Here is a 114,513-nt window from a genome sequence, read left to right as displayed (position 1 = left end):
AGATAAATTAGAGAGACAAGAAAGATCGCGATAGAGAGAGAGATTGGGGATAGAGGTGAAAGAGGCAATAAACTTTTTCTCATATCCTGTCAAGAGAGTATGAGGGGAGCCTCCCCAGATGTATTCAAGTTTTTACAAACTTGGTGTTTATATAAAGTTACAAGTTATTGAAGGAAATTAAGTGTTTGGCACAAAAAGAGTAAATTGAGTTCCTTAGCAGTAGCATTAACAATGGAGGAGATGTGGGAATTCCATTTGAAGTCGCTGTGTTGAAATCAAAATTCACTGCACAGTCTTCTACTCTTAACTCATTCTTTCCCAGGATGTCAAAACTGTAGAACTCCCTACTTTTCACAGCCTTTCTTTGCTCCTACAATCTGCAGGCTTTTTAAACCCAAGTTTGATGTTATCGAACCACTACTTCCTGATTTACTTTGCCTCTTCTAATCTTTTCAACCTTGTTGGTATCCTGCGCTATGACCCTGGACCTTTCACCATTATTTCTCAATATTACAAAAAGATGTTTGGTAAAAAGAAAAGTGAAATTACTTATGCCTGCAGCTATTTTTTATTGACACGATTAGCACAAAACAGGAATTTCACTGCAAATGTGTGAATTAAAATAGAAAGGGAATCTCCATGCTGATTCAGGCAAGACTTTTCTTAAGTGCTGCCACACAATTTAATTTTACGTTAAGAGGAAAGCCTCCCTACAAGGTCAAACCCAAACAGCACCAGCAGGAACCTGCTCAAATTCTGAGATTCCCTTAGAAGCAAGAGACTTCACTAATTTTGTAGGGGGAAAGGGAAGGAAATATTTAAAATAGTCAAACTCTATAGAAAAATGAAGGAGAGGCACTTAAATAAATAAATTAACAAAAACATACAGTCCTGTTGTTTGCTCTGTTCAAATTCTTTGCATTTTTTTTAGCCTTTCTTTAAAAAAAATCCCTCCCTAACACATGCCTCTGCACCGAGAGATTGGGGGTCATGGGCTCCTCTAGGTTACCACCAATGCCACGCTTGGCCAGGATTGCTACTCCTGATCACTGTCCAATGAATCTTGCTGGCAAATCATGTGTGTGGATGGACATGTTTGGGCCTGGCAGTCCTGGAGCTGTACCGCAGCAACAGCTGACACCTGCAGGAAAAGGCGGCCAATCTTACTAACCGTCCATATCAGGTAGAGTAACAGACAGATTAAGGATAGGGAGAAGGGATCAGTATGAAGTTGGCAAAAATTTACAAGTGCTCTCAGCCCAACAATATGTTAAAGCAGTACTCCCTGCAATTGCCTTATCCTCCATATGTGAAAAAAATCCCATGTGTAATTCTGCCGACAAGTTAACCTGTCTTATCTCTTTCCAGATGCTGATGGATTTGCTGTGTCGACTTTTTTCGACATTTGCCGTTTTTCTTGTGTAGTTATTTTTTGGTAATTATTTAGCAGTTAAACTTTTTAATAAAAACTCATTTTCGGAAGGCTGGCCTGATTTGAGCTGCTAAATTTCTGCGGCTATGCTGCATCTGGACCTAAACTCAGCCGTCAATGCTTTCTATTGCTCAATGGAGCAAAGTAGAGCTGACACTAGATTAGGTGTGTTACGTTTCACTGCCTAGCTACATAAACACACACATATATATATAAAATATGTAACTGTCTATTCCTACTGTTTCCTGAGGATAAGGCTGTTGTTAGCTCCTTTCCTGGAGTATTTATTTCACGCCATTTACACGCTTTCTCTGGGGTTTCTACAGAGGTTACAGCGGGAGATCCGGGAACCCCTGCAGAAATTCTACCCGCCTACCTTTCGCTGGTGGACAGCTGAGTACCTGGGGTGTATTGTGATCTTCAGATCCCGGCATTTTGTATACTTGCAAATGTTCTGCTCAGGTCCAACCGCATCTTTCAACTTCCCAAATAATCTTCAGGAAATAACCGTGTTTGTTTAAACACACTGAGACCAATTCCTGGGAAGAGGGGATCTCAAAGGTGTTGACTGAATAATACATTTGTCCCAACTGGGTAGGATGGTCCTGGCTGGAAAAGTAGCAGAAAGCCTTCTTCTGTGTTGGTAGGCCAGTGCAGTTTTAGTTACAGATTGAGTTACAGCAGTACCCCAGTGCTCACTTAGGGATCCCCAAGTCTTGGTTCCTGCCATCATGTGACTGAATTATCAAGGCTGAGAATAGTGGGGAGTGTCCCCTTAGGGAAACCATGTGCTTGCCCATACCGGGCAAATAGAAACTCTACTTGTGTACATTTCTCAGTGGCTTGGTTTGGAGACTCGTGTCAGACACCCAGCTGACCAAAAAAAATGCCTGTGAAATGGCATCAGAAAGGAAACATAATGTCACATTTCATTCTCAATTACAATATACACTTCTCTGTATTAACATAATGAAGGGATAATCAATGCTTGCAATATATAAGTATTCTTATATGATTACAACTTACTTAGGAACATAGGAACAGGAGTAGGCCATTCAGCCTGCTCCATCTTTCAATTAGATCAAGGCTGATCTTTTCCTCAACTCCATTTACCCACTGTTGCTCCATATCCATTGATACCCTTACCTAACAAAAATCTTTCGATCTCAGTCTTGAAAGTTTCAATTGACCCAGCATCCTCAGCCCTTTGGGGAGCGAGTTCCAGATTTCCAGTATCCTTTGTGTGAAAAAGCCAATTACTTAGTTGATTTAAAACATAAGTAGTTAACTATGCATAAGCTTATTAAAATCATATGAAGCAAACTCTCCTGGTGGTTTAATAAATCCAACTCCCTGTACGGTATTAAATATGTGGAAGGAGACTAGGAAGGAAGGTTCCGGTTTCAGTATCTGCTCTATGCTGAATTAACTGATCTGAGCCAGTGGCAGTAGTGATGGTTTCAGTGCCCCTTGTTTATGGAGGAGAAAACTACACTATATACTCTACTATAGTGTAGAATATTTGGACACCTCAGCGACAATACTGAAATGAGTAGGAGTAATCCAGTGTTCTATTAACAGCAATGAGATTGTTATAATGCCTTTCACTCACCTCAAGAAGGAAGGAGCTGAGTAGAAGTCTGTGTCAAGATCATAAATAACAGCCTCACCGCTATAATTAATAAATGCAAAAAGACCCTCTCATTTCCTTCCATCACTGGCTGCATTTCCTCTCCACGACTGCTATCAAACGTTATGCTCATTGTGATTGGCCACAGTCATCAAAGTAACCAACACACAGATAAGAGGAAGCGCTGCATAATATTTCAACAAAAAGTTTGCAGGTCACTTAAAAGATTGCGCAGCACTGCTTGCAGGTCTGATGTCAAGAACTTGCTCTGAAATCAAAACTCCTCTATTTCCTCTAATCCACATAAAGACATCTCTTTCCTTTATTATACTGAGTTTAGGTATGTGGGGTGTGTCCCTAGAGAGAAGAAAGTGTACACTCCATATTGGACAAACAAAAACTCTACTAGAATGGATTTTGCACTAGCTTGGTTTGGAGACTCTTAAATGTGGTGATAAGTTTCTGCAAGTGTCAAGATAACTGACTGACAAAAAAAAAATCTCTTTACTGTATTCTGTTAGATAACCTTGTTAGCTGTCAGGTGACCTTGGGGGCTGTAACCTTGTTAACTATCAGATGACTTTGGTGGGGGGGGGGCCTTATCCTTGTTACTTGATAAATGTAGGAATATAAATGAAAGAGCGCGAGAAGAATAAAACGCAGCAGATTTGAACATGACCCACCACACTGCGCTGCTGTCCAGAGACAGCAATAAAACCTTCTTATACCCAATTGGGAGTGCCAAGCCGAATCATTGGCAGGGTGACCTAGGGCCAAGTGCCCCCAACACCCGGCCCAACAATTCATAACAGAAGTTTATAATGTACATTCTAAATTAACATTACAATTGTCAGTAACTTTCACAATATTGTCTATTGTACATTATCTTATGCCCAATATTGAGAAAGAATTCCAATACCACCAGATGCACATGTAAGGCTGAAGGTGAATGAATCTTGCTTATGTAATTGAAAGTATTTTTTTTTTCCCAAAATGTAACAGTCCTACCATTCACTCCAGATATACCAAAGGATCTCAGCTCCCCCAATTGCTTAGTTGCGAGAGTGCTACCACTGAGCCATGGCCGGCACCTAGTTTTTACATGATGTTCAGCCAGAGCAAATGAACCTTTTTCATAAATATAAGAAAACCATCAAATGCTGGAAATGCCACAGCAAGTCAGACAGTATCTGAAAAGAGAAAGTTTCAGGTGTGTAGCACTGCATCAGTTCTGACAAAGCACATCTATCTGAAATGTTAACCTTTCTCTCTCGTTCAGGTGCTGACCAATCTTGCTGTGCATTTCTGGTATTATCTCTTTGTTATTTTACATTTTCAGTATTTGCATTTTTAAATCATATTTCCATTTCCTGCAACATATCCTTTTATGTTCACTTAGCCTGACATGGCTGTGAGTACTTTGGTGCTAGAACAAAAGAGTCATAATCATAAAGGCTATCACATAAATAAATGGGGATTTATTTCATTTCTTTAGTATGGGTAAAGGTGGTCTACTTTGGAATTTCAGTGCCCCCATCACGATGATTGCAGTCACCACAGAAGTTGCTAAAATGATCCATGGCAGTCTGCCTGTGTGAAATGCCCTTGAAGAACGGTGATGCCATTTTTGAGGTTTCTTTGCAGAGTACTGCCATAAATAAAAACAGGAAGTTAGGAGATCAGGGTACAAAACAGTGCTTCATAATTATTACATGCACAAACTGGAACTAAACAATAATGGCTGATCATTTGGACCAGTGATTTGTTGCAGAAATTGATTTGTTAATATAATGTGAAAAAATGTGAAGTTATCCACTTTGGTAGGAAAAACAGAAATGCGGAGTATCTTTTAAATGGTGAGAGATTGGGAAATGTTGATGTTCAAAGGGACCTGGGTGTCCTTTTACATGAGTCACTGAAAGCTAACATACAGGTGCAGCAAGCAATTAAGAAGGCAAATGGTATGTTGGCCTTTATTACAAGAGGATTTGAGTACAGGAGTAAAGATGTCTTACTGCAATTTTTTGGGCCTTGGTGAGACCACACCTGGAGTACTGTGTACAATTTTGGTCTCCTTACCTAAGAAAGGATATACTTGCCATAGATGGAGTGCAACTTGCCATAGATGAAGGTTCACCAGACTGATTCCTGGGATGGCGGGATTGTCGTATGAGGAGAGATTGAGTAGACCAGGCCTGTATTCTCTAGAGTTTAGAAGAATGAGAGGTGATCTCATTGAAACATACAAAATTCTTACAGGGCTCGACAGGGTAGATGCAGGGAGGATGTTTCCCCTGGCTGGGGAATCTAGAACCAGGGTCACAGTCTCAGAATAAGGGGGAGGCCATTTAGGACTGAGATGTGGAGAAATTTCTTTAGAATTCTCTCCCCCAGAGGGCTGTGGGGGCTCAGTCATTGAGTACATTCAAAACAGAGATCAACGGATTTCTAGATATTAAAGGCATCAAGGGATATGGGGATAGTGCAGGAAAATGGCGTTGAGGTAGAAGATCAGCCATGATCTTGTTGAATGGCGGAGCAGGCTCGAGGGGCCGGATAGCCTACTCCTGCTCCTATTTCCTATGTTCTTATGTTATAGCCTAGCGTTTTCACAGCCTTCAGGACTTTTTTTGTACAAACTTGCAATGGTCAGGCAGCAAATTGTATGACAGGTGGATAAAGGCAGAAATTTGCAGGATATCATGCCAATTCACTTGTCCTAACACTCGACTATATCAGGGAAATTGAGGATTATTAGCAGGTCGATTTGACAGAAAAGGTCACAGTTGTCTCCACTTATTCAGTCTGTTATCCTCAGCCCTTCAACATCACACAGAGCGGGCTCAGTGTTGTTATTCAGTCATAGTTCTTGGTGCTGTTTCAGCCACTCTCCTGTTTTTCCGGTGCTATGCAGCTTTTGTAAATGATTAACTGTGCTCAGATGTCAGCAGGAAAATCTTTGCTTGTCACTGATACATTGAAGCAAGTGACTGCTGGCACCCTATCTTGAGCACCCCAAGAGGACTTTGGCTTTAACTAGTTTAACATAATCTTGGTATTTTACTCAACAGCTGTAAAATACATTGAATACTGTATATAATAACACATAACTGATAATGTGTTACAGGGCAAGAATTCAATCTGTTGGCTCTGATGTCATCTTATTGCGGAAGAGTGAAACCTCAGTAGTTTCTGAATATCAAAGGAACTGAAAGTTTAACGCTGAAATTCAGTCTGTCACCTAAAGCCCCCCCACAATGACTCAACTGTGGTATGTGCACCATCACTGTGGAGTTGACCTGTACAAAACAAGAATATTCCAGTTAGCTGATCTCAGCGTGGATATCGGTGCTCTCCAAAATGGGTTTTGGGGAGGGAATCCGCGATTGGATCCGACTGCTCTACCCGGACATCCATAGTGCGGTCCTAATCAATGCATGGGAGTCAGAGAGCTTTCCGATCAGATCTGGAGTCAGGCAGGGCTGTCCTTTCTCCGCGGTCTTGTTCGTATGTTGTATTGAGCCGTTTGCCGCTTCCATCAGGAAGGACGCAGGTATCAGGAGGGGTGATGATCCCACGCAGCGGAGGGTCTTAGGTTAAGGCCTTCCTGTACATGGACGTTGTCACTGTCTTCTGCTCCAATCAGCAGTCGGTCCACACTGATGGGCATCTGCGACCGTTTCGAGCTGACCTTGGGAGCCAGAGCGAACCAAAGTAAGAGTGAGGCCATGTTCTTTGGCAAGTGGGAGACCCGATCCTTTGTCCCCTTCACCGTCAGGTCCGACTACCTGAAGGTGCTGGGGATCTGGTTCAGAGGGCCCCAGCCTGCACAAAGAATTGGGAGGAGCAGATTGCCAAGGCCAAACAGAAGCTTGGTATGTGGGTGGGGCGATCCCTCTCCATAACTGGCAGGAACCTGATGATAAGGTGTGAGGTACTCGCGGCGTTACTCTACATGGCCAGGGTCTGGCCCATTCCCCACTACTACGCCGTCACAGTCACCCAAGCTATCTTCCACTTCGTCTGGAGGTCCAAGGTAGACCGTGTCTGCAGGGTCACCATGTACAAGCCCCCAGACAAAGGGGGGGGAGGAGCGTCCCCAATGCCGCTCTGATCCTGATGGCCACCTTTGTGTGTGGCTGCCTCAGGATGTGTGTACAGCTCCAGCATGCAAACACCAAGTGTCACTACGTGCTGAGTTTCTACCCACACTGAGAAGGCTGGGTCCGGCCACGCTGGCCGAGCAGGCACAGGACGTCCCGTCTAGCTGGACTGTCCCCGCCCTGCAAACCTGTCCCCAGGTGGAGACGTTCCTGAGGAGGAACCCCTTCGACCACAAGGCCGTCAGACAGTGGTACACAAAACGTTCTGAAAATCCTGCAAGGAAAGGAGAGGATGGACTCGATCGAGCTTTTCCCCAACTAAACAGTCGATGCCATTTGGCAGAATGTCTCGTTGCCAGAACTAACCAACAGGCACCAGGATGCAGCCTGGATGGTGGTGAGAAAGGCCCTCCCAGTGCGGTCCTTCCAACACGCACGGAATCTCAACACCACTGCGAGCTGCCCACGAGGTTGTGGCGGGATGGAGACCGTCATCCACCTCCTGATGGGCTGCCCCTTCGCGCAGAGGGCGTGGCAAGAGATGCATTGGTATCTGTCCTGGTTCATCCCCAACAGCTCGGTAACACGGGACGCTGTGCTCTACGGGCTAATCCCCGGGACGAGTCAGATATCACCTGCGGCTGGAAGACCATCAACTCGGTGAAGGAGGCCCTTTGGTCCGTCAGAAACCCGCTGGTCTTCCAGCTGAAGGAGCTGTCCACGACCGAGTGTTGCCGACTGGCACACTCCAAGGTCCACACTCCAGTGCTGCGGGATGCATTGAAGCGAGGTGCGGCCTACACAAAGGCCCTATGGGGAAAGGCCACCGTGTAAAACCACTCCACCGTGTATTGTACAGAATGTATTAGAAAATATGTACTGTGTTTTAAAATTGTAACAATGAGATCATAGTGTATACGATCTGCACTATATTGCTTTGAACTGCTGTGCTGCATTTTGTGCCCATTATTTGACCTGTGTGTAAACTGTGTGTAGCTTTAAATTTTATGGAATAAAGTATATTTTGAAATAAAAAAGAGGAAAGTATTGGGTTTGGCTGTGATGCCCTCTATGGCTGGTAGCCTGGACACTCACTGTCCAGATTTAGTCATGAAGGGAGTGAAATTGACTTCAATGGAAAAGAAAATCAGGTGGAGTGTTAAACAAGCAGCTGATTTACTATCAGCCGTTTTGCACTACTGCTCAAGACAAATTTCACCGCCCCCCCCCCGCCCCACGAAGAATGAGTGAGGCAATTAGTACCTGTGGAACCTTACATAAGCATAATTGGTCTATATGAGTCTAAATTAGTCTATTTGACCTTGCTTTTGGTCACCTAATATCTCTTTATTTGGCCCTGTGCCATATTTTGTCTGCTAACACTCCTGTGAAGCACCTTGCAACGTTTTTACTATGTTAAAGCTGCCTTTTAAATGCAAGTTGTTGTTATATAGGAGAAAAGGGGAGAAAATGGGAGGGAGAATAAATATAAATAATTGCTGGTTCTGTTGATAATGTGTTGGTGCTTCTGGATTTAACCTTTCTTCATTATGTTTAATGGGGTTTTTCACCTCATTTGAGAGTTTTAGACAAGTCCACATTTTTTGAACAACCAGGAACAGCTTTCTCTGAAAACCTAATGGTCATACCTCCTTGCTGACAACTATCAAAACTGAGATTAAAACGATAACATCTGGAAGACTGGGTGAAGCAATGGGTCAGCACTCTACCCTTTCTCCTCTTGGACCTGGGTTCAAGTTTAACCCAGCTTTAACCTTGTGAAAGGAATTTGACCATCTCAAACTATTTCCTGGTGGGCATGAAAACTGTCCATAGCTTGGCACAAAACTATGAGTCTCACTCATTGGATGTAAGAACTGAACGTGAATAAAATAACATTGGTGCAGTATGGGATGCTCATCTAAGGTTGGAGCTAAGGCGTGTTTTTGGGGCAGAGTAGAGAGATCTTTATTCTGCATCTAACTGTGCTTGATGCTGACACTTGGCACCAAAACTGGAAAATGTGTTCCAGTCCTTAGGACTAACACTTTTAAATAACAAGAATACTTACATTTACATCAAATCTTATCACATCAAAACGCTTCACATAATTAATGAGTTTTTAAGTGCAGTGACTATTGTTATGTAGGCAAAAAATTCTTCATCTCAGTGAACATAAAATTCGCTCCCGTAGATGACAGAAATGGGTTTGGAGCAGGATGTTCCCAAAAGCACCCCACCTTTTTAAACTATTGATTTGTTTTTCATTTATGTTAAAAAAAAACTTCACTGCACTCAGTTCCATGACAGTTTATAAAGACTAGGTGATCGCCATGGTAAGATGGAGGATATACTATTCTAACACTACAGTATTTTTCATGTCATAAATTACTTCATTTAAAACTTCATGCTTTACACTGCTTCCATGTGGGTGCTGGGGAATGGGAATTGGTGAGGAGTGCATATCTCTAAGTGAGAGAAATTAGAAAGTAGTACTTCTGCTCAAGTATTTTTAATTGGTTCCTGGAAAATAAATAGTGTTTCCCTTACCCTTTGGAGCTGCATAGTAAAAATTGATTATGTAAACAATGATTGTGGTTGAATTCTCACCATAAACAAAACACAGGAGCTCTAATCACTCTGTCTGAGACAGTCTCTTTCTCTGAAGTAAATATATAAGCACTTTATAATAGTTTCCTCTGAAAGCTATGATTCATCTTTCAACTTGTTTTGAAATCATCTTTCAACTTGTTTTGAAATCATTTGGAAAAATAAGCACATAGTTAGCTTTAATCTAAAACTTTACCTCAAAAGCTGTCTTAATGTCAGCATTCAGATTTCCAGACCATTTGCAAAACAAACTGAAATAATGCTATAGTCTAATCAGATATAATATGATTTTTGCACAAGGAAAAATTACTTCTCTGTGGCCAATCCTTATTTTTAAATTTTCAATGTAAACAAAATGAAGTACAGACGCTGTAATCATCCTATTTGTGTGTCTCATTCTTTCTGCCTGTCTCTCTGTCAGTGAATTAGCCTCTGAAATAAAATTAAGTACTTAATAATAGTTTAATGTAAAACTTTAGATGAAAAATGCTTTTAAAATTAATTCCCTGGCTGGTTTCAAATCATTCAGAAAGATAAAGAAACTCAGAAGTCTTGTTCCAGCATGAGCAAAGATATACCTGCACTGAGAGAATCATACTGCTGGCACCCTGGAAAATCATCCACACGACACCTGCTCAGGTGTAGTGTGGATAATATATCACACTATATTATAGTGATATATATAATACCACTATAATATAGTGCAGTATATTATCCACACTATATCATAGCGGTATTATATATACCACAATATATGGCGTCCTGGGAATTATAGGCAAAGGTGTAGCAGTAACTCCCTTCAGCTGTTACTGCTACACCTTTGGGAAAAAATATCAACTGCAAACTCAGGCTTTTGAGAGAGGCCTTCAAGGAAAAGCATTATGAAGGTATTCAAAAACACATGAGATAATTTTACAGGTAAGTTTAATGAAGTTATTGTAAAAATGTAATTTTTTAATGTTTTATTGTTAGAAACCTTCTATTTGAGTTTGTCATAAAGAAAAATGGCAGATGAAAGATTTTTGAAAAATGATTTGGACCATTTTGACTAATTCTGTTTCTGTTTTTTTTTTGACTGGTAGATTTTTATCAGTCCTCACAGTTAATTAATTTAAATTTGTTATGACTGAAAGTATTTTGGAAATTTTTCTTTGACTAATTGGTTCAGCTTCTGTGTTTTTAATTGGTAGATTTTTTTGACTGCTCATAATTACTGAGTTTTGATTTGTCACTCTTTATGAATATAAAACTTACTTAAGCCAAACTGTTTCAAAGAACTAGCACATAGTTTGCCTGTGTCAATTGTGACATGCGATGTGTAGTGCCTGATGTATGATCCCAGAGCGTGATACAGGAAATGTGACACCTGAAGTGTCTTGGACTAGAAGTGCACATAGGAACAGGAATAGACCATTCATCCCCTCAGGCCTGCTCCGCCATTCAATTAGATCATGGCTGAAATGTACCTCAGCTCCATATCCCTTGATACCCTTACCTAAGAAAAATCTGTCGATCTCAGTCTTGAAAGCTACAATTGTGCCAGCATCCACAGCCTTTTGGGGACAGCATTCCAGATTTCTACTACCCTTTGTGTGACAAAGTGCTTCCTGATTTCACTCCCAAATAGCCTAGCTCTAATTTTAAGATTCCATCCCCTCGTTCTGGATTCCCCCACCAGATGAAATAGTTTCTCTGTATCTACCTGTATCAAATCCTTTTAACATCTTAAACACCTCGATCGGATCACTCCTCAATCTTCTTTACTCAAGGGAATAAAAACCAAGTTTATGCAAACTGTCCTCATAATTTAATCCTCTGAGCCCAGGTATCATTCTGGTCTGCATGCACGAGGTACCATTTTTAAATAGTAACAGTGGCATTGTTCATGGTAGGTCAGAATGATATGCTGCTTTATAAGGATGGGAGTTTTATAAACCATGCAAAGCACAATGTATCATTCTGTCAGGGTGGAGCTATATCTCTTTAAATCAATGAAGTTTATTTGTTGTTAAGTAAATACAAGGTGAAATCACTCAGAGTTTTATTGTAGTTTGGTTAGGGAACTTTAAAAATTGCAAAGTGTTTGTCAGTTCTGGCTTCAGATTAGGAGCAGCTACCATTAAGTAACTGCCTCTTTTTTCTCACTTTTTGTAAGTTTGTTTGCATCTGCAATAAAGTCTGCAGTGTAATTTTTGCATGTCTGGATGTATTGTTTTTAATATATTGTAGCTAGATGGGAACCTGAGAGAAGGCAGTACAGAGAAATCTGTATCACATTGTTTTAATACACAGGGAAAGATATTTGAATGACCTGCTGGGGTTGTGTCTGCTTCCATTTGGCTGCTGAACACACATCATCGCCAAACTCGAAACCTGGGGATTTTTCATATCCAACCTGAAAAACATCACGTAAATAGTTTTATAAATGTATGTTTGTGTGAGGCAGACATACAAAACTAGAAATTCGAGCGCGCTTGAATGGTGTGGCCTGAGGCGCCCCCATTATTGGGCAATAAGCCTCATTTCCATGGCATTGGCAAGCTGTGGAGAGCAACAAGCAGCTCGCTGGAAAAGCGCAATAGAAGATCAAGCTGTGTCCTGACAGAACAAAGGGGAAAGAGCAGGGAGGGGGAGTGGGCCTAATTGGATAGCTCTTTCAAAGAACCGGCACAGGCACGATGGGCCAAATGGCCTCCTTCTGTGCCGTAAGAATCTATGAACCTGAACCAACACTGTTGAGAACAAATTCACTGATTGTACAGTTGCTGTTAGTGGGATCTTGCTGTGCTAAAAGTGGCTGCCGCATTGTGACTGCGTTTCAGAAATAAGCCGTTGCCTGTGACGTGCTTTGGGACGTCCCAGAGATGTGAGAGGTTATTACACAAATGCAAAGTATTTCTTAACCCACATTGAATGTCGTGTCTGTACCATTCCGTTAAAGACATAGAATGTGGAGCAAGATAAGACCGTTCGGCCCATCAAGCCACTGCACCCCGAATCCGGGTACAATTCCTCTCTTGGACTTGCCTCACCCCCTCCACCTGGATTAATTACCTACCTTAAACAACGCCAAGAGAAGTCAACTCAGATTTAAATCACCCGTGGAAGCCTTTGTCGGCTGCCTCCATATCTTTATGAACTCAGGGCATGGATGGGTACATGGGACTGGAATGTTATAGCTATTACTGAAACATGAATAAGGGAGGGGCAGGACTGGCAGCTCAATGTTCCAGGGTACAGATGCTATAGGAAAGATAGAGCAGGAGGTAAGAGAGGAGGGGGAGTTGCGTTCTTGATTAGGGAGAACATCACGGCAGTAGTGAGAGGGGATATATCCGAGGGTTCGCCCACTGAGTCTATATGGGTAGAACTGAAAAATAAGAAGGGAGAGATCACTTTGATCGGATTGTACTACAGACCCCCAAATAGTCAACGGGAAATTGAGGAGCAAATATGTAAGGAGATTACAGACAGCTGCAAGAAAAATAGGGTGGTAATTGTAGGGGACTTTAACTTTCCCAACATTGACTGGGACAGCCATAGCATTAGGGGCTTGGATGGAGAGAAATTTGTTGAGTGTATTCAGGAGGAATTTCTCATTCAGTATGTGGATGGCCCGACTAGAGAGGGGGCAAAACTTGACCTCCTCTTGGGAAATAAGGAAGGGCAGGTGACAGAAGTGTTGGTGAGGGATCACTTTGGGACAAGTGATCATAATTCCATTAGTTTTAAGATAGCTATGGAGAAGGATAGGTCTGGCCCAAAAGTTAAAATTCAAAATTGGGGAAAGGCCAATTTTGATGGTATTAGACAGGAACTTTCAGAAGTTGATTGGGAGAGTCTGTTGGCAGGCAAAGGGACGTCTGGTAAGTGGGAGGCTTTCAAAAGTGTGTTAACCAGGGTTCAGGGTAAGCACATTCCTTATAAAGTGAAGGGCAAGGCTGGTAGAAGTAGGGAACCTTGGATGACTCGGGAGATTGAGGCACTAGTCAAAAAGAAGAAGGAGGCATATGACATGCATAGGCAGCTGGGATCAAGTGGATCCCTTGAAGAGTATAGAGATTGCCGGAGTAGAGTTAAGAGAGAAATCAGGAGGGCAAAAAGGGGATATGAGATTGCTTTGGCAGATCAGGCAAAGGTGAATCCAAAGAGCTTCTACAAATACATAAAGGGCAAAAGGGTAACTAGGGAGAGAGTAGGGCCTCTTAAGGATCAACAAGGTCATCTATGTGCGGAACCACAAGAAATGGGTGAGATCCTGAATGAATATTTCACATCGGTATTTACGGTTGAGAAAGGCATGGATGTTACGGAACTTGGGGAAATAAATAGTGATGTCTTGAGGAGTGTACATATTACAGAGAGGGAGGTGCTGGAAGTCTTAACGCGCATCAAGGTAGATAAATCTCCGGGACCTGATGAAATGTATCCCAGGACGTTATGGGAGGTTAGGGAGGAAATTGCGGGTCCCCTAGCAGAGATATTTGAATCATCCACCGCTACAGGTGAGGTGCCTGAAGATTGGAGGGTAGCAAATGTTGTGCCTTTGTTTAAGAAGGGCGGCAGGGAAAAGCCTGGGAACTACAGACCAGTGAGCCTGACATCTGTAGTGGGTAAGTTGTTAGAGGGTATTCTGAGGGACAGGATCTACAGGCATTTGGAGAGGCAGGGACTAATTAGGAACAGTCAGCATGGTTTTGTGAGAGGAAAATCATGTCTCACGAATTTGATTGAGTTTTTTGAAGGGGTAACCAAGAAGATAGATGAGGGCTGTGCAGTAGACGTGGTCTACATGGACTTCAGCAAAGCATTTGACAAGGTACCGCATGGTAGGTTGTTACATAAGGTTAAATCTCATGGGATCCAAGGTGAGGTAGCCAATTGGATACAAAATTGGCTTGACGACAGAAGACAGAGGGTGGTTGTAGAGGGTTGTTTTTCAAACTGGATGCCTGTGTCCAGCGGTGTGCCTCAGGGATCGGTGCTGGGTCCGCTGTTATTTGTTATTTATATTAATGATTTGGATGAGAATTTAGGAGGCATGGTTAGTAAGTTTGCAGATGACACCAAGATTGGTGGCATTGTGGACAGTGAAGAAGGTTATCTGGGATTGCAACGGGATCTTGATAAATTGGGCCAGTGGGCCGATGAATGGCAGATGGAGTTTAATTTAGATAAATGTGAGGTGATGCATTTTGGTAGATCGAATCGGGCCAGGACCTACTCCGTTAATGGTAGGGCGTTGGGGAGAGTTATAGAACAAAGAGATCTAGGAGTACAGATTCATAGCTCCTTGAAAGTGGAGTCACAGGTGGATAGGGTGGTGAAGAAGGCATTCGGCATGCTTGGTTTCATTGGTCAGAACATTGAATGCAGGAGTTGGGATGTCTTGTTGAAGTTGTACAGGGCATTGGTGAGGCCACACTTGGAGTACTGTGTACAGTTCTGGTCACCCTATTATAGAAAGGATATTATTAAACTAGAAAGAGTGCAGAAAAGATTTACTAGGATGCTACCGGGACTTGATGGTTTGACTTACAGGGAGAGGTTAGACAGACTGGGACTTTTTTCCCTGGAGAGTAGGAGGTTAAGGGGTGATCTTATAGAAGTCTATAAAATAATGAGGGGCATAGATAAGGTCGATAGTCAAAATCTTTTCCCAAAGGTAGGGGAGTCTGTAACGAGGGGGCATAGATTTAAGGTGAGAGGGGAGAGATACAAAAGGGTCCAGAGGGGCAATTTTTTCACTCAAAGGGTGGTGAGTGTCTGGAACGAGCTGCCAGAGGCAGTAGTAGAGGCGGGTACTATTTTGTCTTTTAAAAAGCATTTGGACAGTTACATGGGTAAGATGGGTAGAGAGGGATATGGGCCAAGTGCAGGCAACTGGGACTAGCGTAGTGGTATAAACTGGGCGACATGGACATGTTGGGCCGAAGGGCCTGTTTCCATGTTGTAACTTCTATGATTCTATGATTCTAAGCTGCTGCTGACATCCTCAGTTAGTGAGGAAGCGGGAAGCGACCGGGCAGGGGGTGCGATCGGGTCAGGAGGTAATGGTGGCTGGGAGGGAGGTAGTGTTGGCCGGGGGGAAAGAGGTAGCAGCGACCGGGGTGGGATTGGTGGCGATCGGGTGGGCGGAGGGGGAAATCGGTGGCTGGAGGCGGCCCGCATTCTTTGAATGTAGAGTTGGGAGGAGCACTCCTGCTCCTCCTGGCTCCACATTCACGTTAGTATATTTTAAAAACTTACCTGTTGGTTGCAGCCTATGTGGTAAGGACTAAGTTTTGTCCCAGCAATCTGCACACGATGGATTAACAATATCATATGTGCTGTTGAAGAAAATTGATGAGCAGACACCATGCTTTCCACACATAGAAAGATAAATAATTGAAGGGACAGTCTCCTCAGTTTGCTGCCATAAACCTCCTTGTTGCCAATTTCAGCACTAACAGAGTTCATTCTCTGAGGATGAAATGTGGTGTGAACTGGGAACATGTTGGAACTAATGGTACAGGGAAGGCAGAAAGTAAAAGTTCCAAAACTTGACTTTATGCAGTTTCTTTATGAAAATGTCTCTATAAAAGACATACATAAAAGAGTAACTAGGGAGAGAGTAGGGCCTCTTAAGGATCAACAAGGTCATCTATGTGCGGAACCACAAGAGATGGGTGAGATCCTGAATGAATATTTCACATCGGTATTTACGGTTGAGAAAGGCATGGATGTTAGGGAACTTGGGGAAATAAATAGTGATGTCTTGAGGAGTGTACATATTACAGAGAGGGAGGTGCTGGAAGTCTTAACGCGCATCAAGGTAGATAAATCTCCGGGACCTGATGAAATGTATCCCAGGACGTTATGGGAGGTTAGGGAGGAAATTGCGGGTCCCCTAGCAGAGATATTTGAATCATCCACCGTTACAGGTGAGGTGCCTGAAAATTGGAGGGTAGCAAATGTTGTGCCTTTGTTTAAGAAGGGAGGCAGGGAAAAGCCTGGGAACTACAGACCGGTGAGCCTGACATCTGTAGTGGGTAAGTTGTTAGAGGGTATTCTGAGGGACAGGATCTACAGGCATTTGGAGAGGCAGGGACTAATTAGGAACAGTCAGCATGGTTTTGTGAGAGAAAAATCATGTCTCACGAATTTGATTGAGTTTTTTGAAGGGGTAACCAAGAAGATAGATGAGGGCTGTGCAGTAGACGTGGTCTACATGGACTTCAGCAAAGCCTTTGACAAGGTACCGCATGGTAGGTTGTTACATAAGGTTAAATCTCATGGGATCCAAGGTGAGGTAGCCAATTGGATACAAAATTGGCTTGACGACAGAAGACAGAGGGTGGTTGTAGAGGGTTGTTTTTCAAACTGGATGCCTGTGTCCAGCAGTGTGCCTCAGGGATCGGTGCTGGGTCCGCTGTTATTTGTTATTTATATTAATGATTTGGATGAGAATTTAGGAGGCATGGTTAGTAAGTTTGCAGATGACACCAAGATTGGTGGCATTGTGGACAGTGAAGAAGGTTATCTAGGATTGCAACGGGATCTTGATAAATTGGGCCAGTGGGCCGATGAATGGCAGATGGAGTTTAATTTAGATAAATGTGAGGTGATGCATTTTGGTAGATCGAATCGGGCCAGGACCTACTCCGTTAATGGTAGGGCGTTGGGGAGAGTTATAGAACAAAGAGATCTAGGAGTACAGGTTCATAGCTCCTTGAAAGTCGAGTCACAGGTGGATAGGGTGGTGAAGAAGGCATTCGGCATGCTTGGTTTCATTGGTCAGAACATTGAATACAGGAGTTGGGATGTCTTGTTGAAGTTGTACAAGACATTAGTAAGGCCACACTTGGAATACTGTGTACAGTTCTGGTCACCCTATTATAGAAAGGATATTATTAAACTAGAGAGAGTGCAAAAAAGATTTACTAGGATGCTACCGGGACTTGATGGTTTGACTTATAGGGAGAGGTTAGACAGACTGGGACTTTTTTCCTTGGAGAGTAGGAGGTTAAGGGGTGATCTTATAGAAGTCTATAAAATAATGAGGGGCATAGATAAGGTAGATAGTCAAAATCTTTTCCCAAAGGTAGGGGAGTCTATAACGAGGGGGCATAGATTTAAGGTGAGAGGGGAGAGATACAAAAGGGTCCAGAGGGGCAATTTTTTCACTCAAAGGGTGGTGAGTGTCTGGAACGAGCTGCCAGAGGCAGTAGTAGAGGCGGGTACAATTTTGTCTTTTAAAAAGCATTTGGACAGTTACATGGGTAAGATGGGTATAGAGGGATATGGGCCAAGTGCAGGAAATTGGGACTAGCTTAGTGGTATAAACTGGGCGACATGGACATGTTGGGCCGAAGGGCCTGTTTCCATGTTGTAACTTCTATGATTCTATGATACATACATTACACTGTTACTACTTAAACTGCATACACAAAAATATAGAGTACTATTATACAATTTTAACATTTATTCAGAGTTTAACATTAGTTTACATGTTGGTGGAGGTGCCATGTGTTTTGCTCACATGGCAATTGAGTGAACATATATTTATACAATTGGTCTATTGGCATAGTTGAGCAGGGTGTTCAGGAGCTACCTTGTCCGGGAGCAGAGTTGGTTTGGGTTGCTGTGCTTTTGGTGCCTGGGTGGGATGGGGTGGAGCTTATTTGCTCCTTGTAAAGAGCTTTCTCCTTCCTCCGTTGAGGTGTGCTATGGTGTTTATGAGGGGGGGGGGGGGGGTCTTGTTGTGTTGCCAAATATCAGTTGCTCTAGCTGACTTTATCCACAAAAATGTATTACAAAGAATGTTTTCATGTCTCTTTATTGTTCCTTACCTGCCTCTCGATTCGTAATGCTAACTCAGCATTGGTCGCATTCCGAAATACTTTTGCTGCTTCCTCATGCTGTATATTAACAAGTGAAACTCCACCAGCCTAAAGACAGAAGATCAAAACAGATGCTATTTACGTAGCAGTGCAGTAGGAAGTGGTCTTTTTATAATGAAAGCATTGGATGGGGACTAAATTGTGCAATGGGTTAGTCCTTTCACATTTATATTGTGGATTCAAATGTAGCCCAGACATACAAGACAAAAGTTTCCATTCACTGTCTTATATGCTCTTTCCCCTCCCCACTGAATCATGATGTTCAAATTAAGACTCATTGCAGTCTCCTGCAGTAACTCATTCTTTAAACCTGTGGAGCTCCTTCAGTTTCTCCTTTCTCCTACAATCTTCAGCATTTAAACCCCAAGCTTGGCAACATCTAAACAGTAGTTCTTTATTTAACTTGTCTTGTAATCTCTTGAACCTTGGTTGGGCCTTACCCTGATTGTTGAGTTCAAAATGGCTATCAGATGGCTTTCAAGCTCCCTGCCAATAGCTAAAGTGGGAAATGATTGCAGGCTGTTGCCACATCATAATACCCAGGCCGTAGTTTCAAATAACAATCGGAGGAAGCTTGTAGCGGCAACATCCTATTATGGATAAGCCCTTAGATGATAACGGTGTTTTCTAGGAAAAGCCCCATACTTGTGCCGTTGACAGGGTGAAAAATTACATTTACACCAGCACAAATAATGTTTACACTGGTGTAGCTAAGCACTTGTTTGCTGACCGTTTAACCCACTAACTACCTCTTTTGCTCAATCTCCAAAGAGGCTTATTTTTCTTTGAGTTCTGACAACAGTTTACACCCTAAATATTAATCTGCCTTTTCAGATGCTGGCAGACCTACTGTGTATTTCCAGGGTTTTCTGTTTTCGGTTGCAGTTTTTTTTCTTTTTTAAATTATGATCTTTTTAATTATAATTTTCTTTTTTAATTATTTAAACAATTAATTCGTTTTTAATCAGAACAATTGCACATACCTCCAAGATCTTGTCACCCTCTCTGAGTCTCCCATCAAGAGCTGCTGCTTCATTTTCTCTTATTTTAGCCACAAAGATTCCATTATTTCCAGGATAACATGGTTTATCTACTCCTCCCAAGATGTTAAACCCAAATCCTGTAAATGAGTAACAAGCATGAATGTAAATCAAAGTGATATTGTACAATAATATTAAGTACAATAGAACTCTTTTATTATAATCTTGTCTGCACTGGAGATATCCATTATCATCTATTTATACCACATGGGATGATTAAGGCAAGTGATTTGAAATTGCCAAAAATCAAAGGCTAGTTATTAGGTACAGTAGTATAGTGATTATGTTACTGGGCCAATAATCCAGAGGCCTGGACTAGTAATCCAGAGAATGTGAGTTCAAATCCCACCATTGTAGTTTGAGAATTTGAATTCAGTTGAAATCCGGTCAGTAAAAGTAACCATGAAGCTGTCGGATTGTCATAAAAACCCCACTGGTTCACTAATGTCCTTTAGGAAAGGAAACCTGCCGTCCTTTACCTGGTGACTCCAGGCCCACACCAACGTGGTTGAATCTTAACTACCTCATGAAGTGGCCTAGCAAGCCTCTCAGTCAGGTCAACTAGGGATGGGCAATAACTGCCAGCCTTGCCAGTGACACCCCACTTCCCATGGATGAATTAAAGAAAAGTTGCTGGGGAAATGTGAAAATTGCTCTCAGATCCAGGGCAAATGGTGAAAATGCAGGGCATTAGGAGAAGTGGAACATAGGAACAGGAGTAGGCCATTCAGCCCCTCGAGTCTGTTCCGCCATTCAATTAAATCATGTCTGATCAGCAAGGTATAAGAGATGAATCTTACAGGCAGTTGGAGGGGATACCATATTTTTTTGCAGATGTCGGTCAGTCACAATCAATTTCTCCCCTCACCATACTTCAATTTTAAACGGTAGTATGTTTTAAAGTGCAGCTGTTCTGTTTCTCTTCGCTCATTTAACACTGACGAAAGTTTCCGGCTGGTTACCTTAACAGCTGCTCTTACAGTCAGAAAACGCTCAGTTCACATGGCGCTGCTTAAAATTAATCCAAATTAAAATGCAGGTTTCCTTTCAACAACTAATTCACCACAAAAAACAACTTTGTCACTCATAAATTATGAGACCAGCTTCACTCGTGTAACAAACCTGCATCACCCAATTTTTATCATGTATTCTATTATTAGAAAGAAAGAGATTACATTTATTTAGCACTTTACCACATCCTCAGCATGTTCCAAAGTGTCTCACAACCACTGAATTACTTTTGAAGTGTAGTACTCCTTGATTTGCAACCCAGAGGTCATGATTTAAAATCCCACATGGCAAATTGAATTCAATAAATCTGGTAATTTGTGGTCTAACACCAGAGAATGACCACAAAAGCTTGTTGTAAAAACCCAACTGGTTCACTAATATCCTTTAGGGAAGAGAACCTGTCACTCATACCTAATCTCGCCTAAATGTGACTACAGTCAATGTGCGGCTTGAGGCTGACTCCCCCCAAGGTACTAGGTGACAGGTTGGTGCAGGCCTGAGCCCTTCCCCCTGACAACAATTATCCCTTTTTACCTCAAATCCATCTCATAAATTGGTCTTGGATCTCACAAATGGCCAGTTGAAACCAGTTTATAACAGAACATGCATTGAAATGATACCCAATCACTTAACTTCAGATCATCTTGGGGGGCGGGGAGGTGGTGAATCTTATGGATGTGGAATAAATTTGCCCTTCATGAACTGCTTCTGTTTGGAGTGTGTTTCAAATTTGCAACAGATCTGAGAGTTCCAATAATATTGACGGACCACTCAGTTTATGACACAGAACCATTCAAAATGTTACCGCCTTCTACAGAAGCTGTCATGTATCTTCTGTTCTGTTATCAGAAAGAGCTTGCATTTATTTAGCACTTTACCATATCCTCATTACCAACAATTAGCAAAGTATATTGCAATAAAATTTATCCCCACCTCCTCTTCTGAAGACATTGGGGGTGAAATTCAACTTTGGCAGGGGTGCAAAAACAGGTGGTAACTGGAAAGGAAAATTGGGCGGGGTGTGTAACGGGCAGCCGGTCCGCTACCGCCCATCTTGTGCTCCCGCCGACGTTGAATGTCACCCCCTATTGACTCTTGTTGTCACCTTTAGGTTCCTCACCCAACTGGCCATTATTCCTTTGCAAGCCTAAACAGTTGAGTGTTGGCAGGCTATTCGACTGTGGAGACACAACCAAACCCGATGCTGTCCTCACCCAACATCTACAGACATGCACGTTTCGGCAGGAGTCACTCGATGGTTAATAGGTGCGAGGACCTTGACTAGTTTTCCTCTCCTCAGCCCAGGGGCTGTGAGGCTGACTGCCACTTAGGATGTCAGCTGACGTTGCACAACCCAGGAATTAAACCCGGGACTTTCTGATCTGTATGGCTCAGTTACACGCTGTCTTTATCAACTGAGCCACAGGCAGGAGCCACCCATCTGTTGTCTGCTTGAAACCCATGCTTCTGGGAAACCACAAAATTGATAATTAAACCTGGATAAAAGAAAGAAACCACATTTTTTTGAAGTACAGAATAACACACTCTGGAGATACAGGGATATAAATTCAACTTGGCCAGTAGCACAAAATGGGTGATAGCAAATCGGCTGCCTGTTTTGCTTTCCGCCCAATTTTCTTTCCCACTGACTTCAATTTATACCCTATAATCTTAAAATTCAAGTTAAAACCAAGTCCAAGATAAAACTTCTTCACACAAAGGGCTGTGAGAATGTTGAATGTATTGCTCCAGAAAACCAAATATGCAAAATCAATTGAGGTGTTTAAAAGGGAGACAGATGCTTCCTAGGGAAGTAAGAGCATTGATGAATATGAATAAAGGGCAGTGAATTAGGATTAACAAAACGGTGAAACAGGCTTAAAGAGCTGAGAAGCCTACTCCTGTTTCAAACCAGTAACATCTCATGGTTCAGGTGACGTTGACAAAATGCATCATCGCATCACAGAACGTTACACCACAGAGGTAGGCCATTCAGCCCATCAAGTCTGGTGCTGGTGTTTTTTTCCACATGAGCCACCTAGTCTAATCCCACTCTTTGCTTGTTTTTCGTGTCCTTTAATATACTCTTTTTCAAGCAACTATCAAATTCCCTTCGAAAAAGACTTCATGGATTCTGCTTCAACAATGTGTATGGCAGAAAATTCCAAATTCTAACCACATTGTGTAAAGAATTTTTTCTAACCCCCTCTCCTTTTATATACCATTCATTGTTCCATGGTATAACATTCCTTTCATTATTAAATAGTGCATCCTCCAACTGACTGTGATGCCACATAAAAAGCCCTTTATAAAAAAATTCGTTCACGGGATGTGGGCGTCGCTGGCAAGGCCGGTATTTATTGCCCATTCCTAATTGCTCTTGAGAAGATGGTGGTGAGCCGCCTTCTTGAAACGCTGCAGTCTGTGTGGTGAAGGTTCTTCCACAGTGCTATTAGGTAGGGAGTTCCAGGATTTAGACCCAGTGACGATGAAGGAACGGCGATATATTTCCAAGTCGGGATGCTGTGTGACTTGGAGGGGAACGTGCAGGTTGTGTTGTTCCCATGTGCTTGCTGCCCTTTTAAAATAAAATTGTTGGACTATAACCTGGTCTTGTAAGATTCCTTACATTTGTCCACCCCAGTCCATCACCGGCATCTTCACATCTTGTCCTTCTAGGTGGTAGAGGTCACGGGTTTGGGAGGTGCTGTCGAAGAAGCCTTGGCAAGTTGCTGCAATGGATCCTGTGGATGGTACACACTGCAGCCATGGTGCGCCGGTGGTGAAAGGAGTGAATGTTTAGGGTGGTGGATGGGGTGCTAATCAAGCGGGCAAGTGGATAGTGTCGAGCTTCTTGAGTGTTGTTGGAGCTGCACTCATCCAGGCAAGTGGAGAGTATTCCTTTCCACTCCTGACTTGTGCCTTGTAGGTGGTGGAAAGGCTTTGGGGAGTCAGGAGGTGAGTCACTCGCCGCAGAATACCCAGCCTCTGACCTGCTCTTGTAGCCACAGTATTTATGCGGCTGGTCCAGTTAAGTTTCTGGTCAATGGTGACCCCCAGGATGTTGATGGTGGGGGATTCAGTGATGGTAATGCCATTGAATGTCAAGGGGAGATGGTTAGGCACTCTCTTGTTGGAGATGGTCATTGCCTGGCACGAATGTTACTGCCACTTATCGGCCCAATCCTGGATGTTGTCCAGGTCTTGCTGCACGCCGGCATGGACTGCTTCATTATCTGAGGGGTTGCGAATGGAACTGAACATTGTGCAATCATCAGCGAACATCACCATTTCTGACCTTATGCTGGAGGGAAAGTCATTGATGAAGCAGCTGAAGTTGGTTGGGCCTAGGACACTGCCCTGAGGAACTCCTGCAGCAATGTCCTGGGGCTGAGATGATTGGCCTCCAACAACCACTACCATCTTCCTTTGTGCTAGGTATGACTCCAACCACTGGAGAATTTTCCCCCTGATTCCCATTGACTTCAATTTTACTAGGGCTCCTTGGTGCCACACTCGGTCAAATGCTGCCTTGATGTCAAGGACAGTCACTCTCACCTCACCTTTGGAATTCAGCTCTTTTGTCCATGTTTGGACCAAAGCTGTAATGAGGTCTGGAGCCGAGTGGTCCTGGCGGAACCCAAACTGAGCATCAGTGAGCAGGTTATTGGTGAGTAAGTGCTGCTTGATAGCACTGTTGACAACACCTTCCATCACTTTGCTGATGATTGAGAGTAGACTGATGGGGCGGTAATTGGTCAGATTGGATTTGTCCTGCTTTTTGTGGACAGGACATACCTGGGCAATTTTCCACATTGTCGGGTAGATACCAGTGTTGTAGCTGTACTGGAACAGCTTGGCTAGAGGTGCAGCTAGTTCTGGAGCACAAGCCTTCAGCACTACAGCCGTGGTGTTGTTGAGGCCTATAGCCTTCGCAGTATCCAGTGCAGTCATTTCTTGATATCACATGGAATGAATCGAATTGGCTGAAGACTGGCTTCTGTGATTGTGGGGATATCGGGAGGAGGCTGAGATGGATCATCCACTTGGTGCTTTTGGCTGAAGATGGTTGCAAACGCTTCAACCTTGTCTTTTGCACTCACGTGCTGCACCCTGCCATCATTGAGGATGGGGATGTTCATGGAGCCTCCTCCTCTTGTTAGTTGCTTAATTGTCTTCCAGCATTCACAAGTGGATGTGGCAGGACTGCAAAGCTTTGATCTGATCCGTTGGTTGTGGAATCGCTTAGCTCTTTGTATGGCATGTTGCTTCCGCTGTTTAGCATGCATGTAGTCCTGAGTTGTAGCTTCACCAGGTTGGCACCTCATTTTTAGGTACGCCTGGTGCTGCTCCTGGCACGCTCTTCTACACTCCTCATTGGACCAGGGTTGATCCCCTGGCTTGTTGGTAATGGTAGAGTGAGGAATATGCCGGGCCATGAGGTTACAGATTGTGCTGGAATACAATTCTGCTGCTGTTGATGGCCCACAGCGCCTCATGGGTGCCCAGTTTTGAGCTGCTAGATCTGTTCTGAATCTATCCCATTTAGCACGGTGGTAGTGCCACACAACACGTTGGATGGCGTCCTCAGTGCGAAGACGGGACTTTGTCTCCACAAGGATTGTGCGGTGATTACTCCTACCAATACTGTCATAGACAGATGCATCTGCGACAGGTAGATTGGTGAGGATGAGGTCAAGTAGGTTTTTCCCTCGTGTTGGTTCGTTCTGCTGCAGGTCCAGTCTGGCAGTTATGTCCTTCAAGGACTCGGACAGCCACTCTTGGTGATGGACATTGAAGTCCCCCACCCAAAGTACATTCTGTGCCCTTGCTACCCTCAGTGCTTCCTCATGTAATTACAACTTGGCGTTTAGCTCGGGTGTGTAGGGTGTCATAACTCTAAAGTGGCCAGCACCTCTCAAAAGTGGCTGGGCATCACACCTCAAAAGTTTGTGCAGGACAAAATCATTGTGGTGTGGAAACTTTGTGTTACAGGCTGTTGTTATAATTCAGGATTAAGAGATTTGGGACATTTTTACTGAGATAATGAGAACAGCTCCAAAACAAAAAACATTGTTTGTTTGTTTTTCAAAGGATTTTAATAATGATCACTCCTGAGACTTGAGCACAGTAGGCTGACATTTCAGTGCAATACAGAGGCAGTGCTGCATTGTTGAAGGTGCCGTCTTTTGGATGAGACAGTAAATCGAGGCCCGGTCTCCCTCTCAGAGATAAAATATGCCATGGCACTATTCCAAGAGGAGGGGAGTTCTTCCTGGTATCTTGGCCAAAATTTATCCCTCAAGCAACATAATTAAAACAGATTATCTGGTCATTATCTCATTGCTATTTGTGGAACTGGGACCTTGCTTCCTACATTACAACAGTGACTACACTTTACAAGCGCATCATTGGCTGTAAAGCACTTTGGGGCATCCTGGGGTGATGAAAGACGCCATATAAATGCAAATTCTTTCATTGGACCAATTTTCCTCTCCTGAGTCACAGGCAAGAGAGCTTTGTAAGGACAGAATACAGGTGTGAAAATGCAATCCACGTATGTGGTTTCGGCACAGCGCAACGTTTACGATATTGTAAAAACGTCAATTGCGTTAATCTGATCCAAATTCTGAATGCACGTTGGCTGTCCACCACTGCTAATCCAAGATACAGACTGGATTGGCCACGCGTAACAATTTACATCTTCTTTCCGAACTTGCAGTGACGATGCCATCGAGTTTCTCCACTAACCTGAATGTCCTCTTTTCAGGGTGATGATATGAGGCTCAGTTTTCACGCAGGGCATATCTCTCCCGTTCGTGATTATCCTGCTCCGGGTCCCACCCAGCCCCACCGCTCTTGTCACACATCAGTCACACAGACACATTATTGCGTCTCTTCTCCTCTGACAATGGGTTTAAAATGCCATCGTCACGGCCGCTTCCGCATGACAATTCATTCAAAATGACAATGGAAGAAAGAAAAAAAAAATCACCTCTCGGTCGGTCAGATTGGTTTTGCTCCACTGGCCGATCGGAACTGAGAAACTGATCCGAATTTGGCTTGTTGCAACCAAGCAGTTTAGCCTTAAACCGGGGATGACTGCCTGTCATAGAGCACACGTACAATTCGAGGCGTTTTACATTGCTTAATTAAGGAGAAATTTAGCTTCCAATTATGACGAAAGGTCATCGACCTGAAATGTTAACTCTGTTTCTTTCTCCACAGATGCTGCCCGACTCGCTGAGTGTTTCCAGCATTTTCTGTTTTTATGAGACTATGTTGAAATATATATTATGTACACACATAGCAGTCACGTGATAAATTCATGGTGTACAGAGTTTCCTGCAAATTTACCATTCTCCCTTAGGAGAAAAGTCTATCATTGCAGAAAACGCTATTTATTAGTATATATTAGCAACAGAAATAACCTGCTATTAAGTCAACAAATACAGAGACCGGATGAACTTGTGAACGGCTTGTGACTCATCCGTGAACCCCTGGAGAGGAAAAGGTGAAAGCCCATAGAGAAAGAATTTGCTTTATATAGCAGCTTTCAGGACCTAGAGACCTCCCAAAGCGCTTTACAACCAATGAAGTACTTTTTGAAGTGTAGTTCACTGTTGTAATGCAGGAAACAAGCAGCTAATTTGTACACAGCATGCTCCCACAAACAACAATGAAATAAAAAACCAGATAATGTTTTAGCTGTTGGTTAAGGGATAAATATTGGCCAGGATATCGGGAGAACGCCCTTGATCTTCTAAGAACAGTAAGTTAGGGCCTTGGTTTAACATCCCATCTGAAACACAGCACCTACGACAGTGCAGCACTCCCTCAGTACTCCACTGGAGTGTCAGCCTGGATTGTATGCTCAAATCTCTGGAGTGGGACTTGAACCCACAATCTTCTGACTCAATAGCACCAGTTTTACATGTACTACCTTTACTCTAGTGTAATGTATCTGTTGCTTATGTTGCGGTCTCCTCTACACTGGGGAGACCAAATGCAGATTAGGTGCCCACCTGTCAAACATTCCTTTCTGTGTGCAAGTGTTGAACCCAGGCTACCTGCAGCTCACCACTTTAACTCCTCTTCCATTCCTACTCTGTCCACTGCTTTTGCCCTGCAGCACTGTTTAAATGTACATTGGTAAAAAAATAAGCCTAGTGGAGTAACTTCTTCAAAGAACTCGAGACTTTTAGACCAACTGTACTTAGTAGATATATTTCCTTCTTTGAATCTCTCCCTTATTAAATGTTTAATTCTGAGACATTCACAAACAGGGCAGCAGCTATTCAAGAATTTTGAAATTGACCAGAGGCTTTCAAGTCAATGTTGCTTACACGGGTCATGATACACACTCTGCTGGCCCACAGAGCTTGGCAATATTCTTTACACTTGCAATAACGACTTATTAAAAGTAGTGGCCCTGGCACTATTTTGGGAGCTCACCTTAAAGTCTGTCAAACGTTACACCGGCCATCGGGAAGAGTGAGCAAATCGTGTTCACATGAACGTGCCTGCTATAAGTGGTGGGGACTGTGATTTTAAAAAAAATTGTGTCCAGCCAAAGATTTCATAGTGAATTTACATTTAGCACACAAAGCTATAGAATATAGTACAATGTTTCAACTGGAAATCCTACTAAAAACAAGCCATCATTTACTGAAATCCAATTATCAAATGTATTGTAAAGAACATTACAGGATTTGGAGATGTAGGGTAGTGGTAAGGCACAGAGCATTGGAGTTCCAATATGGTAGGGCATGGGTTTGGTCTTGTAAATCCTCTGCTATGCAACCTCCTATTTGCAGGTGCTTTGCCACAGTGAGAGAGGCTTATCCTGGTTTACTTTACATTTATGCTCCAAGTTTTGTATCAACGCATAGCAATTTTTGCTTTGCATCAATGTTGAACTTGCAATGTAAATCTGTATTCAGGGCTAAATCTGACCAAAGCAGAGAGATTCATGGAGGAACTAGACTTACATGCATTTGGATTTGATACCACGGAGCGCCAATAGTCAAACCAGTTTTACAAAGTACTTAAGGGGATATATGTTGGACACCCAGCATTTTTTAAGTCTACCTGACATTAAATTAGACTGGAATGTGGGAACTCTTCCCTCCTTGTTGTCTAAACATTAATAATTTTAACCATTGGGGGAGGAACTCTCTTGTGGCCAGGACAAATAGAGTTCCAGCCAAGCAGGAGCCAATTAATGAAAACAGGGTATATAGCCTGGCTGAAATCCTAACTGCAGTTATGGACCTTAGATAAGAAGCTGTAATATAACTGCATCCTCTGATTTATCTCCATTTTCACAGCAGCAATGGCAGAGGTCCAGTCTGCCCTCTTGATTGGGAGTGGATTGATGGAATACAGAAGGCCACCCATCAAAGGGGAGAAAACTCCCGCTACCCTCCCACCTAAAGAAATTACCTTCAGCAACAACACAATTTAGGAACTAGAGGCTATTTAACTTATCAAGCTTGCACTGACATTTAAATTTATGATATGTTCCAGAAAGAGCAGTTTTCACTTATCTTGTGTTATGCTTGGCACCAAACACATGTAAATGATACAGCTGCATCATTTGACACAGAAGAAATCACCATGATAGGATACAGTTGCAGTACAGATTTGATTGGAATAATAAAGCTGCTCTTTTTCAAGTTCTTCCTTTTTGGTAAATACAAATGGAGAGTAAAATGTTACTCTCCATTTTTGGAGATGAATTTGAATAATGTCTACATTGTCATGTAATCATAATTTCTGAAGTACAGAACAAAACAACAACAGAATATTCAAGATTCATAATAATCTTATTTATTAGCTAGAAATAAACAATGGATTGCAAAACTGATGCCATTGCAGCTGTATGAGGGTGGGAAATCTGCCCATGTTGTTTTGTACAAACGATACATTATTCTTCAGAATCTGAATTCTATCTTCACACGATGTAAAACAAAGATAGTAATCCTACCTATCTTGTCCATGATCTGCATGAAGTCACTGAATGTGATTCGGACCATAAATAGCAGTCAAGTGAAATGTTAGATGGAGATCTTGGAGTTTATGTTTTATTGCCTTTGTGATCAGAAAGACATTTCACACATTCTTCCCTTCTTGCATATTTTACCTGTGGCTGTTAACCTCTCTCAGGAGATTAAGTTGTTGGGGAGAGTGCATATCAGCGCAAACTGTAGAAGGTTTGTCAGAAGGAAAAGGGCTGACGAGCTAGCAGTTTTTGTATCCCATACTTGAGTTCTTACATAAATCCAGCACATGTTCATGTGCTCCATTTGAGCTTTTGGAAGATGCAGGCTGTAAACTGCTCCAACAACCATCCAACGAAAATGACAGACAATGCAAACCTCCTGCTACTATTCAGCACAACTGTAAGAGGAAACAAACCATAACAAGACATTTTCACAGTTTAAGGATTTGAAAAAAATACAGGAAATGCTCAGGAACATATCATTACTTGCTTGCTACATAGTTAAGTATATTTGTATTGGACCTTGAACTAAAACGAACAGTTAGGATATTTAATTATTTGTTATTATGACTAGTGAAGGTCTCGTGGCATTGCTAATTGGCAGTCTGGCTTTTAGCGATTGGAGGCTGAGCCCAGTCACACAGCAGAAAGAAAAAAATGTAAAAGATGATGCACTTTTATTGTGGGAATGGATAAGGAGAAAAACACGCTGTTGACAGGAGGAGTATAGAAAAAAAAACAAAGAACTTGCACTTATGTAACACCTTTCACGACCTAAGGACGTCCCAAAGTGCTTTACACTTACTGTTACTGTTGTAACATAGGAAACGCAGCAGCCAATTTGCGCATTGTAAGGTCCCACAAATAGCAATAAGATAATGAGCAATTAATCTTGCTTTATTGGTGTTGTGGTGTTGGTTGATGGATTAATATTCGCCAAGATTCCCCTGCTCTTCATCGAAATAGTGCCATGGGATCTTTTACATCCACCTGAGAGGGCATACGGGGCCTCGGTTTAACGTCTCATCCGAAAGACGGCACCTCCGACAGTGCAGCACTCCCTCAGTACGGCACTGGAGTGTCAAGCTAGGTTATGTGCTCAAGTCTCTGGAGTGGGACTTGAACCCACAACCTTCTGACTCAGAGGCGAGAGGGCTACCACTGAGCCAAGACCGATGGAAGAAAAATAATAAATAAAAATAACACAATGTAACTGCACAAAAATCAGATTAAGAGACAGGAAAAAAAGAATTTAAAAAAAGTGGTTATTGAGTTTAGCAGAGATAAAAAAGAAGAATTTCTGACATAGCAGCAAATGTCTCTAATTGGTCTGTGTTGAACATTTAATCAGCGATACTATGTGGTTAGTGTGACAGATCAGAGGTCTGTCATGTTTAATATCCTAAGAATATCTATATGATATATATTTTTTGGGGGGAGGTTGCAGTTGTGCCGGTATTGTGACCATTTTAAACTGATTTCTGCTTGCTGGCAGAAGCCGATCTCAATGCAATACAGTACACCTAATGTCTGGATCAGGACTCCAACATCAATGGAGTCAATATATTAAGGCGAGATGGGAAACAATTGCCAAAGAAAAAGTGGCAAAGAAAGGAAGAGTACTTTATGCACTGTATATGTTATCTTAACAACTGTGAAACTTATCCCACAAAGTTTTGCAAATTTTATCACTGCAGATACAGAAAAGATTAAGAAAAAGAATCAAGGGCTGAGAATAGAAGAAACTTGGATAAATAGATGGTTGCCGCAGAGAACATTCCTGTCAGTTTAGGATTTAGATGGCCAACAACCATGTGTTTAAAATGCTGCTCTATTTGCTAAAGTGTGCACGTGTGTCACTAATCAACCCAATGGAGATTTTGAGCCCTCCTGCCCGGCAGAAGCAGGATGGTCGTGCCCCAAACGGTGTGGCCGACGCTATTTTCCCAAGGGCTTGTCGCTGGGCGGCTGGTGTGCTCTTCCGAGCCGGGCGGTAAGCCCGTTTAATATATAAATAGGAGTCCCATGACGTAAATAGGACCACGATTGCCATTTTAGGACTCAACTGGACTAAATTATTTCACTCCCACTTCAAGTCTACTCTTGCTATAGATAGAAAGTGAAGAATTTTTCATTCTTCTACATTGTTGGAGCATACTTTAAGACTCTTGTGCCAAATATTTTTAAGAAAAGCTTAGCCATGTTCTTCACCTTCTGAGTGCAGGCAGATGCAGAACATATTTTGTCACTCTGGAGCCTACTGAAGGTTGGAAAAGGGTAGCTATAATCTAACCTAAGGTGACAGACTCGGGCACTCCAAAACTAGACAGGGACAGCTGATAAAAATCTGCTCTGTGCACGAAATGAATGGCTTCAATCATGCGTTTGAATTTTTTTTTAAACTACAGGAATTTAGTTTTCCTGCTTGGTTTTTAATTATGAAAGTTATCAGATGGCTGCTCCCCAAAGCCAGTTAACCTAATTTACAGTAGATACAAGTCCATTGTACAAAACTGCTGTCACAGTTCCCAAATGGCAGTAAATATAATCTTTTGTTAAAAAGTTAAGTTTACCACATTCAGAATCTTTCTGAAGAGTTGTTAGGGGAGGGGAATAAGCTACGTGGATGCTATTACATGCAAAACAACAGCACATTCATATCAATTGTCAGCATTCATTGTAAACTGTTAAATCTATCATGTTTGGACAATACAAGTTAAAACTGTATCTACAGTAACTTATTTTTACATTGCAAGCTCCCTGCATTTCACAGAATGAAATACATTTAACACAGCAAGCTATGACCATAACATTCCTTCAATTCATGTTCATTAAATAGTCAATATGATATCATGAGCAGGTTACCTCTGACAGCTTGCGTGTTTGACGCAAGCACAAAAAATTTGATGAGGTTAATGTACAGTGGTGAGTAGTCATGTTCCCAGATCACAGCTGGAATCACAAGGAGTTTCCCATACCCAGACAATAATAAGGCTATTAGCAGCTTATTGAGATTTGATTTTTTCTGGATGAAATCTTGTTTTGTTAACCACAAGAAGGAAAACGCCCCACTCAGGAATGCTGTTAGCTCTAGAAAAAGAAAAACAACATAACAGCATATTTGCCTAATTTTTGTGCAGTACTGCTACAGGTGGTACTTTTCTCAACACTTAAGACAAGGTATAACTGATAATTCAAATCATTTTTTTATTCCTCAATTCAATTAGCTTGAATTATCTGAATTTCTGAGAGAACATTCCCACTCTAAATTGTTATTTACATTGCTTAATTCAAATTATTGGATAATTTGAATTTTTTAGTGCAAAAGGTGACTTTGATTTATCAGGGATACATTGTGGCTTTTTCTCTCCAGTCTATCTGGGTTTCCCAGGCCACTCATTAGCTGTGGTCAAGATGGGCAGGTGATCTGCTTTTCAGATTTGTACCAATGTTGCTTAAAGCTCGTTGCTAGGAGGACAACTGTGCCCTCTTTTGGCTTTGTCACCGACTGGGGCAGACACTTCCTTGCAGCAACATGACGAAGACTGAAAATTCAGAAGCATGCAGCAATGTACATCTCCTGGTTTTGAGGGGCGATGTAAATGATGAAATGGGGAGGAAGAGAAATGTGGGCTGAAGGTATCACATTCTGTTTTAATCAGGTTTTTCTATTAAACAAGGACAAGGTCTACATATATACATTGGGCCCGATATGACCATGGCGGCGGGGGGGGGTTGCGGTGAAATCAGTCTGCTCCGCACGCAATCACAGGCTAATTGGATCCACTTACCTGTTCTTCCGGGTTCCCCGCTGCTATGCTGCGCGGCGGGCGGACTGCGCATGCGCAGTAAGGTCTGTCAGCTGGAGGAGCCCTATTTAAAGGGGCAGTCCTCCACTGACTGATGCTGCAAGAAATAGGAAAAATAACAGCATGGAGCAGCCCAGGGGGAAGGCTGCTCCCAGGTTTAATGATGCCTCACTCCAGCTCTTATTGGATGGGGTGAGGAGGAGGGGGAGAACAGAGTTCTTCTCCCCAGCGGGCGGGAGGAAGCGGCCTGCCTCTGCCACCAAGAAGGCCTGGCTTGAGGTGGCAGAGGAGGTCACCTGCACCACCAACATATCGCGTACCTGCATACAGTGCAGGAGGCGCTTCAATGACCTAAGTAGGTCAGCCAAAGTGAGTGCACTTACTCATTCCCCTACACTCCGTCTGCCACATCACCGCCCCCACCCCACATCTCCTTCTGCACTGCCAACACTATTCTATCACATCACTCCTCACACCCACTCAAACCTCATCCTCATCTTACCTGCACTTACTCACCTCGCCAGTACTCATCCCGCCACTACCACTCAACCCAATCCTCATACAATCTCATGGCTCTATCTCATACTCACCCTCTCATGCATCTCTTTCACGGTCAGCCTCACTCAACCTGCCACTACCTGTGCTGCAACCACAGGGCATGCATCACATATGTGCAGTAGGAAGCGTAAGGCAAACGTGTTGTGAGCATGAAGGGGATGCACAAGGGTGTTTGAGGGTTTGTCATGGTTTTTACTTATATTTAATTTCTGAGCAACTCACATTACATATTATATTGGCACCACTCCTGCCACGTCTTTGCGAATCTTGTCTGGTTTGTGCAATAATGTCCTTTCCTGAGGATCACAATGAAGACCCACAACGAATGCCACCCATTGTGTCACTGCAGAGTGGGTGTAGGTGTATTTGCAGGGCTCTTTTGTGCAGACAACTGAGTGACGTCGGCAATGTCCCCGGTGGCACCCTGGAAGGGTGCGGAGGAGAAGTTGTTGAGGGCAGTGGTGACTTTGACAGCGACAGGTAAGAAGATGGTGCTCGGGCCAGCCGGGAGCAGCTCGGCATGAAGGAGGCTGCAGATGTCCACGACTACATGTCGAGTGACTCTGAGCCTCCATGTGCACTGCTGCTCAGAGAGGTCCAGGAATCTGAACCTCGGTCTGTGAACCCTGTGGCGAGGGTAGTGCCCCCCCCCCGCCACGAACGCACCCGATTGCGGGTGCGAAAATCGAGCCCATTATATCTGCACAACAGGGTTGTGAAGACGAACTCCGAACAGCTTCCTTACAGTCCAAAAAAGTTAAAATTAAAAGCGCTATATCTGAATGCATGAAGCATTCATAACAAGATAGATGAATTAATGGCACAAATAGAGATAAATGGGTTTGATCTAGTAGTCATTACTGAGACGTGGTTAGAGGGTGACCAAGGTTGGGAACTAAATATTCCAGGGTACTTGACTTTTACAAAAGATAGGCAAACTGGAAAAGGTGGTGATGGGGGGGGGGGGGGGGGCGGCGGAGAGGTAGCCCTGATAAAGACGAGATTAAAAAAAACGTAGGTATGAGGGACGAGATCGCTAAGGTAGATTGGGAAATTAGATTAAAAGATATTACGGTAGTTAAACAATGGTGAACATTTAAAGAAATAATTCATAGTTCTCAATGAATATACATTCCCTTGAGGAATAAAAACTCCACTGGAAAAATGATACCACCATGGCTAACGAGAGAAATTAAGGATAGTATTAGATTAAAAGAGGCTTACAATGTTGCCAAAAGGAGTTGGATTGGAAGGGTTTTAGAAATCAGCAGAGGATGACCAAGCAATTGATAAAGAGGGAGAAAATTGAATATGAGAGTAAACTAGCAAGAAATATAAAAACAAATTGTAAGAGCTTCTGCAAGTATGTAAGAAGGAAGAGATTAGCAAAAGTAAACATGGGTCCTTTAGAGGCAGAGACAGGAGAAATTATAATGGGGAATAAGGAAATGGCAGAGACGTTAAACAAATATTTTGTATCTAACTGCACAGTAGAAGACACAAAAAACATGCCTGAAATAGTGGGGAGCCAAAGGTCTAATAAGTGTGTGGAACTTAAAACAATTAAGGTTAGTAACAAAAAAGTACTGGAGAAATTAATGGGACTAAAAGCCGACAAATCCCCTGCACCTGATGGCCTACATCCTACGGTTTTTAAAGAGGTGGTTGCAGAGATAGTGGATGCATTGGTTTTGATCTTCCAGAAGTCCCTAGATTCTAGAACGAGCACCATGGATTGGAAAGTAGCAAATGTAACCCCGCTATTCAAGAAAGGAGGGAGAGTGAAAACAGGGAACCATAGGCCAGTTCGCCTGACATCCGTAGTAGGGAAAATGTTAGAATTTACTATTAAGGACGTAGTAACAGGGCACTTAGAAAAGCATAATATGATTCAGCAGAGTCAACACAGTTTTGTGAAAGGGAAATTGTGTTTCACAAATCTATTAGAATTTTTTGAGGGTGTAACTAGCAGGATAGATAAGGGGGAACCAGTGGACAGAGTATATCTAGATTTTCAAAAGGCATTCGATAAGATGCCACACAAGAGGTTGTTATACAAGATTAGGGCTTATGGGATTGGGGGTAATATATTAGTGTGGATTGAGCATTGGTTAATGGACTGAAAACAGAGAGTAGGAATAAAGAGGTAATTTTTGGGTTGGCAGGTTATAACTAGTGGGGTGCCGCAAGGATCAGTGCTTGGGCCTCAGCTGTTTACAATATTTTTTTATTCCTTCATGGAATGTGGGCGTCGCTGGCGAGGCCAGCATTTATTGCCCATCCCTAATTGCCCTTGAGAAGGTGGTGGTGAGCCGCAATGACTCAGATGAGGAGTGTAATGTATCCAAGTTTGCTGACAATACAAAGCTAGGTGGGAAAGTAAACTGAGGAGGACGCAAAGAGGCTGCAAAAGGATATAGACAGGTTAAGTGAGTGGGTGAGAACACGGCAGATGGAGTATAATGTGGGGAAATGTGAAATTATCCACTTTGGTAGGAACAATTGAAAAGCAGAATATTTTTTAAAAGGTGAGGGACTAAGAAATGTTGGTAGTCAGAGGGATTTGGGTGTCCTTGTACATGAATCACAGAAAGTTAACATGCAGATAGAGCAAGCAATTAGGAAGACAAGTGGTATGTTAGCCTTTATTGCGAGGGGGTTGGAGTAGAAGAGTAAGGAGGTCTTGCTGCAATTATATAGATCCTTGGTGAGACCACACCTGGAGTACTGTGTACAGTTTTGGTCTCCTTACCTAAGGAAGGATATACTTGCCTTAGAGGGGGTCCAACGAGGTTCACTAGATTGATTCCTGGGATGAGAGGGTTGTCGTATGAGGAGAGATAGAGTGGAATGGGCCTATATTCTCTTGAGTTTAGAAGAATAAGAGGCGATCTCATTGAAACATATAAAATTCTTAGAGGGCTTGACAGGGTAGATGTTGAGAGGCTGTTTCCCATGGCTGGACAGTCTAGAACTAGGGGGCATAGTCTCAGGATAAAGGGTTGGCCATTTAGGACTGAGATGAGGAAAAATTTCTTCACTCAGCGGGTTGTGAATGCTGAGTCAATGAGTATATTCAAGACTGAGATCGATGAATATTTGGACACTAAGGGAATCAAGGGATATGGGGATAGGGCGGGAAAGTGGAGTTGAGGTGGAAGATCAGCCATGATCTTATTGAATGGCGGAGCAGGCTCGAGGGGCCGTATGGCCTACTCCTGCTCCCATTTCATCTGTTCTTATGATAGGTATTTTGTCGAACATAAAGGATGAGCCAATAAGATTTTTTTTTTAAAAGGGAAAAATAAATGCTCTTACCCAAACTAGCCAATCCAAACATTTGGTAGAAGTCCCACTCTTTGGCATAACGAATTATATCTGTAGGATCAACAGTTTGCTGTGAATCCTGCAGCTGTGACCATCTAAGGTATGCTTCACACAACAAACAGAAAATGCACAACTTCCAATGAATCTGAAGGAAAAGTAAAAAGAAATATACATTGGATTAACAATGCCTATATTATAAAAGGCTCATTGACAAGGCCTACACATTAGGAATGGAGACATAAGAGGGGTGCTGGTAGGCACTTGATACCCATAAACCATACCCCCAATAAAGTGTCAATGCCTACAGGAGGGAACGCGAGAAAATTATTCAGGGCAATAAAACATTATGTTGATTGGTGTCATCAGAAGGGTGTTATGATCAATACTTACATGTTACTGGAAAATATCAGTCACATGATTCACGAATAGGATACTTGTATTGTATTTTACTGTAATCACCAAGGAATTCACTGTGAAGTAATACTACAATTTAAAAGTACTTACATTAATCTTGGTATTTAGGATTATATGCCTATAAGCTTGAACTTTGCATAAAATTGCATCAATGAGAATAATCACTGGGTCATATTCAATATACTTGTCAACCGGTTTCTGGCATGATTTCTAGAAGAAAAAAAAACATATTTTTCAGTCCCACTAATCATTAATTTCTGTAACTTTTAGGTTAAAATTTACTGGACAACATTTACTGGTTTGTAGAAGAATTACATGACATAAGCTTTCCAGTGAGCCTGGAGCTATTACATCATACATTAATGCAGAAAACAATGGTTCGGCCTCAGTTGGGAGTATTGTGTTCAATTCTGCGTATCACACTTTAGGAAGGATGTCAAGGCCTTACAGAGGGTGCAGAAGAGATTTACTAGAATGGTACCAGGAATGAGGGATTACAGCTACATGGAAAGACTGGAGAAGCTGGGGTTCTTTGCTTTAGAGCAGAGGTTAAGAAGAGATTTGATAGAGGTGTTCAAAATCATGAACGGTTTTGATAGAGTAAATAAGGAGAAACTGTTTCTAGTGGCAGAGGGGTTGGTAACCAGAGGGCACAGATTTAAGGTGATTGGCAAAAGAACCAGAGGCGACATGAGGAAACATTTTTTTACGCAGCGAGTTGTTATGATCTGGAATGCACTACCTGAAAGGGTGGTGACGCAGATTCAATAGTAACTTTGAAAAGGGAATTGGATAAATACTTGAAGGGAAAAAATTTACAGGGCTATGGGGAAAGAGCAGGGTAGTGGGACCAACTGGAAAGCACTACCACAGAGCTGGCACAGACACGATGGGCCAAATGGCTTCCTTTTGTGCTGTATCATTCTATGATTCTATGAAAAGCACTTTGGTTAAATGAAACAACTACTAAAGTTAAAAAATGTAATGCTGTGCAATAAATTAGCAATTTATTTCATATCCAAAGGAAATAAAACTCAAATGTAATTTTAATTACTCCATATTGGATGTGGACTTCTATGCAGTACAGGCCAACGGTTAAATTACATGCCACTCTTCCACTTGGAAGTTGGGAGTCCGTTTCTTCTTAAAAATTCATTCTCTGCATATTGGAGTGCTATATTGTTGGAGATGCCATCTTTTGGATAAGACCTTAAACCAAGGCTCCATATGCCTTGTCCATGGCACTATCTGAAAAAGAGCAGGGGAGTTCTCCCAGCATCATCAAAATAGATTAACTGGTCATTTCTCTCATTGCAGGACCTTGTTGTACACAAGTCTGCTGCCACGTTTGCCCACAAAGCAACAGTTACTACACTTCAAAGAAAAAGGAACTATCGGGTGTGGTAGCATAGTGGTTATGTTACTGGACGAGTAATCCGGAGTCATGAGTTCAAATCCTGCCACGGCAGCTGGGGAATTTAAATTCAATTAAATAAAATCTGGAATTAAAATACTAGTATCAGTAATGGTGGCCATGAAACTATCGGATTGTCGTAAAAACCCATCTGGTTCACTAAAGTTCTTTAGGGAAGGAAACCTGCTGTCCTTACCCGGTCTGGCCTATATATGACTCCAGACCCACAGCAATGTGGTTGATTCTTAATTGCCCTCTGAAATGGCCTAGCAAGCCACTCAGTTGTACAATCTTGCTAAAAAAAGTCATAATAAGAATAAAACCGGAAGGACCACTGGACAAGACAAAGGCAAACCAAGCCCAGTCGACCCTGCAAAGTCCTCCTCACTAACATCTGGGGGCTTGTACCAAAATTGGGAGAGCTGTCCCACGGACTAGTCAAGCAACAGCCTGACATAGCCATACTCACAGAATCATACCTTTCAGCCAACGTCCCAGACTCTTCCATCGTCATCCCTGGGTATGTCCTGTCCCACCGGCAGGACAGACTGACCAGAGGTGGCAGTACAGTGAAATACAGTCAGGGGGGAGTGGCCCTGGGAGTCCTCAACATTGACTATGGACCCCATAAAATCTCATGGCATCAGGTCAAACACGGGCAAGGAAACCTCCTGCTGATTACCACGTACCGCGCTCCCTCAGCTGATGAATCAGTCCTCCTCCATGTTGAACACCACTTGGAGGAAGCACTGAGTGGTAGCAAGGGCACAGAATGTACTCTGGGTGGGGGACTTCAATGTCCATCACCATGAGTGGCTCGGTAGCACCACTACTGACCGAGCTGGCCAAGTCCTGAAAGACATAACTGCTAGACTGGGCCTGCGGCAGGTGGTGAGCGAACCAACACGAGTGGAAAAACTTACTTGACCTCGTCCTCACCAATCTACCTATCGCAAATGCATCTGTCCATGACCGTATTGGTAGGAGTGACCACCGCACAGTCCTCGTGGAGACGAAGTCCTGTCTTCGCACTGAGGACACCATCCAACGTGTTGTGTGGCACTATCACCGTGCTAAATGGGATAGATTCAGAACAGATTTAGCAGTTCAAAACTGGGCATCCATGAGGCACTGTGGGCCATCAGTAGCAGCAGAATTGTATTCCAGCACAATCTGTAACCTCATAGCCTGGAATATTCCTCACTCTACCATTACCAACAAGGCAGGGGATCATCCCTGGCTCAATGAGGAGTGCAGAAGAGCATGCCAGGAGCAGCACCAGGCGTACCTAAAAATGAGGTGCCAACCTGGTGAAGCTACAACTCAGGACTACATGCATGCTAAACAGCGGAAGCAACATGCTATAGACAGAGCAAAGCGATTCCACAACCAACAGATCAGATCAAAGTCCTGCCACATCCAGTCGTGAATGGTGGTGGACAACTAACTGGAGGAGGCTCTGTAAACATCCCCATCCTCAATGATGGCGGAGTCCAACACGTCAGTGCAAAAGACAAGGCTGAAGCGTTTGCAACCATCTTCAGCCAGAAGCACCGAGTGGATGATCCATCCCGGCCTCCTCCCGATATCCCCACCATCACAGAAGCCAGTCTTCAGCCAATTCGATTCATTCCACGTGATATCAAGAAACGGCTGAGTGTACTGGATACAGCAAAGGCTATGGGCCCCGACAACATCCCAGCTGTAGTGCTGAAGGCTTGTGCTCCAGAACTAGCCATGCCTCCAGCCAAGCTGTTCCAGTACAGCTACAACACTGGCATCTACCCGACAATGTGGAAAATTGCCCAGGTACGCCCTGTCCACAAAAAGCAGGACAAATCCAATCCAGCCAATTACCGCCCCATCAGTCTACTCTCAATCATCAGCAAAGTGATGGAAAGTGTCATCGACAGTGCTATCAAGCGGCATTTACTCACCAATAACCTGCTCACCGATGCTCAGTTTGGGTTCCACCAGGACCACTCGGCGCCAGACCTCATTACAGCCTTGGTCCAAACATGGACAAAAGAGCTGAATTCCAGAGGTGAGGTGAGAGTGACGGCCCTTGACATCAAGGCAGCATTTGACCGAGTGTGGCACCAAGGAGCCCTAGTAAAATTGAAGTCAATGGGAATCAGGGGGAAAACTCTCCAGTGGCTGGAGTCATACCTAGCACAAAGGAAGATGGTAGCGGTTGTTGGAGGCCAATCATCTCAGCCCCAGGGCATTGGTGCAGGAGTTCCTCAGGGCAGTGTCCTAGGCCCAACCATCTTCAGTTGCTTCATCAATGACCTTCCCTCCATCATAAGGTCAGAAATGGGGATGTTCGCTGATGATTGTACAGCGTTCAGTTCCATTCGCAACCCCTCAGATAATGAAGCAGTCCGTACTGGCATGCAGCAAGACCTGGACAACATCCAGGCTTGGACTGATAAGTGGCAAGATACATTCGCACCAGACAAGTGCCAGGCAATGACCATCTCCAACAAGAGAGAGTATAACCACCTTCCCTTGACATTCAACGGCATTACCATCACCGAATCCCCCACCATCAACATCCTGGGGGTCACCATTGACCAGAAACTTAACTGGACCAGCCATATAAATACCGTGTACAAGAGCAGGTCAGAGGCTGGGTATTCTGCGGCGAGTGACTCACCTCCTGGCTCCCCAAAGCCTTTCCACCATCTACAAGGCACAAGTCAGGAGTGTGATGGAATACTCTCCACTTGCCTGGATGTGTGCAGCTCCAACAACACTCAAGAAGCTTGACACCATCCAGGACAAAGCAGCCCACTTGAATGGCATCCCATCCACCACCCTAAACATTCACTCCCTTCATCACCGGCGCACTGTGGCTGCAGTGTGTACCATCCACAGGGTGCACTGCAGCAACTCGCCAAGGTTTCTTCGACAGCACCTCCCAAACCCGCGACCTCTACCACCTAGAAGGACAAGAGCAGCAGGCACATGGGAACACCACCACCTGCACGTTCCCCTCCAAGTCACACACCATCCCGACTTGGAAATATATCGCTGTTCCTTCATTGTCGCTTGATCAAAATCCTGGAACTCCCTTCCTAACAGCACTGTGGGAGAACCTTCACCACGCAGAGGTGCAGGCAGGTAGTGCAGGGGTCCCCTGTGGCCATCCCCCTCTCAAACAGATATGCCACTTTGGATGCTGTTGTGGGGGATGACTTATCAGGGGAAGGCAGCAGCAGCCAACTTCCTGGCACCACGGGTAGCTCTGCTGCACAGGCTGGGAGGAAAAAGAGTGAAAGAGCTATAGTGATAGGGGACTCAATTGTAAGGGGAATAGACAGGCGTTTCTGCGGCCGCAACCGAGACTCCAGGATGGTGTGTTGCCTCCCTGGTGCAAGGATCAAGGACGTCTCGGAGCGGCTACAGAACATTTTGGAGGGGGAGGGCGAACAGCCAGCTGTCGTGGTGCACATAGGCACCAACGATATAGGTAAAAAAGGGGATGAGGTCCTAAAAGCAGAATATAGGGAGTTAGGAGGTAAATTAAAAAATAGGACCTCAAAGGTAGTAATCTCAGGATTGCTGCCAGTGCCACGTGCTAGTCAGAGTAGAAATAGGAGGAGATTTCAAATGAATACTTGGCTAGAGGAATGGTGCAAGGGGGAGGGATTCAAATTCCTGGGACACTGGAAACGGTTCTGGGGGAGGTGGGACCAGTACAAACCGGACGGTCTGCACCTGGGCAGGGCCGGGACCGCAGTCCTAGGAGGAGTGTTTGCTAGTGCTGTTGGGGAGGGTTTAAACTAAAGTGGCAGGGGGTTGGGAACCTGAGCAGGGAGAGAGAGGAAAGCGTAACAGGAAGGGACAGAAGGTATGGAGTAATAGGTAAAGTGTTAAAAAAGGAAAAAGCAGGAACTAAGCGTCACAAAACAGATTTGAAAGTTCTTTATCTGAATGCACGTAGCATTCGTAACAAAATGGACAAGTTAACGGCACAAATAACTACGTATGGGTATGATCTTGTGGCCATTACAGAAACATGGCTGCAGGGTGACAACGACTGGGAATTAAATATGCCAGGGTATTTAACAATCAGGAAGGACAGGCAGGAAGGAAGGGGAGGTGGGGTGGCTATGTTAATAAAGGAAGGAATCACTGTAATACAGAGAAATGATATTGGGACAAAGCATCAAGATAATGAAACAGTTTGGGTGGAGATAAGGAATAATAAGGGGAAAAAAACATTAGTGGGCGTAGTATATAGGCCTCCTAATAGTTGCAACTCTGCTGGAAGAAGTATTAATCAGGAAATAGTCGGGGCATGTAATAAGGGAACAGCTATAATTATGGGGGATTTTAATTATCATATTAACTGGACAAATCAAATTGGGCAGAGCAGCCTTGAGGACGAGTTCATTGAGTGCATCAGGGATGGATTTCTTGAGCAGTATGTAACTGATCCTACTAGGGGGCAGGCAACCTTGGACCTGGTCCTGTGTAATGAGTCAGGATTAATTAATAATGTCCTAGTTAAGGATCCCCTTGGAACGAGCGACCACAACATGGTTGAATTCCATATCCAATTAGAGGGTGAGAAGGTTGATTCTCAAACAAGCGTACTGAGCTTGAATAAAGGAGACTATGATGGTATGAGAGCGGAATTGATTAAAGTGGACTGGGAAAATAGATTAAAGGGTAAGACGGTACATGAGCAGTGGTGTTCATTTAGGGAGTTATTTTACAACTTTCAAAATAAATATATTCCACTGAGGAAAAAAGGGTGTAAAAGAAATGACAGCCATCCGTGGCTAAGTAAAGAAATCAAGGATAGTATCCGACTAAAAACAAGGACATATAAGGTAGCCAAACTTAGTGGGAGGATAGAAGATTGGGAATTCTTCAAAAGACAGCAAAAAGTAACTAAAGGATTGATTAAGAAAGGGAAGTTAGATTATGAAAAGAAATTAGCAAAAAATATAAAAACAGATAGCAAGAGTTTCTATAGTTATATAAAAAGAAAAAGGGTGGCTAAGGCAAACATAGGTCCCTTAGAGGATGAGACCGGGAAATTAATGGTGGGAAACATGGAGATGGCAAAAATGCTGAACAAATATTTTGTTTCAGTCTTTACAGTAGAGGACACTAAGAATATCCCAACACTGGACAAACAGGGGACTCTACGGGGGGAGGAGCTAAATACGATTAAAATCACTCAGGAGATGGTACTCAGTAAAATAATGGGACTCAAAGCGGATAAATCCCCTGGACCTGATGGCTTCCATCCTAGGGTCTTGAGGGAAGTGGCAGTAGGGATTGTGGATGCTTTGGTGATAGTTTTCCAAAATTCCCTGGACTCAGACGAGGTCCCGGCAGATTGGAAAACTGCTAATGTAACACCGTTATTTAAAAAGGGTAGTAGGCAGAAGGCTGGAAATTATAGGCCAGTTAGCTTAACATCTGTGGTGGGTAAAATTTTGGAGTCTATTATTAAGGAGACAGTAACGAAACATTTAGATAAGCATAATTTAATAGGACAAAGTCAGCATGGCTTTATGAAGGGGAAGTCATGTCTGACAAATTTGCTTGAGTTCTTTGAGGATATAACGTACAGGGTGGATAAAGGGGAACCAGTGGACATAGTGTATTTAGACTTCCAGAAGGCATTCGACAAGGTGCCACATAAAAGATTATTACTTAAGATAAAAAATCACGGGATTGGGGGTAACATTCTGGCATGGGTGGAGGATTGGTTATCGAACAGGAAGCAGAGAGTTGGGATAAATGGTTCATTTTCGGACTGGCAACCAGTAACCAGTGGTGTTCCACAGGGGTCGGTGCTGGGTCCCCAACTCTTTACAATCTATATTAACGATTTGGAGGAGGGGACCGAGTGCAACATATCAAAATTTGCAGATGATATAAAGATGGGAGGGAAAGTAGAGAGTGAGGAGGACATAAAAAACCTGCAGGGGGATATAGACAGGCTGGGTGAGTGGGCGGAGATTTGGCAGATGCAATATAATATTGGAAAATGTGAGGTTATGCACTTTGGCAGGAAAAATCAGAGAGCAAGTTATTTTCTTAATGGCGAGAGACTGGAAAGTACTGCAGTACAAAGGGATCTGGGGATCCTAGTGCAAGAAAATCAAAAAGTTGGTATGCAGGTGCAGCAGGTGATCAAGAAAGCCAACGGAATGTTGGCTTTTATTGCTAGGGGGATAGAATATAAAAACAGGGAGGTATTGCTGCAGTTATATAGGGTATTGGTGAGACCACACCTGGAATACTGCATCCAGTTTTGGTCTCCATACTTAAGAAGACATACTTGCTCTCGAGGCAGTACAAAGAAGGTTCACTCGGTTAATCCCGGGGATGAGGGGGCGGACATATGAGGAGAGGTTGAGTAGATTGGGACTCTACTCATTGGAGTTCAGAAGAATGAGAGGCGATCTTATTGAAACATATAAGATTGTGAAGGGGCTTGATCGGGTGGATGCAGTAAGGATGTTCCCAAAGATGGGTGAAACTAGAACTAGGGGGCATAATCTTAGAATAAGGGGCTGCTCTTTCAAAACTGAGATGAGGAGAAACTTCTTCACTCAGAGGGTGGTAGGTCTGTGGAATTTGCTGCCCCAGGAAGCTGTGGAAGCTACATCATTAGATAAATTTAAAACAGAAATAGACAGTTTCCTAGAAGTAAAGGGAATTAGGGGTTATGGGGAGCGGGCAGGAAATTGGACATGAAGCTGAGTTCGGATCGGTCAATGCCCTGTGGGTGGCGGAGAGGGCCCAGGGGCTGTGTGGCCGGGTCCTGCTCCTACTTCTTGTGTTCTTTAGATTTGTGGTTGGGATCAGATCAGCCATGATCTTATTGAATGGCGGAGCAGGCTCGAGGGGCCGATTGGCCTACTCCTGCTCCAATTTCTTATGTTCTTATGTTCTTATGCAGCGGTTCAAGGCGGCGGCTCACCACCACCTTCTCAAGGACAATTAGGGATGGGCAATAAATGCTGGCCTCACCAGCAATGCCCAAATCCCATGAACGAATAAAAAAAAATGGCTGTGAAGTACATTGGGATGTCTTGATGTTGTGAAAGGTGCTATATAAATGCAATTTCTTTATTTCATAAACATCCTGAGGGGTTACTATTGACCAGAAACTCAACTGGACCAGCCATATCAATACTGGGCTACAATAGCAGGATAGAATCTATGACAAATGGATCACCTCCTGATCACTCAATGGCTCTCCATCAGACTCAAGATAGGAGTGTGATGGAATACTCACTATTCGCTTAGATGGGTGCAGGTGTAAAAACACACAAGAAGTTTAACACCATCTCGCATAAAGCAGCCCGCTCAATCAGTGCCCCTGCCATTGAACTCACTATTCCTCTCCCTCTGAATCACTTGCTAGTTCCCCGCTGAGTCACATACCATCTCTGACTTGGACATAGATCCCTGTTCCTTCATAAAGAAAGAACTTGCATTTATATCGCATCTTTCACAATCTCAGGACGTCCCAAAGTGCTTTGCAGCCAATTAAGCACCTTTTAAAAAAAGTGTAGTCACTGTTGTAATATAGGAAACGCGGCAGCCAATTTGCACACAGCAAGGTCCCTCAAACAACATTGACATAAATGAACAGATAACTTGGTTGAGGGATAAATGTTGGTCAGGACACTAGGGAGCACTCCCCTGCTCTTCTTCGAATAATCTTTTACATCCACCTGAGAGGGCAGATAGGACCACAGTGTGACGTTTCATCTGAAAATGGCACCTCCGACAGAGCAACACTCCGTCAATGCTGCACTGAAGTGTCAGCCTAGATTATATTCTCAAGTCTCTGGAGCGGAACTTGAACCCACGACCTTTGGACTCAGAGGTGAAAGTGCTGCCACTGAGCCACAGCTGTCATTGTTGCCAGGTCAGTATCCTGGAATTCCCTACCTAACACCATTGTGGGAGCACCATTATCTGAAGGACTGCAGTGCTTTAAGGAGAAGGCCCACCACCATCTTCTGAGGGCAACGAGAGATGAGCAATAAATGAGGTCTTGGTAGCATCGCCCAGATCCCAAGAACAAATGGAAAAAATAAATCTGAACACAAGACTTTTAATAGTTCCAGAAAAAGGTGGGGAGAATGGATAGTCTACATTTCAGGCTCATACCATCAACCTGAAAGATAGCAGATTCAGTAATAATTTCAAAAGGGAATAGGATAAATACTTGAAGAGGAGAAATTTGCAGGGCTATGGGAAAAGAACAGGGAGGAATGGGACTAATTGGATAACTCTTTCAAAGAGCCGGCACAGGCATGATGGGCCAAATGGCCACCATCTGCACTGTGTAATTCTATCCATGATAACAAATAGTCAGGCATACAAATAGGATCAGAAAAAAGTGGGGGGAGGGGGATAGAAACAAAAAAGAGAGAGGAAGTAACATACTGAAACATTGAGCAAATAAAAGGCATTAGAGAAACAAAGGACATCTGAATCGCAGAGGCTGAAGAAAATGGGGTTCTGGTATGAAACTTAAAGACAGGTGCGTAAATGAGGGAGAAGGTGCTGTATTCTGACAGTGCTCCCTAGAATCATAGAATGGTTACGACATAGAAGGAGGCAATTCGGCCCATCGAGCCTGCGTCACTCTCTGCAAGAGCATTCCAACTAATGCCGCTCCCCTGCCCTTTCCCCGTAGCTCTGCAAATTTTTCTCCTTCAGATTCTTATTTAATTCCTTTTTGAAAGCTACAATTGACCCTGCTTCCACCACACATTCAGGCAGTGCATTCTAGATCCTAACCACTCGCTGCGTAAAAATTTTTTTCCTCATGTCGCCTTTGGCAAAAGAACCAATCAACTTAAACCTGTGTCCTCTGGTTCGCAACCCTTCCACCAGTGGGAACAGTTTTTCTTTATTTACTTTTTCTAGACCCTTCATGATTTTGAACACCTCTATCAAATCTCCTCTCAACGTTCTCTGCTCTAAGGAGAACAATCCCAGATTTTCCAGTCTATCCACATAACTGAGGTCCCTGGAACCATTCTAGTAAATCTTTTCTGCGCCCTCTCTAAGGCCTTCACATCCTTCCTAAAGTGCGATGCCCAGAATTGGCCACAATACTCCAATTGTGGCCGAACCAGTGTTTTATAAAGGTTCAACATAACATCCTCGCTTTTGTACTCAATGCCTCTATTTATAAAGCCCAGGATCCCATATGCTTTCTTAACTGCTTTCCCAACCTGTCCTGCCACCTTCAACGATCTATGTACACATACCCCCAAGTCTCCCTGTTCCTGCACCCCCTTTAGAGTTGTATCCTTTAGTTCATACTGCCTCACCTCGTTCTTCCTACCAAAATGTATCAACTCACACCTCTCAGCTTTAAATTTTATCTGCTATGTGTCCGCCCATTCTACCAGCCTGTCTATGTCCTCTTGAAGTCTATCACTATCGTCCTCACTGTTTACTACACTTCCAAGTTTTGTGTCATCTGCAAATTTTGAAATTGTGCCCTGTACACCCAAGTCATTCATATATATCAAGAAAAGCAGCAGTCCCAGTACCAACCCCTGGGGAACACCACTGCATACCTTCCTCCAGTCTGAAAAACAGCCTTTCACCTCTGTTTCCTATTACTTAGCCAATTTCATTTCCATGTTGTCACTGTCCCTTTTATTCTGTGGGCTTCAATTTTATTGACAAGCCTATTATGTGGCACTTTATCAAACACCTTTTGGAAGTCTACATACACATCAACCCTCTCTGTTACCTCATCAAAAAACTCAATCAAGTTAATCAAACACGATTTGCCTTTAACAAATCCGTGCTGGCTTTCCTTTATTAATCCACACTTGTCCAAGTGACTATTAATTTTGTCCCAGATTATTGTTTCTAAAAGCTTCCTCACCACTGAGGTTAAACTGACTGGCCTGCAGTTGCTGGCTTTATCTTTACACCCTTTTTTGAACAAGGGTGTAACATTTGCAATTCTCCAGTCCTCCGGCACCACCCCTGTGTTTAAGGAGGATTGGAAGATTGTGGCCAGTACTTCTGCAATTTCCACCCTTCATTCCCGCAGCAATCTAGGATGCATCCCATTCGAACCGGGTGACTTATCTATTTTAAGTACAGCCAGCCTTTCTTGTACTTCCTCTTTATAAATTTTTATCCCAAACAGTATCTCAACTATCTCCTTTTACTGTGGCTATGGCTGTATCTTCTTCTTTGGTAAGGACAAATGCAATGTAGTCATTTGGTACCTCTGCCTCCATGCGTCTATCCCCTTTTTGGTCCCTACTCGGTCTCACCCCTCCTCTTATTACCCGTTTTCTATTTATATGCCTATAGAAGACTTTCGGATTCCCTTTCATGTTAGCCACCAGTCTATTCTCATACTCTCTCTTTGACCCTCTTATTCCTTTTTTACTTTCCCTCTGAACTTTCTATACTCACTTGTATTAACAACCGTACATCTGTCATACACCCCCTTTTTCTGCTTCATCTTGCTCTCTATCTCTTTCATCATCCAGGGAGGTCTGGTTTTGGTTGTCCTACCTTTCCCCCTTATGTACCAGAACCATCTCTTCTTTAAAGGCCGCCCATAGTTCGATTGCAGTTTTGCCTGCCAATCTTTGAATCCGATTTACCCGGGCCAGATCTGTTCTCAACCCATTGAAATTGGCCCTCCTCCAATTAAGTATTTTCACTCTAGATTGCTCTGTGTGCTTTTCTATAGTTAATCTAAACCTGATCTCACACCTCTGCACTTACACATATGGTTATCTTGATGATACCGTGGCTGTAGTCCCTGTGCAGCTCTTGCGCCTCCTCGTTGCATTCAACGCACCTGTACGGCGCGTCCATCGCGCCACGCGGACGTTAACTTTCAAAAGACGGAGCGCGAGACCCCGACCAACCGCCCGGTCCTCCGCGCTGCCTAGCTACCAGCTCGCGCGCGGGAGAAGAGGAAAGGGCGCGGGGAGGGGGGGGGCGTGTGTGTGTGTGTGTGTGGAAGCTGAGAGGAAGGAGTGTAGCGCAAAGCACTGCGGGAGGTGTAGTTCTCCTGATGACGCAACGTCGCTTTTTCGACAGGGATTTCAGCTCCCCGGAGCGGAACAACAGCTCCCATGGTGCACCGCGGCCAACCCTTCGATTCCCCGTATGTTACCCGAGCGGCAGCGCAGACATGGCAGCTGCCAGTCAGAGAGCGGCGGCGGCGGTGGCTGCCGCTCAACTTTTATTGTTTACGATGTACGGCTGGGCCCGCGCCGAGTACTTTTCCTCGCTCTTGTCCTTCAACAGCAACAACCACCTGCAGAAGCAAGGCTGCGTCACCCAGTCTGAATTTGGGAACTCGGAAGACTTCGTGGAGTGCGGTGAGAGCCTGTACTTTTTTTTTTGCCACGTCCTTTTTTTTTGCCCCTTTATGCCCAATGCGAGTCCTTTCCTACTTCCGCATCCGCTGTCAGGACAGGTCGCTGCTAAGTCACTGTGGTGATTGGGTCCCAGCAGGGTTAGACTCTTTGATTTTTTTTTTGTTAGATATACATTTGTGGGGCTCAGAAGTTTCTTCCCGTGGCTTTTTTTTCTTCAATGTAGTGACAATAATGATAAAAGCAGTTTTATGTATTATAACAAATGGTTGAATTTTAATGAATGTTAAAAAGTATCTGTTATGCATAGTGCATTATTTATTCCCCCATCCCTTGTAACAGCAGCAGCAACAGCAACAACAGCTGGAGCCTTTAGTGTAATAAACAGGTCAAGGTGCTTCACTGAGGAGGAATGGGTAAAAGGCAGTTGTAGGAGAATTACGGGAGGTGACCAGAAGCATAGACGAATAGATTTTGTGAGGGTGGGGAGACAAATAACAAAGTAGAGGGATTTGCGAAGGGAGTTACAGTGAGGCTAGAGTTAGCTGATGTCTTTTTTAAAATCAATATATGTGTCAGATGAAACTATCAGAAAAGTGAGCTGTCTATGAACTCAAGATTAAATTGGAATCTTCAGCAGTAAAGGAACAAACTTTTTTTATTGGAAAGACTATCTCAGCTGTCATGGTATTTCATAATATGAAGAACCCTTGTATTGATCTTGAAAACTTTGCATTACTGCTTTGACCTGAAATATATACATGTTGAATATGAAAGGGTACTTACACTCGAACCAAAGTGGTAAATTTGTCTCCAGTGTCATCTTTATTAGAATGACAATTATTAGTGTACTATAAACTTAAGTGTTTGTAAACATTAGGTAATCGGTCATGTGGGGAGGGCACATTGCCCATTTTGTTAACTGCCTCCACAGTGAAGGATTGATGTTATTGACTGATGAACCACCTGTTTAGTGCTAAATCTATATTAAAGGGGCACCAAATTCATGGAAAGTTGTTAGCAAATCATTTATCATTTGTTTACGTACAATGAATAATAATGTTGAAATGCATCGTCACTTTCAAATGACAGCATTGTGCTGAAAGTGATGCGTGACTTTTCAACTTCTTCTGCCTTTCCAAAAAAGGGTTGTCAGCACTCGTGGGATATTGTTTTCTTGCCAATTTTGTGTGTGTGTGTGTGTGTGTGTGTGTGTGAGAGAGAGAGTCTTGACTGTGAATGTCGGCAAGTCAACTGTGGCAAGCATCAGAGCCAAGTCCATTCCTGTCCTTGTGCAATGTCCATGCTTGTAGGATCATGGGACTACCATGAGGCGTGGGAATCCTAGACTCTTTCCCCCCTCTCTAATCCAACACAGCAAATTAGAATCATAGAAAATTTACGGCACAGAAGGAGGCCATTTGGCCCATAGTGTCTGCGCCGGCTGAAAAAGAGCCACCCAGCCTAATCCCACTCTCTAGCACTTGGTCCGTAGCCATGTAGGTTATGGCACTTCAGAGGAGGTGCTCTTTTGCTGCTCTGATTGGGGATTTATCCTCGCCAACACAGTTACATATTGTTTTCTGCTCTCTCCATTCTTGATTTCCTTCCTAAATCTGGCTGAAAAGAGATGTGTGAGAGTGACCTTAAGAAATTATTCTCCATCTAATTCATCTGTGGAGAAGTGCTTGTCCTCTAGTCAGCACCTCCCCACAGCAGATTTATATCATACTGATTTGGCAATATAGCTCTGCACTGTTTGCTTTATTGATCGCTTCTTCGCAATGCCTGGACATAGTAAGTGTTGATTTTGCTATCAGCCCCAGATCTCTTTGTCAATCCTCTATTTAGTTCAGCGCCATTCATCAATTGTTTTGATTGGTAGAGATGAGGGGTTTATGTCCAAACAGTTGACTCATATCAGTATCTAGAGGTCCTGATAGATACCAGTATTACCCTGGACCCATTTTTTGGATACCATGCTGAGATGGACCTTACTTCGGTGTCCAGAGTCCCATTGAAGGTTAAGCTTGTGGCATATATGTGTCCAAACAAATGTGTTCATGGTTCAGGACTCCTATGCATGCAATGCAAGGGCTTCCTCCTGCCCATGTAGGAGATTCAGGACCAAGCTGTGAGATGGACCAATGGCAAAAAGGCAAATGATTGCAAGGATGGAGGGCTCAACCATACATCGACTTGTCACTGGACCCCTGGACGGTGTGTTAACCCACACTTGTCATTGCCTAATTACCAATTGATGACTATCCTACTTGGGGGATAGGTAAGTGGTGTCTTTGAAGTTGACTTTGTTTCAAACTGACTTGCCTGCAGATGAAAGATTGTAACCAATCTCATCCTGTGACACAGATTCAGTAATCTACTAGCTGAACTAGGCAGTACTGCAGTTTTCCAGGGAGCAGTTGTTTGACCTTCCAGCCTGGCTCATTAATGGAACCTGGAGGAATAGACCAGTCACTGGATTCTTCCCACCTGGCTCCAGGTAAATCTGCAATCCAATGGCCCAATTGTGGTCCTTGCTGGACAAGTAGTGGGAAGGTTACCAGTGCTGTGTTCTGGTAAGTTGTATGGCTTAGTTGGCTAAACTTTAACTGCACCACTGTGCACATTTGGGTATCACTAAGCTCTGGCTCTTGTCAACTGAACCCAAGTTCTCCAGACTTGGGTAAGTAGGGTGTGTCCCTACAGTGAGAGACCAGACAAACAGAAATTACCTATGTGGATTTCTCAATAGTTTGTTTTGGAGACTCTTGAGCATGGTGATGTGTTTCAAATAGTTGGCTGGCCAGCTAAAAACAAATTGTATGCCTCGTTCTTTTTTTCTACACATAATATATTCAGACCTGAAGCTCTGCACTCTTCAAGTTCAAGTCCCACTTTAGAGACTTGAGCACAAAATTTAGGCTGACACTCCAGTGCAATACTGAAGGAGTGCTACACAATCGGAGGTGCCGTCTTTTGGATGAGTCGTTAAACGGAAGCCCTGTCTGCTCCCTCGTGTAAAAGATCCCACGGCGCTATTTGAAGAAGAGAAGGGGCATTCTCCCCAGGGTCCTGGCTAATATTTATCCCTCAATCAACATCACTAAAACAGATTATCTGGTCTTGTATCTCGTTGCTGTTTATGGGACCTTGCTGTATGCAAATTGGCTGCCGCATTTCCCATGTTACAACGGTGGCAACACGTCCCAAAGCACTTTACAGCCACTGAAGTATTTTTGATGTCCTTAGGTCATGAAAGGTGCTTTCTAAATGCAAGTCTTTCTTCACCACAGGAGCTGTACTGATAGTCATAAAAGTTTCATATTTTCTCCACCACTTCCATTTACAATAAAACATACTGTTCTTTTTAAATCTGCCCCTAATTAATACTCGGCAGAGGATTTTATTTGTGGATTAACCCATTGAAATGTGCAGAGTTTTAATAGAGTAGAGTTTCTGCCTTTAAAAGTAGTGCTCCACTCAAATATTCCACTGATCCCTTTTACTGACCTGTTTCAAGACTGTTTCACTACGTAAAGCAACAATAGTTCACTTGCTGTGAAGTGTTTTGGGACATCCTGAGGATGTGATAAGGCGATGCATAAATGCAAGTTCTTCTTTCTTCAAGTAGAAACAAATATATGTAAATATTACAGCCTATTCCAGGTAAATGTTTATTAGTGTGTTCATTGTTTTGAATATGTAAAATAGCTGCATAATAGTGTGCATTTAGCATGTCGTCGCTACACTTTTAAAAAAAAAAGTCCTTGCATTTATTTCTACGGCACTTTGTCGCATTAAAACAGCTCGAAGTGCTTCACACAATTAATTACTTTTGTGATGGTTTTTATAAAGAACGACATGGCAGGCAAAATGTTAGCAATACGCAACAGGTCAATCAGCACTTGTAAAAAATAAAAGACAAGTAATGATGTTTCAGTAGTGTCCCACAATTAGCATTGAGAGGAATCTGGTATTGGTTGAAGAGGGAAGTAAGAACCCTCCAGTCTTCAGTTAGTGCCACGGGACCTTTAATGTCCACGTGAGCTGTCAGGACAAAGAGACAGGACCTCAGATTAATGCCTGATAATGTAGCTCTGAGTCACTACTGTACAGCAGCTACACGCAGCCACACTGCTTTCTAGTTGTGGTTTTTCAGACTTAACATAAAAAATAGGAGCAGCAGTAGGCCAAATAACCCCTCGAGCCTGCTCCGCCATTCAAGATGATCATGGCTGATCTTTGACCACAACTCCCCTTTCTCGTCCGATCCCTATATCCCTTGATTCCCTTAGAGTCCAAAAATCTATCGATCTCCGTCTTGAATATACCAAATGACTGAGTATCCACAGCCCTCTGGGGTAGAGAATTCCAAAGATTCACAACCCTCTGAGTGAAGAAATTTCACCTCATCTCAGTCCTAAATGTTCGATTCCTTATCCTGAGACCATGCCCCCTAGTTCTAGACTCTCCAGTAAGGGGAAACAGCCTCTCAGTATCTATTCTGTCCACCCCTCTCAGAATCTTATGTTTCAATGAGATCACCTCTCAGTCTTCTAAACTCTAGGAGAACTCTCTCATCCCAGGAATCAATCTAGTGAACATTCACTGCGTCGTCTCTAACTGTGTACCGTTTTGGTCTCCTTACCTAAGAAACGATATTCTTAGGTAAGGAGGCCAAAACTGTACACAGTATTCTAGGTGGGGTCTCACCAAAGCTCTGTACAATTGCAGCAAGTCTTCCTTACTCTTGTACTCCAACCCTCTTACAATAATCATCCCATTTGCCTTCCTAATTGCTTGCTGCACCTGCATGTTAACTTTGTGTTTTGTGTACAAGGACACCCAAATCCCTCTGAACACCATCGTTTAATAGTTTCTCACCATTTAAGAAATATCCTGTTTTTGTATTCTTCCTACCAAAGCGAATAACCTCACACCTCCCCACATTATACTCCATCTGCCACCTTCTTGCCCACTCACTTAACCAGTCTATAATCCCTTTGCAGATTCTGTGTCTTCCTCACCGCTTACATTCCGACCTTGCTTTGTATTGTCAGCAAACTTGGATACATTACACTCGGTCCCTTCATCTAAGTCATTAACATAGATTGTAAATAGCTGAGGCCCAAGCATTGATTCTTGTGGCACCCCACTAGTTACAGCCTGCCAACCTGAAAATGACCCGCTTATTCCTACTCTCTGTTTTCTGTCTGTTAGCCAATCCTCTATCCATGCTAATATAATACTCCCAACCCCATGAGTTCTTATCTTGTGTAACAACCTTTTTGTGTGGCACCTTATCGAATGCATTTTGAAAATCCTAATATGCTACATCCACTCGTTCCCTTTTATCTACCATGCAAGTTACATGCTCAAAAAACTAGTAGATTTGTCAAACATGATTTTCCTTTCATAAAACCATGTTGACTCTGCCTAATCATATTATGATTTTCTAAGTGCCCCCTTACCATGTCCTTAATAATAGATTCCAGATTTGTATGACCAACAGCAATTACATGCCAGTGGTCCTGTGAAGCTCTGTTTACCGAAGTAACTCATGGAGAAAATATTGAGTTAGTAAAAAAAAAAAGTTTGAAATAAAAACAGAAAATTTTAGAATTACGCAACAGGTCAATCAGCACTTGTAAAATAAAAGACAGGTTATGATGTTTCAGTGGTGTATCCTTCATCCGACTGAAGGCAGAAATTAAGGATGTAGAACTAGAGGGAGAAAGATCCAACAGATACGCCAATCACTGTGTTAATGTGTTAAATGACTTGGTGAAAGGTTTGTTTTGCTTATTGTTTTAGAGTCTTCATTTCTGAATCCTGAAGACACTGACTGTGTACCAAGAGGAGCTCCACCATGTGAACCACTGCCTTCCCTTGATACAGAGAAAATTCTGGTATGTTATCCTGTAAAGAAGCACAGACACACTAAACCCATTGTTTGACTTTGGTGATTATGAATGTACTGTGGTTTTATTGTTTTGAAATAAATGTAAATTTAAAAACTATGTAGTGTGATACTTCATTGTGCACAATTGGATGTCCTGTAATTTTTTTAAATAAAAAGGCCAGTACAAGTATACAGAATTAGATTTTCTATATGAACTAAAGTAGAACATTTGATTGCTTGACTTCATTAATTCAGTCATAGAATCATAGAAGTTTACAACATGGAAACAGGCCCTTCGGCCCAACATGTCCATGTCGCCCAGTTTATACCACTAAGCAAGTCCCAATTGCCTGCACTTGGCCCATCTTACCCATGTAACTGTCCAAATGCTTTTTAAAAGACAAAATTGTACCCGCCTCTACTACTGCCTCTGGCAGCTCGTTCCAGACACTCACCACCCTTTGAGTGAAAAAATTGCCCCTCTGGACCCTTTTGTATCTCTCCCCTCTCACCTTAAATCTATGTCCCCTCGTTATAGACTCCCCTACCTTTGGGAAAAGATTTTGACTATCTACCTTATCTATGCCCCTCATTATTTTATAGACTTGTATAAGATCACCCCTCAACCTCCTACTCTCCAGGGAAAAAAGTCCCAGTCTATCTAACCTCTCCCTGTAAGTCAAACCATCAAGTCCCGGCAGCATCCTAGTAAATCTTTTCTGCACTCTTTCTAGTTTAATAATATCCTTTCTATAATAGGGTGACCAGAACTGTACACAGTATTCCAAGTGTGGCCTAACTAATGTCTTGTACAACTTCAACAAGACATCCCAACTCCTGTATTCAATGTTCTGACCAATGAAACCAAGCAAGCTGAATGCCTTCTTCACCACCATATCCACCTGTGACTCCACTTTCAAGGAGCTATGAACCTGTACTCCTAGATCTCTTTGTTCTATAACTCTCCCCAACGCCCTACCAATAACGGAGTAGGTCCTGGCCCGATTCGATCTCCCAAAATGCATCACCTCACATTTATCTAAATGGAGTTAGATCACAGATCAGCCATGATCTTATCAAATGGCGGAGCAGGCACAAGCGGCTGAATGGCCCACTCCTGTTCCTATGTTCCTACTCTAAATCATCAGCAAAGTGATGGAAGGTGTCGTCGACAGTGCTATCAAGCGGCACTTACTCACCAATAACTTGCTCACCGATGCTCAGTTTGGGTTCTGCCAGGACCACTCAGCTCCAGACCTCATTACAGCCTTGGTCCAAACATGGACAAAAAAGCTGAATTCCAGAGGTGAGGTGAGAGTGACTGCCCTTGACATCAAGGCAGCATTTGACCGAGTGTGGCACCACGGAGCCCTCGTAAAATTGAAGTCAATGGGAATCTGGGGGAAAACTCTCCAGTGGCTGGTCTTCTGTGATTAAATTCTGGTCAACTTTTTAAGGAGCAAAATTTATTATTTCTTCTATTTTTTTTATACCCTGCATTTTACTACTGCAGTTTTTTTTAAATAGCTAATGAGTCATAAAGGTACCAGCTGAAAACTGTTAAGTCAGCTCGGCCAGTTCCAGCCATACAATTGGTTGATTTATAACTAGCACTATATTTGATTGTAGATTTCTAAGTTTGTACCATTTTCAGAAACATTGGCAAAAAAGAAAGTACATTGGGTGTAGCTGGTGACAGCATTATTCAGGCAGTTCTATATAGATTATTTTGCCTTTGCTCTTAAAAATTAGTTTTCAGATTGCAAACGTAATTACTTTGGAATGGTCTCCCCCCTAAGGGCATCTCGCTCTAACCGGTATAGGGAGAGGGTTACCCTTAGCACCATTGGTGGCTCAGCTCTACAGTGGGGAGGAGAAAGGTCAAGAGATCGGTAGTGATAGGGGATTCTACAGTTAAGGGAGCAGACAGGCGTTTCTGCAGCTGCAGAGGTGATTCCAGGATGGTATGTTACCTCTCTGGTGCCAGGGTCAAGGATGTCACTGAGCGGCTACAGAACATTCGGAGGGGGAGGGTGAACAGCCAGATCTCGTGGTCCACATCGGTACCAATGACATAGGTAGAAAGAGGGATGAGGTCCTGCAGGCAGATTTTAAGGAGTTAGGAATGAGATTAAGAAGCCGGACCTCAAAGGTAGTAATTTCCAGATTACTCCTGGTGCCACGCGCTAGCGACTATAGAAATAGGAGGATAGAGCCGATGACTACATGGCAGAAGAGATGATGCAGGAGGGAGGGCTTTAAATTCCTGGGACATTGGGACCAGTTCTGGGGGAGGTGGGACCTGTACAAGCCGGACGGGTTGCACCTCAACAGGGCCGGGACCAATATCCTCGCAGGGACTTTTGCTGGTGCTGTTGGGGAGGGTTTAAACTAGCTTGGGAAGGGGGATGGGAATCTGAATGTAGATTCAGAAGGGAGAGGAGCAGAGCTGGAAATGGAAGGCAGAAAATTAGTTTGTGAGTTTGGAAGGCAGAGGAAACAAAGGTTAGAAAATAGACGACAAAGGAGTTTGGCAGTGCTTGATGGTATATACCTCAATGCAAGGAGTCCAGTGAATAAAGCAGATGAACTAAGGGCTCAGATAGACATGTGGAAGCTTGAAATCTTAGCTATTACTGAAATATGGCTAAAAGAGGGGAGGAATGGCAGCTCAACATGCCTGGTTATATGGTTTTCAGACGAGATAGAGAGGGGGATAAAAAAGGAAGGGGGGTGGCAATGTTGGTTAAAGAAACAATTACAGCTGTGAGGAGGGATGAGATGTTAGAAGGATCATCAAATGAGGCCATATGGGTTGAGCTAAAGTACAAAAAAGGGGTAGTCACACTTCTGGGAGTGTACTATAGACCCCCAAACAGTCAGAGGGAGATGGAAGAGCAAATATGTAGGCAAATTTCTGAGAAGTGCAAAAATAATAGGGCAGTAATAGTAGGGGATTTCAACTACCCTAATATTAACTGAGATGCAATCAGTGCAAAAGGTATAGAGGGCGCAGAATTCTTAAATTTCATTCAGGAGAACTTTTTTAGCCAGTATGTAGCAAGCCCAACAAGAGTGGGGGCAGTTCTGGATTTAGTTTTAGGGAATGAAGCTGGGCGGGTGGAAGGAGTATCAGTGGGAGAGCATCTTGGTAGTAGTGATCTTAATTCAGTTAGATTTAGCATAGTTATGGAAAAAGACAAAGATAGGACAGGAATAAAAGTTCTAAATTGGGGACAGGCCAATTTTACTAAGCAGAGAGGTGATTTAGCAAAAATGGACTGGAAGCAGCTACTTAAAGGAAAATCAGTGTCAGAGCAGTGGGAGGCATACAAGGGGAAGATTCAAGGGTTGCAGAGTAAACATGTGCCCAAAAAGAAAAAGGGTGGGACTGCCAAATCTAGAGCCCCCTGAATGACAAAGTGCATACAGGATAAGATAAGGCAGAAAAGGGAAACTTATGTCAGACACCAAGAGCTAAATACTGCAGAAAGCCTAGAGCAGTGTAGAAAGTGCAGGGGTGAAATTAAAAAGGAAATTAGGAAAGCAAAGCGAGGGCATGAAAAAATATTGACAAGTAAAATTAAGGAAAACCCAAAAATGTTTTATAAATACATTATGAGCAAGAGGATAACTAAGGAAAGAGTAGGGCCTATTAGAGACCAAAAAGGTAACCTATGTGTGGAGGCAGAAGATGTGGGTATGATTCTTAATGAATACTTTGCGTCTGACTTCACAAAAGAGGGGGACGATGCAGAGATTGTAGTTCAGGAGGAAGAGGAGTGTGAAATATTAGATGGGATAAACATAGCGGGAGAGGAAGTATTAAAGGGTTTAGTGTCTTTGAAAGTCGATGAATTGCCAGGTCCGGATGAAATGTATCCCAGGCAGTTAAGAAAAGCAAGGGAGGAAATAATAGAGGCTCCGACCATCATTTTCCAATTCTCCCTGGCTACAGGCGTGGTGCCGGAGGATTGGAGGACTGCTAACGTTGTACCATTGTTTAACGGCCAGGCAGTCTAACTTCGGTGGTGGGCAAATTATTGGAATCCATTCTGAGGGACAGCATAAGTTGTCATTTAGAAAGGCATGGGTTGATCAAGGACAGTCAGCATGGATTTGTTAAGGGAAGGTGGTGTCTGACTAACTTGATTGAATTTTTTGAGGAGGTAACAAGGAGGGTAACGCGTTTGATGTAGTGTACATGGATTTTAGCAAGGCTTTTGACAAGGTCCCACATGGCAGACTGGTCAAAAAAGTAAAAGCTCACAGGATCCAAGGGAAAGTGGCAAGTTGGATACAAAATCGGCTCAGTGGCAGGAAGCAAAGGGTAATGGTTGACGGGTGTTTTTGCGCCTGGAAGGCTGTTTCCAGAGGAGTTCCGCAAGGCTCAGTACTGGGTCCCTTGCTTTTTGTGATATATTAATGATTTGGACTTGAATGTGGGGGGCTTGATCAAGAAGTTTGCAGATGATACAAAAATTGGCTGTGTGATTGATAGTGAGGAGGAAAGCTGTAGACTGCAGGAAGATATCAATGGACTGGTCAGGTGGGCAGAAAAGTGGCAAATGGAATTCAATCCAGAGAAGTGTGAGGTAATGCATTTGGGGAGGGCAAACAAGGCAAGGGAGTACACAATAAATGGGAGGATACTGAGAGGAGTAGAGGAACAAAGGGACCTTGGAGTGCATGTCCACAGTTTCCTGAAGGTAGCAGGACAGGTAGATAAGGATGTTAAAAAGGCATACGGGATACCTTTCTTTATTAGCTGAGGCATAGAATATAAGAGCAGGGAGGTCATGCTAGAACTGTATAAAACATTTGTTAGGCCACAGCTTGAGTACTGCATGCAGTTCTGGTCACACATTACAGGAAAGATGTGATTGCACTAGAGAGGGTACAGAGGAGATTTATGAGGATGTTGCCAGTGGTGGAGAAGTTTAGCTATGATTACAGATTGGATAGGCTGGGGTTGTTTTCTTTGGAACGAAGGAGGCTGAGGGTAGATTTAATTGAGGTATATAAAATTATGACGGAACTAGATACAGTGGATAGGGAGGCCCTATTTCCCTTAGCAGAGGGGTCAGTGATCAGGGGGCATAGATTTAAAGTGATTGGTAGAAGGATTAGAGAGGAGCTGAGGAGAAATTTTTTCACCGAGGGTGGTGGGGGTCTGGAACTCACTGCCTGAAAGGGTGGGATGGAGACTGAAATGCTCAAGTCATTTTAAAAATCACTTGAATCTGCACTTGAAGTGCCGTAACCTACAGGGCTACGGACCAAGTGCTGGATAGTGAGATTCAGCTGGATAGCTCTTTTTCGGCCGGCATGGACACGATGGGCCGAATGGCCTACTTCTGTGCCGTAACTTTCTGTGATCCTATGGTTCTAAATGAAATTTTGTTTCAAACAAGATCTTTGGGTATCATAAAATAAAATTGCTAGAACTTGGTTTCTTTTTTTAAAAAAAGAAATTGGAACCCTTCTGCTAAGCCACCTATATTCATCTGAGAATGCAACCAGTGAACTGCTCCCTCCGGCCTTGCCCGTGCTGCTCGAGTGACTGCTGAGAGGCGCATCAGAGGGTTCTGGTTCACTCGTCTGCCTTTCCCGCACCACTGACTAGGATTGGGAAGCCACTGTGAGAAATGACACCCATTCCTGCATTGATTTCTTAAGTTACTGTGTTTTGGGAAGGAGGACCAGGAATTTGATTTTTAGTTACAGCAGGCTTAAATGTAACCTTCAGCAGGAATTGGTGGAAAATTAATCAGACCTGTTATATTTCATATTGTACAGAGGTTGATTTATACAAGTGGCAAAAGTGTTCAACAGAATTTCATCATAAATGGCCTCAGCCAGATTATACTGTTTTTTTCACAGTGGTGAACAAATGTAAAATGTGCTAGATAGCACAAAGCATCCTGGGATGAGTACTTTGAGGATTAATGATTGTGATGCTGTGTAGAGATCATTTATTAAACTATGAAACTGATTTACAGTCGTAACTCTTTATATTTTATAGTTTTTTGGTATACTGTCTCATTTTTTGCATCAATGCATTGTTTCTCAATTTCAGAGTCAAGCTAAAGTATTGGCTGAACAAAAGAGGTTCCCCTTTTCTACTGTCGATGCAAATACAAATGAGGAATTGGGTATGTATTTATTCATGGGTTGTGTCAGTAAGTTTTAAGGTGGATAGTAAAGTCAAGGAAAAGCCCATTTTTCTGCAGGGGGGAAAACAATTGTGTTCTCTTTTAGGTCGTGGCCTATTTCCCAGCTGAGATAACAGTCACAGGAGCTGCTCCCAGACTGCAACCAATGTTGCTGTATAGCTGAATGTTTGGAACTGTGCGGGAGCAGACACGCTCTTCTGTTAGCCCCCGTCACCTGTGGGGAAGTGCTGAGCAAATCCCACTAACCTGATCTATTTTGTGGAAGCTGTTCTTGGATGCTGCATCACAGCAATGGTCCAGTTGGGATGAGCTGTTCTGTAGTTGGGTAGCTTTGTTTGAAGTTAATTATCTGTGGTGCATTTGGACAATTAGTGATTATAGGAAAAGTTATAGCAAGCGTGGCACTGTTGGAAGAAAAACTTAGTTTTACCCATTGCCAATTTTCTATGCTCACTTCCACGGCTGTCACCCCCTGATGGCAAAATGCTTTACTGGGCTTAGTTCCATAAACACATTACACCGTCTAATACCTGACCCAAGTGGCCATCATTAATGTGTGAGCCTTGACTGTGAGGGTCTAGTTGGGCTATTTGGCTGTAGGAGGCACTGTGGACAAACTTGATCCTGTCTCCACCCTGCACCCACATCTTTGTATGTCCAGCAGGGGTTGTTGGATAGCAATCAAGAAGCATTTTTCTTCCCTTAAGGTGGGCACTGAAGCCAGTTGTAGCTCCCCTACCACTAAGATCAGCCATCAGTACAGGCTAGCGATTGAACCTTGGACCTTTCTGTTCTGTATTGCATTCAGTTTTTAGTTAATGAATTTTGCTGCCAGTATCTCTTTAGATCAGATAGATACAAAAAGATTATCAATAAATGTAATATATTTTTGATGTATCTTTGCTAGTTTTGAATACTTTTGAGTGCTGATGACCCCACTGGGCTGCTGACTAGCTGTGCTAAGCCCAGTGTTTAGGAAGCTGAAATAACATAGTTGAAACGACCTGATTGCTGAATTGTCCTGGGTCTCTGCTGGTATTAATTACTCTTCCTCATACAGTTATTACCCAAGGTGCTCCTCTTCAATTTGCATGTGTTAATCTGTCTCCCTCACAGTATCTCGTTCAATTCTGCTTCCAGTGGTCTTTTATGTCATTAGTACTTACTCCTTAAAAAACAATCCACAGAATGTGAAACCAAACAAAAAGATGTTGACATTGTTTAGAATTCTTTGGAAATGAACTGCAACATGACTTAAATTTAGAATTATTTTTAAGTTACCGCTAATCTATACTTGTTTCTTCCCCAAAATTTCCCAGCATTTGGCTATGCCTTGATTGGAAATAGCTTATATGATGAAGCAATCAAACACTTTTCAGCATTGTTACAGGTATGTACATTTTGTCAAAACTGTAACATTTGGTGTTAGTCCTGCACACTTAGCCATTTTGTAAGTTATTTACAACGTGTGTGCTTGTAAAATATTTGGGCTATGCAAACACAGGACTTGCGGGCTATGGAAAGTATTTGGTATAATATGCCTGTGTTAGCAATGTTTATTCGGGTGGGGATCTGAAGTTTCTTGTGGCATGTTTTCTGTATCCTGTAGATGAGTTCTTTGTCATTTGATAAGCAAACTCTTAACTGATGGAGACTGAGAAACATTACCTGAACAGTAGAATATTTATGCCAGAGCCAATGTTGAATATGGTATTCATTTCATATATATGCCATAATTTTTCAGACCTGACTGATTAGCTGTGAACTTATGGCATAGGCATTGAATAAATACCCCTGACAGGATATGCACGTATATTCACTTTGAATGTATGGGTAGAGGGTAAAATACAATTGGTGTAATTGTAGCAACTTTTTATGACGCACATTTAACTGAAGCTGTTACGTTTCTGTTTCTTGCCTTTCCTTTATTTTTTTTGTCTGTGCAATGTGAGTAGGGAAACCCGGAACTAGTGAGTGCTATCTATGGAAGGGGAATAGCGTATGGAAAGAAGGGTTTACAGGTCAGTATTTCTCCTGTTTGAATTAAAGCCCTAGGTGTGATACTAGAAAGCTTGTGATGTTTCTTTTAATTCATTATAATGAGCATTAATTTTTATTTATATATTCTGAATGATTTTTATTTAAGTCCAATAAATTAATCTGTATGGCAAAGGTAGTTACAAACTAATCTATTTATGCCGATCACTGTTTCTTAATTGACCACTATCTACCAAGATATCCTCTGAAATGTTCATGTGAGCATAATGGAAGTGGATTATAAACTGAAGGAAAATGTATTATATTTATCGGAGAGTGCTGGTATTCTAAGTGACATTTGTGTTTCAGGATATCAAAAATGCTGAGCTTGCCCTCTTTGAACTGAACAGAGTTATAACCTTAGAACCTAATGCCCCTGAGGTATTTGAACAGAGAGCAGAGGTAAGTTTTGTCTTTGTTCAATGATGCAGTATTTATTTCTGATGACATGAATGTAGTAATGGATTTTGTTTAATAGGGTTTATATACTACATTATAATGTTGTATGGTTCTCTATACTTTGACTCGGCAGATTCTGTCCCCACTGGGTCGAATTAGTGAGGCTTTAAATGATCTCAGCAGGGCCATTCAGTTGCGTCCATCAGCGCGTTTGTACAGACATAGAGGTACCCTTTACTTTATATCTGAGGTAAGTAGTTGATCCTGCTTCCTGTAGTTATCAATACATTTTTTTATTGCACTGTATAGTAACAAACTGTAATAACCTAGCCATAAAACTGAATTTAGTAAATGTTATGAATATTGTTTGTTACATCATAAAAGTTCAGCTACATGTGCAGAAATGTAAGCAAGCATAAGCCTTACAGTCGAGCAACAAAACTGTTAAGGGGGAACTCATCAAAGTATATAAAATGCTGGAGCATGTAGAAAAAATAAACACAGATTACTTCAGAGTCTGTGAAGAAAATTATGACCATAAATGGAAGTTAGTGAGTCTCACATTAAAGACAAGAATCCTTGAGGCAGACTTAGGGAAGTAAGTGCACTTGGGGGAATATATTGGAAGAAGTGAAGTTTTCTTGACTTAAAGGCAGCTTGATGTTTTTGATTTCCCTCTTCCCTCATGGGCATCTGTCCTCATTATATTATCTTCTCTTAAAGGCATGACTGTGATTTAGGATCTCCAATGTGTGGCAAAGCACAATGGTGCTCAATTACACTGAAATAAGCTATAAGGAAATTTCATGCAGTCATGTAATAGAATTAGCAAAATAGTTATCTCTGTTACCAAGTAATAAAATAATTCTACCAGTTTTATTACAAAGTTCTAAGTAGGTTTTTGACTATTTTGTGACTATCGTCCAGGATTATGCAGCAGCACATGAGGACTTCCAGCTGTCCTTAGAAATGAAGAAATTCCAGCCAATTGCCATGCTGTATAAAGGTCTAACCTTCTATCACAGAGGTATGCTGAAGGTGAGTGTTTTGTGCAAGAATAAGGATTTTAAACCAGGTCTGCCTGCTTTAGATGTCTGATAAATCCAGAATCATGGATGTTGCAGAGGGATTAATTTAAGATTAGACTCCTTAGATAGCTGACACGTTAACAGCATTAGATAGCCAGTCTATTGAATAAATTAAAGTCTACATGCTCGTAGGTAGGAATGTTCCCAGAACTTATATTGCCTTGTCCTTATGAGCTGTTTGGATAAGCTGGTTGCCTCGCCTTCTTCTGGGAGAACAGTGATAGCCCTCTGAGACGTGAGGGTGATGAACCTCTGTCTGTAGACGTGCTGTCCATTCCTCCTGGATTTTCTGCTCTTGGGGAAATTCATCTTCAGCCTGGTTGCTGTACAGATGGCTTAAATCTCACCTCCCTTGATCTCCGGGAAACTTGTACATCTAAGTGACACACTTCTATCTGGCTGGTATAGCTATACAATCGTAACTTCTGTAGTCTTTGTCAGAAATGCACTTTCTGATTTTTGCAGAGACACCCTTCTACATATACTTGATAAAGTACTCCCATACCTTCTACAAAGGCTACTAAAAGAACTAGAAGTAAATAACCCCTGATCAATGAATCACCAGGACCTAGACATGCCAGATCACTCATTTACTCCCTAGCTGCACATGTCTTTGCTAACAAAGAGGTCGCACACAGGTCCAGTTAAGGCAGCACAAACTAGCATCTTCATACTTTATGCTACAGTGTATTGAGGCTCTACGCTGTGGATCACAGTGTTGCCTTGGGTGTTTTAAAATGTACCCTTTGTTCTTTTAGTAAATAGTGTAAATTACATTGGGGTTTGTGTGATTTACTGGATAGATGATGTAAATAATAACGATTTAGAGAAGAATTTTGCTGCAAAGAGAAAATTAACAGTTTTGTGGTATTTGTTTCAAGTGATTTCATCCAGTTTACTGCACATAGTTTTTTTTTATCTTGTAGGAAGCAATTGATGCATTCAAAGATGCCCTTAAGCTCAAAACAGATTTTACAGATGCTTATAGAAGTCTAGGGCAAGCCTACAGGTTGGTTTACTTTTTATTTTGGTTGGGGGGGTGCAGAGAATAAGTTTGTTGATTCCTGTTGGTAGCAAATAAGAACAAATACGGAGACACTTGAGCAGCAACTGAAGATTACTGCGGTTTGACCCCAAGATTGGATCGTGAGGGTAATTTACTTTTCAGTGACATCTATTTTTTAAGGTACTGTATAAACACAATGAAGTTTAAAAGATGTTAACTCTACCACCTTGCCATTACAACAGCTACTGTTTCTTAAATGAGTCTGGTGTCCTGCCTCAATCACCTATCCTGTTGACCTGTTCCCTATGTTGATCACCCTCTCTGTCAGGTTGCTGATGTGCCTTCCGATAGTGCTCCTGGATTCAGTCCTTCTGGTACTGATTTGAGGGAACATGTCCAGCTGTATGTGCACTTTCCTTATCAAACCGAACCAGTGCAGCCTTCAAATTGTTATGAATAACCAGTTCAGTGGTAGTGATGATATAAATAAAAGCAGATATTCTAATAGAAGTAGGTTCCAAGCTCCAAATATGGCACCCTATGCTTTCTTCCTCTGCCTATATCCTCATTATTAAAATCGAGATTCATTGCACAATCTCTTACTCTAACTCATTCTTTTCCAGAACCTCAAAACTGGAATTCTTTACTTTCCCTCAGCCTTTCCTTCAATCTTCAGGCTTTTAAATCATAAGTTTCACGTCACCTAATCACTACTACCTGATTTACTGCTTCTCTTTTACCTTTTTTGACCTTAGACCTGCCCTGCACTATAGGCCGTGGCCCTTCCTCTGGGTTTCTTCATTTTTGGAAAATGTTGACAGCATTGGTACTAGTTCTACAAACGTTTGTTTTTTGGACATAATGTTAATAATGAACCAGTTAGCTATTAAACAGAGGAAGAATGCACACTTCAGAAAGAAATTGAGAAACAGTTGCTGATCTGTCTGAAGTGCAGGAAATGCATGCATGTTTATGTTAGTTATAATCATTTGCAGGAAATGGATGCATGTCTGTGTGAGATATAATCAGTTCAGATTGAGAGGGGTGCATTTTCAGTTGTGAATTCTTGTCCACAGATCTACTAAACATTTAGTTTCTGATTGCCAGATTTTAATAAACAAAATTGCAGCAGTGCAGTTATTAGTACCATGCCAATGATTTTAGATTTTTTTTTTCTTAACATGTCTAGCCTAGGAGTATGGTATTGAAATATTTTTGTATTTCATTTATTGATAAAGGATCAATAGGATTTATTTAAATGGAAAAAAAAAGTTAAATCTGATGGCACTTTGTAAAAATTTGTAATTCTCTAGTGGACCGCTTTTCTGTTCCCTTCATATCGGACAGATGAGAAATGTAGACTATTACATCTGTCACGGTGTGCTTGGGGAACAGGCTCAGGCTGCAGATCATCTGGGTCACACAGCTCCTGTCTTAGTCCACCGACATTCTCTCTGTTCCCCAGGCGAATTGAACAGGGAAATCGGTCCCAAACTCTTAGTTCTAAATATGTGAGAGATTAAGGATGTTTAATTAGCATACACAATTGAAGTTGAAAAAGGATAGGTAAAGGATTATATATCTACTGATATGGAACATGCTAGCAAGCTTGGAAAATTCTCCAAACCTGATTTGTTATTGGGACTCGCTGTTTCAGCAAAAGCGTTCGAAAACAGATCAGCAGACAACAATCAAAGAATGTTGACCTGTAAAGAATTATTAGGATGCCATGATACTGCAGGCCCAGGTTTGTGTGGAATCCATAGTGTTGCAGGCCCAGTAAACTAGAGTTAAATTACTGGCTTCTTGTTGGTCTGTAGCCAAGAGCCTGTGCATGGATCTAAATGCTGATTCTCTGCTAACATTGAAAAGGTTAGAAGTAAATTTTATAAAGGATCTTTTTATTGAAATTAAATTGCAGCTTGCATGAAGGTGAAGCACCTCCTGCCTAAATATTATTCGGTCAACTTCACACCTGATTTAACCTTCAGGGTTTGTGTCACTGCACAGCCAGAAATGAGTTACTCATGATAGAAGGTTGTATAGAACCTTAGTTAGGCCTCACTTGGACTCCTGCGCACAGTTCTGGTCTCTATACTATAGAAAGGATATAGAGGCATTGGAGAGGGTGCAAAAAAGATTCACAAGGATGATACCAGAACTGAGAGGATATACTTACCAGGAAAGGTTGAACAGGCTGGAGCTAGTTTCTCTAGAAAAGAGGAGGCTGATGGGTGACTTTATAAAGGTCTTTAAGATAATGAAAGGGTTTGATAGAGAAAATGTTTCCACTTGTGGGAGAGTTCAAAATTAGAGGTCATAAATATAAAATAGTCGCTAGTAAATCCAATAGGGAATGCAGAAGAAACTTCTTTACCCAAAGAGTGGTAAGAATATGGAACACGCTACCACAAAGAGTAGTTGAGGCAAATAGCATAGATATATTTAAGGAGAAGCTGGATAAGCACATGAGTGAGAAAGAATTAGTAGGGTATGCTGATGGGGTTAAATGAAGAAGGGAGGGAGGAGGCTCGTGTGGAGCATAAATGCTGGCATAGACCAGTTGGGCTGAATGGCCTGTTTCTGTGCCGTAGTTATGATGTAGCTCGATGATGATGGTAGCTTTATAAAGTTTCTGGGTAATGGAAAGATTTGTTTCATTGTGGAAATGTTGATTTGAAAGGCTGATGCATTCTGTTGTGATTTTATTGCTTTTTTCCATAGAGAGCTGGGGGACTTTGAAGCAGCTATGGAAAGTTTCCAGAAGGCCTTAATATTGAATCAAAATCACATTCAGTCTCTTCAGTTGAGAGGAATGATGCTTTATCATCATGGTAGTCTCCAGGAGGCTTTGAAGGACTTTAAGGTATAGGGTATTTAAAGATATTGTGTGTTTTTAAATGGCATAAAGTTTTTAATATTTATTTTTCTTCTCTGACTTTCCCCCTATCTTGACATGGAGTACTCCCGGCTGAAAGGGTAGGCATGTATTTGGTTTGCTCCCTGGCCTCCATCAATGCTGCTGTGCTACTGGCCATTAGAAGATGTTTAGGAAGCGTCCAGGGATGACTTTCTCTCTTGGACTTGTTTGTTTTTCTTTCTCCTACCCTCCTGTGGGCACTTCCATTGGCACTTCACATCAGCACAGCTAAGGCCGCAATCACCACCTGAAAAAGAAATGGTCCTTCCACTGGCACGAATGTGAATCTTTTTTGATTCACTATGCAGAGCTGATGAGGCCCATCAGGACTAAGAAGTCAAAGTTTGAGTATGAATAGAAACTTTTTATACACAATTCACCATCCCTTTGAGGACTGCAGAGACAATTCGAAATCTAAAATGCCTTTTTCTGGATGACGTTGACATGGAAAATGCGATGTCGTACCTAGCACCAGGTTTACTTTACATTGTTCAATATGACAGCGGGGATGGGGGCGATTGAAGAATTATTTTTGTAAATGGGAGTATGGAAGTAGGCAGAGTAATGGATACCTCCATGTGAATTATAAACCTGTAATCTCATCTGCGGGGTTCAGATTTTTGAAGGCTATAAAGGGCTTTCATTACTTAATCTCTACATATTATCTATTTTAGAAAATGCAGACCAGCTTTCCACTTTGAAGATTAAAAAAATATCAAGTTACCTGTCTTAAATTGCGATTGACAAGTAATTAAAGCCAGGTGTTGAACACAAAGTCTAGATACATCTCACAAACAGGAAAAACTGTCACTTCCTCCCCATGCAGCCATCAGGGTGTTGAGTATCAATGTGGTTTTAGCCCCCATAACACTACCACTTAGTTTGAGAGTCCAACTAGTGGCAGTGACAGTGCACAGCATAGTAGTTTGACCCCTGATTTGTTTGTTGTGTGATGGTTAGCAATCTGCCCTGATGCTTTCTGTGCTGCACTCTGTCCTTTTAATCATAGTACCAGTCTTTGTGCTTCTCAACTCCAGCCTCATTAAGAATTTCCCCATCCAAGCTTCTTCAAATCTGTATCATCTCATTTCCACTGCAGGTATCTCGCACGTGTACCCTATCTGCACTCAGCCACCAACTCTGCACGTTTCAGCAGCTTTCTTTGGTGCACTTCTTTAGCCCTGTCTCCAACAAAAACCATCAGCTTCACTGAGTGCATGCCATTTATCCACTCTGATCACAGCACCATACCTGGCTGGAGGTTGGAGCACAGGAAAATTTCCTTCTTCCCCAAGATCTACTGTGAATTTCCAATCTTTCATGATAACAATCCATCTTCTGTTCGTCCAAGCACTTTTAATCTGCTGCCCCTCCTTCACAATCTCAGTCACTGCTTTTCCTTATTGATTAACATTTTTGACTTCACTAAGAAAAGCAGGCCAACAGGGTGTGCTCCGATGTGGCCACACCCTGCCTATAGATCCATATTGCCAGGTTTGCTCTAGTTGGTAGCTCTCCCCCACCCACCAAAAACAGGAACCTAAACCTAAACTATTAACCAAAACTGGCTCCATGATGTACTTGGCTTCTCCAAACTATCCCGCTCCCTTCTCCAGACTATGTCACTCCATCCATGCAGCTTGTTGATTCTGCCGTTAAGATCTAAATTCTACTTTGGTTCTCACTTCACTGTTACCAATTCATGCCTACCTCTTGTCTTCTGCTTGTTGCACCATATATATAACTAACCCTTCTCCTTTCAACTGCTTTTGTTACTTCTCTGAATGTTGCATTCTCAGTGTCTAACTCTTTCTCTTCCTCACAGTTCCACTTTCTACATCCATCCACGTGGTGAGAGTCTGGTGACTTTCTCAACAACACTTAAATTTCTTCACCACTGATGCATAATTCTACCAGTCCCGTATAATATACGAGTGAAGCATATTTGGATACCCATCCATCATCTCAAACCTTTTGCTCCACTATCTCAATCTGTGGTAGCCTTCCAGGAGCCACATTCAACCAACTGAAAGCACTACATTGTGGGGTTACTGTCACCTCACAACTTGAACTCGACATGTCTTGCAGCCCTCTTCCTTAGTGGCAAAAGCCTGCCTTTCTTTGGTTTGAATGTCACCTTGCCTGCTTTGTCAGCTCTTCTAATTTTCCCAACACTCCGACTGTCCATTTCTTTTGTATAAGTAGAGTGATGGAATTAGACACCAGTTTAATATTGTTTGGATACCTATTTTTGTAAATTCTGCCACTGAAGTTATGAAGCTTAAGAAATTAACTCAGCGAATGTGCTTGGTTCCTTTTTTTAAATCTAGGGGTGTCTGCAGTTGGAGCCATACAATGAGGTTTGCCAGTACATGAGGGGTCTGGGCCATGTTGCTATGGGCCAGTTTTATGAGGGAATTAAAGCACAGACTAAAGTGATGTTAAATGACCCACTTCCAGGTCAGAAGGCGAGTTCTGAATATCTCAAAGTGAAATACCTCAGAGGTGAGTTGCATTGTATTACGCTTTAAGTCTGATACTTCTGATGCAAAGGCATATATATTTTTTAAGAATAGTCATTGTGGATATTTTGATGGTTTCCCTTTCTCACAGCAAGTTAGTGAAGTTATATAGATATTGTATTCTGTAATCTTACTACATTGATGATTTAAGCAAATAACTTTACGTATAGCTTAACTAATGGGTTCATTGTCTCCATTGTGATTTGTTATATTAACTCAATATTATAAAATGTTCTTGTTTCAATGTTCTTATAAAATCTGTTTCAATGCAAAGCACTGGAACTATTTTATACTGTACAGAAATAGCAGTAATTCAATCATTAAATAATTCTGTTAAATTCTACAAACCTCTTTTTGGTTGTTTCTCATCCGCATGTTTTCCTCGTGCAGCTGCTGGTCATGTACAGAAGGGCGATTGTCTTTAGCTTCGTTAACATTTGAGTGTTTATGTATTTTCAAATATTCCCCTCCCATCACTTTTCAGTGGAGATGGAGCATTGTAAGCTGTGGACTTCTTGACATTACACCCCTGTGACTAGCTTATAGTTAATGTAATTCAATCTAGATAAGCTACTTAATGCTAGTTTTGACTGCATAAGATATACCCTCCTTACTACTTCCTTTGATTCCCATTCTTTATTTCCTCTCTCTTTTCTTACCAATTGTCTCTATCAGTTTTTCTCTGCTCCCTTCTTCTCCTGAAGGCATTGCTGGGATATGGTTTCATACGTGCCAGTTGCCCTCCAGTAGTTCACCCAAGTGATCGTCATTCCCACAAGGGTCGCTTGATAGCCATCGGGACTAGGAACCCTGGTGGATTTTTTTTTCCTTTCTAGCCTAGCATACTGAGGCTAATTATAACATTCCCACTGCCAACCCAGTCCAACCTGGGACATTCCTGATCTGTGTGGCTCGCTTGGAAAACTCCGAGCCATCAGAGGAGTGGCCTTTTGTTACCTCTTACGACATAATAGCTGTAGTTGTTTCTCATGCTCCTATTTTGTCCCTCTCGTATCTCGCACCATCCCAGTGAGAGGAAGGGTAAAGACCAGCTGGCAAGTCTCTGCCAGTTACATGAGATGAGCAAAAGTGCACTGCAGTGGTTGCCTGTCTGATTTTTGACGAGCACACAGCCTCTATCTGTTTCCGTACAGTAATTCAGCCAAAGTCAGGAACTCTCCCTATGGAGAATGTGTGCAAACCTACATTCTACTCATTCATGTAATAGTGTGTTAGAACTCCAACATGTCCTGGTTGCCGCCTCACCAGTGCTCTTCATTGTAGGCAAAACTCCTTTCTAGGTCAGTAACTCAAAAGTTTTAGCAAAGCCTGCTACAACATTTTGGGGACTGTGGTAGTCAAAGTATTCACATATTATGTGCATTAAATGGGTTGGAATTTTGTGGGAGCTCTGTCTTGAATTTATGTGGATACTTTTGTAAGCATTTTGCATATTGTTCCTTAACCCTTTGTAGAATATTCACGTTACTTACATGCACACCTCGATCTGCCGGTGACTGAGTACAATATAGACCTTGATCTTCCTGGTAATTTCAAGGATCACTGGGCCAAGTACCTTCCCTTCCTTATAGAAGACTATGAAGAGCAACCAGGATTACAGCCTCACATAAAGTGAGTTTAGTAAAAAAATGAACCCACTGTTGTGCAAAATTGTCGATCTATTGATTGTCTTCTGCTTCTTCAGTCAGGCTTTTAATAGGGTGTGCTTGATGTCTAAAGGTGGAACCATAAAGGGAAAATACAGATAACTATGCAAGAGACTGGGAGATATGAATAAACTGTTTCTTAGAAGAACTGAAAGAAAGAAGATTTTCAATGCACCATCGAAGGACATGGAAATCAAGATGTAGTGATTCAGCATTTGGTAGTGGGAGGACTGGAGGCTGAGGGTATGCGGCTTGAAGGAAGACGAATGTAGACAGGAGAGATTGAATGAAATCTATTTAGAAAAGGAGTTTCCCCGATTGCCCAATGAATTTAGCTAGTGCTGAGTGAAGCTGTGCCGATCAGGAGGTCCCAGATTCAATCTGAGTAAATACACAAATGGTTTTGGCATCCCTGAGTTAGGAAGGGAAATACTGAGAAGAATTCCTGTTCCTGATACGTCAGAAAGGTGTCAATGCCTTCATGAGATGAATGGAGGGGAGCAATTTGGCAGCGAGAAATGGGGTTTTATTGAGATGCTTCTTCAAGTCACATTAGGTTGCGGTTTTCAATTGTACTTCCATTTATTGTGAATATTATTGTATTCTCTGTATACTCCCTGTATGTACTAAGCTTGATGCAAACTTTTGTTTTTTTATCATAGGGATGTTCTACCTCAGAAGTTTGAAAGCTACAGTGTAGAGGTCCAGGGGCTAATTTGCACTGCAGATCACTTGGGTGCTCTTATGCAATATGACACACCTGGCTTTCTTCCAAACAAAAGGATACATAGAGGTGAGCTGTAAGATGCCCAAGCTGAGGAACTAAGATGTGTGTTTCTGAATATTCTGCATTGCACTTCTGAGCTGTGTAGGACCCCAGTTGATTACACCTGGATCTGCTTATTTCCTTCAAACATTTAGTGCCCTAGTTATACTTTGTGCCTTTTTGTTGATGCAGTGTACCACACAGAGCCAAGATGTACAGTTTAACTGTAGGATTAGCATCACTGCACATTTTGGTTTGACTTTGCGACATTGCTCGAAAAAGAGAGCCCTGGACTGTTAGTACTGCGAATTGGCTGCAGCATAAACTCGGTTTTTAAATTTTAAACTCAAGGGTCCGATATACTGCCGTTGAGTTCTAATGATAGAAATGGCTTACCATCTCATCATTTTTTTTTACACTAGAAATCTCATGCCAGCAGCCAGGTTGATGAGCAGTGATCCATGTATGTTGAGTATATGTGCATGGACGTCTACCACCTTCCAACTCCAGTAAACAGCTGCATGTAATAGTGGCTGCCAGTTTAATGTGTTTCACTATAAACATCTGCATTTTTTAAATAGAACTGTTTTCTGTGCCTGATATCTCTCTAATGCACAATTGCACCCTCTGCAGTTTGTAAACAGAATATTTTGCCAGACCCATTTATTACAACAATTCTATCTGGTAGTTTTTATAACCATCATACTTTTTCTAACAATGTTTGTACTTGTACCATGTACTTTTTGTTGAATGTTTGAAATAGAGAAAGTTTGTCTTTGATCTCAAGACCTGTTAAGTTTGACATATTTCCTGTGACAATCATGATCTTTGTTTTAAAAAAAACCTAACCTCTTTTTGTGCATCTCGTTTTCTTTTTTTTAAAAAAAAAAGCCAATGTTTTCTCTTCATTTCACTGGATTTCAATCTATCATTGGTTTTCTTACAAAAAATCCATTTCTAGTGGCCTGACCTTGGGTGTTCTGAGTTTTAAAACTCTGCAATCAATAATAATCCTCCGTTAACAGTGGTAGCAGAGAGAATGTGTAACTTCTAATTATGATGATAATTATACCGTGGACACATGGCTTCTGAATGTTGAATATTTTAAAGTGTCAGTAGAAGTTGTGCTTATTGTTGAATCATCACAAGGCACTGAAAAGCTGGCTGAAGATCGTCTGAACATAATGTGGAATGCATGGTGAACTTAACCTGGGATCCTAGGTTTGATCCATGTCCTGATACGTTAACTGATCTCAACTCGGGTAGCTGCATTTGTGCCTCTGGGCAAGGGAGGTTGTGGGGGGTGGGGCGGGGGGGGGGGGGGAAGAAAGAAATCACTGGGGTTCCTACTTCCAATTGCTTAAGAGTAACCATTGCTAAAAAGTGTAGATGATTGATGATTAGGCTTGGATGTGAGGGCCCCTTGTCAACACTTGTTTTTTTAGCTTCACGTGTGAGTGGTGCATAGTGCAGAAGGATTCAAAGCAAAGGAATGAAATACACAATTCATCAAAGACATTTAAATATTTATTACGAAATGCATTTTGTTTTAATTTACAACCTTTTTTGTGTGTCTGCAGCTATGGGACTTGCAACATTAGAAATTATGCAGGCTGTGCAACGAACATGGGCAAATTCAAAAATTCGTGTGAGTGGCAAAACCAGATTGATGCAATGGAAGGACATGTTTGATATTGCTGTGAAATGGAGGAGGTAATGGCATAAAGAGGTGCTAGGGAATCAAACTAAGAAAGGAGTTGAACTCGTGATCTTTTCAACCATAACATAATTCAGTGCTTTCTCAAAGTCCGTATCAAAATATAATTGTAACTGAACAATTATAGCTATGGAACCTGTTAAGAAAACCTAAAGATGAATACAACAGCTGAATCTGGTAGCCTGTTTCTGGGATATTGGCCAATTTTGGCATGGCTTCTGGCATGTCCAATCCATACTACAAACTCCATCCTTTGGCATTGTCAGCTCTGACATGTTTTGGTTGAAAATATAGAAATGCTCTTGCTTTGTTTAAGGAATATCAGCTTTTAGCTCTTAATTTTATTTGATTTGTGCTGTGCCTAGTGTAGGAGTACAAGGAGTACTCAATAGGGTGAGAATTTGGGCTCACTTAGACCTTGAGTATAAATGTATCTTTGGAGGTTTTGAAATTGAAGTATTTGTCAAGCCAAGTGCAAACTCAGTCTGATTGTTAAAACTGTGATACTTTCCTCAAAATGGTGGCTCTTTTCCATGCTCTGTAACACTGGAGGTGGGGGTGTGGGGGTAAGATAAATCCTACTGAGTGACCATTGCTGTGAAAGTATGTGGATGTTGGATGAGGATGTGATTGGGCTTTGATGTGATGACCCTCATGGTACATAGTCTACTAACGCTCACTACCTTGGCTTACAAATGAACTTTGGTAAGGTACTGGTGCCCACGATACCTTACCTAGCAGGAAATGCTGTTTTCAAGAGAAGATGAAGAATAATATGTGACTTCACTGCTGCTAAGGAGCATAAGCAATCGCCATCAGCAGCTTCAATTGTCGCTATCATGATGCTGCTTTACTGCTGTCTTAGCCTAAATTCCGCTGAACTTTGGGGTTATGCAGGAATCAAAAGCATACTTTATCAATGCTGCTAGGAATCCTCCAGTCCCTCCCTCGTATAGTAAACCCTCAGCCGGAAAGTACTTTTGTATTTTTTGAAAGAGAAACCTTCTTTTGCAGTTGTAACTACTGCCACAGACAACACTGTTTCACTTGACACTCAACATCACGATAAAAAGCTCAGGCTACGCTCGCGGTTTTGGGTAGAGTGTTGATAAGCAGATGGTTCTGGAGTTTTCAGGTTTACTGCCATAAGTTAATTCAGCCTTTCTTTGTGTTTCAACCGTAGGATTGCAGATCCTGATCAGCCAGTACTGTGGTTAGACCAGATGCCAGCTCAAAGTCTCAGCCGAGGCTTCAATAATCATATAAACCTCATCAGGTATATCTTCATTTTCCTAAACAACTGAAATCCATTTTAGATGTGATATGTTTCAAATCATGGAAATCTAATTTTCTATCTTTTTGACAATTATTGCTTTTATCTTTGTTTTCTGTAACTTTCTTTTATTTTCCCATTGAAAATTGATTTTCTTACCCTGAAGGTAACATAATGTGAAAGAATTAAGTTGGTATGGAAGTCTAAACTAAAGACCACTTTTAACAACAAATATGTTTCTCATTCATAGAGGTTATAAAGAATGAAAGACCTTGCATTTATATAGCACATTTCATGAGCTCAGGACATCCCAAAAGTGCTTCACAACCAAATACTTTTGAAGTAATGTTGTGAAACGTGGCAGCCAATATGAGCATAGCAAGGTCCCACAAACAGCAGTGAAATAAATGACCAGAAACTGTTTGTGATGATTGAAGGATAAATGTTGGCCAGGACACTGGGGAGAACTTCTCTGCTCTTTGAATAGTGCCCTGGGAGCTTTTATGTTCACCTGAGAGGGTAGGCTGGAGGTGCCATCTTTCGAATGAGACGGTTTTAACGTCTCATTCAAAAGAGTGCACCTCCAATAATGCAGCACTCCCTCGGTGCCACACTGAAGTGTCGGCCTGGATTATGTGCTCAAGTCTCTGGAGTGGGGCTTGAACCCACGATCTTCTGACTGAGGCGAGATTGCTACCATGGAGCCACGGCTGACACCTCAGCCTGAGCTTACACCACTTAAGTGCAGAACACGATTTTGATCCTGTGACTTTGACTAGCACATTGGGGATGGGAGCAAGTAAAGTACAAGTGCTTATCACTGCAGGACTGTAGAGATGCTTGCTGTTAAAACTTTGAGTACCGTGGTCCTTTGTAGGTCCCAAAATAGACTGACTTGTGTTGAATCTGCCTTCTGTCCCACAGCTATGTCTTAATGAATCTATTAATCCTTCGTACTTGTATTGGAGGGAGTGGTGAGAAGAAGGGGGTTGGATGCAGAAATACTACTGTCGTCCTTGGAAGGGATTTATTTATTGGAGTAATCTGTTGCTGTAGCTTCTTGCACTAATGCAGGGTCTCGAGACTGTGGCACATGGGCCATAGACAGTCCCCAAGCCCTGGCAGTGTGGCGCTTGAAGCCCAGGCAACTCAGTCCCATTTGTGCTCATATTTCTTATTTGCTGCTTTGTTGTTTAAATTCTGTGAGCCTGAAGGTTTGCAAAGGGCTGTTCTTAATACAGTTGTCTCATTGCTAGATAAATCCTGAATCAGAACACCAAGATCTAGTAGTATCAGCAACTTGTGATGTGTGCAAGTGAATGGAAACATTGATTCTAAACTTTCTATGTAGTCCCTGAGGCTCTGTGGTGTGCATCTATGTGGCCTACGAAAACGCAAAGCTTGGACATCCTGTGTTAATCAGCTTACACCACAGAAGGGCAGAACACAATTTTGCTTGTGTGATTCTCCACTTGGTGAATTCGAGGACTTTGACTGGCACATTGAGGATGGGAGCAAGTGAATGTGAAGGAGGCAGAAAAAATTCACGATGAGTGCACCTCTTGTATACCATCTGAAGACTGAGAGCAGATCTCCTGCTTGCCCTCTCAGTTGACTTTGGATAAAGTGATATCCAAGCAGTCCTCCAATACAAGTATTCTATGTTGCTTGTCAATTTATTGATTTTACACTGCCTCAGTTAAAGTATTTGAAGCTCTTCTGCTATGGAAATCCTTTGGTGTCATCTGTATATCGGCAGTAAATATTTGTGTTCTTTCTTCTTTAGGGGTCAAATCGTTAACATGCGGTACCTGGCATATTTCGACAAAATACTCAATTTTATAAAAGACAGAATTCTTGTTTATCATGGGTAATTAACATTCCTTTCATCTTGTTGGGTTAGTTAAAGTATCACAGGCTAACCTTTCATGTTGTGTTTTTCTATATCAAAGAAAAGAGTTCAACAACTCCACTGGTTGTGATGGTATTTCCAAAATACCAGGCATGCAGAGAGCTGAAACTACAGTGGATGCTTTTGATTCATAGCAGACTAAGTATATAAGCGTATTTTGACTTGTTTTGTGTAGGGTGGTATTAAGTGTGGAGAGGTTATTAAAGCAATTTCAATCTTCCTCTGGATTGTAACATAGTTTCCTCAGTCAGTATTCTGTAGCAAAAAAAAACTTTTTACATATTATTGATCAGTAGTTTCCTGCCAGAGGAACCTGGTGGAGCTCTTTACTTCAAAGGCTGCTGGATCAGCCAGTAGCTTTTTAACAAAAGAACTGTTCATTGCGGTGAAGGTCTGGAAAGGCTTGCACCTGAATGATGGGCAGGCCACGTTTTGGGAAGTGATTCAAAGTATTCTGTTTCTGGATTTGGTAATGACCTGCACAACGGTCTCTAAAGCAACTGTTGTGTCTGTGACCTACTCTGAGTTCAATTCAGAATTTTGGTAGGTGGATATACAATTCACATGAGGTTTAACTACTTCAAGACCAGACTTCTTTGTGTCTATTTTCCCCTTTTAATTTATATAATCCTGTGATAAATAAGGTTTTTACTGGTTCTTAGAATAATTCCTGGATCCTACCACAATATTTAAAGGGCACTGCTCCCATGCATAGGAGATAGTTGTCAGCCTAGGCTCAGTGGGTAGCACTCTCACCTCTGAGACAGAAGGCCACGGATTGAAGCCCCACTCCAGAGACTTAAATACATAACCTCTTGGTTATTGTACCTTTTGTTATGTTGCTGGATTAGTAGCCCAGAAGTTGAGAGTTCAAATCCTGCCATGGCAAATTTTGAAACTGAATTCATTAAGTCTGGTAATTTGTGGCTGGCATCAGAAAAGGACCACAAAAACTGCTGGATTATTGTAAAAACCCAACTGGTTCACGAATGACTTTCCGGGAAGGGAACCTGCTATTGCTACCTGGTTTGGCCTACATGTGACTCCAGTCCCACGCTATGTGGGTTGATTGGTTCAGTAATGGATCTAACGTGTTGAACATTCTTGCTATTTAGTATTAGAATCTTTTTTGCCAATTTTCTCAGCACTTCCTTGTCTAAAGGCATTAACACTTGCTTGGCATGTCGTATGGTACATCACTCCTCCTCCAAGTATGAACCTAGATTGTTGAGTGTTGATAGGCTATCTTACTAAAGGTTGTCACAGCTGAGCCCTACCCTGTCCTCACTCAGTATTCCCACACGTGCACTTTTTAGCTGTAGTCATTGATAGCGATTGGGAGCAGGAAGCTTATCGAATCGTACAGCATGGAAGGAGACCGGTTCGGCTCATTATGCCTGTGACAGCTCTTTGAAAGAGCTATCCAGTTACTTCCAATCCCCTGCTCTTCCCCCATAGTCCTGCAAATTTTTCCTTTTCAAGTATTTATCCAATTTCTTTTTGAAAGTTACTATTGAATCTGCTTTCGCCGCCCTTGACTGATTTTCTTTTCTTTCGGGGTATTGAGTGTAATTGTAGTGCCCCATACTGCACTGCAATGCGGCTGAGATCAGCTAGCTTAGCACAGACTGGGAATCTAACCTGGCATTTTCTGGTCTGTATGACTCAGTTTAGATGCTGCCTTTACCAACTGGATCATTAAGACAGTATAATTTCATACTACTTATCTAACCATAAGCTTGGTTATGCAGTTTTCAAGTGTAGAAAAGGAATGAGAAATAACAGGAATATGACTCCAGTTATATTGAAGATACCTTTCTGAAAATGAAAGTAACTTTTCCCTCTTCTCCTCCAGTGCTAATAATCCCAAAGGCCTTTCAGAAGTGAGAGATGCCCTGGAGAAAGTGAAAAGAGTTGAAGACCTTCTTCCAATCATGAAAGTAAATTTGTTAAGGAAAATATTTTTACGTTATCAAAATATAATTTTATTTTTGTTTCCATTTAAATAGTTTTAAATTTGGACCATTAGACATTGCAATGTGTTAGGACTGTATTTCATTCTGCTATCTGGGTTTGAATGAGTCCCTGATGATATGAGAGAATTCTATTTGCATCCAGTCCCAAATTGACTTTGAATGCTACTGACCTTATTTTAATTCAGGTTCCATGAGTTGGCTCTCTATGTTTACACTACCTGGAATAAGGGAGCTGGATTTAGTAGTATAGACGCCATTGTCCCAGAATCCAAAATAACATGAGGCCAGTATAAAAACAACCATTGGTTCACAACACAGAAACTTGTCTGAATTCACAATGATTTTACAGCCTCACTTGAAGCCATAAAAATGGGTAATTTGGGAACAGCAATCAGATCAAGTGTGGCCAAGGCCTGGGAACAGATTTACTTGCCTGCCCCTTTTCTGAGGGATGGTGTAGGAGGAATCCTAAAAGAATGGTCTTTCTAATAAATCCAAATTGTGAGGGGTCTAAGCTGTTACTTGCTAAAGTTAACCTATGTTAAAGAAGATGCAGTAATAAAACTAAAGATTTCCATATAATGAGGCATCAGAACAGTTGAGTACATCAGCTAATTTAGCACAGGTTGGAAATCAAACCTGGGACTGACCTGATTAGTATGGTTCAGTTCCACACTGACTGGACAGTGAAATTTACCAATTGAGCCACCAGCAGCTTTCTACACATTTGACGAATGCCTAGTGAAATTAAAGTGCTTTATATGAGGAAAGAAACAGGCACATAATGAGCTCACTGGGGAAGAGGGAAGGAATTCTTTTGAAGATATAGGTTTCAAAATTTTGGATACAGCTTTAAAATTACAGATGGTAATCTTTACACTTGTTCCTTTTTTGGAAGCAGTTCCACAGCAAAACCAGAGATGGTTTCACAGTAAACACAAAGGTGCCCAGTTTAAAAAATCAAGGAAAAGAGTATGATGGATTCACCATTACCATAACAGGTGACAGGTAGGTTGATCACTTCACACGTGAAATAAATAATTGGTGTAAAGTTTGGCTTTTATTCATTTTTTAATTATAATTGAATAGGGCAAGCCTGCCTATCAAGGCAAGAGGCAAAAAAAACAGGGAAATTTGAAAATGCAATCAGATGCACTAACGGAACTAACTTTGATGGACCAAATGGCCTTTCCTCGTCCTTGAATTTTATGTCTTAATGATCTGCCTAAGGAGTAGATCACTGAGAACTCTATTAAATCCAGCCCAGACTGATGGATAAATGTTGCTTTTGTTCTCTGTTCTGTCAGTGGCCTAAGTGACATGAGTTTGGCCAGTCTTAAACCAGTTCTTAACTAGTGGGGTGCCGCAAGGATCAGTACTTGGGCCTCAGCTATTTACAATCTACATCAATGACTTGGATGAAGGGACCGAGTGTAATGTATCCAAGTTTACTGACTTGCGACTATACAAAGCTAGGTGGGAAAGTAAGCTGTGAGGAGGACGCAAAGAGGCTGCAAAGGGACATAGACAGGTTAAGTGACTAGGTGAGAAGGTGGCAGATGGAGTATAATGTGAGGCAATGTGAAATTATCCATTTTGGTAGGAAGAATAGAAAAGCAGAATATTTTTTAAATGTGAGAAACTATTAAATGTTGGTGTTCAGAGAGACTTGGGTGTCCTTGTACAAGAAACACAAAAAGTTAACATGCAGGTACAGCAAGCAATTAGGAAAGCAAATGGCATCTTGGCCTTTATTGCAAGGGGTTTGGAGTATTAGAGTAAGGAGGTCTTGCTGCAATTATACAGGGCTCTGGTGAGACCACACCTGGGATACTATGTACAGTTTTGGTCTCCTTACCTAAGGAGGGATAAACTTGCGTTAAAGGGGGTGCAACAAAGGTTCACTAGATTGATTCCTGGATGAGAGGGTTGTCATATGAGGAGAGAGAGAGTAGAATGGGCCTGTATTCTCTGGAGTTTATAAGAATGAGAGTTGATCTCATTGAAATGTATAAAATTCTGAGGGGGCTTCACAGGGTAGATACTGAGGCTGTTTCCCCGGGCAGGAGAGTCTAGAACTAGGGGTCATAGTCTCAAGATAAGAGGTCGGCCATTTAGGACCAAGATGAGGAAAAATTTCTTCAGAGGTTTGTGAATCTTTGGGATTCCCTACCCCAGAGGGCTGTGGATGCTGAGTCGTTCAGTATATTCAAGACTGAGATCGATAGATTTTTGGAAACTAAGGGAATCAAGGGATATGGAGATAGGGTGGGAAAGTGGAGTTGAGGTAGAAGGTCAGCCATGATCTTATTGAATGATGGAGCAGGCTCAAGGGGCCAAATGGCCTACTTCTGCTCCTATTTCTTATGTTAACGGGTGAAGGCCCATCATGCAATACTGCCCCAAATTCAGCACAGATTGGCATCGTCACTCAGCTTATGAGGATATCTGGTGCCAGAAGTGTGTGCTTTTTTTGTGAGATTGAGATCGAGCCACATTGTTGGGGTAGAACAAGGTATATCTGACCTGGGAGTGCTGATGACTATGCTGGGTGCAAAAAGCAATGTGTCCCGTTGCCATCGCTTAATGAACAACAGAGTTTTTTTCTTAAATGACTTATTCTCTGAAATTGTGAATAATAAATAAGATATGTTGGGTATCCCTTTCCTTTCAATGTTCTCCATGTCATTTGTTTTATTATCAGAGTTGGCAACATGCTATTTTCTGTGGAAACCCAAACAACAGAAGAGAGGACTCAGCAATATCACGATGAAATAGAAGCACTGTACAAGGACCTTAGCAGCAAAGGAAAGGCACTGATACTTTCCACTGAGCTTGGGGTAAGAACAGCAACATTGTTTTCCTTTAGATCCCAATTTCTGGAGCCATAGGTATATAATATGAAGGTTTTAAAAGAAGTATTTCTAGATATGGTACATTGGTTATGGTGGGTTATGCTTTCAACTGATGGACCCGACTGCCCACTTTGTCTCAGTCAGTAGTTTGTACAAGATAACTTGCCTATTCTTGTCTTCCCTCAAAATAACCATTGCAAAACATTACAATTTACGATGGGGGAATAAATTATCAATAGTATATAGTCAGCTGCAATTTTTTTTGATCAGCAGGCATATGATCTGCTCAGAAACCCATCACCATGCTAAAGAATCGCCAAGCCAAGCTACTTAGAAATTAATAAGTAGAGTTCCCGCTTCCTAATGTGGAGTGAACTCTGGCCATTTATCTAAACCGGGGCTACTTGGGCACAAGATGGTAAGGGCTGAGGCTAATGGACTCCCAAGTACACGTAGTGGTACTGCTGTAGTTTAACTGACTAACACCAGTTAGCTTACCAGTATAGAGCTTCCTATTGCTAGCCAAGCTAGGACTATTCTTATCCATAGGCTTCCAAAGTTGTCTAGAGTTGAGAAATAGAATCTCATTCTCTAATGACAAGTCCAGCCCTCCAGGTCCCATCAGTTTTTCTTTTAAAAGGAATCAGCTTAGGTTGAAACTCTGGTGGGCAGGGGAAAAGAGTAAAATATATGTTAATGGTGACTTAAGTCACCAAGTGCCTATAATCTACTCTTCATACATTTGCTGCAGCAACAACAATGAAATATTGATGAACGTTCTGCTTCGTCCATTGATTTGCTATTTACAGTTTTCATTATTTTCTTACAGTAAGTGACTTGAATTTTGCTTGAGGTTTACTTCTAGATCATGTTAGTGTTTTATTGAATGGAAGTTAGTTAATGTGGGAATGTTTCCTTAAATTATGCAACCTTAGTGGTTTGGGGCATTGGAGGACCAACATATTGTGGCAGTGTCAGCATGTAGATTCTAATCTAACCAGACTGTGTAGAATTCTTAAATATAGCCCTACTGCATGGGCGTGCTGAATGGAGGTTAAGGAAGGAGAGTATGTCATTTCTGATTCACTCAAGTGCCCCGAAGCAGCTCACTCAATAATAATGAGTCCTACAAAGGAGGTTGTCCACCCTCTCTGTCCATAAGAAGTGTGCGGGAGAAAAACATTACACTGTAATATACCCTCAAAATCGCTCACCTCACCATGGTGGTTAGCACAGGTACTCTGCCTTCTTTCTCAGTCTTTAATTGGTCGATTCTGCTGTTTTCAGGAGTAAAGTTTGTTTTGTTTTCTCTTTGAACCAGGAAGCAGATGCAGTGTGCAACCTAATCCTTTCTTTGGTGTATTACTTTTACAATCTAATGCCTCTCTCAAGAGGATCCAGGTTAGTAGAGTATAACCTGCTTTTAAATGTACTAAAGGAGAAAGTAACTCTGCAAATAAGTACTCGTGAATGACCAGTGTTTTCCTCGCGATTTGCTCAGTGATTTGTTTTTCAATCCTCTTGGTCATTCCTTTAAAAAAAAAAGTTCTTGAAGGAGCTCCTCAACTGGACTCTCCGTTTACCCCTGGACATTCACGCTGTGGTGTGTTGTGTCTGCTACCCAGCCTTATCAGAAATGCAGTTGGTGGGTTACCAGAAAGATTAGAAACTTTCTTCTTTTGGAAAAACAAAGTACTCCAGCTGAATTCTTTTCTTTTAAGCTTTTTTTTATATTTAAAAGGGGAGAAAGTTTTTCTGAAAACCACTTCCAATTGGGCTGCAAACAGACCAGCCACACATTGCTACCTGAAACCAGTCGGGGGCAAGCACTTTATATTCAGAGTATGGCCATGTAGAGCTGTGTTCTGCTTTAAACTGTGTTGAATGCTGCTGTGATCTGATGGTAATGTTCTTCATTTTCTAGTGTGGTGGCGTATTCAGTAATCATGGGAGCACTAATGGCTAGTGGGAAGGAGGTCACAGGGAGAATTCCCAAAGGAAAGGTAAGTTGAGTGTATTGGAGTAAATAAATCGAATATGGCTCTCTCCTCTACGTGGTCTTTTTCAGCTGGGAGGATAGAAAAGTTGTGGATTTATCCATAATTTAATTCAAAATGTGTGAATTGTATATTTTTCTTCATGGTGTAGTTTTCAAGAAAAACATATCTCCCAAGATGGAACACCACCTTTTCACACAGTGCTCCACTTAACATCCCATTTTGACAATTGATCCATTGACTGACATCGTAATGAGCACCCGTGGGTAACTTTCTCTTCATCCGTTTTCATCATTAATGCAGCTCAATGACCTGGCAGGGCACCTTTCAGTGAAGAGAGCAAATTTATTGTTTTTTACTTGTGTTTTTTTTCTCTCTCTCTCTCTCTCTCTTCCTCCCCCCCCACCTCACTCCAGGACTGTGAGGTGTCCCACTACCTGACCTGGCAAATGATTGACAGTACTTGCATTTGGATGCTAGCATGTTTGATTGATTGTTAACCGGCTGTAATGAGCAGGTCCCAAGGTGGTCAGGAACCTTGTTTAGGCGATGGACGGAATAGTTGGTGTGGGGGAGCAAGAAGGAGACAGGAAAAGCCATAGCAAATAGATCTAAATCCTCAGAGAAGACAGGGAAGGATGTAAATAGTGGCAAAACTAAAATCAAGCTTGGAATCATCATTAGGCAGTAAATTTTTAACAAAAAAAATTTTAGTTGGAGGGATGTGAACATGATCCCAAACACCAGTTACCACGATCCATAAGTGAGGTTTATGAGATCATCCATTATATAAAGAAGGAGTAACCTGTTTCTCCCCAGAGGAGTTGGATTTCTCAATTCCAATAGTCATCTTTGAATGGAGAGAGTATGAAGGCGTAAAGAGTGTACCGAGTGAGGAGTTTCTGTCCACTTTTCACGTATACAGACTTTGAGGGTCAGTTGTAACCTGTTCAGCTGTCCTGACCTTAGTGCAGCATTCCTGAATTTTAAAATGGACCATTGTAACCTTCAGTACTTTTTGGAGTTACAAGAATTTGGGAAATAAAGTATGTTATGTGCTAAATATATTTTAGTTTACATTTCTCAAAGATTAGGATTTTAATGGTACGAGACTGAGGGAGGAGGGAGGAGGACGGAGGACGAAACATCCCAAAACAAAACGCCCTTAGTTCGCCAGACTCTTAGAAACCACAACAATGCATTACACCTATTAGAAGTGTATGAATAGTACAAAAATGAAAATATTAGGGTTTCATTGGAATACGCATGGCACTACATAATAAAATAAAGTATGCATAATGTTGGTAGTTTTCACTCTGAGGTTCAGGCGCTGTGTCCATGCCTACAAGTTTTCAGGTTGCCAGTTATGCTCTGAAACATACTTTCTTGCTGGTTAACTGAAGAGCTTTGCAGGACTTTCAATAATACAAAAATATTTTATTCACAAATTGCCAAAACTTTTACCATAGAATGCTCTGTTGTATTCTTCAGTTTTTACATTTTGTTTTTAGAATTTTCTCCCCTCCTCTCCTGAAGGCACTGCCACTTGCCCAGAATATGGTTCTGATGCTGGCTTTCCGATGCCACGCCCTAGTGACCAATCTACCTGCATTCACTGAGACAGTGAGGGTCAGTGGGTTAATCGACCATGATGGGCAACACAACCAAACCCAATCCTGATCTCACCAGATGTTCACACACATGCTATTTCTAGTAGGGGGACACTGGAGATCTGGAGCGGGAGCACTAATTATTTATTTTCACCCCTCTGTCCAGGGGGCATTACAGAGTCCCAGCTGAGATTAGTTCACTCAACACAGACCGGAGATCAAACTTAGGACATTCTAGTAAACCTCACTAGTGCACGAGGCACTGCATTTATCCACTAGACCATTGAAGGTGCTATACTTCAGTTTTTAGTTGTTCTTTTACATCCTGTGAAGCCCCGTGGGACATTTTCCTACATTAAAGGTGCTATATAATACAAGTCGATGTTCAGTTCATTGCTGGGGACAATCCTGTTAAAACTTGTGGTGGATATTTGTTGTCTATTATGAAAGGTTATTGAATGTTAGCATCTTTGCTTTGTGTTCTCAGGCTATTTGAAATGATTTTTTAATATTGCACAACACCAAAGGTGAATGGGGGATGGGCAAATGAGCATTACTTGTTTTTCCAGTTGTGCAAAGGCTCACTGTTAGTGCCTCTTTCTGAAAAGCCAAACTATTGAAAATAACTAGGTGATATTTCAATGTTTTGCAAGCGAGCCGCATAACAAACACCACTGAAATGTCAAGACATTATGGACTGTATCTGGGATAAGAGGAGATTTTAATAGAAGCGTTCAAAATCATAAAGGGTTTAGATAAAATAAATTGAGAAACTGTTCCTACTGGCAGAAGGGTCGAGAACCAGAGGACAGAGATTTAAGTTGATTGGCAAAAGAACCAAAGGTGAAATGGGGTAAAACTTCTTTACGCAGCGAGTAGTTATGATCTGGAGTGCGCAGCCTGAAAGGGTGGTGGAAGCAGATTCAATTGTGGCTTTCAAAAAGAAATTGGATAAATACGTGAAGGGAAAAAAATTGCAGGGCTAAGGGAAAAGGGCAGGGGAATGGGACTAACTGGATTGCTCTTACAAAGAACCGGCATGAGCTCGATGGGCCAAATGGCCTCCTTCTGTGCTGTAACCATTCTATGATTCTACGATTCTATCTGTACAAATGTTAATTCAGATCCCTGCTACCAGGGCTGAGTAACTCCTGGCTACTTTTACCCCATAATTTGGTCAATATTTTGCTTTTTACAAACATGTTTATAAAAAAAAAATAGAAATTGATGAGAGGCAATTAAACACAAAGGTGTTAAAGCAGGAGTGTCCAATATTTTGACCTTGTGAGCTGCTTAGGTGGGTACCATGGAGCTTTGAGTGCAAATATCAAGTTAAAGTCAGTGTATCTATTAATATGCACTTATCTCCAGCTGCAGATACTGACAGACCTAAGTGTTCTGTTTTAGGATTTGTCCACCAGTGAGATACTATTGTTAAGAAGAGCCCTTTCCCAAACTCCAGGCCCACAAATTCAACTAGTAGGAAATACAGGAACAAATCAAAACTTCAGTTGCTTGAGCTCCATGGGCTGCATTGCTAGGGCTTGAGGGCTGGATGTGGCCCACGGGCCATAGTTTGGACACCCATGTATTAATCTTTTGACTTTTGGTGGGATATGTTCTTTGATGTTTGTTAGCTATCTTTTTAGACAACTATTTTAATCATGATTTCATCATTTTCAGTTAGTAGATTTTGAAGCTATGACAACACCAAGCCCAGAGGCTTTCAGTAAAATAGGAAAAAACTGGATGAATTTGAAAAGGTAAGAAATTTAGCAATAAGCTAATGCTTTTAGATTCTTTTGTTTAATGGCAATTGGGTTCCATCAAAATGTATCAAATCTTTACATCGCATACAATGGATTATAGCATTTGCAACTATTTATTCCATGGACCCAAAATAACTTGTATAGTTTTTCAACTGCTACTGTAGTTCTGGTACAATATAGAAACATTCTTTGCAATTATTCAAAGTGTCACCGTGGCCCAGTTGGTAGCAGAAGGTTGTGGGTTCAGCACCAGACCGTACTGACTTCATTTGGTTAAAAATCTAACTTGGAAGTCTCATTCTGTCATCAGGCATTAGATTTTTTTTTTGTAATATGGAGAGTGCTTGCTATCACACTGATTGCTAACTAAAACTGCATCATACCACAAATGGTACTTTACGCTAATACAAAGTGCACACTTAAAATTAATATGCCAGGGAAATCTTGGTAGAATAATGCAGTAGTAGCAAGTCGTCACTTTATAAGTCTCCGCTGGGTGAGTTTGCTTCATTGAGAGAGGAAAAATCATGAGTCAAACTGAATGAAGCTCATACTTCCATTTGGAGCACAGTACATGCCTAGATCTAATAAGGGGCCAAATGTGAAAATAGCACAAGCTTGTTTTTGTAATACAGGATTTAAATTCATCCCTTTTTATTATATTTGTACTTCACAAGATGCTTTGTGTATGTGCTGAATGACTTACATAACCATTTCATGTTTTTCCATAAGATTACATTTGAATGTTGCAAGCAGTAGCACATGACTGTTTCATACTGCTCCTATCACTGTTTCATTTAGTTCTTTATATAATTGAAGACAATCATCCCAGTGCAAAGACTTAAACACATTGCTTATGTGTTATGAGGTCAGTTTCACTTGTTGAAATGTGCTATCTGCTATATATACCCGCTATGTGATTGTTGTGTTGTTGCAGTATGGAAACTACCAAATGGAGATCATTGGTTAAAATTGTTTCCCTGATGCATGAAGTAATTGAATGTAATGTTTGTACCACTAAATACCCCAAATACCAAAGGAGATGAATCACCATCGATTCCTTCTAAAGGTTTATGATTGAGTGGTACTGTTTTTTAAAAAAGTGACATTCTATGTTTTGAAGCTTTTTAAAAAAAAATTACTGAACTGACTGGTGTAGCATATTATATTGTAACTTATTTCATCCCTTTTCCCTTCAGCTTACCAGCAATGTACTCCAGTCTTCCATCTGTGTTGGAGACTTTTCCAACAAAAAGAACAATGATAGAAGTGCTTAATACAGACTCGTCTTCCCATTGCCCCAAAAATTCATAGGAGCGCCTGAAGCCCGAACGAAATAGAGGCTTTCTTTGCTTCATATTAAGTTATTTTTATAATTAAAAAAGATGTAAAGGAATGAGGTCCTTTTTGATTTTTGGTACTTTTTGATACTGCTTAATTTAATACTTGGAAGAAGAAAAACTTTAGCCTCTTTGTTGGGTTTCTTCATTATATAAGGAATGGGTATTGATTATTCCTTATTAGGATATCGAGAGGTACTGTACTTAAAGAACGGGTTGATAATTTATAAACAGACTACTACCTGACTCTATATGATATGCAAGTAATTTTATCAGTGATCAAAATGCTGACAGTAATTTACTTTCAGATCAGGTCTTTATAAACACGTACATATTGGTTAATTACTTCTTGCATCATCTATAGTTCTGCCAGGGTTATCAAATGTTGTGTTTTCCACATATAACTCTTCATACTGTACTGGTCTACATAAACGTTCCCAATAACAGCTGTAGATTTCAGCAGCTGCTGCATTTTAGTATAAGAGCTTTTCCTGGTTTGGTTTGTTGCTTTTTGGTGGATCGTCTTCAGCAGACCATCAAAAACTGTAGGAGCATTGTGCAGTTGTTAGATCTGTGACGTGGATTATTTTGAATTTATCTACTTTAGGAGCTCTGAAAGTAAAGCAATTTGGCAAATAGATGGGGGTGCAAGAGCTGTATAAGAAACATTGTCAGAGCTTCAAAGCTATTGCTGCTATGGGGTATCCTAATCGGAAAGGGATTCATCATCGTCCCCATAAACTCAAAGAATTCTTTTTGGGTCACAAAAACTCTTTACACCCCACAACCAGGCAAGGGTTTCAGAAACAAATAGATGCTTACCCATGTAGCACTCTGCTCTATCCACCCAGTTGTGATGCTATAAATCTCCTCTGGCTGTTTTAGTCATTGATATTTGGAAAGATATGCAGTCCAGTGGGCTTTAACACACATTTCTACTCACCTTCCTGTTTCTAAAAGAAACTGAGGAGTTAAAGTATTCAGCTTTGTGTGAACAGGAACTGGGACATGTTTACTTAGGTAAGTGCAATGTCACAGTCATATGGGAAGTTTACTGTTAAACAACCATTGTTGGAGGACCCTGAACTTTTATCAACGTGTTTTTTTCAAAAAAAAAGATTTTACTGGAAAGCCGGGTTGGTTGAGATTGGTTTGATTGCCTATACAATTATTTATAGTCAGTTTATTGTCTCAAATTATTTGCTTAAATAAAGGGGTGCCCTACTTACCCCCTAGAACAAAGTGAACATATTCATTTCACATGATTCAACTATCTTCCAGAACATTTGACCTTCCATTGACCCAACTTCATATTTGGTGCTTTTCACAATGCCACTGTGATTCAGTTTTAAATTTGCACTATATTTTCTTAAACTGTGTTTTGCAGAAACTTCTAATTACAAATATGCTTTTCTTCTACATTATGGTAGAACTTTCAGTGGCATTTTGTACGTGCTTTATTTACTTAAAATTAATGTTCATGTTATCAAACATTTTGTAAGGGAAACAATTTTGTCTTATTAAAGATGCTTATCAATCTGGAGTTGTCTTTTATATATTATTCTTGAAAGTTTAGACCTACAGTCACAGGAGTAGGCCATTTAGCCCCTCGAGTTCATGGCTGATCTGTATCCTAACTCCATTCACCTGCCTTGGCTAGCAAAAATCTATCGATCTCGGATTTAAAATTATTAATTGAGCTAGCATCTGCTGCTATCTGTGGGAGAGAGTTCCACACTTCTACCACCTTTTACGTGAAGAAAGTGTTTCCTAACTTTTCTCTCCTGAATGGCCCGGCTCTGATTTTTTTTTTTGTCCCCTTGTCCTAGACTCCCTCACCAGCAGAAAAAGTTTCTCCATCTACTCTATCAATTCCTTTCAAAATCCTAAAAACCTCAATCAAATCACCCCGTAACCTTCTATATTCCAGGAAATACAAGCCCAATTTATGTAATCTCTCCTCATAATCTAACCCTTGGAGCCCTGGTAATATTCTGGTGAATCTGCGCTGCACTCCTTCCAAGGCCAATATATCCTTACTAAGGTGCGCTGCCCAGAACTGTACACAGTACTCCAGATGTGGTCCAACCAGGGCTTTGTATAGCTGTCGTAAACTTTATCCCCTTTATATTCTAGCCCTCTAGTTATAAAGGCTAACATTCCATTAGCCTTTTTGATTATTTTTTGTACCTACTACATTTTAGTGATCTGTGTACATGGACCCCTGAATCTCTTTGGACCTCCACTGTTCCTAGCTTTTTACCATTTAAAAAAAAATATTCATATATCCTTTTTTGGTCCAAAATGGATGACCTCACACTTGCCTGCGTTGAAATCCATCTGCCCCAGTTTTGCCCACTTGCTTTATCTATCAATGTCTCTTTGTAATTTTATGCTCCCATCTACACTACTTACTATACCACCAATCTTTGTGTCATCGGCAAACTTGGATATATGGCTCTCTGTTGTGTTATCTAAGTTATTAATAAATATAGTGAATAGTTGAGGCCCCAGCACAGATTCTTGTGGGACACTACTCGTCACTTCCTTCCAATTCAAGTTAGGTTCGTTAGATATGACCTACCCTTTACAAATCAGTGTTGGCTCTGTCTAATCAACTCAAATTTCTCTAAGTGCTCAGTCACCCAGTCCTTAATTATAGATTCCAATAACTTCCCCACGACACATTAGATTAACAGGTCTATAATTTCCTGGTTTATCTCGCCTTTCTTAAATTACAAATGTAACTCCATTATTTTTCAATTTAAAGGGACATTTCCTGAATCTTGAGCTTCAGAAGATTATGGCTAAAACATCTGCAATCTCTTCACCAATTTCCTTTAAAACCCTGGGGTAGAAGCCATCACGTTTTGGGGATTTGTCAGTCTTTAGTGCCATTACTTTTTCTAATACTGTTTTCTTGCTTACATTAACTGTAGTGAGTTCCAGTTCTTGATTCATTATTAGTTTCCCTGGATCTAAACTATTCTTTGCACTTTTGTTAGCTCTTTCCTTTAGTTTTATGTTCTATCTCATCTCTTTTGTTGACCATGGCTATTTTATTTGGTAAGTAGAGCTCTTGCCCCTTAGGGGTACATACTGGTCCTGTATTAAGCTAAATTTCTTTTTGAACACCTCCCACTGTTCATCTGGAGTTTTATCCAATAAGTTTTGATCAGTTTCCTGTTTGTCTTTGTCTCACCCTGTTAAAATTAGCCTTACCAAAATCCAAAATCTAGAATCTTAGTAACTTAAGTTTGAAAAGGAGAAACCTAACATTGAATTGGATCATATCATGATCACTGTTAGATAAATGCTTTCTTACTGTTAGATTAACTAAATCTAGTATGGCCTGCTCTCTTGTTGGTTCCAGAACATATTGCTCCAGAAAACTATCTTGAATGTACTTAAACTCACTGCCTTTCTGACATGAGCTACTCTTCCCTATCTATATAAAAGTGTCCCATTAAAACAGCCTTGCTTTTGCTACAAGCCTCTCTAATCTCTGAATTAATACATTCTGCCACTTCATTGCTGCTATCAGAAGGCCTGTAGACAATTCCCATTACAGTTTTAAGTCCTCTCTTATTCCTCAATTCTAACTGTAGAGTCTCCACTTGTTACTTTCCCTTACCTATATCCTCTAACTAATGATGTAATAGTATCTTTAGTGGTTAATGAGCTGCAGAAACTGGAAAATAGTCATGAGTGGTAGTTGGTTGCACAACTGTTTGATAAATATTGATGTTTGCCAAATAGTCAAGTATCTTTAAAAGCAAGTACTGTTTCTACCAGGGGGAAAAAAAACTTGCTCTCAATAGGATTTCACATTTCTATTACAACTCCCCTATGAACATACTTTTAACAAATTTGTTTTGTTGCAGGCATCTTATGTTAAAGGATTTCTTGCAAGTCATTACTTCTATTTCCGAAAGGTTCTGGGGTTTTCAGCCTCTAATAAACTAAAAGTGGAGATCCTCCCTTTGTGGCAAGGCAATCTGATCGATCCACTCTTCTCACAAGGGGATCTGAGACCCAGGGCTGATAAGGGCAGTTCAAGATGTCATGTCCAAAATTGAAGACAAGTTCTATTTCTCAGAAGAGCACTACCTATAGCACTAATTAATTTTGTTTTACCAGCCATCTTTACAGACAGAGTGAGATTTACAATTTTGAGCCGATTAGTAACCAGATAGATACAGATGAGGAAAGTCATTTGGCTCATTCAACAACCTCCCCCTTTCCTCCCCGCCCCCCAGCACCCAACTGTTAAATCATTCCAGAATTTTTACCTCCATTTCCTTTGCAGTGAGCTACAGTGTTGAACCGGTAGACAAATATGGCTCCCTAGTCGAGCAGGTGGCTGTTTGGCAGTCATTCTCTGCTCGAGACTCTCCTTCAGTACCAGGATAAAGAGCCATTTCCAGGGTCCCTTGTGGTGGAGAAAACATGGTAAGTGCAGACTCAGTCCAGTCGCTGAGAACAATGTGGTTTCTGATTGAAGGCTGTGTCATTTCCTTCAATGATTTAGTATCATGCCAATTGGGGTGCCATACAGTCCCTGACCTTCCTTAGATATCGACACACTGATTCACATTATCTAAAGGCACCTTTCATGGTTGGTGCTGACACTCTGGCACTGAACGACGTGGATCCCTTCAGTTTTTGCAAGAGGCTAGCACTAGTCAAGGGCATCGCAAACTAGAGCAGATCAGGATGGCTGCTACAGTCAACCAACTCTTGATTACACCTTTGGAATGGAGCACAGGCTGTGCTGCTGGTTGGCATAGCTCTGAAATATTACACCCTTGTTCAAAAAAGGGTGTAAGGATAAACCCAGCAACTATAGGCCAGTCAGTTTAACCTCTGTGGTGGGGAAACTTTTAGAAACGATAATCCGGGACAGAATTAGCAGTCACTTGGACAAGTGTGGATTGATTAGGGAAAGCCAGCATGGATTTGTTAAAGGCAAATCGTGTTTAACTAACTTGAGAGTTTTTTGATGAGGTAACAGAGGGTAGATCTCATTGGAGTTGATGTGGTTTATATGGACTTTCAAAAGGCATTTGATGAAGTGCCACATAATAGGCTTGTCATCAAGGTTGAAGCCCATGGAATAAAAGGGGCAGTAGCAGCATGGATACAGAATTGGCTAAGTAACAGGAAACAGTAGTGTGAACGGTTGTTTTTCAGACTGGAGGGAGGTGTTGAGTGGTGTTCCCCAGGGGTCAGTACTAGGAGCACTGCTTTTCTTGATATATATTAATGACTTGGATTTGGGTGTACAGGGCACAATTCCCAAATTTGCAGATGACACAAAACTTGGGAGGATAGTGATAGACTTCAAGGGAATATAGACAGGCTGGTGGAATGGGTGGATATGTGGCAGACTAAATTTAACACAGAAAAATATGAGGCGATACATTTCAGTAGGAAGAATGAGCAGCGGCAATATAATCTAAAGGGGGTACAGGAACAAAGAGATCTGGGGGTATAATACACAAATCGTTGAAGGTGGCAAGGCAGGTTGAGAAAACGGTTTAAAAAAGCATACGGGATCCTGGGCTTTATAAAGAGGCAGAGAGTACAAAAGCAAGGAAGTCACGATGAACCTCTATAAAACACTGGTTTGGCCACAACTGGAGTATTGTCTAGTTCTGGGCCCTGCACTTTAGGAAAGATATGAAGGCCTTAGAGAGGGTGCAGAAGAGATTTACTAGAATGATTCCAGGGATGAGTTACATGGATAGACTGGAGAAGCTGGGGTTGTTCTCTTTGGAACAGAGAAGGTTGAGAGGAGATTTGATAGAGGTATTGAAAATCATAAAGGGTCCAGACAGAGTAGATAGAGAGAAACTGTTCCCATTGGCAGAAGGGTCAAGAACCAGAAGACATAGCTGTAAGGTAACTGGCAAAAGAACCAAAGGTGATGTGAGGAAAAACTTCTTTACACAGCGAGTGGTTAGGATCTGGAATGCGCTGCCCGAGCAGGTGGTGGGGATAGATTCAATCATGGCCTTCAAAGGAAAAAATCTACAGGGATAGGGCAGGGGAGGAGGACTAGCTGGATTGCTCTTGCATGGACTCGATGGGCCGACTTCCATGCTGTAACCTTTCTATGATTCTATGAACAGTAATAACACAAGTTCTGCCTATGGTTGATGCTAATCTGTCACTCGGCAGGGATGGGCACATGGCTCAAAGCTCCTGAAGACTTGAGAGTTTCCTCATTTTAGTGGGGGGTGATACTGTATCAGATAAGGTGTAGCACAAACTTTTTTTTTAGGATTGGTATAGGCTAATTTGAGCTGAGGCTGCTGGACTTGCCTTTCAATTTTTCTTTGTAGAGGCAGACTGAATTCTGCAAAGCTGGACTTTGCATATTTGACAGGTAGTAATGTCATGTTTTGATAGTGCTTGGGCTTAATGCATTTCATATTGTATTTACAGGCTTTGTTGGTTTTAAGTGGACATCTAAATAAGGGTTTGATTCAATAGAATAGAGTTGAGTGATGACTATTAAGATATAGATTAATCAGAACAACTATGCATGGTGCAGCTAAGAACTGGTTAACTGAAACAAAGAGAGAACACCGGAAATACTTAGGTCAAGCAGCATCTGTGGAGAGACCCCTCCTTAGCATAGGTCCATACCCCAAATGTCTGTTCTTTCCACAGCTGCTATCTAACTTGTTACTCAATTTGTTTCAGAATTCCAGCAGCTGCAGTATTTTGGTTTTTGTTCTTGGGCCAAGTGATGCTGCCTAGAATTTGTAAATGTCAAACTACTATAAACAATGAAATGAATAACAGGAAAAACTAGGTAAACTTTCACCAATGTAGTGTTGCTTTTCCAGATGTAAGCAGTTCTTTGTTGAGATTTTTCATACAGTGCAGGCTGTTTTGGGGAGAGGAAAGAGGAGTACCACATGAGCTACCACCACCCACCTTTAATGGGCAAAGCTTGCTTATTACTTTTGTCATCATCAGCTAGGCTCATAACTCAGCACTCTATATACTGCTGGAATGAAAATGAATGCAGTTCATTAGAATAAACCACAGAAGCCAACTATGTTGGGTTTTATTTTAAAATTTATGTGCTACGCAAGCTGCTACATACATAATGCATTTCAGTAAAAGTAGCATTAAGCCCGCTGACAACTTCACAATTTTACATAATAGTTGGCACAGCTGAATGAATACATAATATATTAAAAAATAACCCTGTGGAAGACTAGTATTCTATATGATACAAGATATAAGCAATTAACACTACACGACAAACATCCAGTCTACAGCATTTACAACTTTGAGATGTAGGAACAAGGTAAGTTCTCTATTCTAGCAAGCTTCATAAGTTACACTTAACATAGCCTCTGAACATGGTTTCAAATGATATTTTTAAATCACTAGTTCTCCTATAATTGAGGTTATTAGTTGTCACACAAAAATGGTTAAAAAGATGAAACAGTATTTAACAAAATAAGTAGCTAGCTGTTTCTTGGCTATTATATTTAAATCTATTGTACTGTTATTGAACAAGGTTTTACATTTCTAGTAGATGTAATACAGAAAGCACATAAGCAACAAAATCCTTTAGAAAAATTTGTTTGTGTAGAATTTTTAAATGAATACAGCATACTCATTAAAATATGTCCAAAAAAAGATGATTTCAAAGAATGTTTTCCCCAAATGCTAACATTTTAATTTTTAAAAAATCCATATGGTGTTTTGACCAATAGACCTATCTTGCTGTTAAATTGACTTTCAATTTTTATATGGATTCTAACTATTAAAACTCAGTTACATTTGGATCAGAGAGCAAATTCGCCATACAATCATTTTCAGCTGATTATGAGCCAGAGGTGAAGGCCAGTATAAGGGTAGCATTATTTGCACATTTTGGGTACACTACCCATTTTTATTGTGAAATTTGATTTATTAGTGTTTTCTATCCATTTTTCAAAGGAAAAACAAAAACACTAGAATGTTACTTTCTGTAAAATGTCACTCTTGTAGCTTACATCATTTGAATAGTTGATCAGTATAGGTGGGGCTATTCCACTTTTTCTTCATAACAAATTCTATGTAAAAAAATGTACAATTATAAATTACCAGACTCTAATCATTCCTTGTACAGGAATCCTGCCACTAATCCACTTCACAGCACCATAGATATTTATTTTTTTACTTTGGAATCTCATATGACTACACTGACAGTCTTTTTTTTAATAAACAAGGCATGCTGAATTAAGAGTATGCATGCACAAGTCTTAAAAACTCTCCAATCTGCTGGAATGACTTAGGGTTCATCAATTTAAAAGGAGATAACAACATGACTGCTACACGCTTGTCCCATCAGTTGCTCTGGGTTTTTATTTGCAGTTAGCTTCTGGACTTACATATTGAAGGGTTCTTCCTTAAGGCCTGACAACATTTATTTTCCTCCTGCTCATCTGAGGTTCTTTGGTTACCAGCATTGGTTACTAACGTTACGATTCTTCATGTGTGGGCCTAGACAACCAATCCTTTCCTCACTTGACATCCGTGCAATGCCATTTCCAAGAGGGGTCACGGGATGGTGATCAGGAACAGGAACCCTGGCTTGAAGTCATTTGAGTACTGACTTGAAATATACATATGTATCCCACATCAGAAGCATTTTAAAGGGTAAATTGATTCCAGTCAATCTGTGCATACCCATACAGCTATGATTTCTTTAAGGGACTATTTTTCTATGTACAGAAAGCAAACTCACATATTTCATACATACTGCGAAGTGCAACAATTATGTACAAACCTGTAATGTTATCTTCTTAAATGGTTGACTGGAAAGATGACTGAGGACTCAGTTGAGCAATATTTTCACTTTCATTCAAATCTACTTCAGAACTTATAATGGAAGTGTTAGTTTCATAAGCATAGGCCAAAAAGGTTTTTTTTTAGTTGAGAGTAATCGTGAAGGAAGCAGAAGGTATTACCAATTGTCCAGGAAGTCAAACCCTGTCTTTAAAATGGAATTGCTTGTATTAATCTGTGGGGGGAGAAAAACGATACTATGAATAAATGTTCCAGCAGTACGTCTGACTTTATCTAGTCCCTTGCGCTATCCCCATCACACAACATTCATGAATAACAACATTCTTTTGGAAAACTAAACAAACTGCTTGATCTCACAATCATTGGTAACATTTTTAAATATCTGGACAGGTGCCGGTAAACATTTTTATCATACTTAATATTTTTATGGTGCCCCACAAAGTAGTATTTTATATGTGCAATAGAAGTTTGGTAACAAGTGATATTATCAATCTCATTGTATAAAATGTATGCACTATTTAATAACTAATGTATATGGGATTTTAAAATGAATTTTGGGATTGCAACATTTGTCAGACTTTGCATCCTGCAATTCCTTTAAATTCATTTTCATAGCATTCTGCGCTTCACCTTGGACCTATGCCCTATTTATTCTGCAGTCTGTACTTAAAAAAAAAAAAAAAATTCTCATTGCAAGTATTGGAAAAGGCTCCTGGAGATGATGATTCCAGGCTCAATGGAGTGGCATCTAAACACAAAAGTAAGACAATGGAGCGGCATAATTCTACCAAAAACTGCACATTTAAACAAAAAAGATAGTAAAAGGCTCCCAGGATGCACACCAATAATGGTACAGAAACCCCTCCATAGCATTCCTTGAGGCAGCCATCATGCAAGCCTTATGGGCTGTGACAGATAGCATGCTCTTAATGAACTGGCAGAAGACTGCAGAGTCCCTAAAGTCCTTGCTCAGAAACAGTAGGAAATCTGGAGCACAGCAGTCCATCGATGCAACAATTAATATTTCTTTGCATTTTACATTATAAATGAAAACTCAGCTATCTGATTGGGGTCCCAATCAGAAGACACTTTTTAATTCATACAATACTAATCAAAGATTAGCCAAGAATGCAAGATTCAGCCCTCAGTCCAAAACTCCTTGAACTATAATTACTGGTATGTTAGAGAGAAAGAAAATTAAGAATGTACATAAACTTATACACCACAGATGTGCAATTAATTCATTCCTATCTGCATATCTTTTGCATGTTTTTACTTCAGAAAGTGTTAATTTTTTTCCCCTTTTATGGCCACAAATTTTCCCTACCACATTACCATTTACATCCATACATTCTCCTTAAACCAGGAGGAAAAAGTGATTCAAGACAGTGGCACCATCCCACCCACCCATACATTTCTATGATCAATCATAAGTATTTCGAATGGGGTTTGCATAGCAATATTGCATCATTTTAAATGGTTTTAATATACTTAAAATGACAATATTACCATTTAATCTGACATTCTCTTTACAGATGCACAAGTAATTTGTTACCATTATACTCAATACAAACTCACAGTAACCCATATATACCATCCACATTAAACCATGGTCTACCTGAGAGAAAAATGGTGCATCAGATGCACAGGAGTCATCTCTCTCCTCGTCGTCAGATTCCTTTGCAATAGTCTTTTTATCTGGAGATTTCTCAGTATGGCCAGGAGTGAAAACATCATCAAGTACATTGACTGAAGGCTGGCTTGCTCGAGGCCTGTCCAAGTCAATGAACACAGATGAAACACTGGTGTTGATTATGCGCTCCTGCTTCTTCATCCAAGGTTTCTCAGATTTATTTTCATCTTTCTCCTTTGATGAAGACTCTTGTCTCAAGTAGGAGGGAAGTGGCTTTTCCCCTTTCTCCATTGACTTAATCTGACTTGGGGTTACGCACTGGTAATCAGACTGATCACCCTCCAGCCTGGATCTTTCGGTACTCAGTTTCCAGAAGGATGACGACTCTTCCTTTCTGACTGGTGCAAGACCATCTATGCTTGGTGCCTTGCCATTTTGCAATGGTTTAATTGGCTGGCCTCCCTGGGATGTTTTAAGTTGGTGATTTCCCTGGGATGTCTTGACTGGCTGGCGGTGCTCACTCTGTGCAGAAACTCCTTGTTCTGAAGCAGCAGTGGAGGCAAAGCTGAATTCCATCTGACTCTGTAATTGATAAATTATTTGAATGTATAAAATTGGAAGCTAAGTCTAAGGAGATGTACTTTTTGTTTAAAGTTTACAGAGAAAAGTATATTCACCAGAATTTTCTTTTTATAAGATTTTCTCCAGTGGGGCCTGTGACCATAGATGGACCGAAGAACAATCCTGGAGCCCCCATGCCCATGTGAAACCATGCTATAGGCTAGCTACTCTGCATTCCTGGCCTATAATGTGCTGTCCCAGGTTGTGTGTCTCTAGGTCAGGTTTCAAGCCAGTTCAGTGCCTCAACCTCCTGTGTTTCCTATGGAACCACTTTGGGACACAAGGGGTGCGCTCTGATGACATCACCAGAGTGACCTAGCAGGGAGATAGGCAAGATTCAAGGGTGGCCAAAAAATGTTAACATTCTGGTAAGTATATTCATTCTCTTTAAAATGGAGTATTACTTCAAATTAAAGTACTCTCCCCGCAATTACCTTCCCATACAAATCTTTTCAAATGTAATACAATAATGAAAGTATATAGAATCATTGAATGGTTACAGCACAGGAGGCGGCCGCCATTCGGCCCATCAAGCCCATGCCAGATCTTTGTAAGAGCAATCCAGTTAATCCCATTCCCCCGTAGCCCTGAAAATTTTTTCCCTTCAAGTATTTATCCAATTCCTTTTTAAAAGCCACGATTGAATCTGCTTCCATCACCCTTTCAGGCAGCACATTCCAGATCATAACTACTTGCTGTGTAAAGAAGTTTTTCCTCACGTCACCTTTGGTTCTTTTGCCAATCACCTTAAATCTGTGTCCTCTGGTTCTCAACCCTTCTGCCAAAGGAAATAGTTTCTCTTTATTTACTTTATCAAAACCCTTCATTATTTTGAACATTTCTATCAAACTCCTCTCAACCTTCTCTATTGTAAGGAGAACAACCCCAGCTACACCAGTCTAGCCACGTAACTGAAGTCTCTCATCCCTGGAACCATTCTAGTAAATCTTTTCTGCACCCTAAGACCTTCATATCCTTCCTAAAGTGTGATGCCCAGAATTGGACACAATACTCCAGTTGTGGCCGAACCAGTGCTTTATAATGGTTCAACATAACTTCCTTGCTTTTGTACTCCATACCTCTATTACTAAAGCCCAGGATCCCGTATGCTTTTTAACTGCTTTCTCAACCGGTCCTGCTGCCTTCAAAGATTTGTGCACATATACCCCTGTTCTTGCACCTCCTTTAGAATTGTACTATTTAGTTTATATTGCATCTCCTCGTTCTTCCTGCCAAAATGTGTCACTTCGCACTTCCCTGCATTAAATTTCATCTGCCATGTGTCCGCCCATTCCACCAATCTGTCTATGTCCTCTTGAAGTCTATTACTATCCTCCTCACTCTTTACTACACTTCCAAGTTTTGTGTCATCTGCAAATTTTGAAATTGTGCCCTGTACACCAGAGTTATTAATATATATCAAAAAAAGCAGTGGTCCTAGTACTGACCCCTGGGGAACACTACTGTATACCTTCCTCCAGTCTGAAAACAACCGTTCACCACTACTTTGTTTCCTGTCACTTAGCTAATTTTGTATCTGTGCTGCCACCGTCCCTTTTATTCCATGGGCATCAATTTTGCTGACAAGCCTATTATGTGGCACTTTATCAAACGCCTTTTGAATGTCCATATTTATTGTATTCTGCAATTAAAATTGAACATATTTGGCAAACTGCAATAAGCTTCTGTGAAGCAGTCATGTACAGCTGAAACCAGACTGTAGCTGCATCCCTATTGAACAATTCATATAACAATCTCAAAAACAAATTTAGTTAGCAGCAGATTTACAGAATATAAGCTCCCTCTACCTGATGAGTTCTTGAAATCTACCTCATGTCCAAACAACAAGGATGCCAAGGTAATGACTTTATGTCACTGCATCACCTTTGCTCTGTGACTCGACAACAGATCAGTGGTTTGCAACAACATAAATAAGTATGTCCTCAGGATATGGTACATTAACATCACAGAGTTCTTAGTTGGATTAACTAATTTCTCAGAAATGTCCTCATTTTTAAAAAAAACTCATTATTTTGGGTTTTTTCATGTTGCAACTCAAATGTACATACTGCATTTGCATTTTCATTTTTACTACTTTATAAGAACATAAAAAATAGGAGCAGGAGTTGGCTATTCGGCCCCTTGAGCCTGCTCCACCATTCAATAAGATCATGGCTTATCTTCTAACACAACTCCACTTTCCCATCCTATCCTCATATCCAGGAGAATTTTTGGGACATCCTGGAGAATTCTCCCCCACCAAAAAAGGCAAAATGAAATATTTAAATTGTTCTTATGTGGAGTAAAGATACAATGTATGTGAAAATGCTGATTATTTTATATCTTTAGCACGGGATTTTGTTTTATACATTTTATGCAAAAAAACAAGTGATCAAACTTCACTGTGTCAAAGAAAGACTATCTGCATGGTTTACCTTAGTTTCCCAAGAGAATGGAGCTGAGTGTTCATCCTGCCACGTAATATCCTAAAATGGAAAAATAGAAAGTTAACAAAATGCAAAATGCACTCTACATGATATATAGAAAAAGACTTGCATTTACATAGCACCTTTCACGACAATCAATTAAGTACTTTTGAAGTGTAGACACCGTTGTAATGTAGGAAATGCAACAGCCAATTTGCACAAAGCATGGTCCCACAAACAGCAATGAGATAATGACCAAATAATCGATATGGCCAGAACACCAGGGAGAAGTCCCCTGCTCTTCTTTGAATAATGCCATGGAATCTGAAGTCTAGCTAAGAGCACAGATAGGGCCTTGATTTAACATCTCATATGAAAGACAGCACCTCTGCAGTGCAGCGCTCCCTCAGTACTGCAGTGAAGTGTCAGGCCAGATTATGTGCTCAAGTCTCTGGAATGGGGCTTGAACCCACAACCTTCTGACTCAGAAGCGAGGGTGTTACCACTGAGCCGAGGCTGACATCAATGTAATATTTGGAAAAATTACTGGAACTTTTTGCTGCTCATCCAATTCTTTTTACTCTTCATGTCACCCGATTTAATAGACCAGTCCTCAATTATATTATTTTACATATCAAAGCAACATCGGAATGGCTGTCTGGGTCAAAAGCTTAATAACCTTTGATCCCACATAGGGTCTTTGAAAGACAAAGGGGTTATTTGTACACAAACTCCATCTCAACTCAAATGGAGTTTTGTTTTCAATTGCTGTCAGGTCTGAAAAAAAGAGACTATTAGCCTCAGTTCATACCTTATCTCCCAAGTGTTAAAAATGGTTAACATTTTAATTACCTGACCTTTAAAAAGAAATTGATTGAACAAAGGAAAAGATGCCTTAACTCAAACATTCTCAAGGTCTTACTTCACCGTGCCGCTACATGCCACACAGGGTCAAGATATATAGAAAGAAAAAGACAGACATGCATTTATATAGCATCTTTCATTACCTCCGGACGTCACATTGAAACATAGAAGCAAGAGTAGGCCATTCGGGCCTGCTCCGCCATTCAAAATGATCATGGCTGATCGTCTAACCCTAACCCTAACCCTGTTCTCACTTTTTCCCCATATCCCTTGATCCCTTCAGCATTAAGAAATATATCTATCTCTTTCTTGAATACATCTAATGACTTGGCCACAAAGTGCTTTACAACCAATTAAGTACTTCTGAAGTGCAGTCACTGTTGTTGTAATGTAGGAAATGCAATAGCCAATTTGCACACAGCAAGGTCCCACAACCAGCAATGAGGTAATGACCAGATAATCGATATGGCCAGGACACCAAGGAGAAGTCCCCTGCACAAGGTATCATTTCCGCCTCAACTTACTATCAGAAACCGTTCGTAAGAACATGCTGAAAAAACTGCAAAGGATTCTGCACTTGTTTTTGTTTGATCAGTTCATATCCCATACAAGTTTCCTGCTATCTTTTTGCCTCTATCATATCACCTGTAAATAAATCTGACCAATGTACAGTGGGCACAGAGTTTTCAACTAACTGCAGATCACTTCTCAATAAACATTCAGCATCATATTATTCCTCTGCCATGGAAATGTCGTTGCACTTCAAGGACATGGTGTGCACCAACAGTTGTTCATTTGGACAGCAGAAAAAAATGGCCAAAAACGAAAAATCTCCAACAGGGAGCTGAAATAGATTATACATGCTAAAAAGTAACAATCAATACCAGGAAGCGATTCCAAAGCTCTAATCCAACTTCAGATAACAGCTCAGGTAAGTTATAAACCAATTAATGCATCAACTGAATCTATTGACTACTACTTTATAATCATTCCCAGATGATATGGCAAGGCACCCATAAGCAACTGCAGATCTACGATACATATAAAACAATAAAATCTCTACTTAATTGCAGATGAAAATACAGGAACATTTTTCTCCAATACACAAATTACTTAAGCTTAAAAGATGTTTAAAATATTAACTGCCAACATGTCCACAGCTTGCAGACACAAAACCATAACGAAAAACAGTAGCAGACACATTCAAAATGTCATGAACATAAATGTGCAGCAGAGTTTGAGATTGTTCCTATGAGTGTTAATAAACCTTTTAAATTTTGTGGTTTATGAATTTTATCTTAAGTCATTGATTAGTTTGCAACCTTGTAACCATTGTTACTCTATATTACTATGTACATACAGAAACTGGTTTATATTTTTAAAAACAGGATTACATGACAGAAATGAATAATTATCTCTACAAAAACTGCAAACAAGACACTCAAATATGAAGCAAAAACCATATTAGTTTTTTTCAAGAACCCCACAAGTGCACCTATTGAAACCCCACCACCCAATGGCCTAGTGAGTAAAAGCACCACCCAATGTAATACTAAACCATACAGACCAAAAGGTCCTAGATTTAATTCCTGCTCTGTGCTGAGTCACCTAATCTCAGCTGGGTGGTGGTAGGAGTGTTACTAATGACATCAGAAACACTAGCCAGGGACAGGAAAAGCAACCAGAGCTCTTGGTCCTGGTAGCTATGCAGTGTCCTCCACTGGAAGCGTGCATAAATCGACACAGGGCGAGGAATGGATCGGTATCAACTGTAATCCTCCCTGCTGCCGCATTTCCTACCTTATAACAATGACTACAATTCAAAAGTACGTCATTGATTGTAAAGCGCTTCGGGACGTCCTGAGGTTGAGAAAGGCGCTATATAAATGCAAGTCTTTCTTTAAGCCCTGGTTTCATTCTGGTGAATCTGCGGTGTTCTCCTTCCAAAGCCAATATATCTTTCTTGGAGGTTTGTTGCCAAAAGCTGAATGCAGTATTCCAGATGGGGACTGACCAAGAATCTGTACAACTGAAGCATGACTTCCTCAATTTGGTATTCCAATCCCCTTGAGATAAAGGCCAACATTCCATTAGCCTTTTTAATGACTTTTTGTACCTGTGCACTAGCTTTTAGTGATTTGTGTACATGGATACCGAAATCCCTTTGCTCATTCACAGCTCCTAGTCTCTCGCCGTTAATTTTTTTTTGTCTTTCTCATATCCAAAGTGGATGACCTCACATTTCCCACATTCAACTCCATCTGCCATAGTTTTGCTCACTGACTTAGTCTGTCTATGTTCCTTTGTAACTTCCTGCGCCTCCTAACTTAGCGTCATCTGCAGGCTTGGATATACACTTCTTTATCCTTCATCCAAGCCATTAATATACATGGTGAAAAGCTGAGACTCCAGTGCAGATTCCTGGGGAACACCACTTTTCCTTGCATTTGTGCAAGCCTTTTCTTTTAGCTTGGTACTGTCTCTTAACTCATTTGTTGACTGTGCTTAACTACATAAGTGGAGGTTTTGCCTTTTGGAGGTATGTACAGGTTTTGTAGCATACCAAATATTTCTTTGAATACTTCCCACTGTTTGTAAGTTTACCCATTAACAGTTCAGCCCAGTTTACTATCGTTAATTCATTTCTCATCCCTTCAAAGTTTGCCTTACTTAAATTTAAAACCTTGGTTTGTGACGCTCCCTCTCAAGCCTAATATCAAATTCGATCACATTACGGTCACTATTTGCAAGCTGCTCCTATACCATGAGATTGTTAACTAATTCTGATTCGTTACTCATCACTAAATCCAGTATGGCCTGTTCCTGTATCGGTTTTAAAACAGATTGTTCTGGAAAACTATCCAGAACACATTTTAGAAATTCATTACATTGAGTTACATCAAAACTACAACACAGAAACAGGTCATTCGGCCCAACTGGTCTATGCCAGCGTTTATGCTCCACACGAGCCTCCTCCCTCCCTACTTCATCGAACCCCTATCGGCATATCCTACTAATTCTTTCTCCCTCATGTGCTTGTCTAGCTTCCCTTTAAATATGTCTATGCTATTTGCCTCAACTACTCCTTATGATAGCGAGTTCCACATTCTTACCATTTTTTGGGTAAAGAAGTTTCTCCTGATCCCCTTTGGATTTATTAGTGACTTTTATATTTATGACCTCTAGTTTTGGACTCCCCCACAATGGAAACATTTTCTCTACGTCTACCCTATCAAATCCTTTCATTATCTTAAAGACCTCTATCAGGTCACCCCTCAGCCTTCTCTTTTCTTGAGAAAAGAGCCCCAAGCCTGTTTGCCTTTCCTGATAAGTATATCCTCTCAGTTCTGGTATCATTCTTGTGAATCTTTTTTGCATCCTGTCCATACTATAGAAAGGACATAGAGGCATTGGAGACCAGAACTGTGTGCAGGAATCCAAGTGTGGTCTAAACAAGGTTCTATACAAGTTTAACATAATTGCTTTGCTTTTCAATTCTATCCTTTTAGAAATGAACCCGAGTGCTTGATTTGCCTTTTTTATGGCCTTATTAACCTGCATTGTTACTTTTAGTGATTTGTGTATCTGTACCCCTAGATCCTTTTGCTCCTCTATCCCATTCAGACTCTTATTATTCCAGCAGTATGTAGCCCCCTTATTCTTCCTACCAAAATGCACCACCTCACACTACTACAGCTGTTCTGCTTCTCCTAGTCTGTGTGAAAATTAAAATCTCCATTATAACCACATTGTTTTTGCTATGTGCTTCCCTGATCTCGGTATTTATACACCCCCTTCCCCCACCACATCACTACTATCAGGAGGAAAGTAGACAATTAATACCAGAGTCTTGCATCCTTTGTATTTCCTGAACTCTGTCCAGTTTCCACTGCCGGATCACCCTTAACTGAAATCCCTTTTTTCTACTGTGGTAATTGTGTCTTTTATCAACATTACTACTCCCCCTCCTTTTGAGAGATCCTATAGCCTGGAATATTTAGCTCCCCATCATGCTGAGGTTAGTAGTAATGGCTGTTACATCATACCCTTTAAATTGAATTTGTGCTTCTAACTCACTTGTTTTAATTCTTATGCTACGTGCATTTGTGTACGGAACTCTTATTTGGGTAACTGTCCCCACCTTGCCCACACGTCCTGCTAGTCTTTTTCTCACAATTTCTGAGAGTGTGGATTTTCCCCTCCCACTTCCCTAACTAGTTTAAATCTTTCCCCACTGCTCTATTTAACCCTTCTGCAAGGACTGGTTCCTCTCCGGTTTAGGTGAAGGCCATTCTTTCTGTACAGCTTTCACCAGCATGAAAAGTGGTCCCAGTGTCCCAGGAAACTGAAATCCTCCCTTCTAAACCATCCTTCCAGCCACGTGTTGACAACTGTAATCTTTCTCTCCCTGTTTGGTCCAGCACATAGCCCAGAGATTATTACCCCGGAGGTTCTGCTCCTTAATCTGGAATTTAGCTCCTTAAAATCCCTTTACAGCACTTCAAACTCAGTTCTATCTATGTCATTGGTTCCCACATAAACCATAACCTCTGGCTGCTTGCTCTCCCATTCCAGAAGCTTTTGTATTCACTCTGCGATGTACCAAACCCTGCCACTTGGGAAGCAACATACCATTCAGGACTCTGGGTCACGTCCACAAGAGAAACTATCTAACCCCCCCACCCCCACGACTATAGAATCCCCCAGAATCATCACTCGCCTATTTTTATTACTGGCACTGTTTGCCCCATGGATAACCACTTGTTCCCCAGTGCCTTGTAGTCGCTTATGGCTACCCTCCTCCGTATCACCCTTTTTTTTCAGCCTAGCTTATGTGCTGAAGTTTCTGCAGCGGGGCGTAAACCAAGAGGCAGAAGTGTTAACCACTGACACAGGATAAACGGTCACTTAGAAAGGCACGGACTAATCAAGGACAGTTAGCACGGATTTGTTATGGGGAGGTCGTGTCTGACTAACTTGATTAAATTTTGAGGAGGTGACAAGGATGATCGATGAGGGTAGCGCAATTGATGTAGTCTACATGAATTTTGTAAACAATTTTACAACACCAAGTTATAGTCCAGCAATTTTATTTTAAATTCACAAGCTTTCGGAGATTTTCTCCTTCCTCAGGCAAACATTTGCCTGAGGAAGGAGAAAATCTCCGAAAGCTTGTGAATTTAAAATAAAATTGCTGGACTATAACTTGGTGTTGTAAAATTGTTTACAATTGTCAACCCCAGTCCATCACCGGCATCTCCACTACATGAATTTTAGCAAGGCTTTTGACAAGGTCCCACATGGCAGATTGGTCAAAAAAGTAAAGACCCATGAGATCCAAGGGAATGTGGCAAATTGGGTCCAAAATTGGCTCAGTGGCAGGAAGCAAAGGGTAATGGTCAATGGGTGTTTTTGTGACTGGAAGGCCGTATCCAGTGGGGTGCCGCAGAGCTCGGTACTAGGTCCTTTGCTTTTTGTGATATATATTAACGATTTGGACTTAAACGTATAGGGCATGATTAAGAAATTTGCAGATGACACACAGATAAGCCGTGTGGTTGATAGTGAGGAGGAAAGCTGTAGATTGCAGGAAGATATCAATGGACTGGCAGGTGGGCAGAAAAGTGGCAAATGGAATTCAATCCGGAGGAGTGTGAAGTAATGCATTTGGGGAGAGCAAACAAGGCAAGGGAATACACAATAAATGGGAGGATACCGAGAGGTGGAGGAAGTGAGGGACCTTGGAGTGCATGTCCACAGATCCCTGAAGGTAGCAGGACAGGTAGATAAGGTGGTTAAGAAGGCATATGGAATGCTTTCTTTTATTAGCTGAGGCATAGAATATAAAAGCAAGGATGTTATGCTGGAACTGTATAAAACACTAGTTAGGCCACACTTTGAGTACTGCGCGCAGTTCTGGTCACCACATTACAGTAAGGATGTAAATGCACTCGAGAGGGTGCAGAGAAGATTTACAAGGATTTTGCCAGGACTGGAGAATTTTAGCTATGATGACAGATTGGATAGACTGGGGTTGTTTTCCTTGGAACAGAGGAGGCTGAGGGGTGATTTAATTGAGGTGTACAAAATTATGAGGTGCTTAGATAGAGTGGATAGGAAGGACCTATTTCCCTCAGCGGAGGGGTCAATAACCAGGGGGCATAGATTTAAAGAAATTGGTAGAAGGATTAGAGCGGAAATTAGGAAAATTTTTTTCACCCAGAGGGTGGTGGGGGTCTGGAACTCACTGCCTGAGAGGATGGTAGAGGCAGAAACCCTCAAATCATTTTTAAAAATACCTGGATGTGCACCTGAAGAGCCGTGACCTGCAGGGCTCGGACCAAATACGGGAAAGTGGGATTAGGCTGGATGGCTCGTTTCTCAGCCGGCGCGGACACAATGGGCCGAATGGCCTCCTTCTGTGCCGTAAATTTTCTATGATTCTATGACACTTTAAAAAGGAGCACAAGTCAAAGCGGTTTTTTAAAGTTTGCTAAAAGTTTTCAAATTGTATTAAAACGTGACAATTATTAAATCAAAACTGGCAAGTACTGGTGGTAATTTCCTATACATCATGGTTATCCTATATTTTTAAACTTTCTTAAAAAGAAACACTTGGGAGGGAAGGCTTGGAGAAAACCACAGAGGTTTCATTGTGACAGATCCAAGACACATTCCTGACATACTGCGGACTGGGGGGGGGGGGGGGGTGGGAATGAGTAAAGGCGGATTAATCCTGAAGTGGGCAAACTGCAAGGACATTCTTACTACATTAACTAACTCCTTTTGTTTTAAAACCGCGACCTATTTTTGATGCATTGCACAATTTAAAGGGCTTTGCGGGCAGTCTCACTCCTCGTCTTATTGCCATTGCTATTGGACATGGTGCTATTTTTATCACGGTTTTAAGAACAATAAAATACCAGGGTCCCTCACCTCCTCCCCGAAGTGCACAACCTTCTGACCGGTCTGGAGCTGCAGCCTCGGATAACAGACCACCTCCTCCCTCTGGGTCCGGTGCAGGTCGTACCTGGTACGGATTTGGGGGTCCACCATCCAGTTGTCGATAATCTCCTCCTGCTCTTTGGGCTCCAGCTTGTCCCAGCGCGGCCCGTATTTCTCCCGGATTTTCTGCCTTTCCAGCATGATCCTCCTCGCCATGGGGCTGATGGAGGAGAAGTACTCGAACTTCTTCTGCTCCAGCCCGTTGCCGATAACCACCACCGCCGCCGTCGCGGACGCCATTGCTGCGAATGTCACCAAAAAGTGCGGAGGAGAGGGGGTCGACCGGACACTCCGGAACGAGAAAAGGAGGAGGAGGCAGCGCCACGAGCCCGAGTCTGTCCCGTAGGTCGCCCGAGCCGCGAGCCCCTGCCTTCCTCAACCGTCACTCGAGGCGCGAGCCCCTGCCTCCCCCCAACCGTCACTCGAGCCGCGAGCCCCTGCCTCCCTCAACCGTCACTCGAGCCGCGAGCCCCTGCCTCCCCCCAACCGTCACTCGAGCCGCGAGCCCCTGCCTCCCTCAACCGTCACTCGAAGCGCGAGCCTCTGCCTCCCCCCAACCGTCACTCGAGGCGCGAGCCCCTGCCTCCCCCCACCCGTCACTCGAGCCGCGAGCCCCTGCCTCCCCCCAACCGTCACTCGAGCCGCGAGCCCCTGCCTCCCCCCAACCGTCACTCGAAGCGCGAGCCCCTGCCTCCCCCTAACCGTCACTCGAGCCGCGAGCCCCTGCCTCCCCCAACCGTCACTCGAGGCGCGAGCCCCTGCCTCCCTCAACCGTCACTCGAGCCGCGAGCCCCTGCCTCCCCCAACCGTCACTCGAGCCGCGAGCCCCTGCCTCCCCCAACCGTCAACCGAACGCGTTGTTCTCCTTCCCCTTGCAACGTCACCCGAGCGCAGAGCGGTGCCAACGAAAGACAAAGAGATCCCAGAGTACACAAACAAGCCCTTGGGTGACGCCCCGATGTAGTGGACGGACAGGGCAGGAGGTTCCAAAGAAAGGAAGATTTCTATTGTTCGTTATTAACTGGGATATCCTAAACGCGTTTTTCTTTTACACATAGCGAAAATCATCCCCAACTAAGGAACATCAATCATTGCACAAACGCGGACAACTTCCAACTCACTCATTTCTGACAAGACACCTGCTGTTCTAAAATATAGATGAACTTATGAAGTCTACCCTTTACATTGTAAATCGAACGGTTTGTTACAAAGTTCAACCCGAAGTTTTCTTGGTTTTGAGTGTTTTTCAAACGTTTGTGGGTTGACTCTGCCAGGGAACACTATCCTAACATTGTTTCTGCAAGATGTGATTTCAGCTTCATCAAAACTGCAAAAAACTGACAGGACTCAAAGCAAAATTGATAATGGTCACTCATTATCAGTGACAATTACTCACTTTGGATTGAAAATGTAATCAGTTTTGAGGTAGGTCTGCCAGAAAAAAAAGGCTCTACCACTTAATTTGTTTGAAATTTGAGCCGATCACTCAACAACAACAACTTGTATTTATATAGCGCCTTTAATGTAGTAAAACAGCCCAAGGCGCTTCACTGGAGCGTTGTTAAACAAAGTTTGACACCGAGCCACATCAGGAGATATTAGGACAGAT

The 114,513-nt window shown here is 41.8% G+C and overlaps 4 protein-coding genes across 9 annotated transcripts; 1 reads left to right on the top strand and 3 right to left on the bottom strand.

Annotated features, from left to right (window-relative positions):
- Positions 1-4,539: 4,539 nt before the first annotated feature.
- On the bottom strand, positions 4,540-26,860 carry LOC137324137 (synaptojanin-2-binding protein-like). 3 transcript variants are annotated; one of them, XM_067988273.1, is made up of 5 exons: positions 26,704-26,860; positions 19,641-19,777; positions 18,607-18,705; positions 12,087-12,170; positions 4,540-4,710 (listed from the first exon to the last, which is right to left on the bottom strand). In XM_067988273.1, the coding sequence occupies exons 1-5, from the start codon at positions 26,819-26,821 to the stop codon at positions 4,546-4,548; spliced, it is 603 nt and encodes a 200-aa protein (XP_067844374.1). In that variant the 5' UTR covers positions 26,822-26,860; the 3' UTR covers positions 4,540-4,545. The 3 variants fall into 3 exon arrangements, with proteins under 3 accessions (XP_067844374.1, XP_067844377.1, XP_067844376.1); XM_067988276.1 differs by lacking the exon at positions 26,704-26,860 and adding an exon at positions 26,460-26,574; XM_067988275.1 differs by lacking the exon at positions 4,540-4,710 and adding an exon at positions 4,954-5,266.
- Positions 26,861-29,517: 2,657 nt separating this feature from the next.
- On the bottom strand, positions 29,518-50,205 carry arv1 (ARV1 homolog, fatty acid homeostasis modulator). Its single transcript, XM_067988617.1, has 5 exons — positions 49,999-50,205; positions 37,911-38,030; positions 37,398-37,551; positions 32,578-32,802; positions 29,518-30,110 (listed from the first exon to the last, which is right to left on the bottom strand). The coding sequence occupies exons 1-5, from the start codon at positions 50,089-50,091 to the stop codon at positions 30,004-30,006; spliced, it is 699 nt and encodes a 232-aa protein (XP_067844718.1). The 5' UTR covers positions 50,092-50,205; the 3' UTR covers positions 29,518-30,003.
- Positions 50,206-50,389: 184 nt separating this feature from the next.
- On the top strand, positions 50,390-93,074 carry ttc13 (tetratricopeptide repeat domain 13). 4 transcript variants are annotated; one of them, XM_067988614.1, is made up of 23 exons: positions 50,390-50,603; positions 56,418-56,512; positions 62,585-62,660; positions 64,001-64,071; positions 64,637-64,702; positions 65,028-65,120; positions 65,251-65,367; positions 66,045-66,155; positions 67,132-67,214; positions 69,936-70,077; positions 72,462-72,636; positions 74,129-74,285; positions 74,983-75,113; positions 76,667-76,799; positions 77,987-78,079; positions 79,863-79,946; positions 81,844-81,928; positions 82,866-82,972; positions 84,669-84,804; positions 86,141-86,220; positions 86,744-86,822; positions 90,110-90,189; positions 91,395-93,074. In XM_067988614.1, exons 1-23 carry the CDS (start codon positions 50,414-50,416, stop codon positions 91,507-91,509), a joined length of 2,499 nt encoding a protein of 832 aa, XP_067844715.1. In that variant the 5' UTR covers positions 50,390-50,413; the 3' UTR covers positions 91,510-93,074. The 4 variants fall into 4 exon arrangements, with proteins under 4 accessions (XP_067844715.1, XP_067844714.1, XP_067844716.1 ...); XM_067988613.1 differs by having other exon boundaries at positions 82,863-82,972; XM_067988616.1 differs by lacking the exon at positions 50,390-50,603 and adding an exon at positions 52,991-53,103 and having other exon boundaries at positions 82,863-82,972.
- A 5,507-nt stretch (positions 93,075-98,581) lies between these two features.
- Positions 98,582-113,449, bottom strand: c8h1orf198 (chromosome 8 C1orf198 homolog). Its single transcript, XM_067988612.1, has 4 exons — positions 112,836-113,449; positions 105,045-105,095; positions 101,974-102,570; positions 98,582-100,569 (listed from the first exon to the last, which is right to left on the bottom strand). Exons 1-4 carry the CDS (start codon positions 113,142-113,144, stop codon positions 100,513-100,515), a joined length of 1,014 nt encoding a protein of 337 aa, XP_067844713.1. The 5' UTR covers positions 113,145-113,449; the 3' UTR covers positions 98,582-100,512.
- Between the last annotated feature and the right edge of the window lie 1,064 nt (positions 113,450-114,513).

Source organism: Heptranchias perlo, chromosome 8 (genome assembly GCF_035084215.1).
Source record: "Heptranchias perlo isolate sHepPer1 chromosome 8, sHepPer1.hap1, whole genome shotgun sequence".
NCBI classification, from domain to species: Eukaryota; Metazoa; Chordata; class Chondrichthyes; order Hexanchiformes; family Hexanchidae; genus Heptranchias; species Heptranchias perlo.
This window is presented reverse-complemented; position numbering and strand designations above follow the sequence as displayed.

Excerpts from the sequence above, each read along its gene's own strand:
- LOC137324137 (XM_067988273.1), bottom strand. The coding sequence starts at position 26,821 with ATGACAGGCAGTCATCCCCGGTTTAAGGCTAAACTGCTTGGTTGCAAC. Across the intron at positions 18,706-19,640 it reads AGGGTGACAAGATCTTGGAG|GCTGGTGGAGTTTCACTTGT; the intron begins GTATGTGCAATT and ends TTCTGTCTTTAG. Across the intron at positions 4,711-12,086 it reads AGCAGACACAACCCCAGCAG|TACTCTGCAAAGAAACCTCA; the intron begins GTCATTCAAATA and ends TATTTATGGCAG.
- arv1 (XM_067988617.1), bottom strand. The coding sequence starts at position 50,091 with ATGGACGCGCCGTACAGGTGCGTTGAATGCAACGAGGAGGCGCAAGAG. Across the intron at positions 37,552-37,910 it reads TCCTAAATACCAAGATTAAT|ATTCATTGGAAGTTGTGCAT; the intron begins GTAAGTACTTTT and ends CTTTTCCTTCAG. Across the intron at positions 32,803-37,397 it reads GTTTGGATTGGCTAGTTTGG|AGCTAACAGCATTCCTGAGT; the intron begins GTAAGAGCATTT and ends TTCTTTTTCTAG.
- ttc13 (XM_067988613.1), top strand. The coding sequence starts at position 50,414 with ATGGCAGCTGCCAGTCAGAGAGCGGCGGCGGCGGTGGCTGCCGCTCAA. Across the intron at positions 74,286-74,982 it reads GGATTACAGCCTCACATAAA|GGATGTTCTACCTCAGAAGT; the intron begins GTGAGTTTAGTA and ends TTTTTATCATAG. Across the intron at positions 86,221-86,743 it reads CCTCTCTCAAGAGGATCCAG|TGTGGTGGCGTATTCAGTAA; the intron begins GTTAGTAGAGTA and ends TTCATTTTCTAG.
- c8h1orf198 (XM_067988612.1), bottom strand. The coding sequence starts at position 113,144 with ATGGCGTCCGCGACGGCGGCGGTGGTGGTTATCGGCAACGGGCTGGAG. Across the intron at positions 105,096-112,835 it reads TTGTGCACTTCGGGGAGGAG|GATATTACGTGGCAGGATGA; the intron begins GTGAGGGACCCT and ends TTTCCATTTTAG. Across the intron at positions 100,570-101,973 it reads ATGCACCATTTTTCTCTCAG|ATTAATACAAGCAATTCCAT; the intron begins GTAGACCATGGT and ends CTCCCCCCACAG.